General features: G+C 42.7%; 2 pseudogenes; one reads left to right on the forward strand and one right to left on the reverse strand.

Annotated features, from left to right (window-relative positions):
- Window positions 1-31,992: 31,992 nt before the first annotated feature.
- Window positions 31,993-68,187, forward strand: LOC147457242 (uncharacterized; annotated as a pseudogene).
- A 12,398-nt stretch (window positions 68,188-80,585) lies between these two features.
- On the reverse strand, window positions 80,586-81,010 carry LOC147457243 (small ribosomal subunit protein uS9-like; annotated as a pseudogene).
- Window positions 81,011-144,179: the final 63,169 nt, after the last annotated feature.

Genomic DNA, 144,179 nt, shown 5'->3' on the forward strand with positions numbered 1-144,179 from the left:
TGCCACCCTAGTACTATCCTAAGAAGAAAACCATGCTCTGCAAATCATAATGATGTGTAAATTTTCTTTGATTTTAAAGAACCATATATAATCAAAGTGTTAGCTCAAAATTTTGAAACGTTTATTTTAATTCTCACTATAAAGTTTGTTACTTCACTGTGAAATAAGGCCAAAAAGGATTATTTTTCAATTGCTCCTTACATTCCATCTTATAAAAGAGCTCATTCTCCATTAAAAACTTTTTTTTCAAAGTGAGTTAATGCAGTTTTTGAAGTAAAAATCTTCCTTAGACTAACAGGATAATAATCTTTCAAATTTTAGGCATTTTGTATTTTACCATCAAACAATTATCCTTAAGATGTCAATCGGGTCAGAACCGGTGATGTCCGATAATAGGCCTAAAATAGCAGAACTGCACAAAAGGCGGGTCAAATCTACCCAACATGGATGGATACAAGTTCACTCCCCTCTCTAATTCACGCTGAATACCGTATCTAAGTACCAAATGTATCACCCCTCTCACGTGAGGCAACAACAAATAATGTTAGTTGCCGATATCTGAACAACAACAATAAAGCCTTATTCAACATAGCATAGTTCCCAATATCACACCACCCAATACCCATGCTGAAGGGCAACCACTATCAGGTCAGTAATCGGTATTTACTAACTGGAACACATTTTTGTCAGTCACCAAAGAGCAGCCGGTATACTTACTTTTAAAGTTCCGAGAAGGCTAGTATAAAAAGAGCTTAGGTGAGAGTTTTCACCATCACCAGTCAATACTTTCAACAGTAGGTCAAGCCCTAACCGAAACCTCAAAAAGAGCACCAGTAAAAGAGATCAATGCCAATAATCAAAACACAAGTTGTAATATACAGCTCTAGCTGTCATATTATATCCATAGACATCCATTTCCTAGTCAACCTGTTTTACCAATAGTAACTATAGCTTGTGAGCCAGCTCACATTACCTCTAAATAGCACCAGAGACGAAAAACGCCACACTAATTAGTAGCCAATTAGATGTAAATACATACAGGCAATAGATATTTACGAAAAGTGACCGAACCAAACCATATATATCTAGTAAAAAATCAGTTGTATCATCAACAGTAAAGGGAATATCTCCTAGATAAGAAATAAAAGAGATTCACTTCGATCTGAGTTGTGAGTAAGTTATCCAACCGACCTGCAAACCAATACATATGAGTAATCCTTCCCTGGTATTCCAAACCAGGTGAACCAACAGAGAGTAGTTCATTAACACAAGTTTCAAATTACACACTAGATTGATTATGAGCCCATATAGCCCATAACCAGGAGATGTAAATACATATAGGTGGTAGATATTTGCAAAAAGTGACCCAATCTAACCATATACATCCAGTAAACAATCACTACCAGCTGTAGCATCAACAACAAAGTATTTAAGTTGCTTATATACCAAGCAGGAGGTATAACAAACCCCAACCCAATTATTTTACCATATTTATCATATAAAGGAGTGTAGAACCGGTACACCCAAGCACCTGTAAGCCAAAAGTAGGAGCAGAATGCATAATGGGCGGGTCAAATCTACCCAACATGGCTGGATACAAGGTTAATCCCCTCTCAGATTCCGGCCGAATATTGTATCTAAGTACCTAATGTATCATCCTTCTCAAGTGAGGCAACAACAAATGATGCTAGTTCCCAGTCCCTTAACAGCAACAATAAAGCCCTATCCAATATATCATAGTTCCCAATACTACTCCACCCAATACCCATATTCAAAGGCCACCAATATAAGGTCAGTAATGGGTATTACCAACTGGAACACATTTTTGTCAGCCACCAAAGAACAGCCAGTATACTTACCTCCAGAATTCCGAGAAGGCTAGTATAAAAAGAGCATAGGTGAGATATTTAACCGACATCAGTCACTGCTTTGAACAGTAGGTCAAGCCCTAACCGAAACCTCAAAAATAGCACCAGCAAAAGAGATCAATGCCAATAACCAAACATAATTTGTTATACACAACTCCAACTGCCATATTATAACCATATCCATCCATTCCTAGCCGACATGTTTTATCAATAGTAACTATAGCATGTGAGCCAGCTCGCATTATCTCTAAGAGGCACCAGAGACGAAAAAAGCCCAACAAATTAGTAACCAGTTAGATATTCCCAAGTTAATTGGCAATAGATCGGTTGGCAAGACAACCCCAACTCAACCCCTCCATGCAACTTATCACTCATTTCCTAAATCTATTTTCTTAATTCCATTCATCCTAATGCTACCGGCTCTTGTTGTAGCCATAAAACAGTGGTACCATCATTACCATGATACGGTAAAACAGTGTGGAATCATCAAGATATCAAACGTAAAGTGAGAACTAGCTGCCAGCAAAGAACACCAGTCACCTTCAACCGGCCGAAAATAATCAGAACCAAAGTAACATTAGTAAGAGATCTGAGCCAGCTTTTGTCTAAGGACCAATCGGCCAGTACGATTTTAACAAAAACCATTACTGTAACACCTTCTTCTTTCCAAACCAAAACCTCAAAAAGAGCAGCAGTGACAGAGTTTCTTTCTTTACTACAACAGTATGGTTTAAACATCCAGAAACAACAAGACCATCATAAGTCCTATAGAAATTTCCAAGAGGCAATTGATAATGACAAATTTGAAAAAACCAGTAACCGAGTATAATGCTACCTTAGATGATTCAGCAGTGGCTTTTTTGTTGGGAGCCATAAAGCTTGAGTGCACTTGATAGGGGCAGGGAGCCGAAACAGATCAACAGATACTACCAAGGAGAAAACAAAGAAAAAATGTTGAATGAAAACTAAGTGAGCAAGTGCTCACCTTATGTATAGATTGCAGAAGATTCCATTCATCCTAGAGCCACCCCCAGTTGGCCGCGGAGCCCACCATGAAAGCAGCTAACCAAGAAAGAGGATTCACCGCAGTAGAGCCTTCATCACAAACTCCACCAAACCCCCATGAATCCGGGCGGTGATACAGCTTAGAGAATGCCCAAAAGTAGCGCGCGTCAGATTTTAGAAGAACCCCTCATTCTCATTCATAATGGCATTCAAGACTACCCGTCACTCTTGGCCAATTTAAATGATGTAAAATTATAATGAAAAAAGGAATTTACAAGGAAACTACAGCCAAGTGGCTTTTCCCACCTAAAACCACCAGTTGCCATGGTTGGATGGTATATTGAGAGCAGGATCACAAGCAGGTGAATCAATCTCTCAGTCAATGATTCCTAAAGGTGAAAGCAAACCATCGGATAAACCTATGGATGTAGAGTCTTATATTTTCTAGAAGCATAAAGAGAGAGAGAGAGAGAGAGAGAGAGAGAGAGAGAGATAACTTGCATTAATTTTGGATAGCTATCATTAGATCGGGTGAACGCCGACACGGTGAGTAGGATGACAAGCGCGTAAGTGTTGTGGCTGCTGGTGCATGGAGGCAAGTTGAGGCATCCAAGGTGGTCACAAAGGACAAGATGGTTGTCGATTGAGGTAGCTGATGTTTGTAGGTGCATGCAATCGCATAGGGAGAGGATTGCTTGGCATTGAATTGGGGCAGTTGTAGCGTATTCAAGATAGGGGCAGGGTTTAATTGGCTGAGACTGAGGGTCTGAGATAAGTATTGGACTTGCCGAGAGTCCTATGATGAGGAAGATTTTACCCCCCACCCCCCCCATTATGATTGCAATTGCTCGACTAGCAAAAGTTTAATTTTTAAGTGTGGTTGAGCAACCACAATCGTCTAGCCTACACACAACCCTTCGAAACCCATAGTTGCTTCAACTTTCTTACGCAACCGTTCAAAACCCATGATTGTTGAGTTCAACTTTAGAGAGATGTTCCGTTCAACTTCTTGGAATTGATCAATCTCCGCATGTGATTAAGCATTTGTTTGAATAGAGATTTCTTTGGTTATGCACGGGAATCAATTACATGCTATCGGCTTAGGTGGTCTTTTATAGTTCGATACTTAATCTTGATCAGCAATCAGTGGAGCATGGACAAGGGGTTCACAAGATCCTCTCTCCTTTGTGCTCTATCCCTTTGCAACAATGGTGTTATGGGAGAACATTGAATTTTGAACACCTTGTTGGGAATAGGATCGTGCTAGCTATGGTGGATGAAAGAGAAACATAGTGTCAATGTGGAGTGTGTGTGTAACCAAGGTTATCACCCAAGTGAAGTAGGTTCCAAGATAGAATTAGCTTGGACTCATAAACAAAATCTTGAGTATTGAATTAGCTGAGCACAAGCTCACCATAGACAAGCATGTAGTGCAAAATAGATTTGTGTTTATTCATTCATGAAATGAGCTTTAAGTAGCTCTACAACCTTGCTCTCCAGCATGTGGGATAATTCCACTCTTCTCTCCTTGACTCACACTTTAGGACAAAGCTCACACTTTACAATCCTCCTCTTGAGTTTGGACTATGACAAAATATTGAAGATGCATGATCCACATAGGATGATAAGCTGGTATCCAGACATGATGGTAAAAAATCCACACAGGTTGACAAAATCCACACATGATGATAATATCAACACAAGAAAATAAAAGTCCTTACCTACAAGTAAAGAGGCTGCATCTTCAAAAGTACGTCTTCATAAAAGACAAGGTTGATCTCTCCTTTGTCTTCTTTGTCTTCTACTATGTGAGCTGATCCTCTGGTAGGTTTCTTGTCTTCATAGCTTCTGCTGTTGCTTCTGCTACTATTGCTTTCTCCACTGCTACTGCCTCCATTTGAGTAGCATCGAGAAGGTGGGTGTCTCTTCTTACCACATTTTTTGCAAGGATTGTTTGTGTAGCAGTCTCTCGCTACTTGTCCCATTCTTCCACATTCATAACACTTTCTTTTGGTTGATGATGTTGATGGTGAATGCCTTCCCCTTGAGGATGTTGTGACAAAGGCCCCTCCTGATGGAGTTAATGAACCTCTTTGCTTTCTTTCTTCTGCTTGGACTGAGTTGATGACATCTTGAAAAGGTGGAGCTAGTTATTTTTCTTCAAGATTTGTGACTAAGTGGTCATAAGAAGATGGAAGTGCACTTAATAGTATGGCCACTTTGTCATCTTCTGGTACTTCAACCTGGATGTAAATGAGCTGCGTGACAATGATCTTAAGCCTATTTACTAGGCTAGCAATATCCTCCCCTTCAATCATGGTGATCTTGTAAAGTTGTCTTTTGAGACTAACTTTACTTCTTTTGGCCCTGGCTCCAAAATTGCTTTCTAAAACATGCCAGACATCATGTGCATGCGTACATTTGTCTATGAAATGCACATAATTGTCATGCAAGGAGGTGATAATGATTCTTAACGCTTCTTCGTCTTTGGCCAAATTCTGTGCACTTGTTATGAGTGTAGATGCCCTAGTGTGCACTCCATCGGGTTCGGCTTGTTGCTCTAAGGCAGTGCTGATGACATACCATAAACATTTTTTCATAAGGTAACCTCTTAATTTTGTTTGCCAGGTGTGAAACCCTTCCCCGTTGAATTTTTCTATTCCCTTGTCCCCTATTTGTGCTAATAGAAGGGTCTTAGCTTAGGAGACTCTCCTAGCCAGTGTCTACCTCTTTACACGAGCACAAATGTCCCTTAAAAATTAATTATTTGAAGTTCATTGTGCTTGGATGTTTTCATTTCATTGCAAGTTGAGAGAGAGAGAGAGAGAGAGAGAAAGAATTATTTTGAATATTCCTTTGTGAAGTACCTCTTCACCTTTTGGGTGAAGTCACCCTTCACAACCTTGAGTTCTTCTTTGATGACTGGAATGAGCCTTTGAAGTTGACTTTGGATACCCTTGGAGCTCCTTTTTTTAAATGCTTGAAGATGCTTTGTTGCAGCTTGGTGGGAGCAAGCCTTGCTTGTGGAGTGTTCACTTGGTATTGTCCGTGAGAAGAAACTCAAAGCTAGAGGCCTTAAGGAAGTTTGAAAGAACTCCTTGGATGCTTTGTTTTGTATGCTTGAAAGAAGTCGTTGATGAAGGTCTTCTACCTTTCTCTTTAGTGCTTGAGGCCGCCTTTGAATGTCAAAGAGAATGGTTTCCTTTGTGGGGGCACCAATTAATCCGAGTCTTGGGAAAGGTGGCCAAGGAGTGGCATTCTTCGTACGCGGGAACGGGCCCTCTACAGGGATGTTAAGGGTTTGAAGCCAACACGCGGGAAGAGCCTCTTTTGTGGGTTGGGCAAATCAAACAGCCGGGCAGGACAACGGGCAGGCGGGGCAGATTGGGCGGCGGCAGCACTCGCGGGCAAGCGCGGGTAGACATGGGGCATCGGGCACCTTTTTCGGGCAGGCGTAGGCAAGACCGGACGCCTGGAGGCTTCCTTGCTTTGGTGCAGCTGGCCGGGATCCGTTCGGACCCGAAACTTCTTTTCAATTCGGCCTAAGACGGCATGTAAGGTCGACCGACAGAGTCCCTTTGAGTGTGGGGCCTTGAGCTCCTACTTGGGGAAGGGTACCCACCAAATTAGGACTACCCATTGTCTTTTATCATTGACTTTGAGATGTTTTGACACATGGCATTGACTACCATTAGGCATACACACATAAAATTTTGAACTGGTGCAGGGATTAGAGAGACTGAGAATGCACTTTGAGTGAAAATTTGATTAAATGATTTAAGTGCTCTAACGGAGCTTGATTTAAGCAAGGAGATAGTTGGTAGAGAGCTCTTGAGACAGGGTATGCACACACATCAGCTGTAAGTGCTAATTTTTCTAGAATAGGAAGCAACTATTGAATGCAAAATGCAAGTTTCTAATGGCAAATTAATGAAATCTTATGCTAATTAATCTTCCAATTAGCTAGTGAGTAATGGCCCAAGAGTCTTTAGCTCAAGAACATGCTCATGCTAGCCAATGGAACACTAATCAGGCATGCGGTATGCAAATGCTAATTGTACTAACACACAAATGCATAACAACAATCCTAGCTAGCATACCATAGCTCTGATACCAATTGTTGAGAATGGGATCGCGCTAGCTATGGTGGATGAAAGAGAAACATAGCGTCAATGTGTGAGTGTGTGTGTAAGCAAGGTTATCACTCAAGTGAATTAGGTTCCAAGATAGAATTAGCTTGGACTCATAAACACAATCTTGAGTATTGACTTAGCTTAGCACAAGCTCACCATAGACAAGCATGTAGTGCAAAATAGAGTTGTGTTTATTCATTCATGAAATGAGCTTTAAGTAGCTCTATAGGCTTGCTCCACAGCATGTGGGATAATTCCACTCTTCTCTCCTTGACTCACACTTTAGGACAAAGCTCACACTTTACATACCCAAGGGTGTTCCAACACCAGAGTACCACTCTCCATTACTTGCTAAGAAGCAGAAAAGTTCCCTTCAGTCCACATACATATAGGTTGTGCATAGTAGTATTACTATTAATAGCCATTTTTCATATATTCGAAATTGTCATAGTGAGTTACCTCACCCTATCAAATCACTAAAACACTGTGTGAGTTAGGGGACTTTCCCCATGTCTCCTTAAAAACCCTCAAGTAGCTAGTCACTGGGCTAGTTGAGCCCAAATATATATATATATATATATATATATATTATAGCCTTTTTTGTGTGTAAATATTTCATTGTATATATGGCTTAAATAAGGGATTTTTAGAATTATTTTGATATTTTATTTAAATATATATACTTAGGTGTGTGTTTTATTAAACCTATGTTCGCCTTCTTTTATCCTCTTGCACCATAAGTATATTTTTCGTCAATGTGTACATACTCTAACCTCATATTTTTCTTTTATACAAATCACCTCCACATTTTTACCCTCACCCTTGGGAAAACAAAAAATTGATTTCTACTTTCTTAGTCAGGCTTATTATATTATTTTCATTTACTTGCATACTTTTTTCTCTTTCACCTAAATAATACAAAAGAGAGACCGTATCATATAATTTCAATATCTTTTTTTATATCCATAATTCTTACATTTTTTTTTAAATTATATACTCATAATTCTAACACCATGTGCTCATTGAGCTAAAATCCATGAATAGTCCATACATTAGTCCCACCATGTATATATTTCTTATTTCATCAATAATCCTCCTCCATGCATGTGTAAAGGTAACTTGGATGCTTTGTATCATGATATGACAAAGGAGGGGCTCACTCTTGGATGCATTGTGCAAATTCAACAAAGAAGGGGACCACTAAAAGACTTTTGAAAGGTTTTTTGGTGAGATTTTTGGTGTCTATTTTTGCTCGAAATTTGAAGATATGGTCAATAAAAAACATGTAGCCCATAAGCTGAATAATCACCTCAAATTTTTTCATGATTTTTGGAGCTACCACTCATGAGATAGGATTTTTTGAGTGGGCCCCATTCTGTCCACTTTTCTCACAACGTAACCCATAGTCTTCTCTCACCTCCTTTCCCACTTCCACACACATACACACACACACACACACTCATTACTCTCAATCCCTCACTCGAACCTACACCTTCCATGGTTTCTCTCACTTTCTTCACCATTAACCTCCCCTCTTACTTCCATAGCTCTCATATGAGCTCTACATGTATATACACCATCTCTATGTCTCTCTCTATTACTTCAAAGTACAATTCCATCTTACCCCTCTCTATATACATAAAATTCAGCATGTAAACCATGCTTAATCTCTGTAAATTGAGAGATTTCACTCAACCGAATTTCCATTTTCATCGCGATAATCAACCTTGACGACGGTGGCATAAAGAAGAGAAGAAGACGAAAAGGATCGATAGTCATTTTGAGAACCTACACAAGTAAGTCCTTCTTCAAGTTTCATCATCACAAGCATTTCCTCACTTCATTCAACCATCTTACTTCAACCATCCACCTCATTCTACCCATTGTAAATATAACATTAACTTTCTAGTGATTACTAACGCTAACTACTAACATACTAACACAAAATAGCTATTGACCTAAGCATAAAAGACACCTCACCTCAAGACATGTGCATAGTAACTCTCTGTCTCTCCTTCCTTAAAACTCTAATTTCACCTTATTTACCATCAATAATGCTCTCTTTTGAGCCCACATCCATGACTCAAGCAGACAAAGAAGGCCCACAATGTTTTGATATGCAAAAAAATCATAATCCTGATTTGTCATCTTGTAAATTAGGATTTCCAATAATCTTGATGAGGGATCTCCAACCTATAAATAGGCTCCTCTCCTTCTTGTAAAACAACCTCCAATATTCCACATAGCACTCCAACACTTTATGCGTGAGAAGAGACTTAGGTGTAGCAACCACTTTGTGAGCTTCACTCTTGGCGTGAAAGAAGCTTTCAAGCTACATATTGCAAGTGAGAGAGAGTGAGTTCAAAATCTCAAAATCACTATTGTATATGTTCCTCCACCATCAATACATTGAGGTTTGGTGCATCAAAGGCATGATTCGACGTTCAAATCTTCGTCCTTCCACTTGTGCGGTACGGTTTAGTGAATTCAAGGTGACTTGTGTATTTTAAGTTTCTATAGTTTGATCTTGTTTTAGAAAGTTTTTTAGTGTGTTTTTCATTGCCAGTATTGTGTCCATTGTAAGAGGGTATATGGTAAGAGGTCTCCCACACCCTAAGATAGTGTGAGTGTGTTGGCAATGCTTAGCATTCACTAAGCATTGAGTTAGTTTTGTACAAGATCTATGATAGCATCATAACGAACCATCTCCATTGCAAGTCACAAATAAGGTAATACACAAGATCCATTCCTCTCTCTCTTCCCTTTGCTCTAGCTCTCTCTAGTCCATTTTGTGTGTGTCTTGGTGTAAGGTTCTTGTGTGTGTTTTGTCGTGCATCTTCTTGGTTGCGACAAAATCGCTCTTGCGTCCTAGTTCGCATACCATAACTAGGTGGTGCCCCGATCTTGTTTGGGTTTGGCTGTGGGTTTGTTGTTGTGTTATGCTTGTGGTTGCCCCGGCCCCAATTGAGCATCAGGGGAGCCTTTAGGGGTGTTTAGAGGTCGCCTCTCTTGTTGCCCGCCCCGGACCACCTCACTATGTTTCGTTACTATATATTTTTCAATTTGGAACAAATAAATCCTCTTTCCTACTACTCTCTAGTGGACTTATTGTGGTACTTGTGGTGTTTACCCTCTCGAACTAGAGTATGCTATCAAGGCTACAATTCTTTAAAGCATACTAACTTTATATTTTAAAAAAACAATTTTCTAAGAGTAAACTAAAATAGACATTACAAGAACCCCAATGTACTACTAAGAAAAAACTTAGAAAAGTAAAAGGTTTTCAACTGGCATTTGAAATACCACTCAAAATTTTGACATGGGTTATAATTTCCAAGTGATCATGGCATTGCATCTTTACAAGCTTGATGCTTCCTTCAAAAGTGAAACTTTATGCACTAAGAGAATCAACCAATAAGAGAGAGAGAGAGAGAGAGAGAGAGAGAGAGAGAGAGAGAGGATTTTTTTTTCCCAAAAGGTATTGAATACATTGACTCTTGAAAGCCATTATATGTAAAAAAAATTCAAATCTATCATTTGCAAAGGACGATCAAGAATCGCAATACTTGACACTACAGCACTACCAAGGAGCCATACAAAAAACACCACACCATGATTAGAGAGACTTAATTTAGTAGCTAGATTCTCTTATGAGTTGAGGAATCTTGCTCTCAAAAGACCTTGCTCGATGTTTGATAAAACTCTATAGAAGAAGATGCTTTGGTCTAAGAAGGTTAATCCTATGAACATCTTTGAGTTTTTGGCTATGAAGCATTTTGCCATGTTCCTAAGCATATGTGTAGCAAGCTTGATCCTAAGTCAAGGAAATGTATATTCTTAGGTTATAGTGAGTCTTGTTAAATGGGATATCGCCTTTGGGATCCCAAATCCAAAAAGATTGTTCGAAGTAATGGTGTGTACTTCATGTTAGGTTTAATGGCCATGTGACCGACCGCCCGCCCATCACTAACTGCTACTAACCCTAACTGTACATCTATACACTTGTGTGAGCCACTAACACTAAGTACAATGTGTATTGTTCCTTAGTGTAAAATAGAGAAGAAAGAAAGGGGGCATACAATACATATTGGCTCTCCTCCTTCAACCTGTGTGTGTGGATATGGTGGTATGTGTGTAAGTGTGTGCGTGCGTATTCCTCTTCCGCTATGCTCCCAGCTCCTCCCCTTCATCTAGTATCAGAGCGGTTTCATTTCCGAAACCCTTTTTCACGCGCGGGCACTTTTAAGAGTGCAAACAGGTTTCCAATTTCGGCATCGGCAAATTCAGCTTTCTAAGAGCGTTTCAAGCAGGTGTCCAGCCGTTTTAGCCCCCTTTCGGAGCCATTCGAGCCATCAGAAACCCCATTCGAGCTACGGTTCAGGAGCTGAAATTTTTAGTCCTCTTTTGGTAGTTTTTGTTGTAGAGCTTCCATAGCCAGTTACAGGTACCATTGTTTCAATCTCTTCCATCTACGAGATCCCACAGCTCATTCGAGAGTGTGTAGCCTCTTTCGGAGTGGCCTCATACACACACATAGAGTGGGATTTTGACGGCATTGTCTTCTCCGACTACAGGCACAGGTACATAGAGCGGCTTGGTTAGCTTTCTATGTGCTTATCAGCCTCAATCTCCGCTTAGGCTACGGCATTGGCATCAACTCATAGGCTACAGGTTTCTGTGCTAGCGATACTTTGGTTCCGGTGGGAGCAGTTATTTATGCGTACATGCATATGTTGACACTTTTGACAGTGTTTGAGCTCTTTTGAGAGCAGTTTGACTCCCCGCAAGGATGCTTATTTACATGCACATGCTTTTGATGCCTGCTTGAGTGTCGTGATAGACTTATACGTCTTTGTGGATACTGCCATTGTACGCTTTTATGGAGCCATCTTTTGGCTAGTACGACAGTCCTAGCCATTTCTGAGACTTGGTTCGGAAGATAGCCATTTTTTATATTTGGTTATACGTTTTGCTGCATAACCTGTGGATAGCGTGAGGTTTTTATTGAGCTGGGGTATTCTCAAATGTGGAGATACCTTCAGTGTACAGGTAGTTCGAGCATCCCTTACTAGACCTCGCCATAGGACATGTATAGAGTGGTATAGGTGCTTTGGACGCCGAGTTGGCAGTCTATGGTCAGTTTGACAGCTTATGCGCCTCAGTTGGTCTCTATACAATGTGCTTTTGAGAGGCATTGCCCTCTTTTATGCTTTGTGAGTGACATACTTGGTCATTTTGTCTCGTATTTTGGTTGACATAGTCCCAATATAAAGGAGACTCTGTCGAAATTTTTCCAAAATCTTTTCGTAGTTTTGTCACCATGTCTACTAGCAAAGACCGTGACATTTATGACATAAAGAAGTTTGATGGCACTAATTTTCAGCTTTGAAAGAACCAAATGCATGATGTGCTTGTCCAAAAGAAGCAAAAGTTATCTATTACCTATGTGGCTAGAACTAAAGATAAGCACATGACTCAGTTTCAGTGGGAGGAGCTTGTTCAGCTATGCAAGTCTACGATTAGATTGCACCTTGGAGAGTCGGTGTACTTGTCAGTGTTAGAATGTGAGACTGCTCATGCTTTATGGCAGAAATTATGCGACACTTACGAAAAGGATACGGCTAGCAATAAGGTTTTTTTGATGCGAAAACTTTTCAACCTTCGTATGAAAGAGTCAGCTAGCGTTGCCAGCCATATTAATGATTTTGATTCTCTTTTTGCCCAAATTGGTGCATAGCGCATGACCATTGATGATGAGATGAAAGCAATCTTTTTGCTTTGTTCGTTGCCACCCTCTTGGGATGTCTTTTGCACAATTGTTATTAACTCTGCTCCTAATGGTACACTAAAGTACGATAATGTTACTAGTGCACTTTTGCCAGAGGAGATGCGTTGGAAAACCGTGACTAGCTCACATCATGGTGAAGCTCATTATGTGTAAAGTGATGATAAGCAACGTAAGGACCGTTCTTCGCAACATGAGTCCAAGAAAGAGGGCAATAGAGATGCATCAAAGGGTAGATCAAAGTCTCGTGGTTTCATCGCAATGTCCAATGCCATTATTGTGATAAGTTTGGTCATATAAAGAAACATTGTTATGCTTGGAAGCGTGACAAAGAGAAGAGCAAAGGAAGGCAAAGATTATGATGATAAAGAGGAGAAACCAAAGAGTTCGATTAAGATTGAAGAACTGAATATAGTTCAAGATGACAGTGATGTGCAAGACATTAATATGTTGACTGAAAATACTGATATCTTTTATGATGCACAGGAAACTCTATCTTTGTAGAGTTCTATGCCAACTGAACTCCTTGTTAGTGGTGAAGTATCCAATACATGGATTCTTGATTGGGGTGCTTTGTTGCATGTCACATCTCATAGGCATTGGTTTACTACATACGAGAAAACCATTGGCTCTATTACACTTGGTGACATCTACTCTTGTGATATTATTGGCGGAGGTGATATTGCCATGGTTATAGCAAATGGGGTGAAGTTTATCATCCATATGTACGTCATGTTCCAGCCTTGAGATGCAATTTGATTTTAGATGGATGTCTTGATGACTTGGGTTACAAATTCACTCTTCATCAGCAGTCTTGGCGTGTTGCGAAGGGTCATGTTATTATAGCCCATGGTTCTAAAGCTGGTTCACTTTATCCTCTTTATGTATCTGATAAAAACATTGTTCTTTCTGTAACCGAGCTGCCAACCGTTGCTTTGTGGCATATCCGGTTAGGACATATGTCAAGGAAGGGAATGGAGACACTCTCGTTTGGGCAACTTACCGTCTGTGTCATTTTTTTATTTTCCCTTTTGTGAGCATTGTCAATATGGAAAGCACATACGGACACATCGTACACATTCTTTTGACAAAGAAAGAAAACTCTTAGAGCTTGTGCACAATGATTTATGTTGGCCTATGCCTTCTAAATTCCATGGTGGTGTGTCCTACTATGTTACATTCATTGATGATGCAACACGACATGTTTGGGTCTATGCCATGAAGTTTAAAGATAAGACCTTTTCTTGCTTCAAGAAGTTCTTATCTAGTGTTGAAACTTAGTCTGAACATAAGTTGAAAGATTTGCGTTCAAACAATGGTGGAGAATATGTCTCCAAAGAGTTTACAGACTTCTGTTCAAGTAGGGGAATTAAGCGTGAGTTCACAGCTCCTTATACCCCTACACAAAATGGTGTTGCAGAACGAATAAATAGGACCATCCAAGAGTGGATTATGTCTATGCTATCACATACTAATTTACCGCAAGCGTTTTGGGCTGAAGCATTATACACAGTCGTGTACTTGATCAATAGATCACCACATGCTTCATTACAGTTTCATGTACCTTTGGAGTTATGGTCAAGACATAAATTTTCTTATGAAAAACTCCGCACATTTGGCTGTGAAGCTTATGCACATGTATCCAAGGAGTTGCATGCTAAGCTAGATCCTAAGTCCAAAAAATGCATCTTCATTGACTATGGTGTAGATGGTCAATTTTGCTATCATTTATGGGATCCGAAAAGTCGATCAGTGATCCGTAGCAGTGATGTTGTCTTTAATGTAACTAAGATGCATAGACAGCCAGTGAAAGAGGTTGAATTATGAAAAGTGACATTTTTCGATGTATCACCTCCTATCCAAACAACTCTCGAGCCAATTACTACACAGGCTAGTACGAGTTCTGATCAGCTGCGGAGATCTCAAAGAGTCTCACATCCGCCATAACATTTTGTTCCGAGTGTGGATTTTGTTTTGCTGAGATAATGGTACCTTCTTGTTACAAAGATAGTGGTGAGCCAATGATAAGGTTCAGTGGGAACATGCTATGAAGAGGGAGATGTCCAGTATTGCAAAGAACAAAACATGGAAACTTGTTCCATTGTCAAAAGGTAGGAAAGCATTGCCTTGTAAATGGGTCTACAAGAAGAAGATTGACAATTACACAGCTCCTTTAGTGGCCAAAGGTTTCAAGCAAAAATATGGTGTCAATTTCTAGGAAATATTTTCTCTAGTGGTCAAGATGACCACACTGAGAATGTTGCTTGCTTTGGTTGTCATTGAAGATATATGGAGCTTGATCAAATGGATGTCATTACAAATTTTTTACATGGTGATCTCGAGGAAGAGATCTATATGCAGCAACTTGAAGGGTTTGTGCTAAAGGGCAATGAACATTTGGTCTGTAAGCTTCTGAAAAGTCTCTATGGCTTGAAGCAATTATCCAGACAATGGTATCAAAAGTTTGATGCATTTATGTATTCCCTAAGCTATAAGCGCAGTAATGGAGATTCATGTCTTTACGTGAAAAGACAACCAAATGGACAGCTTATTATGCTTATCCTTTATATAGATGACATGCTTATTGCTGGTCATTCCAAGAAAGACATTGCTGACTTGAAAACCAAGCTGAAAAGTCAATTTGACATGAAAGATTTGAGTGAAGCCAATCACATTTTGCGTATGCGCATTACTCGTGACCGTAAGAAAAGGTTATTGTACCTTTCTCAAAAAGAGTATGTGCACAAGGTTCTTGATCGTTTCAACATGCAGAAGGGAAAGGCCTTGAGTACTCCATTGCTTGCATATTTGAAACTTAGCAAGAACGATTGTCCCAAATCTACTGAGAAAAAAACTGCAATGGCTAAGGTTCCTTATGCTTCAACTTGTGGTAGTCTCATGTATGCCATGGTGGCTACAAGACCTGACATTGCACATGTAGTGGGAGTTGGCAGCAGATTTATGTTTAACCTTGCATTGGGATGATGTCAAGTCGATTCTCAGATATTTGAGTGGCACTATAGATAGACAATTATTCTATGGTCATAGAGAGTCATCCATTCAGGGATTTGTAGACAATGATTATGCAGGTTGTGTTGACGGTCGTAAATCAACAACAAGTTGGATTTTACACATTTTTTGGTTCTGCTATTACTTGGAGATCCGTTCTTCAAGACTGTACATCCATTTCTACAACAGAGGCGAGTATGTTGCATTGAGTGAGGCATGCAAAGAAGCTATTTGGATTGCTCGCCTACTGAAAGACCTTGGATAGGAGCAGTGTACACCACTTCTTCATTGTGATAGTCAGATTGCTATTGCCTTGGCTAACCATCCAGTGTTTCATTCCAGAATGAAACACATTGATGTGCGTTATCACTCTAGTCGTGATTGCCTAGCAAACAAGAGTCTTGTTTTTAGTGAAGATTTCTATGTTAGAGAACACAGCGGATGCACTCACTAAGAGTCTCTCCAGCCATCAGTTTCAGCATTGTCGTGAGTTGATGGGCATTGGGTGAAGAGTGGTTCTCTTCCATTCTTATAGTCTCCCACATTAGTCATCAAGTGGGAGAATGTTAGGTTTAATGGCCATGTGGCCGACCGCCCATCACTAACTGCTACTAACCTTAAGTGTATAGCTATACACTTGTGTGAGCCACTAACACGTGTATTGTGCCTTAGTGCATAAGATAGAGAAGAAGAAAGGGGACATACAGTACGTGTTGCCTCTCCCCCTTCAACCTTTGTGTGTGGCTATGGTGGTGTGTGTGTGAGTGTGTGCGTATGTATTCCTCTTCCGTTGTGCTCCCACCTCCTCCCCTTTACTTCAATGAGCAGAAGATGCATAAGAAACCTATACCTACTATTGAAGTTCGACGTGTGGTGATTCAAGAGGATGGGATAGTGCATAACAGAGTACGTAATGTACCTGCACAACAACCACCACAAGTGGAAAACCCTCGTATTAGAAGAGAGAGTGGAACAACCTAATGTGCTTTAGTTAAGGAGATCTACTCGGGTTTCTCGTCCTATTGAACGTTTTGTTCCATCTCTTGACTATGTGATGTTAACAGATTGTGGTGAGCCTTCATGCTATGATGAAGCTATGTCTGCTAATGATAAGTTTAAGTGGCAATTGGCTATGCAATGTGAGATGAATTCTTTGAAGAAGAATGAAACTTGGGACTTGGTACGTTTGAAAGAGAGCATGAACATTCTTCCTTGCAAGTGGGTCTACAAAATGAAGATTGCTTCCATTGATGATCAACCAAAGTACAAGGCTAGATTGGTTGCCAAGGGTTTTAATAAACAAAAGGGTGTTGATTTTGATGAAATATTTTCACCAATTGTGAAGATGACTACTCTCCACTTAGTGCTTGTATTGATAGCCATTGAAGATATGGAACTTTTTCAAATGGATGTCAAAACGACATTCTTACATGGGGATCTTTATGAAGATGTTTATATACAACAACCACAAGGGTTTGTTATTGGAGGCAAGGAGAAGATGGTTTACAAACTTAAAAAGGATCTCTATGGGACAAAACAAGGATCCTGTCAATGGTACAATAAGTTTGATCGTCTATGCGGTCTCAAGGTTTCAGAGGGAGTGACGAAGATCATTGCCTCTACACTAAAAAGGCTATTGATGGTAGTATTTTGATATTGATCTTGTATGTAGACGACATGCTTATCATCGACAAAAATACCAGCGAGATAGATACATTGAAATCAAAGTTGCATAAGAACTTTGATATGAAAGATTTAGGAGAAGCAAATCACTTTCTTGGTATGTGGATTGTCAGAGATAGGAGCAAGAAAGTCCTTTACTTATCTCAAACTGAGTACATTTCCAAGGTACTTTAACGTTTTAATATGGAGATGGGGAAGTATCCAATAGCCCATTACTTCCATATGTAAAACTTAGCCAAATTGATTGTCCTAAATCAGAGGAGGAAAAGGCTGAAATGGCCAAAGTTCCTTATGCATTTGCTATTGGTATCTTGATGTACACCATGATTGCTACACGTCTAGACATTGCATTCAAAGTGGGAGTAGTTAGTAGATACATGTCTAATCCTGGTAAGAAGCATTGGGAGGTAGTGAAAGGAGTGATGAGATATTTGAGCGGTACAAAGGACAAATGCTTGTGCTTTGGGAGCAAGGAGGTGTTACCATATACATGTGGTAGTGACGTGTGTGAACACACTAGCACCGCCGGGGCATTTTTTTCCTCTTCAGGAGGTTTTTTCCCCCGAGAATTGTATATACGCCCATCACTCTAGGGCTATCTATCTTTCCATTGCACACTAAGTAACACACTCTCTATTGTGTGCCTTGATCTTCCTTCGTCTTCTCCAAGCTGTGTGCGTTTCTTTGCAACCCTAATTCCAACAATTGGTATCAAAGCAGGTTACATCCTCCCGGGCTTAGTCGCCAGCTGCTCCAGCACAGTCCTGCTCACTCTCTCCGATTACAGTGAGGTTTGGCGAGCGTTCGCAGGTCAACATATATTTTGGATGAGCTCATAGAGCTCAATCTGCTTAGATTTTTGATTCGGGCTCATTTCGGCCTCCGTGTCCACTACAGAGAGTACTGCACAGGCTATTTTGTCATTTTGTGCAGAATTTTTGTCAGTGCCATTTTTTGCATAACAGGTGCCTTACAGTCTTCTACGGTTTGCACTATATAGGACGTGTTGATCTCGCTCCATTTCTCCTATTTTCGGGTAGTTTTCACATCAGGTGCAACATTTACCATGGCTGACAACAACACAGATGTCTTCAAGATGTTTGCTGTTGAGGATAGGTTGGATGGGGACAATTACCCTATGTGGGCTTATATGATGCAACACGTTCTTGTGTCAAAGGGCGTCTAGAATATTGTGCAGGGCATTGATGTACGTCCTGGTTCTGAGGATGCATGCGATGTTGAGGATATTACAGGTCTTGCTGCAAGGATTGCTGCTATTAGAGTTGTTTTGCCTACGGCAAAACAATCTCATTGGGATGTAAAGGATGCGCAAGCTCATGCATTGATTGCGTTGTCTGTAAAGTGCACCATTGTTCCTCACATTCATTCAGCAAAATCTGCAAAACAGCTTGGGATATATTGGCTGGTCTTTATGGAAGCCACAATGAGGCTAAAATTGCTTTGCTGCGTAAAAAGCTGGAGTCGAAGATTATGCATGAGGAAGATGATATGGACACTTTTCTTGCTGGTGTTAAGGATGTCAATGAGAAACTTATTTCTCCAGGTGAAGTCATTTCAGACAGTTCCCTTGTGCAGACTGTTCTTGATGTCTTACCAGATTCCTACCAGACTTTTGCTAGTAGTAGGAGACTGATGACCCAAATAAATCCTGAAGTTGACAAGTTTGATGAATTATGCACATTGTTGTTGCAAGAGTCACTTTTCAAAAAAAACAGGAGTAGGTAGTGTGCGGTTGAACATGCTTTTATTGCTTCTCAAAGAAATCGTGGTAATAGCAATGCATCCACTTCTTATGGTTCTGCTGCGAATGGAAAAACTTCTGTTCCTAATGCTTCTGTTGGCAGCAATTTGTCTAGAAATTCTGGTGATAAGGGCAAAAAGAAGATGCGTTGCCATTATTGTAAAGCTAATGATCACTTGATCAGGTCGTGTCCTAAGTTGAAGGCCAAAGAGGCTAAGAAGAAAGCGGGTGGTTCCAATGCAAATGCTGGTTCCACTACAAATACAGCCATTGTTGAGTCTTCTGTGAAAGAAGACTGTGATGCTGATGTTGATGTAGAATGGGATTTTAGCGCAGAGTGCACTTACAATCCTGTTGTCCATGATGCATGATTGTTAATTGCTGTAGATTCACATGTGTGGTATTTTGATAGTGGTGCTACAAAGCACATTACCTCACATCGTGAATTGTTCACCTCTCTCGAGTCTGTCCCTCATGGGAATTCAGTCACTTGTGCCAACAATGCCTCTTATCCGGTTCAGGAAGTTGGAAAGATTGTGCTTACTGCTGCAAATGGCAGTTCCTTCACACTTGCTGATGCACTTTATGTACGTGGGATCAAGAAGAATCTCTTGTCTATATCTGCACTTGCTAGACTTCGACTTGTAGTCAAATTTGTGGATGACAGATGTACAGTTCATGATCTCAGTTTTGTTGATGAAATTGTTGCATCTGGCCTTTTGTGCCGTGGGCTGTATAATCTCACTTTGTATGACAAGTGCGGACAAAATTTTGCAAATGCTGTTGCAGATTCAAGGGCTATTTCAGATGAAAAACTTTGGCATGCATGTTTTGGTCATCTAAATTTTGCCAGTTTGCTGTGTTTGCAGAAATCTGATATGGTTGCTTCTTTGCCGCCTCTTGAAGCACCTGTCAAACATGTTTGTGAAGGATGTATTTTGGGTAAGATGCAACGTTCTAAGTTTCCAAAGGATGGTTCAGTTCGGACCACATGCAGGTTGCAGGTTGTGCATAGTGATGTTTGTGGACCCATGCAAATGCCGTCCTTGGGCAATTACCTTTACTTTGGGACTTTCATTGATGATTACTCGAGGCATGCATGGGTATTTCTGCTTAAAGCGAAGTCCAAAGTTTTTATGTGCTTCAAACAATTTTTGGCTATGGCTGAAAATGTCTCGAAATGACTATAGGCACCCTTCGCTCCGATCGAGGGGGGAGTATATATCTCATGAATTCAATGCATTTCTGGCTAGTCGTGGGATAAAACACCAATATACAATGCCTTATACACCTCAGCAAAGGTGTTGCTGAGATGAAAAACAGGTCACTTACAGAAATGGCACGATGTATGGTCAAAAGTCAAGCTTTTCTGCATTCTTTTTGGCTTGAGGCCATCATGTGTGCCACTTATGTATTAAACAGGTGTCCTACAAAAGCTTTGTAGTCTATTACTCCATATGAAGCATGGCATGATAGAAAGCCTTCTATTGAGCACATGCGTGTTTTTGTCTGTTTAGCATATGCTTTAGTGCCACAAACACAGCGCAGAAAATTGGATGATAAGTCTGTCAAATGTATTTTTGTTGGATATAGTGCTGAAAGCAAAGGTTATAGGTTGTATCATCCAACAAAAAAAATTCTGGTTTCACGGGATGTAGTGTTTATGGAAGATTCTGTTCAGCCCTTGCTGTCATGTACTAGAGACAGTAATGTAAGCTCACAGGACATTTATGACACTTTGTTGCCCCTTTTCAGTGGTGAAAATACGAATGTAAGTTCCGATGAGGCAAATGTACAGCCTATGGGGGTTTCTGAAAATGTTACGGATCAGCCTATTACTGATGCAGATGTACATGATCTACTTGATGAGGAAAGGGCTAAAAATGAGCAGGCTTGAGGTATGCCAAAATGGCTGGTGCACACTTTGTGTGACAGTAAATTGGATGCACCTTTATCTAGTCGAACTCGTTCAGGCTCTCACCATGCATCTTATGCATCAGATTGTTATGCTTTGGCTGTGTCTAGCTTACATGATGTTGAGGAGCCTCTGTCTTTTGATGAAGCACAGAATTCAAAAAATTGGATGGCTGCCATGCAATCATAATATGATGCACTTATAGAAAATGACACATGGACTTTATGTGATTTTCCTCCTGGCAAAAAGGCCATTGGTACAAAGTGGGTTTACAAGTTGAAACGCAAGCCGGATGGTGAGATCGATCGCCATAAGGCTCGACTTGTTGCAAAGGGTCATGCACAACAAAAAGGCATAGATTATGAAGAGACTTTTGCTCCCACTTGTCGTATGACTACTGTGCGTTTTCTATGTGCATTGGCAGCTCATTTTGGTTGGGATGTACATCAATCAGACATTGTTACTGCTTTCTTGAATGGTGACATATTTGAGGAAGTAGGGCATGGCACTTCCCTTTACTCATGTGCTAGCTCTTGTTCACCGCATCACTCCAGGGGGGATTTGTTACCATATACATGTGGTAGTGACGTGTGTGAACACACTAGGACCGTCGGGGCATTTTTTCCCTCTTTAGGATGTTTTCCCCCCCGAGCATTCTATATACGCCCATCACTCTAGGGCTATCTATCTTTCCATTTCACACTAAGTAACAGACTCTCTATTGTGTGCCTTGAGCTTCCTTCGTCTTCTCCAAGGTGTGTGCGTTTCTCTACAACCCTAATTCCAATAGGAGGCATGTGTAAAAGGACACACGAATGTCGATTATGCAGGAAATGTGGACAATAGAAGGTCCACTAGTGGCTATGTTTTCACATTTTCTAGGGGTGAAATATCATGGAGATTGTGTTTGCAAGATTGCATTGCTCAAGCAACCATTGAGGAAGAATATGTGGCCGTCACTGAAGCTTGCAAAGAAGCTATTTGGCTTGCTTGTCTAGTGGGAGATTTGGGCGTTAATGCTGAGATTCCAATGTTGCATTGTGACAATCAAAAATATATTCAACTAGCATGAAATCCTGTGTTTCATGCGAAGACAAAGCCGATTGAGATCAAGTATCATTTCATTCGAGAGATGCTTGAGGACAAGTGCATCGAGCTTGTCAAGCTACACACACATGACAACCCTCTTGACCTTCTCAAGAAGGGTTTACCTCCTGAGCATTTTTCATATTGCCGTGGCTTGATGGTAATGGGTATAGCCATCATACTCTACTTACCCCTTTCTCCGCTTATTGGCACATTGGCCTTTAAGTGGGAGTTTTTTGGGGATAAAGGCCATTACGCTAATACCATCACAGGCTAACCGCTCCACTAACCCTAATGTCATTCTTTCTTATTGATAATATAGAACAATAAGGAGCTCACACTTAGTGTGAGAAGAAGATCCACCAAAAGTCTCTCTTTCTCTCTCTCTCTCTCACACACACACACACAACCCTAATCTCTCGAACCCTTGCATCCCTTCCATGTTGCACACTCATCAACACATAGGGTAAACCAAGCCAATACTGGCGCCTCTCGCAATGACAAGCAAACCGCAATGCATCTAAAAATACCACTCTCTAAGTAGTACCTGCATCCACTCTCTCTCAATTGTCTCATTGAGATCAAACCCTGTGCAATATCAGGAGCATAGCGCACATGTCATAGCATATAAGATGCACCTAGGTAATGACAAGCATACATCTCATGTACCCTCTATGTCATATCCTAATCCATCATCTAGATGCACATGACCAAGGCTCCCACTAGAAAAAGTGTTAAACCACTCATGATATGATGTGATGTAGAATGCTGCATACTTAGCAGTTGTCAAGAGCAAGTGGCATCTCTATCAGACATAAAAGCAAGAGGAACTCTAGAGGTAATCGTGACATCATCGTTAGTAGCATACAAAGCCACCTCTGTAGTCTGTGTCAAAACCGTATGTGCACCACGCATACATTTGCATATTTTCCTCATGCATCAAAAGCAACGACGTTTAATGTGCCCTAGGTGACCACAAATCTCAAGTGTCAACACAAACAAGACCAATGTTTTACATGAGTCATCGTCGTAGACTCAAAATTGTCACACATATCAACTGCCATAAGTAAAGCTAAGGCTCTACAGAATGTACAAGGACAATGTGCATAAACCAATGACAAAGAGAAGTGCACCAAACCTAGAATTAAAGGAACTCTGTACAATGAGAAAACGCTCTCAAAAGAGCTCACTAGCACTCGTAGAGCTCAAGTGCATCAATGCATAAAATCTCCCGTAGTAGTGTAACCACATTGTGCTTTGCAATTGTCACATTGATGCAAGTCTTAAATACCAAAAGTACATGGAACCTATAACTAATGACTACCTGTTAATTGTATGCAGTAGACTCACGATTGAAATATTCGTCGATTGGAAATAGTGCATACTATAAGTCTACATGTAGCCACTACGAGCATACATAAATCTCACTCTTGTGAGAGTGAATACAAGAACAAAAATCCGTGTCCAAAAACAACCATGTGCTTGTTTATATGGGAGTAAAGTTGACCACAATAAGAGGGAATCATTGTCTCAATCCAATGACTTCAAATGCATCAAAAGAGCGTATAGCAATCAATCCAGAACTTTGGTGAGAAATCTAGGGAAAACCGGACAAAGTCTCCCCTAAAAAATAGCTAAAATCTCAATGCAAACTCTCAATCCATAAGCCATATCCAAGATGCCAAAGTGGGAGATGACCTTGACCACTATAAACTGACCAACATCTATCAACAAAAGATATGAAAAGTGGGAGAAAACCTCAAGCACTATAGTTCCGAAAGAGGACTTAAAACCATAACACTACTCAATGCCAATGAGTAGAAACACCAAAGTGGCTCCACAATGTTACATACAATGGAAATCCGCAATCAACGTACATCCACAGATTGACCGCGCAACAAATTTCCGTACCCAGAGTTTGATAAATAAGTAAAATAAATACCTAAAGCAAAAATAAATATTGGGATCACATTGGGCAGTTCACTTGAGATGCCAAATTTTAACACCCTCTCTACAGCTCATAGTGGACATAAATAGTGAGACCAAGTCGATGAAGAAGATACCATGGACACCCTAGTGGTGGTACCTTCCACCTTGGTTATGCTACCCTCAACTTTTTACATTACAATAATGACACCTTCAGTACCACTTGCCTTGTAGAGAATTGAACTAAAGACCACACTACGTCCAAGAATCCCCATTTGTGAACTATGAACACATCACATCCAAACTTTTTCAGATAATGAACTTTGAAACACATCTTGTTCATAATCCAACCAACAACAATGAATTGGCATGGACATCCATAGTGTTTTAGATACGTCTGTTTGGTTTCCTGCCAGATGCATGTGCATTGAACTCCGACCCACAGATTCAAACACCAAGGAATTGAACTCTAACGCATAGGTCCAAATCAATTATATAGAGCATTGCCTACCCCTCTTTGTGACTCACAAGCCTCTTTCTGGCTGAAGCTAGTGTCAACAACAATCATTTGACTAGAAATCTCATGTTGTGGCCTCCGTGGCCATTGCTACTTTTGCCATGACGATCTCCTCTTTCAATTATTTATCACCGTGGTCTTTGTCTTGCTTGCATTTTCCCTTGTCTTCTTGTGAGTTCTTGATTTTGTCTTTGGCTTCAAACTAGTGAGCCAAACAAAGCGTCGTGTCACATTTTTGACAATGGTTCTCGGACCTCGTGGGTACCAAAGCAGCTAATTTAACAATGGTATTGTCGTCCCTGTTAAGCTTGCCTTTGCCTCTGTCCTCTAGCGAACTCGTCCATTTCCATTTGGCCTTGAAATCCCAAGCCAAATAGATCCATGGCTTCCTTGAGAACTTCATCCGTGTATAGGCTGTGAACTGGGTACTAGAACTATTGACCTCATCAAGCTTGCGTTTGTCTCTATCCTCTAGCAACCTCGTGTATTCGATTTTGGCTTCATAATCTAGAGCCAAAAAGTCCACGAACTTCCTTGAGAAACTGTGTCGAGCATAGACTGCTAACCATACACCAGTTGATCCTCTTTCCATAGCCGATGGTTGATGTTGGTCATTACTATCACTGGTGCTCGAGCAAGGGGAGATCATCTTGTAAGGACGAGAGGTGGAGATAAGGTTATCTACTTTCTCACACTCCAAAAAGGGTCCAAAGATTCCCCAAGCCGCTCCAGAAGTGCTCCAAAGAACTCCTATTTTGCCTTTGCAAGCCGCGTTCCCAGTTTTGAGTTTCAAAACTCATCCCCAAGCCGCTTTTGCACCTCTAAAACCAACAAAAATTATCCTTCTTTAGTGCCCCTCTCTCAAAGCGAAGGGGGTGGGGGAAAGGCAAGCTGTCAGCAACAAAGGGTTGTAGCATTTTAAAACGCTCGCTGCAAAAAGGGGAAGGGGGGGGGGGGGGGGGGGGGGGGGGGGGTTTGTCACCGGAAAAAAAGGGCCGTTACGCGTCTCAAAATGCAAGCAAAAGGGGGACGAAGGATATTGGTCAGAGACGTCGCCCAAGTGAAATTTCCGGTAGCACTTCAACACACCATGTCAGGTGGCGTCTGCCAAAGATTGCTCTTGTTGCTAGTGTTTTAAGACGCTAGCAGTGGTCTCAAGGCAACAACGACGGCAACAGGAGGAGGGATGTTGACTACAGTGGCTCCTTCAAGTTGCGTTTAAAACCCAGGGAACTAAAGAGAAAAAATGCCAACGAGCTTCATCTTTTCTTCAAAGCGTGCTTGTTCTACAGAGTAGGGAGAGAGAGAGGAGGAGAACTAACCCTCTCAAGGGCCTCCCACATTGTTGCCGATGTGGTATTTGCTTTTGATTGTGTAAATGGAATGTACACAACAATGCAAAGACTCAATGAAACTCTACCAAATCAAATGGGAACTTTCACCACGGTAACTCTTCCCAATGAAGCACCTCCGGGCTGATTTGATGCACCTTTGAATCCTCTCGATGTGAGCTTGCCGATGGCCAATAATGGGTTGAAATGCGCACGCGATGTGACAGGAATGAAGGGCTTCAATAGTCTCTTGTTCATCTGCCAATATGCAACAATTCAGGTACCATTTCCAGTGCATGCGTTGGAGTTGTCTTTGACAGGCAGAGGGGGATACTTCTATCTCGAGAACCACTTCTTGTTTGATCATTTGAGGAGGTTTTGTTGGAGTGTGGACTACTCCTATCTCCATGTTCTCTCTTCACCAATGGTAATGTGGCCCTAAAAATTTGGTCATTCTTTTTTGCCCTTTTGTGAGCTTGCCAGTACCATTTGTGGGACAAGTTTGCAATTCTTTTGGGCGGCAGTCTTGATGTTCACGAACAACAGATTTGTTGAGATCCTTTGGATGACAGGTTTGCACGTAGTTTTTTCAGTTGGTGGGGACATCTAGTTCCTACTCCTACAGTTCGTAGCATTTGGATGCTTCTCCGGTACTTCCCTTTGGAGCACTCCAACCTTGGGGGGCATCCTCTTCGACAGGTGCAGATATGGCACGATTGGCAGGTATAGGAGGGTCTTTCCCTTGCAATTTTGGCCCAACTTTTTGGCATGTTACACATCAGCCCCAACATTCTTCAAGCCCATGTTGGAGTTGTTAGGAAATAAGACGTAGCTAAATAGATAATTGAGTAGATTACTTAATGGAGAGAGACAGATTTATATACACGAGATTATAGAGTAGAGAGAGAGAGAGAGAGAGTACACACAATATACGTGGTTCACCCAATGTGGGCTACGTCCACGGGAAAGCAGCCACTCAATGGCTTTAGTACTTCAAAACAAGAAGTAGTTTACAAAGGGATTATACCCTTAATGGAGCTCCCGCATTGCTTCACTCTCACCACCTCACACTCACCTTGTTGCATCAACTTCACACACTATGAAATGTGTGTAGAAATAGTCTCCTTTTATAGGCCAAAAGGGATGCCCTCTCTTATGAGAGACAGCCATGTGTAGCCGCCCTTGTGTGAATAAGTCCAAATCAGACCCTCCAATCCGCCCATGTGTGGCCGCCCTTGAGAAGACAAGTCCGCTTTTGAATTCGGCCACCGGCCACCGGCTATTGACTTTCGACCACCGGCCATCGGCCATTGACTACCGGCCACCGGCCAACCGACCGGTTGTTTTCCGACCACTTTCCGACCGCCGTCCGGCCATAATATTCCGGCGAAAAAGAATATTTCGACGAAAAAAAAGTCTCAGAGAATATTCCTTTAAAGTTGCCCTTGATTCTTGTCCGTGAAAATTTTGGTTTCCGGTGAGTGATTTACCTTCACGCACAATGGCTTCTCCTCATAATGGGGGCCTTACAAATGTGCGCTTTTACCACAGAAAATTACAAGGGTAAATCAGGCTCCATACTTAACAGCAGTTGACTGTGGTGACTGTGGCCTTACAAGGAATCAACATGTAAAACTTGCTGAAACAATCAACAATTGTCAAACATTGAGTGTTCCTTGAATGCAAACTAGGTGGAAGGTTAGTCACAAAATCCATATAAATATCATGAAAAGGTCCATCGAGAATAGGCAATGGAAACAAGAGGCCTTGCTGCTTACCTCGAGGAGCTTTTACCTTTTGACAAATTGTGCATTGTGTGACATAACGAAATACATCCTTTTGCATTTGGGACCAATAAAAGAATCTTTCTATTTTTTCTAGAGTGGTGTTCATTCCCTTGTGCCTACCTGTGAGAGAGAGTCATGAGCATCGTGCAATATGGTTGTCCTGAGAGAGGGCAACACACATAGACAGTGACAAAAATACAACAAACCTTCACAAATGAGATAATTGTCAGGCCCTTGGGAAGCAAGAGCCTGTAACCATTGCTTACCAAACTCGGAATCTGCATATTGGTTCTTCATGTTGTCGAAAGACACACCCTAAAGAGAAAGTGTGGATCTTGACTCAGGAGCCAGGATCTGTCCTTTGCGACTTAACGCGTCTGCAACAGGGTTAGCTTTACTAGGCACATACTCAATCAAACCTCCAAGTTGCTCAAAAAATTATGACCACCGTGCTTGGCGATCACTCCAATGTGCACTAGGCATAGACTGGAGCCACTTGAAGTCTTGGTGATCTATACGAACTATGAACTCTCTATCATACAGAAAATGCTCCTAATGCTTGAGAGAGTGAATGACAAACAAAAGTTCTTTGTCATAAACTGAATAGTTCTTTTCTGCACTATTTAATTTCAAATTAAGGAATGCAACTAGACGGCCATGCTGCTGAAGCACAACACCTATGGCAACATTGCTCACATCCATCCATCCATACATCAAAGGGGTCATCCTAAGAGGCAAGGATAAGACACGTCGCTTTTGTCACCGCAACCTTGAGAGATACGAAAGCCTCAATGGCTGCTTCAGGTAAATCCACACGTTGTCGGTGAGTCTTTACCCCTTTCAAAACATCTATCATGGGTGTGGTAATGCGTGCAAGATTCTCTATGTACGAACTATATGCTTGACATAAACCAAGAAAAGAACGCACATCATATGCAGTTTTGGGAAAATCCCAATTACGTATATGTTACACCTTCGTGGGATCGAGCTTGATGCCTTCTGCAGAAATGATATAACCTAGATAAGTAACTTCAGTGAGAAAAAACTCATATTTCTTAGCTACAATGTACAGCTGACACTCATCCAAATGGGTTAAAACCCTTTCTACATCCTTTTTATGTTGTTTCCACGATGTAGAAAAAATGAGAATGCCATCAAGAAAGATAAAAACACACACACCAACCATATCACCAAAACGGTCTACCATGAGACGGTTAAATGTACGCATGGCACCTCTCAATCCAAAAGGCATGACCACATACTCCCATTGCCCTCGCTCTCTGCAAAAAGCGGTCTTGTAGATGTCGCCATTGAATACCCTTACATGATGGTATCCACTTTTGAGATCGACCTTACTAAAAACCTTTGCCCCATTGAGCCTATCGAGGATATACTCATTACGAGGCATCGAAAACTTGTTCTTGATGGTCATCTTATTCAATGCCCTGTAATCAACACACAAACGAAACGAACCATCCTTCTTGCGGACAAATAAGATAGGAGTAGCAAAAGGACGAAGTATGAATCCTCTGGCCACCGTAAGTTGCCGCTCTAACTCTTTTTCTTGAGTCTTGTTTAAACGGTAGGGAGCCTTACTGACTGGCTGTGCCTCCTTCTTGAGTTCGATGCGATGGTCCTCCGGTTGCTCGGGAGGGAGACGAGGTGGAAGTTCATCCTGCCAAAAGAGGTGCTCATACTTGGTAAAGAAAGTTGAATACCTGTCTGGATGCTATGGGTAATTGGAGAGGCATAGATGAATTCCACTTGTGCTCCTTTTTGTAATTCACGCTTCGCCTGCACATGTGAAATGAGAGGTAAAGAATGTAGCCCCTCCTTACCACAAATGATAATAGGAGAGTCGCTTTTGGCATTTAGAGTGAGAGTATTGCCTAGCCAATCAATGAGAGGATTATTCTTATGAAACCATCTAATGCCAAAATCATATCACATCCTGAGAGAGGAGATATGACAAATTTTCTATCGAAGGCAGATGTGTGTGTCAAGGCTAGGGACTTGCTACGCGCCGTGTGCGAGCCATAAAGGCTCCTAGCACATAGTCATACAACAGACAAGCTCACAAGGAAGAACGGTGTGTCACTCACCTTCCTGCGTAGTTGCGAATGAAGGATTCCCGCGCCGCGAAGAAGAGGGAGACGCCGCTACTCCGCGCTCAACCGCCTCGCCGCCGTCGTGCCGCCGCAACGCTCGATCGCACACACACTCTCACACTCTCTCTCTCACACACACGCACACACACAAGGAGATGGTGAAGGAGAAGGTGGAGATGGAGCAAGAGCAGCTTCTATTGCACAATGAGAGAATGACTCAATTTTAGGTTTAATTGGCTTTTATGTGAGCTCACCCCATTCACACTTGGGCACCCATGCTTAGCCAACTAACCCTAGCATGTTCGTGTTAGAGTGCGCCTCTCATCGGCGATCACTCTACCTTTCCCTATTGGACCGACAAGCCCGGTGTCTGACTCTACTTAAAAAAATAATACGGTTACGGTGTCTGTCGTAGGCGATAGGGTGTCCGTGAGCCACGAGGGTTAACATTGCCCCCCTTCCTGATGTAGATTCCGTCCTCGGAAGCTATTGAGTTGAAGCTTGGTATGTCCATGTTGTAGAGCATCTAGATTTGAATCTGCAAGGCAAAGTCACTGTTTTAGCAAGCGGAATTATATTGCCATAAATCATGAGGGGAATGTAAAGTCCATGTGGAGATGAGTAAATGCAAGATTTATGAAATGTTAGACTGCCATTAAGGACAAATAAATTGCACTTTGAGTAAATTAATTAATCAAGAGTTTTGAGCTTATGGGTGAGTCTATCAATTAGTTAGCTATGACTAAGGTTAAAACAACTACTCTAGTACTAGCTAAGCTAAGAAGATTATCTAAATGCAAGATTCCCTAATTATGCTTTTCAGCTTTGATTAGCCAACTCGCTCTCACAACTGCAAACAAAAGCTTGAAATGTTAACTGTAAGCTCAATGGAAGTCTTTTAATTTTTATTTTTTTTTCTTTTTTTTTAATACTTTTTTACTTTGGGTCACAATCATGTGACGTGTGTGCTTATTTTGTATGTCCGGGGTTTTTTGCTTCTCAAGGAAAAGCGCCCACACTGGGAACCTCTAGGGCTCTAGTACCATAGACAATACATGTGAGTGAAGTACCAATTCAAGCCAGGATTTCTCTTCCAGCGTAAGATTTTTCATTTGTGGCACTTATGTTTTTTTTTTTTTTTTTTGCTTCCATTTCCTTGGTATTCGCACTAGTGTTTTTTGTTGTTTAAGTGAGCAAGCTTTCTCTGCCTAAAACATTCCTAAGGTCTCAAATACTCGGATAATTTTATTAGCTAGGCCTAGTGGTCAAGTAAATGAGTTAACCTAAAGTCACGGTCTCCTAATCTCCAGGCTCATCCATAAGATTAAACTGGAGTTCAATCAACTTAAGCAAAGACAAATTTATACATCTATAATGGCAGATAACAATCATAACTATTGCACTCAAATAAAGCATGAAAAATCATTATTAGCAATTACACATATCCACCAACATGAATCATGGAAAGTAGTACACCTGGAGCCACCTGAGCTTCAACAGCTGGCCGCATCACCTGCGCCACATCCCACATGCATGATCGAGATCCCTCCTCACGATACTCAGCCCCCGTCGCTGTCGGCCCACCTCCGTCGTCCTGCTGAAAATGATTGCCATCATTACCCGGCTCTACCTTCCTGCACAGCTTGGGAGGCCATGCAGTTTTAGCATCTAGCCTTGTTAGCCGAAACCTCACGCGCACTTCTGTGTCCCCAACCTGCCACCTCAACAGCTGGCGTTGCAGGATGCAGCATCTTTATCAAAGACCAACTATTGAAGCCACTTTAGCTTCGTAACTCTTTCGGGTCGGGCTTTAACGGCTGGTTAGTTTAGGCTGTTAACACCTAACCTAACCTGAAACTGCTCTATAACCTTTTAAGTGTCTCCTCCCTCACAATCTTCTCTATAGCACCTCCAGCAAGTTAAGCTCTAAAGTCATGCTTGATTTTTTGATGGTTAATTGGGTTAATCGGGTTGTAGTGCTGAATTGTTTCCAAGGCAACACTAAGTGTTATTTGTAGGCAACACACTCCACACTTTTGCACGAAGGGGAGTTTGGACTCAAACTCAAACCCTTGCCATGGATAACCATGGGGCCCAAAAAATAACTCCTACAACCCTTGCTTTGGATACGACTCCAACGGTCTTGGCGGCACCACCTCTCCCCGGCTTCGTCTCGGCCACCACCGTCCTCTTGGCAGAATCCTCTTCAACTCTTGTGCCACCAACGCACTCTCCCACAACTAACATGGCCTCGCTACCCGGAAACCTGCATGCTTTGGATCACTACGAACACATCACGGAGGAGTTGGAAAAGCTCCCCGAGGATTCCTTCGACTTCTCTTCAGTCCTGGCCAAAAATAGCTTGGTCCACAACCATGTGAATGCGACTTTGTCCCCCACCTTAGCCTTACCCCGGATTGTCAAAAAACCTTTGGATAACCGCAAGAAGGTTGCTACTTCATCCTACCTCCCCACCATTTCGGCAACACCACCACAACTCAAGAAGCCTGTTGATTTCGAGGTAATTCTCTCCAATTCCATCTTAGAATTCAAGAAACTACATGGCAAGCTAGGAAGAGCTAAAGGTTTCCTTGCACAACTCAACGAGTTAATCCGTAACCAAAAAGCTCCCAAAAGCCTTTGTATCAAACCTCCAAAGCTTACCATTGACGATTCCCAAGCCCAAGCTCTTCTCAATGCCAAACTCGCTTCACTCACCATACAATTTCAACTTAATTCCACGCAAGCTCTTATCCAAGCACAAACTATACTCATAAATAACCTCCAATCTTATTTGGATGGGTACCACTCTCTTGTTGAAGAGCGCTTCAATGATCTCAACAATAGGTTGCTCTTAATTTCCATCCCCCTATTGTCAAAAGAAGATTGAAGTCTCAAGCTTACAGAATGGAAAACCCACTCTCTCAACCTCTTCCTCTTCGAAATCCAAACTTACATTTTGAATGCCCATCTGAATGCTACCAAGGAAGAAGATGCCATACATGCACGCAAAAGATCCATCAATTCCTTGGAAGAAGAAGTCCTTTCTCTCCCTCAAGAGCAAACTATTAAAGAGCTTGTGGAGCAAGTGGTAACGGAGCACTTAAGTTCAAATCACACTAAACCTCGCTTTCCCTCCCCCCCTTTACCAAACAAGCCCTATCCCCCTCCCAAAAAAGCTTTCTTATCTCCACATAGAACCTTCTACCCCCCTTCCAAAAAACCCTTCCTATCCCCTAGACCCTTTATTCACCCCACCCCCTTCCCATCAAAACATCAATCCTTAGCTTCTAAACCATCTCAAGCCTTAACCTATAAATGACCTTTAGAATCTCCCCATAAAGACTCTTCTCCTTGCAAGAAAAAACCCAACTTCGTCCACAAACTCAACACACCTATCAATCCGGCCTACCCTCTTAAACCTCGTAGCCCCCAACACCCCACCACTTTCCACCCCGCTCTACCGCCGGTTTCCTCCTCCTCCCTCAAGAAAGCCTCATCTCAACATCGCACCTCCCACTACAACTCAAAGCACTCGGGAAAAGTGAAAGGGAGGAGGGACTAGGGCTACAACACCCCACCACATGGGTTCATATTTTCTTCTCCAAGCCCCCCCTCCTCCCTAACCTTTGGATCTCCAACACCGCCTCTACAATACCTTTTGACAAAGAATACCTTGAGCCCCCAACCTCCAAAGGGCGAGTGAGAAGAAAGTTTTGGCTACCCCTCACAAACCCTCATGGCTACAAGCTTCTCCTTTTTGGTAATCTTAAAGCCTTTTCATTTGATAATGGGGTTTCTAATTTTAAAGTACACAACCTTACGCCTAAGGTACTCTCTCTCCCGGAAAAGCGGTGCCTAGCTTTAGGATTAAAGTACATCCCCCCCCCCTCCTAATCCTTCCCCCTCTTCACTTCTTAAGGCACATGGCGTCATGGCAAGAATTCTCAACCTAAAACTTTTTTTCAAGGATCATCCAACCCCTCTACCTTCCCCTTTTAAGATACCTAATCCTTTTTGGAAACCCCCTTTTGAAAACCCCGCTCTCAATCTAATCTTACACAATAACTTTCTTAACCTTAGCCGCCTTCTCTACTCTAATTTCTTCCCACCTTCAAAGCCTCCCCGATTTGTTGCACAAGCCTTATGTAGCCTCAAATTGGACCCTTCAATTGTAATAAAACCTGCGGACAAGAACTTGGGCTTGGCCATCTTACCCTTGGATTGGTATGAAAGTAATGCCCTCACCCACCTCAATGATACCTCCACTTATGAGCCTTGCGCTACCATCCCCTTTCCCTTTATTGCCTCCCTCCTCTCCTCCCTTTCCATCCAATTTTCGGCATTACCGGCATTAGAACGTAACTTCATCCTCTCACCCCTTAACAAGCAGCTTAAACCATGCCCCATCTACTTCATCCCAAAGCTCCACAAACCCTCCCTTGTCACACGGCCTATTTGCTCCTACAAAGGCTATATTTTTGAAAAAGCCTCCATATGGCTTCACTTTGTACTTTTCCCTATCCTCCTCACGTATAAGCAAAACCTTAAAAACTCTCTCACCCTCATCCAAGACCTTAACAATCTCCCCCTCCCACCCAATACCCTCCTTTTCACTTTTGATGTTGAGGCTCTATATCCCAGTATCCCTATCAACCAAGGACTCTTAGCCCTCAAAGCCTCCATAGCTACCCATTTCGACCCCCCTAAAACTCGCTTTATCCTCTCTCTGGCGGCTCTCATCTTATCGCACCACTACATTACCTTCAAAGGAAAGTTTTGGAAGCAAGTTAAGGGCACGGCTATGGGTTTCAATTTTGCCGTAGTGTATGCATGCCTTTTTCTTTGCCATTTAGAAGCCTCTTCCTCTCTTTTGCACAATCCCAACCTTCTTTACTTCAAACGATATGTAGACGATGCCTTTGGTTTATGGGTTGGCTCTTTGACTTCCCTCACCTCTCTTTTGAAAGATTATGGGAAACCACTTCAAGAACACATTAAAATATCAAGCCACATTTCTCCCTACCACGCCACTATCCTCGACATAGAATTTTATAAAGGTACCAATTTTGCCTCCTCATGCCTGTTGGACTCCCATTGCCACCAAAAACCCCTAAACGCCTATAACTACATCCCTTGGATCTCTTGGCACCCTACGCATCAAAAAGTGTCCTTCATCATCAATGAACTCAAAAGATATATCATTAGGAAAAGCTCCTTGGATGGCTACCTCATTATCCGCAGTCTCTTCTACAAACGCCTTAGGACAAAAGGCTACCCACAAGGGTTTTTGCATAATGTGTTCAACAAAGTCACCTATCAGATCCGTACTTCCCTCTTGGAACCATCACTCCGACTTAAGAAAACACCTCCCATGACCTTCAAGCTACCTTTCACGCCTTCCACAAGAAGGCTATTACCCTCTCACTGTATCAGTAACCCCATTGCTCGGGCCTGCCAGTGCAACCCCACACTCTCACACCTACCTAGACCCACCATTTGTTGGACTTCGGGGCCCAGCATCCATAAACTCCTTGTACATGCCTTGCACCACCCCGATGAACACCCTAACCCTTGATGTAGCAGCCCTCTATGATGGTCTTACTCATAGTGGGAAGTAGTGGTGGGTACCTACCTTCCACGCTATCACTTAACTTCTTCCCTCCTATTTTTTCCTTTCTCCATCAAATCCTCACAAATTGCTTTCCCCACCCTAATATAGCTCTCTATACTCCCCACATTTTTGGCATACCCTCTTTAACTCATATCCAATGATCCCCTGTCTTCCTCTCGTTTTTGCAAAGCCTCGCTGACCAAATGCATCGTTTTCTTGCTCGCTTAAATTCTCCCCCCTACATTGGTTGGCATCAAATCATACCCCCACACCCCCCTCCCCCCCCCCTCTTTAATTTTTGGCATCTAATCACACCCTCACCATTCTCTGCAAGAAATTAAAGTCTTTGGGTACAACTTGTCTACCTCTTACCATTAAAGCAAGTACCACCCCTTCTACCTTACTCATTCCCTATGTACTTGAGTACATTGCCATTAACTTCCCTTTTTTTCCCCCCCAAAAAGACATCCCACCTCAAATTGCCCCTCTATAAATCCTTGCTCACCCCCTCCATATGTATCTAAACCCACACCACTGATGAGCTCATTATGAGCGAAACGCATTTGGTGTCCCACCCCCTTGTTCCCTAATCACCCCTTAATGCCCTCGTTAACCATTCTACTTTATGGTACTTCAACGTCTCATCGTTTTTTATCCTTTTATATTTGGATTCGTCTCGCACGCTTGCTTACCGTTTTTTGATCGCAAGATTTTTCATTTGTGGCACTTATGTTTTTTTTTTTTTTTTGCTTCCATTTCCTTGGTATTCGCACTAGTGTTTTTTGTTGTTTAAGTGAGCAAGCTTTCTCTGCCTAAAACATTCCTAAGGTCTCAAATACTCGGATAATTTTATTAGCTAGGCCTAGTGGTCAAGTAAATGAGTTAACCTAAAGTCACGGTCTCCTAATCTCCAGGCTCATCCATAAGATTAAACTGGAGTTCAATCAACTTAAGCAAAGACAAATTTATACATCTATAATGGCAGATAACAATCATAACTATTGCACTCAAACAAAGCATGAAAAATCATTATTAGCAATTACACATATCCACCAACATGAATCATGAAAAGTAGTACACCTAGAGGTATGGAGTGGCTCATTTCGTTGAAGCAGATGTCCTCAGCCATGTGGATGGAGATCCATATAAGTCCTACCTAACACATCCAAAAACAGGCACTATACCTCTAGGAGGCATGTCAGTGTGAAAAATTAAAACTCCTAAAAAACAAACTCAAAACACAATCTAGACCCCTAACCTACCTATCTGTCACCCCTTTTAGAATCAAGGAAAGAGGATATTATATAAACCGGGTGGCCACCCTAAGGCTAGGCCTCTATCCTCATCATCTAGATAAATAAAATCGTTGTCTGTGAGGCCATAGTCTTCCTCGGTCTCTATTAGTTCCTCTTCATCATCCTCTTGTGCAAGCATGCTAATCAAGAACCTCGCGATGCGTGGATACTCATCTTGTGCAAAAGAATAAGCATGTGCCACTGGAGAAACATTCGCTACTGGGTAGGGATCACTAGTTAGCCATAGACGTATCAGCCATTCTAACTCCTCAAAATTTCTCTCACATGCAAGGCTCTCTATCAAATCCCATTCGCAAGAAAGTATAGGGTAGCATAGGTAGAACACTTGAGGAAAAGACAAAGGGTACCTTTCATCAAAAATAGAAGTGCATGCCTCTGGTGAAGTAGCCATTTCTGACAATACAGATAGATTTGGTTAGGCCTTTAAAACATAAGAGTTGTTTTTGTGTGTTGCTTGAATTGACACGGTGAATTTGGACTTATATGTAAGATCTGATAGGGTGCTCTCTCATTGCTAGTCGCTCTTGATCTTTACTATTTTTATTTTTTGTGAGTATAAGGATATATATATATACATTCCCTAAGATTGGAATTGAGAGGTCAGGGAGGAAGGTTGAGAGGGGAGCGAGTGAATGATTGATGTTAGCAAACACTCCCCCCTTCCTTGGGTAGATCATACCTTTTGGAATGAGGTCGTCACCTTTTGAAACCAATTGTTCCAAGTTGTTATGGGTGAAGGCTTTAACCAATAGTTTTCGACCGCCCTATGAGTTTCATCTAGTTGCAAGGGTGGTAAGGTACTCTCCCATGATTTTATTTGCAACATTGTTGTAGGTGGTGAACTTACCCCGGGAGGTGCAAACTCTTTCGTGCTTGTATGGATATGTACAGTGGTAGGTGGAGGTTGTGTCGAAGCTTCTATTTGCGTATATGAACTACATGAAGAGCAAGAAGCTTCATTTGATTTCCCTGTTCCTGAGCTAGGTGGAACAAATCGTTCTTTCTTTGGTACCCAAACTAGCTCTAGAGCGGGTGTGTAACATTCCATGATTTTTTCCTTTCCGCGATTTTCAATTTGTTTTGGAGCCACAGGATTGGGTTTACATGGGCCAGGTGACAGGTAAGAGTACACTTTACGTTTGGGCACCCAGATTTGATCATTTCCTTCATAGTATCCTTGGGATTCCAATAGTCGTTTAGGAATCCAACGCAACGTTTCTTTACATTTCTTGGAGTGAGTGGGACGGTTCTTACGAGGTTTCCGTTTTTTTGCATCAACCATGCTCACTACAGAAGCTTTAGGGACCCACTTGTATGTTTTCTCTGTTATATTAGGATGGTTCTTGTGTGTCTCAAGCTTTCTTTCAACTATATCAGTTGAAGCTCTAGAGAGTTGGGCTATGGGGACGTATGGTTCAACCTCCTGGACATGCAATGTCTTGGGTTTTATTTCCTTAGGCAATATCTCAGGGACTATGGATTGAGTGGTAGGGCTAAGAGTTGGTTTTTGCGTTGTAACACCCCCAGTCCCCCAATCAATAGTGCATTTGGTGGCTATCATCCACGTGCGGCCTAGGTTTATATTACCCTCCATAGTTCCAGTAGGCATGACCAAAAAGTCTTGAGCTACAATTCCATTGTCATAACTGACAGAAGTGTGCCAGATTCCAAAAACCGTAGTTTTTTTCTTGTTGACACCCTTGACTTGGATAATACTCTCAGATAGAGGTGGCTTCCCTAACTGACACCACACCCCATAGGATAGCAGATTATATTTAGCACCCGTGTCCAATAAGGCGTTATATAGCACTTTTCCATAGGCACTATTTAACTCAATAGGGTATCGTAGAGGTGTGTCAGAGTCCAACCCATCCTCTTCGATTTCCACGTGGAATGCATTTGTGACTCCAAGGTTAGCCTCTCGTTTTTGTCTTATACGTTGTTGTCGCTCCTTAGCCTCAGCTTGAGCTTGTATCTTGTTTAACTCGGTTTGTGCTTTGGTGGCCTTCTTTTGATGAATGGCCCGTAGTTCTTCTTGGCTTAAAGGATCATAATATCTTTTGAATTTACTCCCTTTGAGGAATCCAATGGTTTCAACTCCATCAAGAGTTTCCACACGAAGGGTACCTTGTGGGGTAATTTCACATACTCTATATGGTCCTTTACCAGCATATTTCAACTTTTTCTTCTCTTTACGTACTCCATACATAAGGACTTTATCACCAACTTTGATGTCCTTATCCTTCACATGGCGATCAAACCACTTCTTTCTCCTATCCTTTTCCACAAGAGCATTTTGCACAGCCAACTGTTTCTCTTCGTCTAGTTTTTCTAAGATATACAAACGCTCGGTTAAGGGGTTACCATTCCATCCTTCTTGCGAAGCTACCCTAAGACTAGGAATGACAAACTCCCAAGGCATAACCGCTTCTTGGTCGTATACCATTTTGAATGGCGTACAATTAATAGCCACTTTATAAGCAGTACGATAAGCCCATAGAGCAGATGTCAACTTCAAATCCCAATCAGTGCGATGAGCTTCTACCGTCTTGGTTAAAATAGAGATTAGAGTCTTGTTGGTGCTCTCGGCTTGTCCATTAGCTTGCGGGTAATAAGGCGTAGACTTATGGTGGGATATCATAAAGGTCGTGGTAAGCTCTCTTATTACCTCATTTATAAAATGGGTACCATTATCACTAACAATTTCAAAAGGGCAACCAAATCTTGTGATAATGTTCTCAAAAAGAAACTTAGCTGTTGTCCTCGCGTCAGCTTTTTGTGAAGCCTTAGCTTCAGCCCACTTTGTTACATAGTCCGTAGCAACTAGAATATATCGAGATTGAGTGTTGCGAGCTGCGGGACTAATTGGACCTACAAAGTCTAAGCCCCATTTTTCAAATGGTTGGGTTACTTTAATAGGATGTAAGGGCATTCTGTCTTTGCGCTGTGTGGTGCATCCTTAAAAAGTGATGCATCCTTAAATAAAGTTGGCCACCAATAGCCTGATTGCAGCACCTTTCTAGCAGTTAGGTCTCCTGAAAAATGCCCTCCTGCTATACCCATATGTGCTTCTTGCAAGATATACAAATATTCATCCTCGCGGGCACAACGCCTAAGAATATCGTCCTTGTCTAGTCTATACAGAGTTTCGGCAATCAAACAATAGGGTTCACATTCTTTTACTAGCCTTCGAGCGATATCCTTACGAAGTTCCTTGGGTGGAAAACCATTAACTAAAAAGTTAACAATGTTCTCACTCCATTCAGGCATAGTCTCAACTATGAATAGGGAAGTATCGGGTAATTCATCATCAACTCCTGTAGGGGCTTCACCATTGGGTATGCGAGACAAATGATCAGCCATGACGTGCCTTTTACCGGGTCTCACTACAATCGTGAAATCAAACTCCAGAAGAATTAACAACCATCGTGTGATTCTTCCTGTGGAGCATGGCTTGTTTACCAGATAAAGCAACGCTTGATGATCCACATAAAATACAAACTTGTTTGCCAGAAGGTAGTAGCGAAATTTCTTTACTGCATAAACCATTGCCAAACCTTCTCGCTCTGTAGTGGTGTAGTTCCTTTCAGCATCGTTCAATTGACGGCTTGCAAAGCTAATGGGATAGTCCAATTTATGTTCTCCTGGTTGAGTGAGAACACACCCAATAGCAAAGTTTGATGCATCAATATGCACATGGAAAATGACATCCCAGTTAGGTGTCCTTAAAATCGGAGCACTTGCTAGTGTTTTCTTCAATTGTTCATAGGCTTGGTCACACTCTTCAGTCCATTTAAATTCAATGAGAAGCTTGTACAAAGGACGTGCTATCTCAGCGAAAAATAAAATAAACCGTCGATAATAACCCATGTGTCCCATGAACCTTTGAACTCCCTTGTAATTGGTTGGTGGTGGTAACTCTAGAATCACTTTAATTTTGCTCTCATCGGTTGAGATACCATTCTTAGATACTATATGCCCTAAAATAACTCCATGCTTGACCCAAAATTGGCATTTGAACGGGTTCAATGAGATACGATATAACCTACACTTTTCAAACACCTTCCGCAAACATGATAGATGTTCTTTCCAAGAAGAGTAAACACAAAGGTCGTGATGAAGTGCAAACCATCACACGAAATGCAAACACGCCAAATTCCGTGATGAAGGCAGTTTTAGCTTGGTCCTCTAGCGCTATCGTGATTTGATTGTAGCCTGAGTACCCATCTAGAAAGCTATAAGCTTCCTTGCCTGCAACTCTTTCGAGTACATGTTCGGAATATGGTAGGGGGTAATGGTCTCTTCTAGTAGCTGCATTAACTTTTTTGAGGTCCACGCACACCCTGAGTTTCCCATTCTTTTTTGGCACGATAACTATTGGAGACACCCATTCAGAGTGTTCAATAGGATATATGAACCCACATTTGATAAGCTTTTCTAGTTCTTCTTGAATGATCTTTGCGTACTTAGGATTCATCGGGTAGGGTCTTTGTTGTACGGGCTTCGCAGTGCTAATCATAGGGATTGTATGTTGGACCACAGAAGGTGGAACACCTTTCATATCATGGTATGTCCAAGCGAATATGTCCTTGAATTCCTTGAGAAGCTCTTTGAGGACCGCCTCTTCAACTTCTGTGAGGTCTTGGGCAATAAAAACAGGTTTTGATTCTTCACCGGGGTCGGCTAATTCTATTTCTTTAACTATTGCCGGACCATCATAGATTCCATTATTCCCATCGATAGGTATTCTTTGGGCTTTTGTGTACACAACCTTTGCTTCCCCTGTGGTGTAAGATTTGAAATTTTCTGGTGCAGGATGCAAGTCTGTGGATTCTGGTTGTGCTTTGGTCTGTGCTTCTATTTTTGCTTTCTTGTGTTGTCGAGCTAACTCTTGGTTTTGACGCCTCCTTGCAGTGCGGCTCAACTTTGGCTTGTCTATGATCTCTAATTGGGCTATGTCATGGGGTCGTGGTCTACACCACATAACATTTTGGAGATATTCACCCCAATCGTCTACCAATTTTCAATGAGTATCACATGCTCCTATATAACTGAGCCATTCTGCTGAGGATCTCTTCTTTTTTATCCTAGCACGTACATTGGCTCGATATCGACGCCTCTTAAAGTTTTTCTTTTTCTTATTTGAGACCTGCTTTTGATTTGCATTTAGATCTGGCTCACTAAAGGAGTCCTCGTTGGTGTCCTCTTCACTCTTGGAGGAGCTATCATGGGTTGATGTGCTCGGTCCTTCCGAATGTTTTGACTCTGAACTTGCTCCACTCTTTAATTCATGAGATTCAAAATCCGTTTCACTCTGGAAGTCAGTGTCTGAGTTGTGTTGGTTAAAGTCTTCTATTGAGATATCGGTGTCACTGTCAGATTGGTCCACAATTGCCTTGCCCTTAGAAGATGCATGTATGGCACTTATCATGTTCAGAGGTGCAATTTGTGGTACCTCTTCCCCCTCTGGTGTGACCCAAGTGGTTCCTCTATTTCCCCAGGTATCTATGGTTGCAGCTAGGTGTACCCAGTCTACGTTGTCTGATTTCGTCATACCCGGTAACACATCCATGTAAGGAGAATCTTGGCCAATGTCTGTATCCTTCTTACAAGTGTAACAATATTGTAGTGGGGCCGAGTGAATTGTGGTGTCAGAGCCATGATCAATAATGGTTTTACTCCCTAAGGGGTGTACCTTACCAGTCACCAAATCCACTCTAAGGACAGAGTCTTGGAATTGCAAATAGACATGATTTTTACACCAATCATCAACAATTTGTGCTTCCCTCATGAATGGTCATCCTAAAATCATTTCATATGACATAAGGTGTTTAGAGAAATCCATTACAATGAACGTATGTCGTACTTTGTGTCCTAGAACTTTGATCTTAAGATCCTTGAGCATCCCCATAGGTTTGGCTATGGTACCATTTGCCATCCTTACCACAATGTTAGTAATACTGAGGCGAGGTTTTCCCATGGATTCCCAACAATCTTTTGTAACGATGCTAACTCCCGCACCACCATCAAGAATTCCCTTTATAGTTAATCCCTTGGTAGTGATGTGTAGGGTCGCATTAGACTCGTCGCCTTCAAAATACTTCCCTAATTCGTTAATGGGTACCTCGATCACAGACTCGTGTCCATCTAAGTCAAGTGATTGCACATGATTTTCCTCATCAATCATAATCGAGTCAGGCCTATTTGGTTGCGCAAACTGCGATAATCCCGTTCATAGCTCTCCATTAAGGAATGCTCGAAGTGCAAGGAATAACTCAGGATCTCCATACAGCTTTGCTATGATCGTGGTTCGGACCTCAGAAGACATGAAGTCCTCTAGTTTGGCAACATTCATTGGCACTTTGCAGGGTGTAGGTCCTTGACTAGGAACTGGTGAGGATGGAATCTCATATTCCTCAATGGGATCAGGTATTCCTTCGTTAAACATCCTTTCCAACAAGAAGGGTGTATGCTCACTTTCTGATGTCCCGTCCTCACTCCCTTCTTGGATGATACTAGATATGGCTAACGGTCTATGGTTCATGTGGGGTGGATGAACTTGCGTGGGAAACACTGTGTCATGAATTTTGACATGCATGGGTTCTGGTTCTAGTTTCCTTTGAGTCTCCTCCACTAAACCTCTTATATGTTTCACCTGCTCAATCTCGTCTACTGGGTTTGGGTACGTCCCAATCTTCTTGTTACGATTCTTCCCTTTTTGCCCCTGCGGTTTATCTTGGGGGTCTTGGATTGGATTTGGAAACACTTGTGGTGTTTTCAGAGGCTCTTTATGGTTTTCTCTTATTCGGTTTTCATTTGGTTCCATGTTACGGTTTTCTTTGTCGGTCTTTCCCTTTGTGGTATTGGTTCTAGTCTCCATTGTCTCGATTGAATCTGAATCATCCTCGAGGTCATTCATATACATGGGGTCATCTCCTGTTCGTATGTTTGTTTTGGAACTTGGCTTTGAATTTCCCGTATTCTGCGACCTCTTCCTTCGTGTCTTATTTTTCTTTGCTTGGATAACTGACGCGGTATCTCTCTCTTCGAGGATATGGCCTGGCCCTTGAAGCATGGACCGTGTAATCGCATAAGCGGGTGCGACGGGTGGTATTGGCGATGTCACACTAGCAATTTCGACCAAATTTAGGGGTGTGATTTTAGGCGCATTTGGGTTATAGGGGCATTGGGCAATCAAGTGATCTATGCCACAACGATTACATGTGAGTATTGGCATTGCAGACGTGCTCCCTTGATTCATTTGCATCTGTGCAGCATTCTTTTGCAGCCTAATAGGGCACTTCGCTGTTCGATGTGGTCCACCACACTCGTAGCATTGAAGAGGTGGCCTCCTAGCCTGGGTGTTGATATTTTGACCTCTGGATGCGAGAGCAGCAGCTTGATAAACCGGCTTGACTTGCCCCCAACAATCTTCCATGTAGTATATAGGACACTCTTCCAATGTATCAAGTCCGTAGGCAATACTAGTGTCTATTTCCTCCTCACAGCCATCTGCATAAGCATTAGATGGCTCGCAACCCACTTGGTTCATAGGGGCGACTCTTGGATGCGGGGGCTGTGGTCCTAGCACTGGAGGTGGTAGCGGTGTAGCTTGTACAACATTTTGAGATCTAGGGACCATGTGTTGCGGTAGTTGCTCAATAGGTGGAGCAGGCATCAATACAGGAGCTCGAGGCGCATCCGTCCAGGCTACAGGTGGTCTATTTGCCATCATACGTTTGATCATTAAACAATTCTTAGCTTGGTGACCATACCTACCACATGCGTTGTAAGTTCCATTAAATTTTACTCTAAATGTAGGGCACTCACTAGTGCTATGTGGACCCAAGCAAATGGAACACCATTGTTGCTCCCTTCTTGGATACATGTGACTATTTTGAGGGGGTCGATTATCCTTAAGAGACTCTTGGGTTGCCTTGGTGAGGTCTGTCAAGAATGTCTCAAATACCTTTGGCTCATTGGAAATGGGCTTTGCAGTCATGGGTTCATACTCAATGGCTTGTGAGCTAGTGGATCTCGTGTCAGTAGACACCCTCATGCCTGCTATCATCAAGTTGTCCTCTAATTGGATTGCATTGGCAGTGACATCTTCCCAGGTTGTGATACCTCTAATCACTAGTCCATTATACATTCCTTCATTCCTCAACCCTCGAATGAATCGATCAAGCAGTTGGTTATTGTTGAAGCGCTCATTTACAGGGCAGCGAGAGTTTAAGTGCTTTAGACGACTAATGAAGTCCCTTACTAACTCTCCTTCCTTACGTTCGGCCTTCTGTAGCTGAGATGCTACAACCCAAAGCACACCTTCTCGTATGTACTCCTTTAGAAACAACCTTCGAAGGGTAGGGTAGATTGTTTTCTCGTCCACCCTTAGGGTTCTATACCAATCTCCAGCCTTCCCACTTAATGTCAAGCTTAAGGCATTGCACTTATGTAGTTCGTTGCGTTCCCCTAAGGAATCACATACTTGTTCCAACACTTCAATGTGTTTTCTAGCATCTTCGTCCCCATTGAATTTTTGCGTGAGTTTGGCAATTTGTACTGCCTTACTTCTAGGCTCTCTATCAGATGCATGACGCATATTTTCCGCGATAGATCGACCTATGGTTTGAGCAAACGCTGCCAAGTCACCTATGTGAGGAGGCAGGGCCGGTGGAGGTACTCTTGGAATCATATGTGGGAGAGGGACGGGTACCGGTCTTGGCATATGTGTGGATGATGCAGGATATGGAATATAACTGGGCATAGGTCCACTCGGATAAGGGCTAGGAAGCGGCACTCGAGGAGCATAAACAAGTGGTACAATTGGAGGTGTGGGGGCCATGTGTGCATAAGGGGCTAGAGGCACATACGATCGAGGCCCCATATTAGGTACTACGACACTAGGTAGTGGCACTGCGCTAACCGTAGATGTCATCGGCACATTCTCTGTCAGGCTTATCCCTGGAGTGAGCACTGTGTTTTCCTTAATAGAGGGTTGAGCCAAGTTAGGGAAGCTAAAGTTGTCGCTCGGAGGCTCAGATTGCATAGAGACCCCAGGTGAAATGACGTAAGATGGGTCCATGGGACTCATTAGAGGAGTCTCCATTTGTGATAGAGTAGGCTGTTGAGCCTTGCTCGTATCCAGAAATCTCATGGGGCCAGTTGAGAGTATATTTACTCCTCGGTTTTGCCTTTCCGATTGAATAATGCCATGGATAACATTACAGATCATTTTCTGTTGATCTTCGATGCTCGTGGCACTAGAGGTGGATTGTACAATCTCTATCCATCCTACATGGTAGGCGTGGCCAGAGTGTAGATCCGTCAACACGTCAGTGTGGAGGTCGTATGTCCAATGATCATTAATGAACAATCCTTCTAGAGTCGACGTGTTAACGGTTTTACTTGTCACCAACGGTACTCTAGAGGGAACTTCTGAAGGAGGCACCTCAACAGGGCCTTCTTGGTAAGAAGTTGGCAGGATATCCACGTGGACACTCTTTGGGGGTGTGGGGTCCACGTGTGATGTGAAAGGAGAGTCCACTTCCCCACCCCCTTCGTGTGCTTCATTTGCATCAGGTTCCGAGCGAGTAGCTCTACCTAATGTTTCCATGAAACGGCTAAACATACTAGTACTAGGCTGTGGAGCTTCGGGAGGTGCATGGCCTTCTCTCTCAATGTTTTGGGTAGGGTATGCTTCCATGATTTCTGAGTCGGAGGAGGAATCACTAGCGGCTATTTTAGGGTCTTGGATGGTGCTACCTTGTGTCCCCGTTGAGGGTCTAGAGCCTATCGTGGATGGGTAATGGGTGTTCGTATGAACAGAGGCACCCTCAATATGCTCATGTTCTAGCACCCGCACAGAGCGTAAGTGCATGTGCTTTTGATAACCTAAGGTGTCAAAAAACTGCTCTAGGAGGCCTCGTGACTAGTTTTTTGCGTGTTTTTTGTTTGTTTTTTTGCTAGATTTTTTAGAGCGTGTCGTGGAATGGGCCGTGTGATAGCTCGAAACGAGCGTATCGCTAGGAGGGACGCGCTATTCTTTACAGCCCACCGTTTGGTTCTATTTTGCTCCAGAAAAGCCCGAAACAGTCTTTTCCTAGCTGGGGAACTAGGCTCCAAATAGCAAGTCTAAGGGTGCAAGTGGGAAGAGAAGGGAGGAGAGTGGAGGACTTGTTCCACATGCTCTCATTCCCTCTTGAGGAGGTAGGGTATATATATAAGAGTGAGTCTAGTATATATCACAAGACTGAGGACTGAGGCCTGGGCCTGGGCTTGGGCTTGGGCAGATGATCCCGATCCCGATCTAACTTTTATACAAACCAACCCGTCCGTTTTTATAACTCACATTTTTTATTTTTGAAAATCTAATCTCCCCCTCACTCACGTTTTTATTTTTTGATTTTTTTTTCAAAAAAGATTTTTTTAAATTTTATATAACCCAAATTTTTTTTGGGATATTATTTGGTACGCGTTTTGGTGCGCGTTGACCTCACCTAACTATTGACTGTCCCACCTACCTACTTACCTGCTAATCCGTGGCTCACCTAATTACTAACCTGCTTAATTAACTAACTGTGCACAAACCAGAAAACACAGAAAATGCAAAAAATTGAAACTTGACAGAACTGTGCTGTGCAAACCAGAAAATACAAAAAACGCAGAAACGCAAGAAATGCTAACTGTGTAAGCTGAAATCGGAGCTTAATAGAACTAACAAAACAGAGCTTAACAGAACACAGAAAACTTGAATGCAGTCAACAACATTGTGTCTTTCTCTACTGTTTTTGCATAACAACAATGATCAAACTTAAGCCGCGCCTTTCCTACATAAAAAATAGCTTCAATACAATTTACAGGTCGCCATTGGAGCTTCACGCGCAGCAGCTTCCCGGCAGCGGCGCCAAAAATGTCAAGGCTAGGGACTTGCTACGTGCCGTGTGCGAGCCACAAAGGCTCCTAGCACACAGTCATACAACAGACAAGCTCACAAGGAAGAACGGTGTGTCACTCACCTTCCTGCGTAGTTGCGAATGAAGGATTCCCGCGCCGCGAAGAAGAGGGAGACGCCGCTACGCTGCACTCAACCGCCTCGCCGCCGTCGTGCCGCCGCAACGCTCGATCGCACACACACTCTCACACTCTCTCTCTCTCACACACGCACACACACAAGGAGATGGTGAAGGAGAAGGTGGAGATGGAGCAAGAGCAACTTCTATTGCACAATGAGAGAATGACTCAATTTTAGGTTTAATTGGCTTTTATGTGAACTCACCCCATTCACACTTGGGCGCCCATGCTTAGCCAACTAACCCTAGCATGTTCGTGTTAGAGTGCGCCTCTCATCGGCGATCACTCTACCTTTCCCTATTGGACCGACAAGCCTGGTGCCTGTCATCGGCGATCACTCTACTTAAATAAATAATACGGTTAGGGTGTCCGTCATAGGCGATAGGGTGTCCGTGAGCCACGAGGGTTAACAGTGTGTGTTAGAAACATGTGGAGACTCAGATTGGTTCATTAAAGTGCTTGTGGTAGTTGTCGATGCTTTGGATTCTTTAGATGGTACTGTCTTAGGACAAGCCTTCTTAATGTGACCCTTGATGTGACATTGATAACATCGACCTTCCTTAGCATAAATGACTTGTTCTTCTACCGTTATGTATCCTCCTTTAATTCCTTGTGCGGATTTTTCATCCGAGGCTAGCTTAGGTTTAGCACGTATTTTAGCTTTACCCTTAAATTCATTTTGAGAGTTCTTTTCCGAAGAATTAGAGAAAGATTAGCTAGAAGAGTTACCGTTCTTACCATTCTTACCGTTCTATGGGTTCTGAGGAGTCTGAGAGGTACTGTGAGAAGACTTGTTCTCCTTAAGCTTTCCTTTATTGTGCTTCATCTCTTGGGAGAGAGCAATTGCTACCACCTTGTTGAGATCCACGGGGTCAAATAATTCTACATCAAACTTGATATACTCGCCCAACCCAAAAAGGAATGCCTCTTTGTGCTCATCAATTGATTTGTGTAATTGGGTGCCAAGCTGCAAAACATGGTTAGAGAAAGACATGATTGGCATACCATTTGCTTGAGATTGCGCCAATCTTCTTTCAACCGTCCTGAGTACTCAGGTGGCATAAACCGTGCCTTGAGCTTGTCTTGAAAGTCGGTCCAATTGAAGGAGAGGGGCACACCTTCTTCGGCTTCCTCTAGGTGTGCGGTCAGTTGTGCCTCTTGCCATGTGTGATACCAATTAATGGCATCGCCCACAAGATACATGGATGCCGTCAAACCTGAAGCTAGAGGGTGAAAAACACCAAAATAGCTCCGAATTGCCTTGTCGACGTAAAAAAAACACAAGCGCACAGGTCCGGGAGTTGAGAAAGATGTACGTCTCCTCAGATAATCACTCATTGATTGGCATGGTAGAGGAGATGAGCATGCATTGAAGCTTGGCTCTTGGTTGTATTTGCATCACAAAGCCATGAATTGTTGGTGTAGGCCTCCCTTCTCACAAGCTTGGAGTAGGTGATAAACTTTCTATTAAAGCTTGAGAGAGAGAGAGAGAGAGAGAGAGAGAGGAGAGAGAGTCTTTCTTACTCTACACATGAGCTTGTGTGCGTGTGTGTGGATAATTGCCTTTAAAACATCAACCCCCCCTCTCTCTTGGTCGACCCCTCTTGCTATTTTGTCTTGCTAGCACCTCATTGAACCTCTCCCAGCTTAGCCAAGGAAATTAAGTAGCGTAAGTGATAGTCTTCTGACATGTGTCCCCCTTTTCCCTTTTGTGAGAGCTTTAGGTAATCAATTAATTCAACTAAACTCTCATTGGACCCCTTTGCCTGCTGGCCAATAGGAATCAGGCAAGCCATTGGGCTGCTGAATGCTCATTGGACCCCTTGGGAGATTGTCTAATAGTCTTCTAGAGAGCTTAATTCCTATTGGTTCTTTTATTGTGTTTTAGAATCAATTCAAGTAGATTTACTCTAGCCTAATTCTCATTAGTCCACCTCCATCCAATAGGATTTGAGTACACCTTGTGAGCATCTGGCCTAAGGAGCTGACATGTGTCTCTCATTCCCTTTGTGTAAAGGGAGCTTGTGTGTGTGTGTGTGTGTGTGAGTTTTGTAAAGAATGAGGATGCAAGAGAGCTACACAAGACAAGCACAAAGCACAAGAGATGGAAAGCTTTTTCTTCTTCTTCACAGAAAAGAGAGTACAAAATGACTAAGTACTAAAGCTGAAAAGTAGCACATATGTACATGCGGTCACTAAGTGTAAACTCGCTAGAAGCGTACTAGGTTGGCACTATAAGTGTAGTCCAGCTGCAGAATCACTGGCAGAGATCCTCCGTGTCGGTCACCTAACGCGCCAGTGAGTAAATGCCGTAAGCGGCCAAGACCCGTAGTGGATGCCAGCTCAAGGTGTAGAGCTCGACATCTCAACACTCCCCCTCGAGCTCTGCATGTCGCAAAGTCCAAGCATAGTCCGAAAACGTCGAAGCTTCTCAGCTTCGAGGGCCTTGGTAAAGATATCCGCTATCTGCTCCTCTGTGCTGACGTAGACCAAGTCGATGTCGCCCGCCAACACTCGCTCTCGAACGTAGTGGTAATGGACCTCTATGTGTTTGGTCCTGGCATGGAACACTGGGTTCCTAGCCAACTGCATGCTGCTGAGGTTGTCACAATGGATGAAAATCTGTTGGTCCACCTGCACTCCCAAGTCCTCAAGTAATGTGCGTAGCCAAGCTACCTCGCACGCCGCAACTGCTGCACCTCTGTACTCGGCCTCTGTGCTCGATAAAGCAACCGTAGGCTACTTTTTGCTGCTCCAAGTAACAGCACCACTCCCAAAAGAGAACATGAAGCCACTCGTAGATCTCCTATCAACAATGCTACCTGCCCAATTTGCATCTGTATACCCATACAATGCTAATGGTGCATCTGCTGCATAGAACAATGCGTAGTCAAGAGTCCCTTGCACATACCTAAGTGTGCGTCGTACTCCATCCAAATGTGGCTTCCTCGGAAGCTGCATGAACTGACTCTCCAAGCCTACTGTGTAGCTCAAGTCTGGCCTCGTGATAGTTAAGTAGATTAGACTACCCACAATCTTCCTGTACATGTTGACATCCTCAACAACATCACCCTTCTCTGCACTCAGCTTTGCATTCACATCCAAGGGAATAGAAATTGGCTTACAATCAGCCATACCATACTTTGACAACATGTCCAAAGCATGCTGTCTCTGTGATAGCCATACACCCTCTGGAGTCCTGATCACCTCAATGCCAAGAAAGTAGCGTAGCTCGCCTAAATCTTTCATTTCAAACTCCTGTTTGAGAAGACCCTTCACATGGTCAATCTCCATAGCATTGTCACCAACAATAATAAGGTCATCTACATATATGGTAATGACCACAATCCCCACATCACTCTCACGTACATAGAGTGAATGATCAGCATGAGCTCTCCTAAAACCAATACTGACAAGATACTTGGCAATCCTGTCATACCATGCTCTAGAGCCCTGCTTCAAACCATACAAAGCTTTGAGAAGTCTGCATACATAATCTGGGTAACCTGGATCGACATAACCAGGTGGCTGATCCATATACACTTCCTCTTGCAACTCACCATTCAAGAAGGCATTCTTTACATCCATTTGATGCATAATCCATCCTCTAGATGCAGCCACTGCTATGACAGCTCTCACAGTCGTCATCTTTGCCACTGGAGCAAAGGTCTCCTCATAGTCTATGCCATACGTCTGTGCATAACCCTTTGCGACCAGCCTTGCCTTGTGACGCTCAATGTTACCATCAGCCTTATGCTTGGTTTTATACACCCATTTACAGCCAATAGCTTTCTTGCCACTTGGCAATGGCACCAACTCCCATGTGTCATTTGCTTCCAATGCAGCCATCTCTTCATTCATTGCATCATCCCAATGCACATTTCCAACTGCATCCTCAAAACATGTGGGCTCCACATCCTGTATCACCTTAGCCATGTAGGCTTGGTGATGCGCTAGATACCCATCATAAGTCAATTTCTGAACTGGATTTTTGACTCTATTAGATCTGCGCGGTCCTGGGTCACTCCTTTGCCCTCTAGCATCTTCTTGTACTTTCCTTACACCAGATGTCCTGACAGCCGGAATTCCAAATTCCTCATCAAGACTTTGTTCAGAACCATCTGAATCCATGTCTACATGTGAAAAACCTGATGATGCATCAACCATAAAGGGAGGTTCATCAACCTTTTCCTTTCCTTTTCGTGATACATCCCCTGTACCTGTTGGTGGAGTAACCTGCGTACGTAGTCTACCATTCCATGGTTTCTCAACAGAGCCACGAGAAGAGGACTCTTGTGGTCCACTCAAAACCTGTGACTGTGGCCTCACATTTTGTACAACCACATCATCTTTTACATCAGCCCCAATAGTGCCATGTGCATTACTGTACCAGCTGCTCATCTCATCAAAGACTACATCTCTGCTCCCTCGTAATTCTCGTGTAGTAGGATTGTAGCACCTGTACCCCTTCTGTTCAAGGGAATATCCCACAAGAATACATTTCTCTGCTTTAGGATCCAATTTCCTACGCAACTCATCTGGTACATGCACGTAAGCTATGCAGCCAAACACTTTCAAGTGTGCCAAATCAGGCTTTGTACCTGTAAACTTTTCCTCAGGTGTTACATCATGCACCGCAGCTGTAGGTGTCCTGTTCATAATGTACACAGCTGTATTTACAGCTTCAGCCCAGAAATGATGAGGCATGTTCTTCTCATTCATCAATGCACGTGCAACCTCTGCAATGTGCCTGTTTTTCCTTTCTGCGACCCCATTCTGCTGTGGAGTATATCTGCATGTAGACTGCCTGTGTATACCATGCATTCGCAGAAAATCTGAAAAATCATTGGAGAAGGACTCTCCCCCTCCATCTGACCTCAATGTCTTGATTTGCATATCTGTCTCCTTCTCAATCATGGCTTTGAAGTCTTGAAAGTGACCAAACACTTCACTTTTGTTACGCATGAAGTAGACCCATACTTTCCTTGTATGGTCATCAATGAAAGAGACATAATACCTGCAACCATGTATACTTGCAGTATCGGTTGGACCCCAAACATCTGTGTGCACCACCTCAAGTGGCTTTTTACATACATTGCGCTCATGTGGAAATGAGCCCTTTGACTGTTTTCCAAACTGGCATGCTGCACACACTTTATGCATACCATCCACCTTGAATTTGGGCAAACCTTTTACGATCTGTTTTGATTGCATGCTGCGCAATCTCTGCTCATTGACATGGCCAATGCGTTTGTGCCAAATGTCAACATCAGCCACAACACCTGTGTCCTGTGCAAATAATGCAGCTTTTACCTCAGGCATGTCTACATTCAGCGTAAACATTCTGCCCACACATTTGCCCTCTGTGATCAGCTTACAGCCATTCTGGAAATCTTCTACATAATAGCCATTTGGATTGAAGCGAACCTGCAAACCCTGCTCAACCATTTGTCCAACAGAAACAAGATTCTTTGTAATGTTTGGGACATGAAGTACATCTGCTAAGTACTTTGATTTCCCACTCTTCGTATTTAGAGGTATGTCCCCTACATGAGCAATGGGGTGAGCTGTGTCATCTCCTGTCTGCACATAGCCTGACACATCTGGTTTGCGCATATCTCTAAACCACTCTCCACGAGACGTCATGTGATTAGAGGCACCTGAATACACATACCAAACATCATCTTGGGTGGAATTCTCTGCAGTCATTGTATTCATTACATGTTGCATAACAAACATGCGCTCGTTTTTGCTGTCATCTGCATCTCTGCTAGTAGATGCATAGTTGCCCTGTTCTCTCTTTCTACTTGCTTTTCCCTTTGGACAGTCACGTGACATGTGACCTCTTTCACCTCAAGTCCAACATTCTCTACTATCTGGAGTATGTTGCTGCCTGCTTGATCCTGCACCACGACCTCTTTGACTCCCCCTGCCTTGAGACTGGTTTCCCCTGCCACCTGTATTGTTTTGATTTGATTGACCTTCCAGAAATTGGCCCCTGCAACCCCTTGGGCCTCGACCACGACCTCTACCTCTACCTCTGTTGGAGTTAGAATAGAAGGCCTGTTCAGAATTATTTCTGCCATGAGAAGAAGATGTGTCAAGGTTCTTCTCCTCAAGAATAAGCATAGAAATCAAATCTTGGAACACGGGGATGTCGTCTCTTGTATTCATGGAAGACCTAAAATGTACATACTCATCTCCTAGACCATCCAAGCATGCACGGACAATGTCATCGTCTTCCACTGAGACTTTAATAGATCCAAGAGCCTCAATGATACTCTTGATCTTCAAAGCATAATCATTGATGGAGAGGTTGTTCCTCTTAACCTGATTTAGCTCCGACTTTAGTTGAAGCTTCCTGGCCTTGGTGTTCACCTCGAACACTCTGCCTAAGTTTTTCCATGCAATGGCGGGGGTTTCAGCATCCTGTAGATAGCCCATCATGCCATCTGTGATGCTCATAGAAAGCCAATACATCACTTTGCTCTGGCCTTGTTGCCAGTCCCTCAAAGCTTTCCTTTGTTCTGCTATAGCATTTTCCTCGGGAATCTCTGGTTCCTTTTCATTGTCTCCTTCTACATAGTCCCAATAACCTTTTCCTTTTAGGAAATTTGTTATTCTGAACTTCCATGCAGGGTAGTTATTTTTCTCAAGCTTCTCAGTAACAATCTGACTGAAACCGTCAGACATCTTGAAGCACTAAGACAAAATAGCTGCAATCTGCAAAAACCTGCAAATCTGCTGAACTTGCTATCGTGGTTCCTGTAACGCTTTCTACACTCAACGAGTGTCCACAATCAAGCGTACATACAACCACTGTACTTGTACAGTAAATCTCTGTATATCTGGTCGTGGATTGCGAACGAAGGGATTGTGATGCTCTTGCTCTCTTAGCCTCTCTTGCCTGCACCAGGCTCTGATACCATGTAAAGAATGAGGATGCAAGAGAGCTACACAAGACAAGCACAAAGCACAAGAGATGGAAAGCTTCTTCTTCTTCTTCACAGAAAAGAGAGTACAAAATGACTAAGTGCTAAAGCTGAAAAGTAGCACATATGTACATGCGGTCACTAAGTGTGAACTCGCTAGAAGCGTACTAGGCTGGCACTATAAGTGTAGTCCAGCTATAGAATCACTGGCAGAGATCCTCCGTGTCGGTCACCTAACGCGCCAGTGAGTAAATGCCGTAAGCGGCCAAGACCCGTAGTGGATGCCAGCTCAAGGTGTAGAGCTCGACATCTCAACAAGTTTATCTCCCATCCCCTACTTCTTGGGCTTGTCCCCTCCTTTGTAGGACTTGGGAAGACTTTTTGGGACACACACAAAGCATCCAATTTCCTAAACTTTTGATCATTGGACACAACCTTTGAATTTTGGAACCTCGGCATTTTGGAAGTCTTAATGGGTTGAACCCTAAGGTGTTTGGAGCCCATTGGGGTGTACATAGCTCTTTTGCAGATGGACCCCCCTTTGGATCCCTATTTTCCCTCCTTTGGATCCCTACCATGGCAAGTCTACCAGCTTAACCAATATTCTAGCTTTTTCTCCCTTGGCACTTCCCCATATTAAATGATCAGTTTAACATGAGTGTACATAGCTCTTTTGCAGATGGACCCCCCTTTGGATCCCTATTTTCCCTCCTTTGGATCCCTACCATGGCTAGTCTGCCAGCTTAACCAATATTCTAGCTTTTTCTCCCTTGGCACTTCCCCATATTAAATGATCATTTTAACATGAGAAAATTATTTAGGAGAATTAGATATTAATTATTATGACATTACCTCTCTCTTCAAATCATCGTCGTCCTCGACTATGGGATAGAGAAGATAAAGCATATTCATTAGTCCTTTTCCTAGCGGATAGAGGATCCCTATGTTACCCTACGACATCGTTCCAGAATGGATGACTAGTCCATTTGGCACTTGAGTGCCTAAGCTGCCGCAAGCATGTCTGCACATTAGTCCTATCAATCTTCCATAGTAGAGTGAGAAGCTCTACTTGGTGTTCGGGAGACGTCATCTCCGCAAACTTGATCTAAGCATGCATACTACTTCATTTTTGTGCACAATAAAGAAAAAGAGAGTCTTATAAGACAAAAAATTTGTTTATTTTTAACATTTGTACATTTGCTTACTCTTGGGAAGGTTTAGGTTATCCTTTAATTGTATGCCTTGCATCCATCTAGCATCTTCAAAAGGATAATTCTTAAACTTAATAAGATATCATCGGATAGTCTTACCACCTCTTAGTACCTTGTCTTCATGTCGGAGGATAGACTTGGGCTGCAACACCTCTTCTTGGTCCTCAATCTCCGGTGGGTCTTCAATAGTAGATTCTTGAGGTGGCTTTCCTTTGTAAGGCTTTAATAGGCTCACATAAAAAGCATTGTGTATGAGCCAATGGTTGGGAAACTTGAGTTGATAGGCCATCTCATTGATTGGCTTAAGAATCTAGAAGGGACCCCCGAGGGACTCACTATTAGTAATGGGGGATGTCACCTGCGTGCATCAAAATTAGAGAAACCCCCCTATGTACGGTATCTTACATGCTAACCTACCCCCCTAAATACGGACAAGAAACGGATGTTCCCGCAATGAGTCATCCACCCTCATACGGATTTTGTAAGGAATGTAATGACCCACTATTTTATGTATACTAGTAAAGTAACAATTTTAGAAGCACATGCTTTTGCAAAAATACATGTTGAACTGCAAATAAACAAAAGTCTACATTGTAGTGTGTTTTCATTTGTAATAGATCTTAAGAGAACAAACCATGAAAAACAAAAAATATAATGAATACTAAATTAAAATAAACCCATCGCTTCAACGTAATTTGTCAAAAAACGAATAGCATTTGCCTTGTAAACTGATATATCTAGATATGTTTATTCTATTTCAAACTATCATATTAAAGCTCCTGCATTAAACTTATGTGGTATACCATATTTCACTTTGAAAGCTAGAAGAACTGAAGGTGAAAATCAATAGCTCAAGATAACACACCCGGTCAAGCCATATGACCATGTGACAAATTGAGACTATATTTGTAATTATATACAAAATAAAGACATTGTGTATGTGTGACACATAGACCCAAGGTATGTTGGATGTGTCTTGGCAAGAAACTATAGCTCAAGATAACACACCCAATCAAGCTATATGACCATGTGGGAAATTGAAACTATAGAATTTGTAACTACATGGAAAAAAAACTAACAGTCTTAAAAACTTTAACGCTTTTTATTGTAAAAAGAGACACAATTACACATTTGGTAAGAATGGATAGCTCAAGAGACCCGGTCAAATCATATGGATAGCTAGAAGAGCTGAAGGTAAAAATCGATTGCTCAAGGCACACCCGGTCAAGTGTAACAGACTTGGACACTCCAAGTCAAGAATCAATCACAACAACACCAAATAACCACTTCAAAATAGTTCATAGTTCACAATAGATTTGCGGTGGTTCGGCAGAGTTCCGTGCCTAGAGATGTTGGCCCCAAAGACTAGCGCCCCTTTTGGTATTTCTTTATGTATTAATCAGTTCAAAGTACAAGAGAGTGGTTAGGGTTTCACTCTCAGACTCTACGTCTAGATGCTTTGCAGAGTGTGAGCCCTCACCACTTATTTATTGTTTACAAGGGTTGCCAAAAGCAGAGCCCCAAAAGCTTCGAATCAAAAACCTAAATAAAAGCAAGCTCTTTTTCTCACAAGCTCTGTTGAGCTACAGAAAATAAAGCAAAAAGCTTTCTCTCTCTCTCTCTGACTGCCCTATGTAGAAAAAATAAAGCAACTTTTCACGCTGGATTTTCCCCAAAATTGTTGGAATTAGGGTTGCAGAGAAACTCACACAGCTTGGAGAAGATGAAGGAAGGTCAAGGCACACAGTAGAGAGTGTGTTAGTGTGCAATGGAAAGATGGATAGCCCTAGAGTGATGGGCGTATATACAATGCTCGGGGGAAAAAACCTCCTAAAGAGGGAAAAAATGCTCCGGTGTTCCTAGTGTGTTCACACACATCACTACCACATGTATATGGTAACAAATCCCCCCTGGAGTGATGCGGTGAACGAGAGCTGGTACATGAGTAAAGGGAAGTGCCATGCCCTGAGGACATGATCAGTCCACAAAGGGGATTAAGCCCAAAGCTTTGTGGAAAGCTTCAAGCTTCTCATGAGGCAATGCCTTTGTGAACAGATCTGCAAGGTTGTCCTGTGTTGACACATAAGCCAAGTTGATCTCTCCTGCTAAGAGCCTCTCCCTGACATAGTGGTAATGCACCTCAATGTGCTTTGTGCGAGCATTAAAAACTGGGTTCCTTGCAACTACCAATGCGCTCTAACTGTCAGTGTAGATAGTGTTGGCAATGTCTTGTCCAACACCCAAATCAGCCATAAGGCATCTGAGCCATACACACTCAACCATAGCTGTGAAGACTGCCCTGTACTCAGCCTCACAACTCGAAGCGGCCACAGTAGGTTGCTTCTTGCTCAACCATGATATACATGAACTGCCAAGCATGAAACAAAAACCACTTGTGGACACTCACGGGTCAAAACAACCAGCCCAATCAGAGTGGCTACACTAGGTTGCTTCTGCTCAACCATGATATACATGAACTGCCAAGGATGAAACAAAAACCACTTGCGGACACTCGCGTGTCAAAACAACCAGCCCAGTCTGAGTCCAAAAAGGCATGTAAGTCTGGCAGCAACGATCCCCCCTTGGGATAAAACAAGCCAAGATGTAAATACTCAGCCTCACAACTCGAAGTGGCCACAGTAGGTTGCTTCTTGCTCAACCATGATATACATGAACTGCCAAGCATGAAACAAAAACTACTTGTGGACACTCGCATGTCAAAACAACCAGCCCAATCTGAGTCCAAAAAAGCATGTAAGTCTGGCGACAATGATCCCCCCTTGGGATAGAACAAGCCAAGATGTAAAGTGCCACTAAGGTAGCGGAAAATCCTCTTGACATCTTGCCAATGCTTAGACCCTGGGCTATGCATAAATCTGCTGACCTGTGAGACTGCAAACTGAATATTTGGCCTCGTGTTGCATACATAAATGAGGCAGCCAATAGCAGTTTGGTAAAGAGTGACATCAACAGGATCGCCAGCATCATGTAGACTCAACTTCAAACCTGTTTCCATGGGAGTGGCAATAGGTTTGCAATCCTCAAGTCCAAACTTACATAGCAATGTTTCTATGTAACTTTTCTGACCATCACACTGCTTAAACTGTATACCCAAGTAATGATGCAATAGTCCCAAATCTTTCATCTTGAAAGTAGCATTCAAATCAGCTTTAAATTCAGCAATATGTCTCTCATTTGGTCCAGTGATCAACAAATCATCGACATAAAGAACCACAATGAGAAGTACATCAACCTCACGCTTTACATACAATGTGCTTTCTGTTGGACTGTTACGAAAGCCTCGTTTCACCAAATGAGTGTCAGCTTTCTCATACCAAGCACGAGGAGATTGCTTCAACCCATACAAAGCCTTCTTACATCTGCACACTTTGTCCTCTTGTCCTTTTATGACAAAACCGCAAGGTTGCGTTACATAAACTTCCTCAAATATGTCACCATTCAAGAAAGCAGTAACAATGTTTGATTGATGTACATCCCAACCAAAATGAGCTACCAATGCACATAGAAAATGCACAGTAGTCATACGACAAGTGGGAGCAAAAGTCTCTTCATAATCAATGCCATTTTGCTGTGCATAACCCTTTGCAACAAGTCAAGCCTTATGGCGATCGATTCACTATCCGGCTTGCGGTTTAACTTGTAAACCCACTTCATACCAATGGCCTTTTTTCCAGGAGGCAAATCACATAAAGTACATGTGTCATTTTGTATAAGTGCATCATATTCTGATTGCGTGGCAACCATCCAATTTTTTGAATTCTATGCTTCATCAAAAGGCAGAGGCTCCTCAACATCATGTAAGCTAGACACAACCAAAGCATAACAATCTGATGCATAAGATGCATGGCGAGAGCCTGAACGAGTACGGCTAGACAAAGGTACATCCAATTTACTATCACGCAAAGTGTGCACCATCCATTTTGGCATACCTCTAGCCTGCTCATTTTCAGCCCTTTCCTCATTAAGTACATCATGTACATCTGCATCAGTAATAGGCTGATCTAAAACATTTTTAGAAACCCCCATAGGCTGTACATTTCCCTCATTGGAACTTACATTCATATTTCCACCACTGAAAAGAGGCAAAAAAGTGTCATAAATGTCCTATGAGCTTACATTACTGTCTCTAGTACATGACAACAAGGGTTGAACAGAATCTTCCACAAACACTACATCCCGCGAAACCAGAATACGTTCTGTTTGCGGATGATACAACCTGTAACCTTTGCTTTCAGCACTATACCCAACAAAAATACATTTGACAGCCTTATCATCCAATTTTCTGTGTTGCACTTGTGGCACCAAAGCATATGCTAAACAGCCAAAAACACGCATGTGCTCAATCGAAGGCTTTCAATCATGCCATGCTTCATATGGAGTAATAGGATGCAAAGCTTTCGTAGGACACCTGTTAAGTACATAAGTGGCACACATGATGGCCTCAAGCCAAAAAGAATGCGGCAAAGCTTGACTTTTGACCATACATCGTGCCATTTCCGTCAGTGACCTGTTTTTCCTCTCAGCAACACCATTTTGCTGAGGTGTATAAGGCACTGTACATTGGTGTTTTATCCCACGACTAGCCAGAAATGCATTAAATTCATGAGACATATACTCCCCCCCTCGATCGGAACGGAGGGTGCCCATAGTACATTTCGAGACATTTTCGACCATAGCCAGAAATTGTTTGAAGCACATAAAAACTTCGGACTTCGCTTTAAGCCGAAATACCCAAGCATGCCTGGAGTAATCATCAATGAAAGTCACGAAGTACAGGTAATTGCCCAAGGACGGAGTTTGCATGGGCCCACAAACATCACTATGCACAAGCTGCAACCTGCATGTGGCCCGAACTGAACCATCCTTTGGAAACTTAGAACGCTGCATCTTACCCAAAATACAGCCTTCACAAACATGTTTGACAGGTGCTTCAAGAGGTGGCAAAGAAGCAACCATATCAGATTTCTGCAAACGCAGCAAACTGGCATAATTCAAATGACCAAAATGTGCATGCCAAAGTTTTGTATCTGAAATAGCCCTTGAATCTGCAACAGCATTTGCAAAATTTTTTCCACACTTGTCATACAAAGTGAGCTTATACAACCCACGACACAAGAGGCCAGATGCAACAATTTCATCACCAAAATTGAGATCATGAACTGTACATCTGTCATCCACAAATTTGACTACAAGTCCAAGTCTAGCAAGTGCGGATACAAACAAGAGATTCTTCTTGATCCCAGGTACATAAAGTGCATCAACAAGTGTGAAAGAACTGTCATTTGCAGCAGTAAGCACAATCTTTCCAACTCCTTAAACTGGATAAGAGGCATTGTTGACACAAGTAACAGAATTCCCATGAGGGACAGGCTCGAGAGAGGTGAACAATTCACGATGTGAGGTAATGTGCTTTGTAGCACCACTGTCAAAATCCCACACATGTAAATCTGCAGCAACTGACAAGCATGCATCATGGACAACAGGATTGTAAGTGCACTCTGCGCTAAAAGCCCATTCTGCATCAACATCAGCATCACAGTCTCCTTTCCACATAAGACTCAACAATGGCTGCATTTGTAGTGGAACTTGCATTTGCAGTGGAACCTCCCTCTTTCTTCTTAGCCTCTTTGGCCTTCAACTTAGGACATGACTTAATCAAGTAATCATTAGCTTTACAATAATGGCAATGCATCTTCTTTTTGCCCTTATCACCAGAATTGCCAGACGAAGTGCTGCCAGCAGAAGCATTGGGAACAAAAGTTTTGCCACTCACAGTAGAACCATAAGAAGTGGCTACATTGCTGTTACCACCCTTTCTTTGAGAAGCAATAAAAGCCCGTTCAACTGCACGTTGTCTAGTCATGTTTTTTCTGGAAAGTGACTCTTGCAACAACAATAAGCATAATTCATCAAACTTGACAACTTTTGGATTTCCTTGGGTCATAAGTCTCCAAGTACTAGCAAAAGTCTAATAAGAATCTGATAAGGCATCAAGAACAGTCTGCACAAGGGAACTGTCTAAAATAACTTCACTTGCAAAAATAAGTTGCTCATTGATATCCTTAACACTAGCAAGGAAAGTGTCCATATCATCTTCCTCATGCATAATCTTTGACTCCAACTCTTTATGCAGCAAAGCAATTTTAGCCTCATTGCGGCTTGCATAAAGACCTGCTAGAATATCCCAAGCCTGTTTTGCAGATTTTGCTGAACGGATGTGAGGAACAATGGTACGCTTCACAGACAACACAATCAATGCATGAGCCTGCGCATCCTTAACATCCCAACGAGCTTGTTCTGCCATAGGCAAAACAACTCTAACAACTGCAATCCTTGCAGCAAGACATGCAACATCCTCAACATTGCCTACATCCTCAGAACTAGGACGTACATCAATGCCCTGTACAATATTCCAGACGCCCTTTGACACAAGAACGTGTTGCATCATATAAGCCCACATAGGGTAATTGTCTCCATCCAGCCTGTCCGCAGCAACAAACATCTTGAACACATCTGTGTTGTTGTTGTCAGCCATGGTAATATTGCACCTGATGTGAAAACTGCTCGAAAATAGGAGAAACGGAGCGGGAACAACACGTGCTATATAGCACAAACCGTGGAAGACTATAAGGCATCTGTTATGCAGAAAATGGCACTGACAGAATTTCTGCACAAAATGACAAAATTGCCTATGCAGACCTGTCTGTAGTGGAAACGGAGGCCGAAATGAGCCCGAATCACAAATTTGAGCAAACTGAGCTCTACGAGGCTGCCCAAAATATTTGTCGACCTGCGAATGCTCGCCAAAGCTCATTGAAATCGGAGAAAGTGAGCAGCCGTGTACTGGAGCAGCTGGCGACTAAGCTCGGGAGGACTGCCACATCACCAACTGCCTTGGGTTAGGGTTAGGGTTAGGGTTAGATTAGGCAAAATTAGGGTTTGGAAAAAATTTAGGGTTACGGTTTTCTGGTAGCATTTAAGGTTTTCGGCCATTAGGGTTAAGGTTTCAAGTACCCACGTCATCACTTTGTGACATACACCCCTCTTGAAAGCATTGTAATCGCCCTCGATTACGCCTGCAAAACAGACAGAGGCCATAAACCATCTTAGCAAACACTAACTGTTAGTACCTACGTACTAGGAACACACATCTAGCACATGTATCAATTGACAGTCACATCACATGACATGACATGACATCACTAGACATCACAGGATATCACATGACATTCAACATTCATTCGGATCTTAGACCATGATTTATCGGCAATGTAGCTAGCAATCGCATCGATTCAATCGGGACCTCATCGATGTCCGATTGACTAACCCCTATTGCAACCATATCTATTCGAGATCAATCATACCAAAATGCTACAGTCATTTCGTCTATCAGTTCCTGCACTAAAAAAGAAGTCAAGAACAAATCAGTATCATAATCAGGAATTCCATTTGATAAAGTCATCCAGTAGAATACTGTCAGCTCTCAGTATCCCTGAAGCTCAAAGAGACATCAGTGACTTTTTTTTTCCCCCGAGAAAAAGATCCTTCTATTAGTTAATGAAAACTGCCCATAGGGCTACATCCACCTCTGCAGGAGAGGGCTACAACAAGCATGATGGAGAGACTCTCCCAATGACAAAACAGCATATATACAATGAGGCTAAATCAAGAGATGGGAGGAGGGAAGAGCCACACAGGTGGACAGTAGTGCCATCTGGGCATCCCCTGGACAATGGTGTAGAAAGGCCGAGGGCACCAGAGTTGAAGGAAAGCCTCGCGGCGCTCCCGCATGCGGTCGGAGCTACCCTGTAGTCCCTCAAGCTGTCCTCTGAGAGTATGGATCAACTCTAGCCAAAAGTCACGAACAGTCTCTGCTGGTGGCACAGGGCGAGCCTCAAAGATGCGGAAACAGCGGGCCCGCCAGATGAACCAGAGAGCTAAGCCGTTGATGAGCTCCCAACACTCCTCTCTCTCACTGCACCACTCATGTGGAGTAAGATCTGTAGCAGGCTGGAGAATAGGTCGCCCCCCCTGCATCACTATCATCCTGCTGGTGGAAGATAGCTCAAACTAAAGTGCCGGGCCCGTGAGGGTGGACCAAGCCGCTGCCCCCCCAAGTGTACTGTCGAGCTGTGGAGAGGGCAGGCATCAACCAAAGAACTCGTAGCCACACCTGCTGGGCCGAGGGACAGTCCCAAAGACAATGACGCTGACTCTCCACCAATTGGTCACAGGCTGCACATGCGGCCGAGAGACCACTATGCACAAGCCAACTCCCTACTGCTGTGGCTCTATGTGCAACCAGCCATTGGAACAAAGTGACGCGCCTCGGCTGTCTGGAGTCCCACAGCCGCTGCCAAAAAGCTGCCAAGAACTCGACTGTGAGTCCCTCCTCCTGCCAATGACGTGCTACAGCGGGGCGAGCCAAGAGACATCGGTGACTTTAGTATCAAAATCGAGGCATTTGTTGACAAAAGAGCGGAATGACTCCCCTCTTGTGCATCCCACTGCACCAGATCTCCGGCCAAGATCTCCGGCCAAGCTGAATTCTGGGTTCCATTTGGAGTAGACTATGCTAAACCAAAAGCATTGAGGTAAAGTTTCACAATCTCAAGAGTATCTGCTAGGTCCTCCTCCTCCATCCACTCCACATCCAATGCATGATAGTTCTTGAACTTAACCAAGAACCACCTTCGGACTTTACCTTTATTCTTCGTATCCTTATGTGCCAAAATCTGTTCACAAATAAGGATCTCCTCGTTTTCTTTCACTTCGGGTTGCTCATCAGGCTCCCCATCATCAGGCACATCACCTTTAAAAGGTTTCAAGAGACTCACATGAAATGCATTGTGAAACCTCCAAGTATCAGGCAGTTTCAGTAGGAAGGAGACATCATTTATCTTTTCAGTGATCTAGAAAGCTCCATAGTATCGCATACTAAGCTTTGGGAAAAGCCTCTCCTTTCCCTTTTCCTTTCTCAGGCGTGCCTTCTCAAAACGTAAAAGCACCCAATCATCCTCCTTCAATTTCAAGTCGCGACGATGCCGATCCGCTACCTTTTGTTGTCGTAGTCTCGTGAACCTTGCCAAAAGCCATATCTAAGTCTCGCATATATTCATCCGCTTCAAAAATCTTATCTTTCGTGCTTAAGAAGGGTGGAACCTTTGCAGCACCTTCAAGAATCTCAAATGGCACCTTCCCCGTCGAAGAGTGTATCGTGTTATTGTAGGAAAATTCCACCAAAGGTAGGTACTTTTCCCATTGAGTCTTCTGATCCGAGGTATAAGACTTAGAACCACTAAATTGGAAATCTCAGATTGCCCGTCAGCCTGCGGATGGAACGATGACGAGAACTGCAACCGCGTGCCAATGTTCTCCCAAATTGCCTTCCAAAACAAACTCGTAAATCTGGGGTCTCTGTCGGAGACAATCGTCTCAGGCATGCCATGTAATCTGAAGATCTGGGCCACATACAATCTTGCTAAGTGATCCGGCTTGACTGTTTTCTTCACTAGAATGAAGTGAGCCTGTTTGTTAAAACTGTTAATAACAGTCCAGATACCATCGTGACCACTATGTGTTCTCGAGAGATCAAAAATGAAATCCATTGCAATACTTTCCCAGGGGCGTGTGGGTATGGGTAAAGTGTCACGATTGTGACTATGTTAACAGTGTTACATCTACTCCTAGTTGCGAATACGCAAAGTGCCATGCCAAGGAGGACCCCTACACTTGCATGGTCACGACCCTTTGCTCAAGAGACGTGCCTCTTTGCCAAAAGCCACACTCCTTCGACGATTGCTCACACCCCTTCGCTCTACGGGTGCGACTCTTTGCCCAATGGTTGCAGCTCTTCGTCGAAAGGATGTGTCTTTACGTATAAAGTCATGTCTCTTCACCAGGAGACATGTCTTTTCATTTGTGTCTCTTCGTCTCCTATGTAAGGAGCAACTCTTCGCCGAAAGGATGTGTCTTTACTATAAAGTCATGTCTCTTCACCAGGGGACGTGTCTTTTCATTTGTGTCTCTTCGTCTCCTATTTAAGGAGCCTATTGTACTCAGTTTCAAACAATCATTCGATCAATCAAACACAGAGTCTTCGGAGTCTTTCTTTGAGTTCACGTCAGTTTCTTAAGTTTTAATCATGAGTTTAAGTACTTCATAAAGGATTAGTACCTAGAATCCTTACAATGGTATCAAAGCAAAAATTTTCCGGGACCGTAAGGTTGTGAGCCTCTCATCCTCGCCGCTACACTCTACCCACTTCCCGGAGTTGTATGGAAGCAAAGGAAAGATGGCATACTAGCTACCAGCTTAATGTGAGGTATTCCTAAACTCTACCAATTACATCCTTAATACAGATATATGTACGGAGGGATGGCATACTAGCTACCAGCTTAATGTGAGGTATTCCTAAACTCTACCAATTACATCCTTAATACAGATATATGTACGGAGGGATGGCATACCCGATGTGCGTGCAAAAATTTCTTGATGGAAGCCTCACGATGCACCTCTTCATCGGCACCCTTTCATCGGGCTCTGCCTCTTGGTAGCCGTCTGTGCCTCCTCGAGGTGCCTCTTCGCTGATTGCCTCATGCGGTGCCTCTCTTGCCGTATCCCTTCACCAGATATTGATGCACCCTTTCACAAGGGGCATGTCCCTTCACGCCATTTGTTGGGCTGAATCGCGTGGCTACCGCCCCCTTTCCCAAGCGTCACCCCCCTTCACCAAGTGTTGAATTTCTGAAACGCTGGGCTGAAAATTCCCAAGCATCACATGTTCCAAAACGGCATCCATTTCCAATCCTTTGTTGGCGCTGGTTCGTAATACCTTTTTGCTAGTTTTTTTTAACGTAAAACAACAGTAGCACCACATACGTAATAATCCAGCTAGCGTAATACTTTAAAAAAACTCAGCCCAAAGGTTTTCCTTTAAATTGGCCAGCCAGCCCCAAACGTAGTAATCCAGCTAGCGTAATACTTTAAAAACACTCAGCCCAAAGGTTTTCCTTTAAATTGGCCAGCCAACCCCAAAAATTTTTAAGCCCTCATGTGAACAACCAGCAAGCAGCATTACAAATGGGTGCATGTTATTCTGCAAATTTCTCTCACCAACGCTGACTCCCTGCTTGTCCTTTGGATGCCATTGGAATCACACCCATCGTAGACGATGCATTCGGGGTGCCCATCCCTTATCTTTCATACATAGACGAGATTCCCGACATTATTCTCTTGGACAATCCTCCTACACCTTAAGTAATAATTATTCCGGAGCCAGATTCAATCCCAGAGCCAGCACCCCTTCCCGCTACGGTATGTATACCTTTCCAGCCTCGCCACGATATTCCCTCTGAGCAGTCAGCATGACCAGATCACAAGATGGCAGCGACCATAATATACCGGAGGACCCGATAGCAGTTCTTAAAGCGTAGATGGCAGCACTTTCAATAAGCCTCGCATCGATTCATACTCGCTTGGATCAGATGCAGACGCAAACCTCTTCTTGGAGTTACATGCATCTTCTTCCGACGCTTCAATGGTCGACCAGAAAGAATCACTCAAACAAAAGCCTTCAGAACTCAAATTTTCTCACCCAAAGCATGGTTTCTCAGAGACAACCAGACAAAAAGCATCTTCATGCGAGTAGAAAAAGTCTCAGCATGAATATTCTTGGAAAAGTTACAATTCTAAGCAGCAAACTTCTTAATGCAATCATCAGCAGCAGAAGCAGCACATGAAGCTTCCAAAGGATCTCATCTTAAAAAGAAATCAGCCATATCAAGATGGACGCACTTAGTGGCATATATATCCGACCCTAGTCAAGTACTCGATCGTAAACGCCGCGACGCTGGATAAGTTCCCCCTCGCGAGCCATGCCCTACATTTAAGTCTTTCTTGTCTGATGGTGATAAAGTTGAATATTTATTGATCCTTTCCTTGTGAAAAAGGATTCTGCAGAGGTCTAAGAGAAAACAGCTCCCTCAACCTCCCCCTTCTCAACTAGATACCTTAATACCCGCTGAAATAGCTGAAGATTCAGAAGATTCAGGTTATTGCAGGACAACCAACAAGCACAAAACCCCTTCTTTGGCCGTGTTCTAGGCAAAAAAAAGTAGCCTCGTCACCGCCCTTGCAGAACCAAGTCTTTGTCTGTGAACACATACCAGATGCCGTGGTGAATAAAGATTCTTCTTCAAACTTGAAGACTTCAATCCTTACGTAAAAAAGTGCAGAGGATGACTTAATTACAGGCTCTTGCAACACGTCTTCAATCGCTACAATTGAATTGTTGGACACAATTTGTTCCACAAATAAACCTTTACAGATGGAAATACCTCCAAACACTACTCTGTCTCAGTCTACGACACCCCTTCAGGAGGATTTTAGTGTTTGAGACAAACCAATGGAATACTTTACAGATTTCCAACCATTGGTCATCACTCAACAAAAAACTCAAGTCAGTTTACCAATAATTTCACTCGAAGCAGATAAAGATTCAATCTTTTCTTGGACAAAGCTCGAAGTTACAAAAGACTTTGATAAAAGCACTTATCAAGTTGCAGATATGATCAGTTTTCAGTTTGGCAAAATAGTCATGGTCAATAACAGTGCCATGACATGGGACTTAATGGAAAGAGCTTTGGATACAGAAGCACTACAAAAATACATTTCCTTCTCCCGGAGTCTCTACAACTACCCTGGGTTTTATTTAAAGAGGGAGGGAATGTCACGATTGTGACTATGTTAACAGTGTTACATCTACTCCTAGTTGCGAATACGCAAAGTGCCATGCCAAGGAGGACCCCTATGCTTGGATGGTCATGAACCTTCGCTCAAGAGATGTGCCTCCTTGCCAAAAGCCACACTCCTTCCAAGACTGGTCACACCCCTTTGCTCTACGGGTGCGACTCTTTGCCCAATGGTTGCAACTCTTCGCCGAAAGGACGTGTCTTTACATATAAAGTCATGTCTCTTCACCAGGAGACATGTCTTTTCATTTGTGTCTCTTCGTGTCCTATATAAGGAGCAATTCTTCGCCGAAAGGATGTGTCTTTACTATAAAGTCCTGTCTCTTCACCAAGAGACATGTCTTTTCATTTGTGTCTCTTCGTCTCCTATATAAGGAGCCTATTGTACTCAGTTTCAAACAATCATTCGATCAATCAAACACAGAGTCTTCTGAGTCTTTCTTTGAGTTCAATTCAGTTTCTTAAGTCTTAATCATGAGTTTAAGTAATTCATAAAGGATTAGTACCTAGAATCCTTACATAAAGGCTATAACAATCCCTGTGCTTTATTCATGTCAAACTTGACCTTCAAGCATACCAAGCAACTGCGCACAAACTCTTCCACATCCTTCTTGAGTCTCTGCCAAAAGAAGTATCTATCTACCTCTTTCATGGTGATAGCAATGCCGCGGTGACTCGTAAAAGGTGGACAGTGGAATTCAGTCATAACCTTTTCCCTCAACGGCTGTGTAACGCACAACATGGTTTTTCTCATCAAGTAGCCATCCCGAATGGAATATCCCGCTACTATCTCCCCATCCCGTATCCGTGTGAAAACGTCTGCAAAATCTATATCTGTGGCATACTGGTTGACCATATCCTCAAAGCTCCTATGATGTATCGTGGAAATAGACAGAATCAACGGCTTCCGAGACAAAGCATCTGCCACCACATTCTTCTGTCCCTGAACATGGACAATTTGGAAGTGAAACTGTGACAAGATGTTCGCCACCGCATCTGCTTTTTCGAAAGTTGCTTCTGTGACAAGAAGTAGCGCAAACTCTGATGGTCTGGAAAGACAGTAAAATCCGCTCCGAGTAGGTAATGCCGCCACTGAGTAAGAGCATAGATAACCGCCAAAAGCTCTTTCTCATAATTCTGTGATGTCATCTTCGGCCTTGAGAACAATTGGCTCTCATAAGCAATGACATGGCCTTCTTGCATTAAGACCGCACCCAGAATACGACCACAAGCATCACAATATACTTCAAATGACTTCTGCAAGTCCGGCAAAGTCAAAACTAGTCCCGTAGTCAATTTCTCTTTCAATGTCTGAAAGGCAGTCACCTCTGTGGGTCCCCATGAGAAAGGGACTCCTTTCTGTGTCAAGATATGCAAAGGGGAAGCAACCTCTGCAAACTTTTGAATGAACCGCTTGTAGTACGAACACAGTCCCAATAAGCTTCTAACTTCATGGACATTCTTCAAATCGAGCCAATCACGTATTGTCTCTATCTTGGCCGGATCCATTTGCACTCCTGCTCTGCTGAGACAATGTGTCCCAAAAAGTGTATCTCTGGTAGGAAAAATTCACTTTTCTTTGCATTAATCACTACTTGTGATCTCGTAATTCTTGAAAGAGCTAAAGCAGATGATCTCTATGTTCTGCCTCATTCTTGGAGAAAACAATGATATCATCAAAGAAAGTGGCAACAAATAGCCTGTACAAAAAATCATGTCCATCATCCAGTGAAATGTCGTAGGAGCATTGGTTAAGCCAAAAGGCATCACCAAAAACTCAAATAACTCAAAAGTCATCCGAAAAGCTTTCTTGTAGATGTCTCCGAGTGTGATTCTGATTTGATGATATCCACTCTTCAGATCAATCCTGCTAAAGCACGAGGATCCTTGTAATCTATCGAGTATATCATCGATCCTAGGAATCAGAAATCTGTTCTTGATGGTGATTTTGTTGAGAGCTCTACAATCAATGCACATTCTCCAAGATCTGTCTTTCTTCAAAACCAACAACACTAGAGAGCAATACGGTGAAGTACTAGGCTAGACAAGATCCTTTTCCAAGAGGTCTTTCACTTGGTTCATAATCTCTTCATTCTGTGCTCGGCTCACACGATAAGGTGGCCAGTTTGGTGGTGTGATTCCATGTATCAGATCAATGGTATGATCTTCAGGCCCTCTAAAAGCAATCGGCATGAATGTGGAGAAATATCTTGGCGTTCTTCTGTTCAGGTTAAAACATATTCAACCTTTATCCATCGTTTAGTTCTCTCCCAAAAGAATGAGTAAAGAAACTGAAGTTCATCAGGTACAATCTCTGAGCCCTTCATTTGTCAAAGTCGCTTTCTCGGCTCGGTAGTCAACCACGGCGTAGTTCTTGTGGAACCAAGGGATTTCGAGTAGAACGTCACTTGTGTGCCCTGAACACCCTTGTCATTGCGAACGAAGTTTGCCAATGCTCGGTGTAATGGCAACATCTCGTCTGGGTGCCACTCGAACTACCTCTGCCTGTGGTCTCAGCTTGTCAAGCGTAGTTCCAAATCAAGCCGCCAATTCCAAGTGAAAAGAGGTTCGCCTTGGCTCCTTCGAAAGAGCTTCTTGATCCTTCACTTTGCCCCAAAAGCGGCAAAGTTTGTACTTTCATTCATTTGATTTGGTTTAGGTCCCACGCCATGTGGTACCAGTTCTGCTTTTTATCTGTCTTTTCTTCCACGTCTCTTAGCTGCTTTAGAACTTTCTGGCCTTTCTCATCTTGTTCATACGGTGCTTTGTTAGGGCACTTTGCGGAGATATGTCCATGTTCCCCGCATCCAAATCACTTTCCCTCCCTGATGAAGCGAGCTCTCTCCTCAGGAGTAAGCTTGGGTCGTGCATCCTTCTTTTCTGGGTCGCTCTTTCTCTTTCTACTTTCATTCATTGAAGTTTTCTCGGCTCGTTGCGTCATGACCTCATTGGTGAGGTAGTTAGACTGCCAGAGTGAATGGCAAATCCCCATTTCCCATGACTCATCAACTCCTGAATAGAAGCTGACTTTTGTTCCAAGCAGTGATCTTGGATCTCTGTAGGTAGACCCAAGGTAAACTGCTCAATTTGTTCTCTGAACGAGATCTTCTTGAATGAAGAGGCGGGTAGAAAAGAGCTCCAAAATCTCTCACAGTAAGCATCCACTGTATCTCTCTTGGTCATCCGAAGATGGTTCCACGCAGCTCCTATATCACATTCATACTCTTGCGTCAGCCAAGAAGAAATAAAAAGCTTCTCAAATTTCAGCCATTTAACTGGCGTAGTCCTGTTTAAAAGGAGTGTGGACTACCAAGTTCGAGAATTCCCCTTAAAATAAAAGGCAGCTCTCCAAATCTTGGAGTGCTATGAGTAGCGTCCTTCTGCGAAAGCAATGTCAAACTGCTGTATAAAAGACAAAGCCTTCGAAGCATCTTTGTATCTTGAAAAAATGTCAAATTTGATCGACTGTCCACCATCCTTAAACTCTCGAACTTTCTTGCTTTTATCTTCCAGAAAGTCATACTGGTTGGCTTTATAAAAATTCTTCTTGTTCGCATAAAATTTTCCGTCATCGGAGTCTGAAATGTCTATAGATGAGTCCTCTGTAGAACTATCACTCACTGGGCGAGATTTAGACTTCTTTGCCTTTTTCTTGTCCTTTCCAAAGCATTGTTTCTTGCTTTGCTTTTTGCCTTTTCTATCTTCTTCGCTTAAATCTGATACCAGTGTAACAGACTTGGACACTCCAAGTCAAGGATCAATCACAATAGCACCAAATAACCACTTCAAAACAGTTCACAGTTTACAATAGATTTGCACTCGCCCCACGGAGTTCCGTGCCTAGAGATGTTGGCCCCAAAGACTAGCGCCCCTTTTGGTATTTCTTTATGTATTAATCAGTTCAAAGTACAAGAGAGTGGTTAGGGTTTCACTCTCAGACTCTGCGTCCAGATGCTCTGCAGAGTGTGAACCCTCACCACGTATTTATTGTTTACAAGGGTTGCCAAAAGCAAAGCCACAAAAGCTTCAAATCAAAACCTAAATAAAAGCAAAAGCTCTTTTTCTCACAAGCTCTGTTGAGCTATAGAAAACAAAGAGAAAAGCTTTCTCTCTCTCTGCTGCCTTGCGTAGAAAAAATAAAGCAACTTTCCATGTTGGATTTTTCCCAAAATCTGCGCCGCAATTTACGAAATTGTACGGCCTGCCACGTGTCATCATATCCGCCAACCATGGGGCTGTTCACATCGGCATTTCTTGCACCCGCCACGGAATATCCATGCCACATCACCAGTTGCCTTTAGGGTTAGGGTTAGGTTAGGGTAAAACTAGGGTTTAGCATAAATTTAGGGTTAGGGTTTTTTTGGCAACATTTAGGTTTTTGGCCATTAGGGTTAGGGTTTCAAGTATCACTTTGTGACATCAAGCCATATGACCATGTGACAAATTGAGACTATATTTATAATTATATACAAAATAAGGACATTGTGTATGTGTGACACATAGACCCAAAGTATACTAGACATATCTTGGCAAGAAACTATAGCTCAAGATAACACACCCAATCAAGCCATATGACCATGTGGAAAATTGAAACTATAGAATTTGTAACTACATGGAAAAAAAACTAACAGTCTTAAAAACTTTAACGCTTTTTATCGTAAAAAGAGGCACAACTACAGATTTGGTAAGAATGAATAGCTCAAGAGACCCGGTCAAGCCATATGACCATGTGACAAATTGAGACTATATTTGTAATTATATACAAAAATAAAGACATTGTGTATGTGTGACACATAGACCCAAGGTATACTAGACGTGTCTTGGCAAGAAACTATAGCTCAAGATAACACACCCAATCAAGCCATGTTACCATGTGGGAAATTGAGACTATAGAATTTACAACTACATCTTTAACGCTTTTTATCGTAAAAAGAGGCACAACTACACATTTGGTAAGAATGGAAGCTCAAGAGACCCGGTCAAGCCATATGGATAGCTAGAAGAACTAAAGGTAAAAATCCATAGCTCAAAATGACACACCCAGTCAAGCCATATGACCATGTGACAAATTGAGACTATATTTGTAATTATATACAAAATAAAGACAAACCTTTGCTACACTCTCTTGGTTCCATGTCAAAGAAGGCATCAAGTAGTATGGCCAATCCATCACGGATATCAGTATATAGCATGAAGTTCTCCCTTCACGCCTTAAAGTTGACTCACTCCCCTAGATTTTGACTAAATATACACGACTCTTAATTTACATTTTTTGAGCTTCAAATGACTCTCAGCGTGTAGAAGTTGAGCGTGGATGGTGTGAGGCCCTCTATGGTCGTGGATGCTTAGATTTTCCTAGATCAATTACTTGATCAATCAACGTACCTCTAGTGTGGGTGAGATCTGAAATTTGTTGTTTCAACTGCTCCTCTGACCGTAAAGAAATTTGTGATCTTTAAGGTCATCTCTCTCTCATCAGCTAGATCTTTAAGGTCTCTTGGGATATGAATATGAAATCCTTGGCCATTACAAATTACGAAATTCCGTACAACTGCCACATCATCAGCCAGTCAACGCAATTTTTGGACAGTCTGTATAGTCTGCCATATCATCAGCCCGTCGTACAATCTACCACGTCATCTGTTGTTGCTGTGTGTGTTCGGGAAGTACTGCCACGTCATCAATTTGTGACACATAGAGCAAACTTGAAAAGGTGCATAACACATTGTTGCTCTTCTGATCACCGTTCAAGGGTACCATGGCAAGGAAGACTTTTGCATCATAAAGTTAGGGCATTGCGACACTCTTTTGGACATACCTTGGCATGACAACTATCTCATTCATCGATATGTCAAGCGCGCTTTTTTTTGTCAAACCAGGAGCATTCATTTGCCCAACATTGTACAAAGTCTAGGCAATTAGGACATTTCATGTATGAACGTTCGACATTAGGTAAGATAGATAAATCACAATGTAAGTGAAGGTTTAGCAAGACTGGTCACTTGTTCCAAAATCATGTATAAGGCCATATAAATCTGACCTTACAAACTGTAGAGGGGCTAAACCACCGACACAAACAAGGATCGCGAAGCAAGAGTAGTTACATATTTATTTAATATGTTGAAAATTTTACAAACTACTTAAACGGTGTAGACAAAGAGATGAACAAATTACCTGACTACGCAAAGTCAAGTTTGAAGTCACAAAGGATAAGGCAGTACAAGACTTGATTCAAGAACCTCAAACTTATATAGCAACATGGACAAAAGATAAAAGAAAAAATGTTAATTCCAAAAAGAGATTCTACAACATACATTCCTGGAATGAAAAGATCATGTGTGGAGCAAGGGGGAAGACTTGTGGAAGATGGAGCTCTACAACACTGTGCAAATTTGCGACTCCAAATAGGGAGGCAATCTCAAGAAGCCACCCATCAATTATGATGCAGTGTAATGACTTGCCCTTCAATGCAATCATATGCAGTTTGCACGGCCACACAACGATCATGGTCATGATCCTCCCCCTGGCTTGTCTCCTTGCGAGATGCATAGAGTAGTCTCATTGAGAGAGTTAGGTCAGACACTACCACGAAAACCTCTCTTTTGCTGGCAATAGGCACAATCAAAACATTTTGAAACATATTATGGGACCAATGCAGAAAATGCAGGTCCTCTTTGAGATTGGGTTGGAAGCTACCAAGAAAATTCTCCACAAGCTTGGAAACAACCTACTTCTTCGATTGGGCATCCTCATGGCAAGCTAGGAACACATTTTGGAAGTACTTGGGTGGGCTAACATCCACACATGAGAGGAGAGTGTCCCTCTTTTATCACTATTATCTAAACCAAAAGAGATAAGAATGATAGCACTTCACTGAGGCCTAGCGACACATTCTACTATAGACAGAAGAACGTCTCCATTCTGGCTCTAGATAATTTTCCTAAATCCTCTCAAAGAATTTGTGTGGTTATTGGAGTTTTGCGCATTTTTGAGAAATCATAATAGTCTTTGTCTAAAGAAACAAGAAACCTAGCAGAAGCCTAGCAGACAATATGCATTTTGGGGATTGTGGGGACTAGCCAATAGACACAACCACGGATTGACAATATCCAACATAAACTGATAGAGCTCAATGTCACTTTCAAGACTACATGAACACTTTCCGATCTAGCACAAGATTCAGTAAGATGTTTTTACACATGCCTCTAGTAAGGTTAACCTGACTTGGTTTGGCACTGGAGATGTTGCTCTCCTTCACTTTGACATGTACAACAACACCTCAGACCTGTTGAAAGGTAGCTCCCAGTTTGAATCTTCTTTCATCAATGATATCTGGATGAGACATCAAACAAGTGAGCACATCAACACTAAGCCATAAACTTTACACAAAGACGCAAAAGGAAAAGAGGTAAGCATACCTTCATTTGTGACGGAGAAGCAATTTGCCACTAGCCAAAGCAATCCTTACAGCTTCCCACATATAGTAGAGTACTGTTTTATTTCTACTGAATGTTTATACCCGTGATAACCAACACATCGTTGATTCATCAAAAGCTACTAGTATTCTTGAATATTTTCTCTTGTAATGGTAGACCTGGAATGCTTTCCGCCACCTTTGAATGCTTTTGGCAATTCTACTCTTCACCTGTGAAATCCTTGAATCTCTTCAAGGGCATCCCAATTTGAGTTAGTTCTGTTAGTACCACCAGTCAGTAGGTGAGTGAGTGCTTCACAAGTAATAAATAATCCCATCACTGGCCATATTTACACTTAAGAGTCTTACTCACAACCTTGCATAGCCTAATTATTTTGCATCCTCTGTATTTGGTAAGAAGATTGCCAAGAAGGTCAACCCCACCATGGAGGGAGTCAAATTTCAAAAGCAACAACTGTCTCTGTCATTACTGAAATCGTAGATATGGGCCACAAAAAATCCCAGATCACCAGTATTAGTAGGGCTTTGATGTCCTTGTTTAGCTTTTGTTGGTCGTAGAAGATCTCCAGGAAATAATGCTTCTCCTCCACCACTGCCTCCAAGTTCTAAAATAATGCTCCATTAAGCATAAAGGGTATCCTTTATCACATTAACAGGAACGTGGCAAACATCAAACTGATGACCTGGAAAGCAACTGATGCAGCAACAAGGCCCTATTCTCTCCTCATCAAGATGCCCTATATTACACACCTGGGAAGTATCATGGTAGCCTTATGCAATACCTTCAACAAGCTTTTCCTCTTACACTAATAGGCAAACTATTTGCTGATTCTTCTCTGCCATGCTTCTTCATGTCCTACCCTCATTAATTCAATACCTTCTACCTCCTTTTTCATTCCAGCAGTTGCATAAATATGAGCCATCGAAACATAACATTTGAGCATCTTTTACTAAACCTAAGCGGCTACAAGTGCTGAGAATGCAAGAAAATGTGGCTGCATTTGGAGAAAGACCCTCACGCTGCATTTTTAAAAAAGTTCAGTGCTTGTTCAGAATTACCTTTTTGAATGGTCCCTACAACTAATGCATTCCAAGTTATAACACTCCGCATAGGTAGCTGCTCAAGCACATGTTTCGCCTTCACGAGAGAGCACCACGCTGGGCATACATATCGACCAGGGCAGTGCCAAGAATGATATCACTTCCTAGAAACCCCTGTCTAGCAATCTCGTCATGAACTTCTTCCCCATTATCAATTGCTCCTACGGTGCTACATGCCGTCAAAATGCATGTGAAGGTTACTGCATTTGGAGAGAGACCGTCACCTTCATTCGATGCAGACAGTTCATTGCTTGCTCAAGTTCACCTTCTTGAACATATCTTGTAATTAATGCATTCCAAGTGCGCAGAGGCAAGGTCACTGTGCTCTGAAAGTTTCCATCCGAGCAAAAGGAGGACATGCTGAGCACGAGCGGCATAGTTCTCAGCATTGGGTAGCATAGTTTCCATCCCTCTCTCTCTCTCTCTCTCTCTCTCTCTCGTGTTTTGTGTTGCATACACCAGGCAGTAGGGATATGCTGATGGAGGTTCTTGCAGTGTTGTTCAATCGTGCCATGTGTGAGGGATTACCTGAGACTTGGAGGTTGTCTACTATTGTGCCTATATTCAAGGCAGGTGATCCTACAGAGCCTGGAAATTACCGCACTATTATGGTTGGACACACACTGGCACGATTGTATGCATCCATTATTGAGCAGCAGTTGAGTAACTGGGCAGAGGGTGAGGGTGTACGGGCAAAGGGACAGGCAGGTTTCAGGAGGGGTTTCTCCACTCTTGACCATATTCTGACACTCAGAGCTATCATTGAGGAGGGCAGGTCACATGGGAGACGGATTTATTGTAGCTTTGTGGATTTCCGCAAAGCATTTGACATGGTACCGAGAGCTCGACTGATGCGTAGACTGCAGGAGATGGGGGTGCCCACAGTGTTGATTTGGGGGATTATGGCTTTATACAGATCAGTGATGGGACATGTACGCACCCCAGAGGGGATATCTGACTTAGTTCACTCCACTATCGGGGTGAAACAGGGTTGCCCATTGTCTCCTACTCTATTTGGTATGTATGTTGATGAGGTGTCTGATTACATTGACAGAGAGGGTGATAGAGGTGCCCAGCTGGCAGGGACGTGGATCCCATTGTTGTTATATGCTGATGATATTGTCTTGATCTCTGACTCACCAGAGGGTATGCAGTGACAGTTGGATGCATTACACAGTTTTGCAGAGGATAGTGGATTGTCTGTAAACCTTGGTAAAACCAAGGTCATGGTGTTTAACACCACACCGCAGTGGATCAGGAGATCGGCGCCGACCTTCACGTATGGTCAAGAGATTGTGGAGTATACAGATGCATACACTTGCCTTGGGATAGTCTTCACTGGGCCGAGGTTTTCTTTGGGGAGAGCAGCAGAGACTAGACTGACCAGAGCTTATGCGGCCTTGGGAGGCTTGGAGAGGATGTGTTCGCAGGTTCAGTTCCAGGAACCTCGGACAAAGTTATGGCTCTTTGATACTTTAGTAGCCTCAGCTATGATGTATGGGGTACAGGTATGGGGACCTTCTGTAGGCCAGGATGGTTGGAGACGTATGGAGAGGCCCTTGGTATCTATGATCTCCCGATTGATTAGAGCCAAGGCCTCCGTACCTCACGCGATCGTTCGAGCAGAGCTAGCTGCCCCCCCCATGGAGATTGAGACGCTTACCAGATCAATGTCCTTTGTGCACAGCCTATGGGATACTACTAGAGACAGATATGCTAGACTGGCCCTTGAGTCTTCCAGACAGTTAGCTCTACAGGGGGACACTTCATGCTGGTATGCACAGATGACTTCATGGTTTCAGACGCATGGCTTCACCATGGACAGGTTGCCCCCTTTCCAGTATTCTCTTCAGGCACCCTCGCTGTCTCTTACACGGGTGGAGATCACTAGACTCATTCGTCAGGACCTGATCCAGCTCGACACCAGGAGGACATGGATAGAGCCGCCTCAAGAGTTGAGCACGAAGATGGCTTTCTATAGAGAGCATCTTCTCCACCTCACAGGAGATGGGTTTGTGATTCGACCCAGCTACATGGACACACATATGTCTCATGGTTTGCGTTGTGCCATTGGTCAGATACGCACATCCTCACATCAGCTCGAGATTGAGACTGGTAGATTCAGAGGGATACCAGCAGACAGCAGGATATGCCGATTATGCCAGAGAGAGCCAGAGACAGAGTTGCACTACATATGTCATTGCACAGTGTTCTATGAGATACGGGGACGTTTCCACTGCTTATTCAGAGAGGGTTTTGGTCCTCTATCTAGGGTCATGAGTTATGAGGATCAGAGATGTCTTGGACTATATCTACTTGAGTTACACAGGTATAGAGACACTTTACTGGGGAGAGCTAGAGAGAGGCAGTCCCAGAGACACATTACATATTTCTTTTCACTAGATATGGGACAGCCAGAGGAGCAGCCACCACTGCAGAGCTCGTCCCACACTCATTCGACCACTACTGGCACTCTCATCGACCGAGCATTGGAGCTACAGAGATACAGACGACCGCGACTGAGGAGAGGAGCTACACAACATCGACGGAGACTACAACAGAAGATTCGAGCCATACTCTCTCGACATCCAGAGTGCAGATGAGGATGGATCCTCACCATTTCTTCCATCTTTGTTTCACACACTGTTGCATCCAGTTTACCGGGTACCTATTGTATCAGCTGCTACACCCACGTAGTTTTAGATTGTAGTAGTAGTAGTAGTATTTTGTTCCACTTCTAGTTCTTTTCTAGTTCTTTTGTACCCAGACATGGTATTAGATTCACTATTTTGTAACTGATTGGTCTCATAGGTCTTTTTGGCCTTTTGAAGACGTTAATATAACATTTCATTTCATCTCTCTCTCTCTCTCTCTCTCTCTCTCTCTCTCTCTCTCTCTCTATCTATCTATCTATCTATTAAATCAACAAGCTCATCTTTATTTAATAGGCACACAGAGATATTGCGCAACAACTAGGTCTTACAATACTCCATGAAATAAAAACAAAGAAGGAATTTAAAAGAAACTGTTGAATTTTTCTCTATCAAAAACCTCATATTTAAAAAAGCCAGTTTATCAATCATATCATGATGCAAAATAAGCCTGCTACAGCAATATGTTCTTGAAGAACAGAGTTGCTCTACATTCTACAAAAAACTTCTCCTGTCCTGCTCATTTTATCAAGAAGAAGCAGGAAGAAGAAAACTACAGAAAAATTAACGGTATGACTTTTGGAAGCGATCTCGGGCACCTCTACCATCAAACTCCTTGGGATCACAAGGGCAACGAGAAGGGTACGATCATATCTGATGAGAATGTCTCTAATCTCCTTCTTGGAATGCTCGTCAATAAATTTCTGGTAGAATGCAACAAGAGCTTTGGCGATGGCCTGACGAATTGCGTAAATTTGTGAAGTGTGACCTCCCCCATGTACCCGAATGTGCATATCAATGCCAACAAAGCGATTCCGACCTAATAGCAGCACCGGCTCGAAGGCCTTGTAACAAAGGATCTCAAGCTCCACGAGCTCGATCGGGCAGCCATTGATCTTGATCAAGCCCCTCCTCCGTTTGCAATGGCACACAACCACCACTGTCTTCTTTTGTCCAAAGCACCGCACTGACTCTACTGCCGCGGCCATTGCTCTGCACTCCCCCCCCCCCTTCTCTCTCTCTCTCTCTCTCTCTCTCTCTCTGAAAGATGATGGACTTCAGAATCTGGATGGAGTTGGATAGGAAGAAGAGGAGGGAGTCAGGACTCGGGAGGTTCGAGTGATGCGACTCTCGACACATATTGCATGCAAAATTATGAGCGCCCTTTAATGATCCTATATTGCTTGGAATTATAGGAGGGGTATATTAGTTTGCTTGCAATTATATTGCTTGGAATCTTCACAGATTCCTCATGTGCCTCATTCTCTTGTAGGTTGGAGTAAAAGTCCAATCGTATGCAGGAATCTAGCACGTGACGTGAAGGGTATTTTGGGAATTTTGACAAATTAGAGGGATTTGAGATTGGCTTTAAGAAAACGAGGATATTTACATAAGTTTTAGTGTAATTACCGACAAAAGCTTCTAATTTTGACTCAAAAAACGAGAGAATTTCAAGTTTTCCTTTACTTTCACCATGCCATGAAAGTATTCATCAATGCGCGCGCACGCACATACACACACACAGAGGGAGAGAGATTTACTAATGTATTTAAGGTGGCTCAGGTAGTTGAATGTAGCCCCAATGTAACCCCCCTCCCTTATGTGTACAATATGAGTATGAAATAATGAGGGGCTATCCCTATTGTATACGCTTATGTACAAAATCCAAAAACCCCCCTATTGTACACTCACGTGGTACCGTATGGAAAAATACAGTGAATCCCCCGGGAAGGGACCATAGTACCTTTTTTCTAACTTAGCATAGTACTTTTGGTGCCCCATAGGATTCTTGCCCATCGTGTGCCTTAATCGAACCTTGGTAAATTTAAGTAAGACCCAATCATTTTCTTTAAAGGCTTGGGCTCTTCTGTGCTTGTCAGTAGCAGCCTTTTGCCTTTGCTGTGAGATAGAGATAGCATCCTTAATCTTTTGGAAATATTCTTGTAGGTCTCGGCTATACTCATCTGCAGCGAAGATCTTCCCGTGTACCTTAAGTAGCAGGGGACTTTTTGAGTCTTCCCTCAATTAACTCAAAAGGTGCTTTTCCCGTGCAAGTATGTATAGTGTTATTGTAGGCATACTCCACTAAGGGTGAGTATTTCTCCCATTGGGATCTTTGATCTACTTCCATTACATAGGCTTTTAGTAGATCAAGAATTGTTAGGTTAGCTATTTCACTTTGGCCATCCGTTTGCGGGTGATAGGCCGAAGAGAAGTTTAGCCTTGTTCTTAAATTCTCAAAGAGACCCTTCCAGAAATTATTGGTCATTCTAAGATCTATATCCGACACTATGGACATTGGCAAGCCATGGTACTAGAAGATTTGTGAAATGAAGAGGGTTGATATTTGATGGGCTTTGATAGTATTTTTGACAGGTATAAAAAGATAAACCTGTTTACTATCGTCCATATTCCCGTATTCCCATGGATCGACTTAGGCAATCCAAAGATAAAATCCATGGATACGCTCTCCCATGGTGAATTAGGGATGGGCAAAGGTTGAAGCAATCCAGGTTGCTTCTTGTTGAAAGCATGGGTTGGTGGTGCAAAAAATAGTGTCCTTGAAACCTCCTATGAGGCACTCTTGGATGGTGTTTTGTTGGCAGTTTTCAAAAGCCAAAAGATAAACATTTAATAATTCTAAAGGCGTTGTGTCAACAACTTTAACGGTTCTTGATTTAGTCGAATGCAAGACTCTCTACCTACCCCTTCAGCAGTCTACGAGCTCCCTCTGTGTGTGTGTGTGTCTACAGTCTACGTGCTCTCTCTCTCTCTCTCTCTCTCTCTCTCTCTCTCTCTCTCTCTCTCTCTCTCTCTCTCTCTCTCTCTCTCTCTCTCTCTCTCGTCAGAAGAAGAAAAATTGCAGCAGGAACTTGTAGAGGGACCATGTGGAGAATTTTCATAAGGTGTGGAGACTAAAGGTCCAGGAGATCGGGATGGAGATGTTGCAGCAGGAGATTGGCCAACAGGTTGTGTCCGAGTAGCAGCCTCCACTCGATTGTCACCTTTTGTGGAATGTCAATTTCAGCAGTTTGGGAGAGCACGTTCCGCACCAGCAACCTCCACACAATTGCCATGTTGGATGGCCGGCCATTGCTTGTGGTGTCGGATGTTTTGAAGAGAGGATTGTGCATGATGAGCCACCTCCAAGTACACTGTAGGGCTCTGAGTACTTGCAACAGCATGCGCAATACAATCCACTTCATGATGACATGACTCACAATTACCACAGGAATGACTCAGTCACAATTCGCCATGAAGCTAGGTACTTTGGAGGTAGAAAAAGTTCATAGAGTTCCTTTCAAAGGTAGTCATGGAAGTACCGTGACAGTAAAGAGGCTCTTTAGGTACTCTGGATCTCTGAAGGAGTATAGAATACCTCACAACGGTAGTCTTGAAAGTACCATAGAGCTCATTTCAAAGGTAGTCATGGAAGTACCATAACAGTAAAGAGGTGCTCTATGTACTTTGGAGGTAGGAAAAATCATTGAATACCTCACAGAGCTTTTACTTTGATGGGTTTTACTTTGAAAAATGTCTAAGCCTCTGATGGGTTTTATTTTTTCTTGCACAGGGTGAGCTTTACAGGAGGTTCCAAATGCAATATCCACACATCAAGATCTCACTCAGATGTTTTGAGGGATTGAAACCTTGGTTTGTTCGTAAGTTGAAGGACCGTTACACGTGCTGCTGTATTGCTCATATTCAGATGATATATCTGAAGGAAGCATTCAACCACATGAGACACAATAAGACAAATGTGCACGGCGATGGGTGTGGCTGCATGTGTGCTATATGCTTGCCAAAAGAGGCTCCAAGTAAGTGTGAAGTTGCCATGTACACATACGCTAGTGTAAGCACATTGACTGAAAGTGTGTTATGTGAAAAACCAACGGACTCTGCATTTCATAAGTTGCCTTGCTTGAAGGGAGAATGTCCTCAATGTGGGTTGAAGAGAGTAATGCTTTGTCCAAACAAAACACTTGAAAGTGCAGCCCAAATTTCTGTTAAGGTGTTTGAAGACGTTGCCTCAACCCATTCTCAAGGTAAGAAGCGCAAGGATCTTCTGGTGAAGGAAATGGGATGCAAGGATTTCACAACTTTTTCTCAAAATCATCTGACCACTTACATCTGACACAATTTTATTGCTCGGTGGCAATCTCAACAGTTCAAAGATTGAATTCATAGGTTTCCTAGAGATGTAGTGGTCTCTGTTATTTACTTTGTGGAAAATTACTCATTTAAGGAGCAAAATGAAATCAAGTCAATGCATTGATACTCTTCACAAGTCACCATCTTGGTGCACATTACATACATTCAAGACGAGAAAGACCAGGTTTAAAATATACACATTTTTACATTTCTGATGACAAAGATCATGACACGCTCTTTGTGCAAAATTGCTTGCAACTGCATAGTGTTTGGCTTCAAAATCAGGGATTCAACTTCTTGAAGTGGCACTGGGTGGGGTCAGATGGATGTGCTGCTCAATTCAAGTCATCTAGACCGTTCTTCTTCATGTCAAGGTACGCCAGGTTTTATTCCACCTCTAATGAAAAGTTTCCAGAAATTTGTTTCTGCCCAGCATTGAAGGTGGGCCATTATTTTAGGTACTATGGTTTGACTAGCATTGAAATGCTGTGGAGTTCTTTGCCTCGCGCCACAGAAAAGGGGAGCATGATGGGGCAGGGGCAGTTGTTAAGAGGGATTTAACACATGAGCAGTTAAAGCCTAATGCATGGCACATGGAGTGTGCCAAGGATGTTGTTGGCTTCTTGAAGCATAAATTTAATGATGAAAGTGGTCACACAGGGGTGAATTTGATTTTTTGGGAGGTCCAAGCAACTGAGGTGCCAAGGGAGAAGAAGTGGAATTGCAAGCGAGTCAAAGGCTCACGATCAATACACTGTGTCAATGGATACTCCAAGAGTGACAAGTGTGCACTCCGTTGCAGACTTCTCTCTTGTTTTTGTGAATTTTGTATGTCCCAGTGTTGGAGGTGATGCTTGAACAACACACATGTTGAGAACTGGAAGTATCTAACCCTTGAGGCATTGGATGGTGACAATACAAAAAGTGAATTTTAGCGACAACGAAGGATCAGATATGTCGATGTATGGTGGGAACCATGACGCAATTAGTGATGCTCTATGCATCGGTGATGCCTTTGCCACCAATGCCAATGAAGATGGAGCTGACTTCTACCTTCTGAGGTGCTCACAGGATAAATACAAAACAACAAGAGCCTTGAGTGATTCTTGGGGAAACATACTTTCTGTAGGGAGCTATTTGGTTGAGGGGTACTATTACGAGCTAGTGGAAGGTACCGAGCATATCTATTACATGCCTGCTAGTCAACCAAAAGTGCTTCTTGCACCACACTTAGTTATATCGATTAAGATACCCTTGGAACCCTTAGAAGGAGAGCCACATAAGTTTAAACTCGCTGCAAAAGTATACGAAAATGTGTACAATAGTATGCCAATAGTGATATAGGTTTCTGCCCAAGTAACTTGTTGAAGTACCAGTAATTAGCTTCAAAGTACCATGCAGCTATTCCACAGGTGGTTTTTGTAGGAGCCTATCATAGGTTTCAAAACCTCTTACAGGCAAGTCCAAACAAGCACTTGTAAACGATTTTGTCTACTTGAGTAACAAAAATAGCATTTCAATTCTGGAACACAAAGTACCTGTCTATCAGCCTAAAGTACCTTACAGGTAGTTCACAAGCACTTCTGTTAAAATATGTAAAAAACAAGCACTTCTAAAAGTTTATCTACCGGCCAAAAGTACCTTTAAGGTAGTCCTCAAGTGGTTTCTGTATGTTAAGATATGTAAGTAACAAGCACTTGTAAAACCTTTTGTATGCCATCCCAAAGTAACTTATAGGTTCTTTACAAGTCTGACAACCAAAGGACCTTACAGGTAGTTCACAGGTGGAAACTATATTAAACTATGTAGGAAACAAGGACTTGTAAAAGTTGTTGTATGCCAGCTCAAAGTACCTTATAGGTTCTTTACAGGTCTGACAACCAAAAGTACCTTACAGGTAGTTCACAAGTGGAAACTATCTTAAACTATGTAGGAAACAAGGACTTGTAAAAGTTGTTGTATGCCATCCCAAAGTACCTTATAGGTTCTTTACAGGTCTGACAACCAAAAGTACCTTCAGGTAGTTCACAAGTGGAAACTGTATTAAACTATGTAGGAAACAAGGACTTGTAAAAGTTGTTGTATGCCAGCCCAAAGTACCTTATAGGTAGTCCCTGGGTGGTTTTTGTACATAACAATCTGTTAAGTTTTGGTATGCCAACCCAAAGTACATTACATTGTAATTATCTTAAACTGGGAAACAATAACAGAATCAGAAAAATAACACTTCAATGCTTGGACACTTAAACAATCTTAAACTACTTGAATAAAAAAAATAACACTTCAATGCTGGGACACAAAGACAATGCATCCAACCAGTTGGAATATATTACATCTTCAACAATTTGACATCAAGTCATTACATGACTTATAATGGCAATCAAAATGAAGCCAAAAAATTGGTTTCCACATGGAAAGTAGCATATAGATATACAAGGTTCTGGCACAGGTTTAGTTTAGTTACAAAAGGTACATAAAGGATCTATCATCCTGAAAAAATCAAGGGACGTCATCGTCGCTTGCACTCTATGGGCATGAGCTGTGGCCCACATAAGTACGCATCATAAGATGTCTTTCAAACCCTTTTTCAATTGTTGTGAATACATACTTGTCGTCATCAATAGGTTAAGGTTTGCTGAATGTGTCCGCCAAGACACGACGATCTGTAGCATGCAACCACCCTTCTAGCTAGGCCTTTAGATCTTTTGACAAGTATTGGCTCGAGCGGTGCTGAATACCAGGCACTATGATGTAAGTACCACAGGGATTATAATGACATTTATAGGAACTGTTGTCAATTAAAAGGACATTGCTGGTATCATACCGCTGCAACTTCGCCAAAAAATTCTACAATACCTTGAAAAATGATGGTCTTTCACCACCAAAACAATAATTGCCCACATCACATAACTACTGTCCAGCCCATCCACTAATATAATTGTGAACATGGGGAAAACATCATTGAATTCTTGAGCCCACTCTGCTGAGCATTGCACTGCTCCATATGTAGACATTTGCCCATGTCACAGCCCATGCAATAAAATCCTATGCATCTTTCGGAACAAACAGGTACCTACCATCCGCCTCCTCATGCTTGACAAATGATGTAGCTTCAATATCGGGGACAAACGAAGGGTCATACTTATTAGGTGTACATGTAAGACAAAGTACACCATTAAGATCTAATATGAGGGCTGATCGGGTTGGATCATCATATGGCAAGGAGGAGATAGCTGGGGGAATGTACTTTGGGGGATCTCTGATGATGATGATTTCCTCTACGGGAAGCTTGAGGGTCCCCTTTTCCTTTGGACACTCTGTAAAAGACAGCATTCAACATTGAAAAATAAACACGAGGCAATATTTGACATAAAAGCGACAAAAACATAGAGGCCGACAAAAACATAGACATTGTGCTTATGAAACATAAAAGCGACAAAAACATAGAGTTCGATAAAAAAGTTTCTTTTGCATTCAAAATCAAGAATCACAGATTCTTGTATTACAATTGAAGAGTCACAATTTCTTGCAAACTCGAGGCTTGGGGGGGTGGGAAACAATAGAAGGATTGCAAAGGGGAGTACTCTTTCTGGGAGTCTTCTTCATGGCAAGAGGTGATCTGGGTGCTTCCCTCTCTCCCATATCTCCATCTGCATGATGAGCATGCTGCTTTGAACGTGTGGACTCTGAAGGTCTATTCTTTTTGGAAGATCCACCTATGTCATAAAAACAACACATCAGCCCCATGTAGACATTGCATAGAAGTTGACAAGTCCAATACCATTACCACTTACCATCACCATTTTTCTTGCGCTTCTTTGACACCTTTACCATGTCACTCAGATGGATGGGAGAATCTAGATTCTCATCAAAAGCTACCATACACTGCACTGCATCCACTCCCTCTTGCGCTATTGACTCCGCATTGTCAACCGTTGCATGCATCTTCCTTTGGACTGCGTTTGCTTGGTTGTGGCTCAACTGCTGCTGTGCTTGCAGGGGGTCTACCTTCACAGCTGAAGTGCCCTCACTAGAGTACACACTATGGGATTCAGGAGTAGCTTGTAGCACAACCTTTGGCACATCATCCTGTATCGGTGCCACACAAGGAATGTGGCTAGAACCTGCAAGCACATCAGTGAAGTTCAGGCTTGTGCAATCAGCAGATACTTGAAGGCCACCTGAACTGTTCTTGGATTTATATGAGATTGGGAGCAACAACAACCAACCTATATGCAGGAGCATTGATTTAAGTGAATCTGGAATACTACTCTTGCAAGAGGCGTCCGCACATACCATCTCTGATCCAAGCCAGGTAGCAAAACAGAGAGCATGGTATGCTCTAGTTCTATCATTGAAGTAATCCATCACACCATGGCTGCTTCATGCATCAACTTCCATCAAGGGGCTAGACGAAATGTCAAGCCCATGGAAAACAAAGACAAAGATGATGCAAAGGGAAAAACCAATACTCAAAATTGTTCCCAAGGCATTTCCAATGACAACAACAACAATCGGTCCAAGGAGAAGGGAGTTTACAAAGGCAAAAACAAACTCTCTCTTGAAGAGCTTGAAGCATTTGGCAAGGACCATAAGTGTTTCAAGTGTGGGGAGCAAGGACATGACTATCATTCTTGCCCGACGAAGAATGCTTGCAATGAGACTCCTAGGGCTTCCACCATCGAAGCTCCAAAAGAGGATGTTTATTGCAAGGGATCATCAAATTTCCTATTCTTGGATAATGGTAAGAGAGTATGATGCCTTCATCTTGTTTGACTCTAGCTCTACTCACAACTTCATATTAATGGAGTTGGACACCAAGCTAGACATTCAAGCTTTCAAGATGGGAGATGTTGTAACGGTCGACACAACTTTCAAGGGACAGCAAGCCTCCGTTAGTTGAGGCTTCATGTCCAAAGCTATGTCAACAAAGAAGACATCTCTCCTCTCCAACATGAGGATGCTATCCCAGGGGCGCCATGGTTTGATTCATGGCTGTCAATATGAAGTTCCCTGAAAGGAGAATCTACTTCACCTATAGGGAAAATAATATGTATAAAAATGCTAGTGAGCATGGTCCCACTATTCCACTTGTAAATCCACCTGCTTTTGATAAATCAATGAAGAGCTCAAATTTTGAGTACATAATGTTTGTCAAAGAGTCTCGAAAAGATCCTAATGTTTTATCAAATGTAAATGGTAGGAATCAAGAAAAGTTAGATTTGTCTAATTTTCTAAAAGGATTCCAAGATGTGTTCATCGATGATATCCCTATGGACATACCTCAGAAACGAGGGGATGATGATCATCGCATTGAGCTTCTTCTAGGAAGCTCACCGCCTAACAAGACTCCTTATTGAGTCTCTCAAGCTCAACAAGAGGAGATCATGAGGCAAGTACAAGAATTGGTAGAAAAGGGATGGTGAGGCTTAGTTCCTCTCCCTTTTGTTCTCCAATCCTTTTAGTGAACAAGAAAGGTCGTACATACCGTATCTGTCTGCACTATTGAGAAGTCAACCATATCACTATCAGAAACAAATTTCTTGTCTCTCGGCAGGTAGAAGATCTGTTTAATAAGCTACAAGGCTCTAACTACTTCAGTAGGATTGACCTTAAAAGTGGCTATCATCATCAAATAAGGATAGTGGATGCAAATAGTTTAAAGACCGTGTTTTGCACAACGTTTGGTCTTTAAGAAGAGAGGTCCTTAAGTAGCCTATAAATGGTTGATTTTGTTAATTATAATAGGGTATGTGAAACTGGGATCTATTATTGATTTTGTTGAGCCCTCTATGTGGAATATGGTGCACACCTCTGGAGCTCTGAACTTAATAATGGATTCTTTTTAGACTTGCCTACGGCTTTACCATTATTGAGCCATAAGAAGTCCGAAAGGAGCTACCACTTGCAACTCTGCTATGTTAGACCTACTTCACTTTCTATAATGAATCACTTTGAGCCGTGGGTGTAGATACTTAAAAGCCAATTTTCAAAGACTACTAGGAGTGGCAACTAAGGTTTTAAATTTCCAAAGCATACACTAAGTACATACACAAATTTTCTTAACATGGCTGACAATAACCAAGAGACTAGAATGAACATTGATAACATTGAATTTGCACATGAAGGTGGTAATGATGATGCTCCATTGTTTGGAAATTATCTTGTTACTACGTTGCAGCAAGCTATGGGCAACCCTGCTTTGCAAGCCAAAGTTACACAACAACTCCGAGCTTCTGAGATTTCCCTTCCTCTCCGAGAGAGAGAGAGAGAGAGAGAGAGAGAGAGAGAGAGAGAGAGAGAGAGAGAGAGAGCTTAGGAGGCGTCTTGAAGAGACCCCCAAAAGAAGACTCTCTCCCATACAAGAGGAGGAATCCAAAGAGCAAGAAAGCAATGAAGCTGTAAGTTGCTCTGAAGATGTGGCTCCACGAAGGTGGCGGTCTAGATGATTGCCAACTCCTCCCAAGAGAAAAAGAGGAAACAAAGAAAGAAAATGGCTAGAAAGAGGTCACCCTCTTCTCCTTCTTCTTCACCTTCCTCCTCTTTCGACGAAAGCTATCGCTATTCTGCTAGAGAATACAAGAGGGGAGGACATCGTAAATCTACCCTACATGGCAAAGGTCACAAAGGCTAAAGAAGTTCAAGGAGGGAGGAAAGAGTATCTCATTTCTCACCTATGATGTCACCTCTTGTGCTACCGATAAAGTGTTGGCCTACATCCAACAATTTGATGCAGCCTTTGGAGGAATGAGGGCTTCACGGAGTCCTCCAAGCTATGCCATGTAGCTATGCACTTCCAAAAATCAAGTTGTCAATGGTGGGTGTTAGAAGCTGGACACACCCCACGGCATCTAACTACTCGGCGGACTAGTATTTTTGTAATTATTCATTCATTAAGGAAAACCCGATTTTTCACCTTGTAAATATTGGGACTTACAGAAGTTTCCAGATTGTATCCCAGTTTTGATAGTTAGATTGAGTAGATGGTTGATTTTGGAACTTTAGGGTTTGAGAAGTTGTAAGGTATATATACTACTTTTTGACCTTAATGAAAGACCTTTTGTCATTTTAAACAAGTTTTTAGTCTGTGAGTGAGCGTATTGTGTACGTGAGAGAGAGTGTGAGCTTCATCTTGACGCTACGTGTGCTACGGTGGTCAGAATCGAGTGTGGAGAAGTGCGGCGTGTTGCCCCCGACTAGAGCTACGAGCCGATACCCACATTGCGCGCGTACGGTCCGGCTTTGGGAGCTCCTTCTACGAGCTTCATCGGTTGTTTGGGTGAGCATACGTTATCTGATTTTGCATTGCAGCATATCCACGCGGTCACATTGAGTAGAGCTACACATTAGGCACTTCAGATTTCGGAAACAAAGACCTTCAGATTTCGGCCAGACATCCTACGTGTTTCTCCACCGGGTGTTGTGGGTCGTGATTTTGGTTCATAGACCTTAGGGAGAGCGGCCTATAGGTATTAGTAGGGTCTCCTTCAAGTTCTATGGTGTTTCGAAAGTGTTTGATGGGTGTTCGACTCTATCAAGCGTTGTAGGAAGTATCCTCTTTTGCACTCTTGAAGACTGTGACTTAGACAATTGGTAGGGACCTCTGTAGGAATTAGTTAGGAGTCGATCGAGTGTAGGTTGACACCTTATGCTTGCTTCCACGCGGCTGCGGGTCGAGCTTCGTCCTTAGCTGACATTAATTATTAGGTGAGTTCTTGCTGTGCTGATGTCCGTCGTGGCGTACCCGTCCAACATTGGCGCCGCTGCCGAGGACGAAAACCTTAGGTAGGTGACCGAGACTATTCCTTGAGGATTGGGATTTTTGGCTTACCAAGAGTCTCGCCTTACATTTAGATAGGATCAGAGGGTGGAGGACTCTCTAGGTCTTAGAGGGAGTCTAGGAAGCGTGTGTCTGGCCTAGATCCTTCGACTTAGGTAGAGGAGGTAGACTTAGGTAGTTTTAGGTAGTAGTCGAGTTCAAGAGTAGGAGTTGGGTGGTAGAAGCGGTGAGTGGAGAGCTTGAGAGTCCGGAGAGGCCAAAAAGCAACCAAAAACACCATTATCACCATTTCTTCAAGATAGGTAGGAGTAGAGTAAGTAGGACATCATGATTCAGATCTAGAGCAATTCATGCATGTACACTTGCTTGGTAGAATCATTACAAGTTTATAAAAGACGCAAAAGTGTGGTTGAAAGCCTAATTGAAGTCCAAAAGTTACTGTGAGTGTTTCTGATAGGTCTACAAAGCATCAGGGGCATTCCTGTCAGAAAAAAACTTTAATTTTAAGCCAGGAGACATTCTACGCGTAGGATGTCTACAAGCCAATCTGGGAGGAATTTTGGGCTTTTGAGTTGACCAGTGTGTTCAGAAGGTAGGGTTTACCCTAATTTCAACTGGAAAGTGAAAATTTGGCTATCTCTTGACAGGATAAGGCCAGATAGACTGAAATTACTAGACATCCTACCCAAATAGTGCCAAAACATTAACTTGAGACCAAAACCATAAGATGGCTGCATGAGTGTGTCTTGCATGATATATTGAGTGACTGAAAGGGGTTTCACCTCATTTGGGTAAGAAAATTCGGTTCAAAGTGGACTTTAGCACTTTTAAATCAAAAAGAAAAAACAGCTAAAGTTTGGGACTTTTGACATCCAAATCAAAATCTAAGCATACCACAGGGATACTGACATCAAGGGGAAGCTGTGGAACAAATCTATGGGTCAAACAGGTCAAAAAGACATCCTACGCGTAGGATGTCTTCTGAGTGATTTGGGACTCCAAACTGAAATCCGAGTATACCAAGGTGATCAGCAACTCAAGGGGAGCTTGAGCCTTTAGTTTGAAGCCATTCTGAAGAAAAAGACATCCTACGCGTAGGATGTCTAATGCAAGAAAAAAAAGCCAGAATTTGACTTTGAGCATTATAAGGTGTTATATAGCCTCAGGCAAGCCTGCTAGTCAATTTTGGTCCAATTTGGAGTTGATTAGACTAATCAATACCATCAACAGGCCGTCGGAACAGATTTCTGACTCATTGACCAGCTTATAGAAGTCCAAATCAAAAAGTAAAAACAGTTGTAAGCTCAGCACAACAAGGGGAAACAACAATGCAAAAAATCCAAGTAAAATACAGCAAGAGACATCCTACGCGTAGGATGTCTATTGGGGCATACTGTAGAGATAATTTGACCTAGCCTAGACAGTGAGGTTCCATTTGGCTTAAGAGTTCCAGAACTTCTTTCAGAAGTGAATTTGGACCTTGGTTGCCCATTTGACAAAGCAAAGACTGAATTCAGACTTTTTCACGTAAATTGGCCAACATCAGAAGGAAGTACTGTTTCAGATTAGCAACCTAATCCAGAACATCAGCAGTGTATAAAATACAGTAGTGGTTGAGATTAACTTTTCAATTATACCAATCATTACTAAGATAACCTCTAGCAGATAAATGCTTTGATTCAATTGCCAAAATTAAAACTCTTGTGTACAGGTATATTCAGCAACAAAGCAAGAAGTTGTGCAGAAACTGATCCGTTGCGAGGTGAGTGGTTGAATTTGTGATAAGTTGCATTGATAAGTTTGATGAATTTAAGATCAAGAAGATACATTGTTAAAGACCAGAAGGTGGCAGGTGACCAAGGTAGCTTAGTGTCCACCGAAGAGAGTGTAACTCAGGCAAGGCTAGATCCACTAGCACCGATTATTGAGGAAGGTAGTGATACTGACACTTCGTCAGACAAATCTTTCTTCATGATGGGTAGTCAACAGCCAGGAGGTTTCACCTATGATGGACCTATGCGAGAAGGAAGCACCTCCCAAAATCCTTTGAATGATTCCAGGCTTACGATGATCTTCCTAGAGGGAACGAACTCAAGAGGAGCCCTAGTCTATTCTGACTATTGAGGCCGCAAGTGCATTTGTATCGAAGAGAGGCCAGCACAAAGATTGGAGATAATCCGCGTGTATGATGATGGAGATAGATTCCGAGACGAAAAGGGGAGCCACTATTTAATAGTTAGCAACCCTGAAGATTACAACAGATATGGAGATAACGTTGCTAAAGGGAAAATGGTTTCAAAAACTCAAGAGCCGCCACCAAACATTGATCGTCCCGGAGCTATTTTTATGTATGATAAGAAAACAATTAGGATTCCAACTTATAACGAGAATGTGGGAATCTACAAACACGAGAGCGAGGGTATTGTCTCTTACTTTCGCAGCAAAGAACCATATGTAAACGAACTAAGCAAAGACAAAGTTCTTTACTTATTCTCTTATGAAACTGCTACGGGGAAGGGCATAGTTTTTGTTGATAGATATGGGTGAGAATACCAGCGTATTCTCCTAGAGGAAGTAGAAAGAGCAACAGGACCAGGAGCATCAGCATATGCCCCTGAGGAAATGCCGAGAGCCGCCCACACACCAAGCAAGTCAACGAATCCATTTTCGGATAAGTATGACACTACCTCACATTCCACCTGACCGCAAGCATTCAACAACCAAGAGCAACCAGCAAACCAGCCATCATTGCAGGCATGGCTTCGACAAAGTGCAACAATGGAACTAGACCAAAACCGAGATGGTTATCAAGCCGCACGAGGGCTCAGGGATTTGCAAGAACCACCACACTATTCAAGGTATCAAGCAGAGAGTAAGCCAAAAACACAAGGGTCGACCGAGCCTGGAGGACCACCCATGAAACGAGTTCGAAGACAAGAACCACCTCCAGCGAGAACCGTTAGAAATTATGGCTTAGGAGCACCGTTGGGAGAGGAACCAACCTATTACAAAAGGCCTGAGGAGGTGTATCGACTTGGACGGGGTGATCCAATGATGAGATTTGTAGACCATCACAGAATTAGACCTTCTCAAGTTCAAAAATGGGTAAACAAGAAATACACAGGAAACAGAGACCCAAGAGATCATGTAGCAGCCTTTGTGCGTGTAATTAGAGGCGAAGAGGTGTTAGATTTTCCTACCCAATTTGCAGGGTTTGGACTAACCCTAGAGGATGATGCTGCAACTTGGTTCGACTCTATGGAGCGTAGAGACTTTGAGTCGATGGAGGAAGTGTTTGACGAGTTTATTGAGCAATTCTCTCAAAGGGGAATAGCTCATAATACTGTCTCACAAATCCATAAATTCAAACAAAAAGATGGAGAATCTGTACGGAAGGTAGCCCTAAGACTAAAAAGATATGCTAAGTTCTGTCCTGTTGAAGAATTGCCAACTCAGTCCAGACTTATGCTGATATTCATCCAAGGACTAAGGAATGAAGATCTCTAGAAAGACTTACATATGAAGAGGAGCACGACGTTGAATGAGTTGACCAAGGAGGCTCTGTACCTTGTGGACAATTGTGCGGTCTACAAAGAAGGGGAGTTCAAGGACCTTGATGACGATTCATCTTCACAGCAAAGTTGGAGCAAGTCTTCAAAGACAGCACTGAAAGGAGAAATAGCGGTAAACCAGGAGAAACTCGTAGATGAAGTGCTAAAAAAGATAAACTTGTACGCCAAACCCTAGGCTAAACAGCCCAAGTGGTGTGCTATTGAACAAAAATGGACAAACCATGGGACCTAGGAATGTTATTATAACAAGGGATATGTGAGGGACAGACGTTACGCTCCCCAAGCCCTTGTAGCTTCCCCTCAAGTTCCACCGATGCCTAGATATCAAGCAGGAAACTTACCAGGACCTGTAGGTGTAGAAGGACCACAACCGGTGTTGGGGCAACAACCACCCCTACCAGGTTTACGACCAATGGGTATAAGATACACACCAACGGTAACTGAATCAGAAGAAAAGGCTTTGGTGCCTATGCATGCATATTATGAAGATCCCAATGGATATGCGGCAAACCCTGTCTATTATCCACCGGAAGAACCCTCGACACCAGAACCATGGAGCATGATAGGGAATCAAGGACCTCCAACTGCTGCACAGGCCGCAGGTGAAGGACGATATAGCTTAGATGAACGAACATTGTTGTTCATAGCCAATGGAGGCATGGGAGTACAGAGATAGGCTTACCAGTAAATAGGGGCTCAAGGAGCACCTCAACAACCCAAGGTCCCCTGTTACAAGTGTGGCGGAGACCATTGGCTGAGAGATTATCCTCATGATGAAATCATTAGAGTCAATGCGTATTGCCCAGAATGTGGAATTACTCATTTGATTCCCGATTGCCCTAAAAACCCGAGCAAAGGAGCAAAAACCACCTTGAACCTGTTGGAAACAGTACCTTCCAGTGGAGGATCGGAAAATGAAACAATCATACCTATTCAGGCGGTAACACGAGCACAAGCCCAAAGAAGGACGAATGAACCCATAATAGAAGAACCAAAAACAGATGCCCAAAGTTCAAAAACGAAAAATCAGAGAAGCACTTGGAAAGCGAGAAAGACGCGTAGGAAAGCCAGGAAAGAACGAGAGCAAACAGCCCTATCCGATGAGTTGAAACATACAAAGAACAGATTGGAGTGGTTAGAAGATCTAGCTAGCCTAAGCACACACACCACAACAACCATAGAACCCAAGGAAATAGCAGAGCCCAAAAGTGCAGGATCGGGAAGATGTGTACTGGCAAACAAGGTAAACGAGCAGCTGGATGCGCTTCTAAAAGCTTATGAAGCTTGGCTTAAAAAGAACCAAACCCAGGAGCAAAGGTGGATGACTTATCCATATGCAGAAATAGAAAAACAAAGGTTGGATATGTGTAAAAAGATGATCGAGACGGCTCAATCATTGATGGAAGACCCGTTGGGTAAACCGGCAAATTGTCATGATGCACCAGCTCCAACCCCTATCCAGCCAACATTATGTAAACATGAAGAAATAAAGAAAAGACTCACTAATGATTATGAGTCCAGAGGAGAGCCTATCATAGTGCCAAATACCACCGATGAAGCAAGTGACGAGGTCCATCCTAAAATATTGGTAGAAATGGGAAAGGACGATAACGGTCTAGATGATCTGTGGAAGCAAATCAGGGAGGCCAACGAGGCTAATAGGATGAGTCACCACATGAATAGCACGAGAAAAGAAAAGAACGTGATCTTACCTCCTATTGAAGAATTTGAGGCAAGATCACAAATGAACTTTGAGATACATTCACAAGGGGGAGACCAAGGATCTATTAGTTCGGGGCACAGCCAACGAGACTCTTTGAAAACTTTACCCTCTTACCCGGGAGAATATGAAGCTAAGTCGGAAGTGAGAGCACTCCCATCCCAAAGACTTTCTTCTAACAAGGTGATGGATTCACAAGGATTGATTGAGCTGTTATCCACCCCGGTGGCATGCACAATCACGTTAGCAAAACTCCTAAGGTTAAGGCCAAACACGTGGACCACAGTAGGAAAATGCCTAGAAAAATTTGGAGTGAAAGACCCCACCTTGAAGCTACAAGAAGGAATCAGGGAGTTGGACAGGCCTAACCTAAACACTAGGCCGGTACCATTGAATAAGGTTGGAGAATATTGCGAGGGAGAAGACGGAAACACCACGCTACCGGTAGAATTCCAAGGAGTAGTTTCCAAGGCTATTCTTGACAGTGGAGCGGGAGTTGCTATCGCCACCAAGGAAATCTGGAAAAAATGGGGAAAACCAGCTTTGAGGGTTACCATAATGAAGCTGCAGTTGGCAGATGGGTTCATGGAGAAGCTTCTAGGACTCTTAGAAAAAGTAATTGTCACTTCGTGTGGAATCGAGTACGAGCATACATTTGCAATAGTTGATTTTGACAAAAAGAACAATTATGAGATAATCTTGGGACGACCATTCATGCGACAACTGAAGATGGTCCAAGATTGGGGTTATGACCACATATACCTCCGACATGGCAAGACGACAACTAAAATACACCTGAAAGACCATAGTTACAAAGATGTAAACCAAACACCAGTGGAAGAGTTTGATTCGGCTACAATAGCAGGATCGGAACTACCATCATGGTTACGGAAACCAAAAGAGCTATGGATGTGCAGAGCTTCACATTGTGGAAGCTTAAGAAAAGAGGAATGCATCTTAGAAAGATCAATTGAGGACAAGGAGTATATTCCGGAACCTTTCCCTGAAGATGCCTTGGAACCTCTAGAATGGGAACACATACTGGCAACATTAGATGTCTGTACCATTACCAACAATCCAACAAAAAATTTTTGCGATAAGGATGGCTACGATGTTCTACCCTATTACATGGTAAGCGTTGTACCAGAGAAAGAGACAGTAGAACCCCCAGAACAAGAAGAGTTTTACAACTCCTCTGAACAATTGAAAGTAAATGATGAGGCAGATAATGAGTGTTCAGACACCTCAAGTGAGCGTGGAAATGAAGCCGAGAATATCAAGTTTTATGATTTTGCTAATCAACACCCTAGACGCCAAGAACGCTATAGGAGGAAAAGAGCAGGAAGGAAAGCGAGAGAGAACCTGATGCCCAGGATAAAAGGTAAAACTCACTATTTGATGCTTGTAAAAGCAGAGGATTGTGTAAAAGATCAAATATCATGAAAATTCTCAGAAAATTGAAAAGAACGAACGCGAGAAGAAATAAAACAGGTAAGAAAAGCTGAACCAAAACAAAATCACAAAAATTTAAAAAATAAAAAAAAGAACCAACAAAAAAACCAAGAGTGGACCAAACTGGAGCGTAAACATAAATACCAAGAATTGAAACGGTCTTTGAGAGAGATATAGACTACTGAAGAAGATAGTGATGGTAAAGGGGAGTCAGAAAAGGGCAACATGAACGTACCAGCACACTATCGAAAATTACTATTCAAGATAGAAAAATCATCATGACACCACCGATCAGGGAGAGAACCAACCAAGAATCTTACGATGGGCCTGAAAATGCAAAAAGAATAGACCTCGCAGAACCAGGTGAAAAGCCTCAGCCGGTCTATATAGCTAACGATTTAGAGCCTGAGGAGGAAGCACAGCTAACACAACTTCTCACGAAGTATAAAGATGTGTTTGCTTGGTCCTATAAAGACCTCAAAGGAGTTGATCCATTGATATGCCAACATACAATTCCTTTGAAATCGGATGCAAAACCTAGCAAACAACATCCTTATACATATAATGACACATTTGTCAAACGAATGAAAGAAGAGATTGATAAACTGATGGAAGCAGAGTTCATCTATGAGATTGAACATACAGATTGGGTGTCACCCATTGTGGTAGTTCCCAAGAAGAATGGAAAACTGCGGGTGTGTGTAAACCTCAAAAAGGTGAATGCAGCAACCATAAGGGATAATTATCCCTTGCCAATTATAGAACATGTCCTTGAGTGAGTGGCCGGGAAACAGGATTATTCCTTTCTAGATGGGTTTTCAGGATACAACCAATTGGCAATAGCAAGGGAGGATCAACACAAAACATCGTTTTCCACAGAATGGGGGATTTATGCATATCGAGTTATGCCATTTGGCTTAACAAATGCACCAGCCACTTTCCAGAGGTTAACGACTCATGCTTTCAAGGAATACCTAAGAATATTCTTAGAAATTTACATGGATGACCTGTGTGTACACTCTCTTCTGCGAGAGGAACATATTGACCATTTGCAAAAGGTCTTTGAAAAGTGCATAACATATCAAATCTGTCTGAACCCCGAAAAGTGTGTATTTATGGTTAAGCAAGGACGAATCTTAGGACACATTGTCTCAAGAAATGGCATAACCACAGACCTAGACAAAGTCAAAGTCATTGTAGACCTGCCCAGGCCTACTAATGCGAAACAAGTGCAATCCTTCATAGGGCACTGCAGATATTATCGAAGATTCATATACATGTATGCGGTTATCGCACAACCTCTGTATCATTTGCTAGTCAATTTTGAATGGACCAAGGAGTGTGAAACCTCATTTCAAAGGTTGAAGGAAAACCTTATATCAGCACATGTACTAAAGGCACCAGATTGGGAAAAGATATTCCATGTGCACATTGATGCTTCAGCATATGCCATTGGAAGTATTCTAGCTCAACCTGGAGACGGAACAATGGATTTTCCGGTTTGCTATGCGAGTCGACAGTTAAACAGTGCAGAAAAGAACTACACAACCATCAAGAGGGAAGGGTTAGGAATGATTTATGCTGTAAAGAAATTTCGGCATTATTTGCTTGCAAACAAATTTGTGTTCTTCACGGATCATCAAGCTCTTTTATACCTAGTAAATAAACCTTACAATACAGGGAGAATAGTACGCTGGTTTATTATATTGCTAGAATTTGACTTCACAGTGGTGGTCAAAAAGGGTAAAACCCATCTGCGAGCTAATCATCTTTCAAGAATACACAACAGGGAAGCTCCTCAAGGGGTAGATGATGACATACCAGATGCTTATCTTTTCAACATTGAAATGGTACCCAAATGGTCTCAGGAAATAGTTAGCATTCTCTCCTTCGGAAGTGAGTTTGATAATACAAGATGTAGATCCAAACAGAAAACAATTTGACAAACAAAAAACTTCCAGTTGATAGCAGGACGGCTGTATCATCTTGAATCTGACCTAATCCTACGATTATGTATAAATCCGGAAGAATTCGAGTGCTACCTTGAAGAGGCACATGTCCAGGGTTTTGAATTTTATTGTTCGACAGTGAAAACACACCAGAGATTGAAACAGTTAGGGGTTTATTGGCCAACTATGTATGCGGATACACATTCTTATGTTACCAATTGTACAGTATGTAGTGCCAAACGACCAGTGGATCACGCAACTTTGTTTCGGGTGAACATAGCACCTGCATGGAGCCAATATATTATTGACTTCCTAACCACTAGAACGTTCCTTGAGAACATTACAAGAGCACGGGAAAAAGCTATAGAGCTGGAAGCTCGTGACTTTTAGTTAATTGGAAATCAACTCTATAAGCGGGGAAAGGACAATCAACTTAGAATCTGTGCAAGTGAAAGTGAATACCTGCTGATTCTAGAACATGCACATAGAGGAGTAAGTGGAGGCCATTTTTCGGGCGATAAAACGGCAAAAAAAGTCTTAACCGCAGGAATTTGATGGCCTACATTGCACATGGATGCCGATGAGTTTGTAAAGCGTTGTGATGCGTGTCAACGCACCAAGATACCAATAAAAAGAGATGAGATGCCATTAAGGCCAATGTGGGGGCAAGGGCATTTGCAAAATGGGGCATTGATTTTGTAGGACCTATATCACCTCCTGCATATCGCACCCATACCCAATATATCATTGTGGCTACGGACTATCTCACAAAATGGGTCGAAGCCAAAGCAACACAAAAAGCTGATGCACGCACCATGGCTCAATTTTTGTATGAGAATGTTTTTGTACGTTACGGGTTACCAATAGAAATTGTCAGTGACCATGGAACACACTTCCTCAATGAAGTCATTGAATATCTACTAGAGGAATTCATGGTCATACATAGGAAATCATCACCATACCATCCACAGGCCAATGGCCAAGCTGAGGCCACAAATAAAACACTATGCACAGTTCTCACTAAAATAGTGTCAGAATCAAGAACCGATTGGGATCAACAGCTACACTCAACACTATGGGCATATAGGGTAGATTACAAAACATCAATAGGAACAACACCATACAACATGGTGTTTGGGCTAAATGCTATACTACCCATAGAGTTTTTAATACCAACTCTACGAGTAGCAACAAGCTTGGAATGGACAGGTCATGAACTCTCTTCAAGAATTAATGATCTTGAGAAGCTAAATGAACTCCGCTTACGAGCTGTCGCTTCGATCTATGCTAAAAAGAGAAGACAAAAGGAATTTTTTGACAAACATGTGCGTACCAAAGAGTTCAAAACAGGTGATTACATACTTGTTTATACCTTGAAGCAACATGCCAAGAAACTTAAAAAGCGAGGGATGGGACCATTTGTGATTCATGATCTATCACAAAGTGGAGCTGTCAAGCTTGCTACATTAGCAGGTGAAGAAATGCCAAACTGGATTAGTGGGTGTCGACTGAGGAGATACCTTCTACCCCTCACACAGGAGATGCTCCAACAAATTCATCAAGGAAAGCAAAGAATGAAGGAAAAAGAGAGAGTACGGGACGAATCTCAAGCCGAAGTACAAGAACGCATTGCAAAAAGACGGCTTCTACGACAACAACAACAGAGTAAACCACCATTGAGAATCAATGCCATTCGACTGATGAACTTGGAGGAGGAAATAGTAGAGCCAATAATTACAGTCAAAGTGGGCAACAATCAAGTTGAATCAACAGCCTTGCTTGATTCGGGTGCTCAAGAAAATTTGATCTCTTACGGATTATACCAACAGCTCAAAGTCATAGATCAACTTCATCCTACCCCCCAAGTGTTGTAAAGTAGCACATCACACCCATTGAAAACATTAGGATGGATTATATTGCATGTACAGCTACATCAATATATTTACCCACACAAATTCTATGTGGTGACAGATGAAAGCACACAACACCCAATGATGCTAGGGCAACCTTGGCAAAAAGCATACAATGTCCAGATAGATTGGCAAGCAGAGGCGGTCAAAATTCAACACGAACATGAACAACAGGTGATAGATTTTGCTCAGAAATACCATTATGATCAACTGCAAGCCATGCAATCACTGGCAACAAAGACAAAAGAACAAATATCATCAAAGACAACCATGCAACCTGAGACCAACAACCAGGTAAAAGCCAACCATGCTAATCACAGACAACTGAAGTCACTGGCCTTGGCAGAAAAACTTCAAAAATACAAAAAGAAGGTAAAAAACAGTCGTAATGAAAAACAAAAAATATGGGGATGACCAGTGACTAAAGAACAACCTATGGTACAGTGGGAGTGCAATGATGAGACTGGAGCGGAACGCGTGTTTTGGCCAGGTTTTGACCGAAATGACAAATTGCTGGTAAACAGAGCAAATGGAGTCCAAATCAAGAAATTTTTGAGCCTAAACCGCATCTCGCAAGAAGATAGGAGCACATGTCAAATTTCATGAAAAGTGGTTCGGGGACCTCCATTATAAGAAATTTTCACCCCATTTTTAGCTCATTCTCACTATTGACTTTGTGGAGAGAGCTTATGCAACCTAGAGCGGATCGACCTTCCAGCAGCTTGTACGACGCGCACTTCTACCCGACCAGCTCTAGACATGAGAGGTAGGCTCACCACCTTGAGCTTTTCGCGCATGATTGTCATTATGTCGCGAAAACTAGCGTAGAGGTCACACACAAAGCGAGCGGTAGAGACCTACAAGTAGAGACAGCGGCCTAACGGCTAACCCGAAAGCAACAAGACTTCATCGGCAGCTTACCCTAGTCTAGGAGACCAGTCTTGGATAGCCAAAGGCAGTGGGAAACCATCGGGAAAAACCCTAATTCCCAGAAACCCGCAAGAGGCCACCAAATGGGAAATCGGCGAAACGGCGACCAAATGCTACCAAAATTTATGGGTAAGAGCATCTCGACATGCTCGACAAGTCCATATGACCTGCATGACCAAAAAGTGACCCGAAGCGGCACTAAACCTCAGAAACGGCATCAGACACATAAAGCATCAAAATGCACTTGCAGCCAAACCGCAAGTCCGTTTGCCACCAAACTTCACGAGCGGCTTTCCTAGACCATCAACAACCAAGTCCTATGGTGGTAGACCACGACAAATCATCAAAGGTATGTAAATGCAACCACGGGTGCTTCTAGAGCGACAAATTGCCAAATGGAGCTCCGGTGAAGCCAAAGTCGACAAAAACCATACGGCAAGGATCCCCAAGGGATTGGGAAGCTATGGAGACCAACATAGAGAAATTTCATCGCCAAAAAGCACTCCAAAAGTCAGAAAACGGCTCGGAGGCTCTGAAGTCCACCACAGGGAGTTATACTCTATCCATTTGACTTTTTTGTTGAAATTAGGCTCAAAAGGGACTTAGGGGGGCAAAGAGCAAGCATTGGGAGCACTAACACTGAAAAAATCATTAGGAGACATCCTACGCGTAGGATGTCTCAAAGGCACTTTTTGGCACAAAACCCAACAATTTTTGTCATGCACATGTTCTGAATGACATTTACAAGCCCTACACCAAGTTTCATTACATTTGGACTAGATTTGACCTCATATGCATGGAAAAACGCAAAGTTAGGGCATAGAGGCAATAATGGGCCATTGACCTACCAAATCTTGTCCAAATCTCATGAAACTTGCACAACACATTCACATACACATCAGCAAACCATCTGTGTGGTCAGGGAGTAAAAATGATGAATTAGATATCCTACACGTAGGATGTCTAATGGACCTTTTTGGCATGGAAGGGAAGTTTTGGCATTCTAGATTTAATTACCTCATCAGCAAGAGCCCATATGTCAAGTTTGAAGCCATTCTAATCACTTTTGACCCCCAACACCTTCAAGATACACTTTTTGAGCCCAAAAACACCTCACAGAGCCCTACAGGCATCAAATCTTATCCAAATTCAGATCCAAGAACATGGCCATGTTCCATAGGCCAAGGACAACCCACAGAACAAGTTTCATGCAATTCTGATGAAAAAGAAATCCTACGTGTAGAATGTCTTCAGCATAAATTTATCCTTCTGTGCAAGAAATGACATCATAGGAGCCAATACCATGATGCAATAGGTCCATATATCCATTTTCAACCCATTTAGACATCAATTGCTACCCATGATGGACAATCTACCCAAATTGTGACCTAAAACCTAAATCAGCCCAAAAATCCACTTTTTGTCATCAAAATTCAAATCCAAGCTTATAACCATGTTCCATGAGCCTTACACTACCTGCATGTCAAGTATGAACCAATTATGAAGAAAAAGACATCCTACGCGTAGGATGTCTAGATGGAATTTTTGGCCAGATTTGCACTGTGAGCACATGAACAACTTCACAAGTTCCTTTTAAGCTATAATTTCAATTTTCAAGTCATTTGGATAAGTAAAACTCAGTTTAACAGCTGATATGGAAAAAACGCTAACTTTGGATTGCTGAGTGCAACAGGATCTATGGCAACCTCGAAGTCACCAGCAAAGAAGAAGAGAATGACAATCAAAGATTATCTGGATGAGGTGGAACCTTTGGTCATTCCTGAGGGAACACTAAAGCCCACCATCACCTGGATGCAGGAAGATCTGTTAGAGTCAAATGACCTAAAGATCTACCAAGGGGTGTTCAAAGACAATGAAGGCAATGTAATAGAGCTGCCAATGCTGCCAAGAGAGCTCAATGAATTTGTCCGAAGAAAAATGGCCGGCTACTTGGAGAAAATTGACCTCCATAACTATTTCGAAGCAATACCAGCAGGGGTGGACGTCAAAAGAGTATGGGAGTTTGTAACAAGCATCAAAGAGGATGGAGTGGCCAAGGTGACAGATTTGCACGGCAGACCCGATACAGAGATCATTATCACGGAGCAGGTTGTAGCCCATGCACTAGATCTCTCCAATCAGGGAGACAGTGTGACAAAAAGAAGGGATGAAGTCAAGGTGTACAAAGAGAAAAAGGCCAATTACACCTTTGAAGACATCGCCAACCCAAAGGTGGCGATCATGAGCCAATTGTACAACTAGTACTTCCACATGTGCACGAAGAGGCCACAGAAGTACAGGATGACGCCAAGTGCAATTGCCACAACGTTTACTTGCGCAATGACAAAAGGCACCCCAAAGATAATCAACTATGCGGCATACATACATGACATCTTGGTAAAAATGGGCAACAAAAATCCAACCTACATAGTGCCAGGAGAAATGATAACCAAGGTAATTTATGTAGCACTACACGCCAAGGGAAGGTGGCCTGACCCCCCATCTCAGAATGATTGGCTAAGGGTAAAGGAAGACAAAGAAGACGAGCCACAACGAGCACCAAGGGTGGCTACAAGGTTGAAGAGACGGCTAGAGCCAGTTGCAGAGCAGCAACCTGAGTAGAAGAAAGGAAAAAAGGAATCTGCTCAAGTGCCGGCCAAAGAGACAAGATCACAAAAAGCGGCTAGACTCGAAAGGTTGATGGAGAGTTTCCGAGCAGAAAGAGCCCTCAAGGGTGATTTAAACGAACTATGGAAGCCATCTCTCGAGTCTATGTCCGGATCATCCAGAAGAGTACAGAGGGACCACTTTGAAGACTATATCAAGAATTTCGAGATTCTTGATGCTGCAGCGGAAAACATTCCCCATGTCCCTTTCATCGAGGAAGAAGTGGAGCAAATAAGGCAGACATTGCTAGATGAACAAGAAAGCCAAGAAAGGGAAAGAAAAACGAAAGAACACAAAGACTTTAAGGGAAAACCTGTAGCTTTACCAGATAGCCCTAAACCCAGCCCACAGCCATCACCGCCACCATCATCACCTCCTAGCAGCCCTCCACCAGAAGATAAGGAGGCTGAGGACAATCAAGAAGAACACTAGGCTGAGGAGCAGGCTGAGGAGCAAGAGCAAAGGCAAGAACCTGAGCCCAAAGAAGAGGCCAAGCCTCCGTCTGAGAAAAAAGAACTAGATGAGGCATATTATGCATTTCTGGACTTGCTATCTGCAGGCTATACAAGGGAAGAAGCCATCACAGTCGCATTCGACTTGGCGAGGACAGGGCATAAAGAACAGATTCCAGGCATCTGGCTAGTTGAGCTGAAGGAAATTGCTATCGATATGGTAGACCTGCACCCGCCCTCTAATGATTGGGACGTGGTGATGACAATGCTAGCGGGAATAAGAGCACAATCTATGGCATCAGACGAAGAATTAAGAACTCTAAAGGCCAACGAAGAAAAGACTAAGATGGAAAGGGATACTCTACAGGCACAAAGCCAAGGACAAAAAGAGAGAGAAGCTGAGACCTCCAGGCCAGCTTGGCAACGGCTCTACAAAACTGTCAAGCAAAGGAAGAAGCAAATGAGGCAGCAGCAAAAAGATTACAAGCAGCTGAAGAAGAGTGTCTGCAACTCAGCAAGTCATTGCGAGATGCTGAAAAAGAACGAGATAATCTGACACTCTAGCTAGCAGAAGAAACTAAAGAAGTGAAAGCCATGAGGAATGCCAAGGAAAAGGCGGAGATAGAACAAGAAGCAAGCCTGGATGAAGTCCTTGAGCTCAAGGACCAGTTAAAAGTCAAAGATCAAACCATCCAGAGGCTGCGAGCATCACCTGCTAGAGTTAGAGCTACGAGCTCGACTCAAATCATTTCTGAGAGTCAAATATATAAGGAGCAGATGCAAGAACTCCAGAAGGAGCTGACTCTCAAGAAGAAGCAGAGATTGATGATGGCTGAAGGTTGTATCGCAATGCAAACCATAATGAAGGACAGCCAAAAAGTCCTACAAGAAGAATTGGAGAGCATAAAGATAAAGCTCGAGGAGGCTGAAAAAGTAAACGCTGAACTCAATGACCTCCTCGTGACTATGGGAGGAGAAGCCGAAGCGGAAAAGCAGACAATCCTCAAGCAAATTGAAGAGTTGAAAGGCCGGCAACAAGCAGAAGCAGAAAGCTCAGGGCCAGCTGCCAATGAGGGCATCGACCTCGACAATGTGGTAGATCCTGTGGACACACCCATGCCAGAGGAAAGCACAGCAGGATCCTCTCAAGAGCCACAGGATCTAACACAAGAAGAGGAGGAAAAATTGCGTAAGGCAATAGAGGCAGAGCTCAGAGAAAGCACAAAGGAAGCCTTGGAATGGGAACAAAGGGTTTTCAAATCTATGACAATTCAAAAAATCGACGCCAGCAATCTCAGGCGTGAATGGCTTCAACCCTCTCTCCCATATCCATTGCTGAAATATGAAGCGGCAACAATAAACAGGCGAATCAGAGAAGAGCCAACGGTCCCTCTCTACAACGCAGACACCTCGAGGCCAGAAGGAGTAAAGCTCATTGTGGATTCTTAGCCAAAGTGGAGGAAAGCATGGCTTACCAAGTACCCACAATACCTAATCCACTTAGTAGAGGCACCTAAACACATCAGAGACAACCTCAGCTTCTGTCCTCTACCAAGGGTTAGGACGTGGAAAGCACAAGAAATCTTACAAAGAAGCCAACCCACTTGGCTGAACTACCCAAAGCTGCCGGGCGTGAAGGCAGGTGAGAGAATAAGTGTACAATACATGGTGAAAACCCTAACGGGCGCCATAAATTTGTTCACTGGCTCACCTGACCTTACATGCATTATGATGAGAAAGATCGCAGAACCATCCTAGCAGTGTTCGAGACCTTCAAGCCAGGCCAGGTGACTGACAGCATATTCTTCTTCCAGGATACATACAGATGTGCTTATGATATGTCAGGTCAGCCTTCCAAGGAGGTGATACATGCGTTGTATCAAAGAATTATGTTTCTACCATCCTATCACCTCCAGGCTTTTGAAGAATCATTCTACACGGGGTTCTTCACCATGCATACATATATCTTTGGCCCAACAATGCTAAATCTACATGCATGGTACGAATCACTGCTAAAGATGCGGGAGACCATAAGATGAAGCAAAGGATCAAGGCCATGTCGGGGACGACATGAACAAGGAGGGGGGGGATGTTAGAAGCTGGACACACCCCAGGGCATCTAACTACTCGGCGGACTATTATTTTTGTAATTATTCATTCATTAAGGAAAACCCGATTTTTCACCTTGTAAATATTGGGACTTACATAATTTTCCAGATTGTATCCCAGTTTTGATAGTTAGATTGAGTAGATGGTTGATTTTGGAACTTTAGGGTTTGAGAAGTTGTAAGGTATATATACCACTTTTTGACCTTAATGAAAGACCTTTTATCATTTTAAACAAGTTTTTAGTCTGTGAGTGAGCGTACTGTGTACGTGAGAGAGAGTGTGAGCTTCGTCTTGACGCTACGTGTGCTACAGTGGTCGGAATCGAGTGCGGAGAAGTGCAGCGTGTTGCCCCCGACTAGAGCTACTAGCCGATACCCACATTGCGTGCGTACGGTCCGGCTTTGGGAGCTCCTTCTACGAGCTTCATCGGTTGTTTGGGTGAGCATACGTTATCTGATTTTGCATTGCAGCATATCCACGCGTTCACATTGAGTAGAGATACACATTAGGCACTTCAGATTTTGGAAACAAAGACCTGCAGATTTCTGCCAGACATCCTACGTGTTATTGCACCGGGTGTTGTGGGTCGTGATTTTGGTTCATAGACCTTACGGAGAGTGGCCTATAGGTATTAGTAGGGTCTTCTTCAAGTTCTATGGTGTTTTGAAAGTGTTTGATGGGTGTTCGGCTCTAGCAAGCGTTGTAGGAAGTATCCTCTTTTGCACTCTTGAAGACTGTGACTTAGACAATTCGTAGGGACCTCTGTAGGAATTAGTTAGGAGTCGGTCGAGTGTAGGTTGACACCTTATGCTTGCTTCCACGTGCCTGCGGGTCGAGCTTCGTCCTTAGCTGACATTACTTGTTAGGTGAGTTCTCGCTGTGCTGACCTCCGTCGCGGCGTACCCGTCCAACAGTGGGATAGCCTTTGTGTGGCAACGACAAAGCCCCAAAGACATGGAAAATTCTATAAGTTTCCATCATGAAGAAATTCTTGCAAGCGATACAAAGGACAAAGTGCTTACCGAATGGTTTAGCTTGAAGCTTCTCTCTGATGAGTCTATCCACAAGTATGTAGACACGTTTTGGGATTTTCATTGCAAGGCTACTGTCTTTCAAAAAATTGACTTTGCTAACCAAACACAACAATTATGTGTGAGATAACCTGAATAGATGGTTGAATACATCAACTCTCAACGGCCTGGTTCTATCACTGAAGTAATCCATCACACCATGGTTGCTTCATGCATCAATTTCCATCAAGGGGCTAGACGAAATGTCAAGCCCATGGAAAACAAAGACAAAAATGATACAAAAGGAAAAACCGATACTCAAAACTTTTCCCAAGGCACTTCCAACAATGACAACAACAATTGGACCAAGGAGAAGGGAGTTTACAAAGGCAAAAACAAACTCTCTCCTGAAGAGCTTAAAGCATTTCGCAAGGACCATAAGTGTTCCAAGTGTGGGGAGCAAGGACATGACTATCATTCTTGCCCGAAGAAGAATACTTGCAATGAGACTCCTAGGGATTCCAACATCAAAGCTCCAAAAGAGGATGTTCATTGCAAGGGATCATCACTTCCCTATGCTTGGAGAAAGGTAAGAGAGCATGATGCCTTCATCTTGTTTGACCTTGTCTCTACTCACGACTTCATATCAACGGAGTTGGCCACCAAGTTGGGCATTCAAGCTTTCGAGATGGGAGCCGTTGTAATGGTTGACACAGGTTTCAAGGGATAGCAAGCCTCCATTACTCCCTTGATTGAGACGTTGAGGCTTCATTCCAAAGCTATGTCAACAAGAATATATCTCTCCTCCCCAACATGAGGATGCTATCCTAGGGGCGCCATGGTTTGATTGCATGGCTACCAATATGAAGTTCCCTGAAAGTAGAATCTACTTCACCTATAGGGCAAAGAACATGTATATAGATGCTAGTGAGTGTGTTCTCACTATTCCACTTGTAAATCTCCCTGCTTTTGATAAATCAATGAAGAGCTCAATTTTTGCGTACATAATTTTTGTCAAAGAGTCTCTAAAATATCATAATGTTTTATCAAATGTAAATGGTAGCAATCAAGAAGAGTTAGAATTGTCTAATTTTCTAAAAGGATTCCAAGATGTGTTCATCGATGATATCCGTATGGATTTACCTCCAAAACGAGGGGATGATGACCATCGCATTGAGCTCCTTCCAAGAAGCTCACTGCCTAACAAGACTACTTATTGAGTCTCTCAAGCTCAACAAGAGGAGATTATGAGGCAAGTACAGGAATTGGTAGACAAAGGGATGGTGAGGCCTAGTTCCTCTTCCTTTTGTTCTCCACTCCTTTTAGTGAAAAAGAAAGATGGTACATACCGTATGTGTGTGCACTATCGAGCACTAAACCATATCACTATCAAAAACAGATTTCTTGTGCCTCGATGGGTAGAAGATCTGTTTCATAAGCTACAAGGCTCAACCTACTTCAGTAGGATTGACCTTAAAAGTGGCTATCATCATCAAATAAGGATAGTGGATGAAGATATCCTAAAGACCGTGTTTTGCACAACATTTGTTCTTTAAGAAGAGAGGTCCTTAGGTAGCCTATAAATGGTTGATTTTGTTAATTATATTAAGGTATGTGAAACTGGGATCTATTATCGGTTTTGTTGAGCCCACTATGTGGAATATGGTGCACACCTCGGGAGCTTTGGTCTTAATAATGGAGTCTTTTTAGACTTGCCTACGGCTTTATCATTATCAAGCCATAAGAAGTCCAAAAGGAGCTACCGCTTGGAAACTCTGCTATGTTAGACCTACTTCACTACTTTCTATAATGAACCACATCGAGCCGTGGGTGTAGATACTTAAGAGCCAATTTCCAAAGATTGAAAGGAGTGGCAACTAAGGTTTTGAATTGCCAAAGCATACACTAAGTACATACACAAATTTTGTTAACATGGATGACAATAACCAAGAGAGTAGAATGAACCTTGATAACTTTGATTTTGCACATGAAGGTGGTAATGATGATGCCCCCATGTTTGTCAATTATCTCGTTACTAGGTTGCAGCAAGCTATGGGCAAACCTGCTTTGCAAGCCAAAGTTACACAACAACTTCGTGCTTATGGGATTTCCCTTCCTCTCTAAGAGGAGAGAGAGAGAGAGAGAGAGAGAGAGAGAGAGAGAGAGAGAGAGAGAGAGAGAGAGCTTAGGAGGCCTCTTGAAGAGCCCCCCAAAAGAAGACTCTCTCCTATACGAGAGGAGGAATCCAAAATGCAAGAAAGCAATGAAACTTTAAGCTCCTCTAAAGATGTGGCTCCACGAAGGTGGCGGTATAGATGATCAACAACTCCTCCCAAGAGGAAAAGATCAACATATAGTCCTTCTCCTTGTCATTCTGAAGGGAGGAGAGGAAACAAAGAAAGAAAAGGCTTAGAAAGAGGTCACCCTCTTCTCCTTATTCTTCACCTTCCTCCTCTTTCGAAAAAAGCTATGGCTATTCTGCTAGAAGATACAAGAGGGGAGGACATCATAAATCATACCCTGCATCGCAAAGGTCACAAAAGCTAAAGAAGTTCAAGGAGGGAGGAAAGAGTATCTCATTTCTCACCTATGATGGCACCTCTCGTGCTACCCGGGAAAGTGTTGCCTACATCCAGCAATTTGATGTGGCCTTTGGAGGAGGGCTCCACGGAGTCCTCCAAGCTACGGTATGTAGCTATGCACTTCCAAAAATCAGGTTGTCAATGGTGGGCTAGCCTTTGGCTGGCAACGACAAAGCCCCAAAGACATGGAAAAATCTATGAGTTTCCATCATGAAGAAATTCTTGCAAGCGATGCAAAGGACAAAGTGCTTACCGAATGGTTCAGTTTGAAGCTTCTCTCTCATGAGTCTATCCACAAGTATGTAGACAAGTTTTGGGATTTTCATATCAAGGCTACTATCTTTCAAAAGATAGACTATGCCAAGCAAATGGAATAATTCAATGCGGGATTACCTGAATTGATGGTTGAATACATCAACTCTTGACGGCCTAGTTCTATCACCAAAGTAATCCATCACACCATGGTTCCTTCATGCATAAATTTCCATCAAGTGGCTAGACGAAATGTCAAGCCCATGGAAAAAAAAGACAAAAATGATGCAAAGGGAAAAGTCAATACGCAAAATTGTTCCCAAGGAACTTCCAACAACAACAACAACAGTCGGACCAAGGCAAAAACAAACTCTCTCCTGAAGAGGTTGAAGCATTTTGCAAGGATCGAAGTGTTTCAAGTGTGGGGAGCAAGGACATGACTATCGTTCTTGCCTGAAGAAGAATGCTTGCAATGAGACTCCTAGGGCCTCCAACATCGAAGCTCCAAAAGAGGATCTTCATTGCAAGGCATCATCACGTTTCTATGCTTGGAGAAAGGTAAGAGACCATGATGCCTTCCTCTTGTTTGACCCTGGCTCTACTCACAACTTCATATCAATGGAGTTGGCCACCAAGTTGGGCATTCAAGCTTTCAAGATGGGAGATGTTGTAATGGTCGACACAGCTTTCAAGGGACAACAATCCTCCGTTAGTTGAGGCTTCATGTCCAAAGCTATGTCAACAAAGAAGACATCTCTCCTCTCCAACATGATGATGCTATCCTAGGGGCGCCATGGTTTGATTCATGGCTGTCAATATGAAGTTCCCTAAAAGGAGAATCTACTTCACCTATAGGGAAAATAATATGTATATAGATGCTAGTGAGCGTGGTCCCACTTTTCCACTTGTAAATCCCCCTGCTTTTGATAAATCAATGAAGAGATCAGTTTTTGCCTACATAATTTTTGTCAAAGAGTCTCTAAAAGATCCTAATGTTTTATCAAATGTAAATGGTAGGAGTCAAGAAGAGTTAGAATTGTCTAATTTTCTAAAAGGATTCGAAGATGTGTTCATCGATGATATCCCTATGGACATACCTGCAAAACAAGGGGATGATGACCATCGCATTGAGCTCCTTCTAGGAAGCTCACTCCCTAACAAGACTCCTTATCGAGTCTCTCAAGCTCAACAAGAGGAGATCATGAGGCAAGTACAAGAATTGGTAGACAAAGGGATGGTGAGGCTTAGTTCCTCTCGGTGGCCGAATTCAAAAGCGGACTTGTCTTCTCAAGGGCGGCCACACATGGGCGGATTGGAGGGTCCGATTTGGACTTATTCGCACAAGGGCGGCTACACATGGCTGTCTCTCATAAGAGAGGGCAGCCCTTTTGGCCTATAAAAGGAGGCCATTTCTACACACATTTCACAGTGTGAAGTTGATGCAACAAGGTGAGTGTGAGGTGGTGAGAGTGAAGCAAGGCGGAAGCTCCATTAAGGGTATAATCCCTTTGTAAACTACTTTTTGTTTTGAAGTACTAAAGCCATTGAGTGGCTGCTTTCCCATGGATGTAGCCCACATTGGGTGAACCACGTATATCGTGTGTACTCTCTCTCTCTCTCTCTACTCTATAATCTCGTGTATATAAATCTGTCTCTCTCCATTAAGTAATCTACTCAATTATCTATTTAGCTACGTCTTATTTCCTAACAACTGGTATCAGAGCAAGGTTTGCTCGTAGCTAAATTATCTCAAGGAAAGGATTCCTTGAATTGAGTGGGAGTTATGGCGGAGGAAGGGAAGCTCAAGATTGAGAAGTTTAACGGCAAAAACTACCAACATTGGAAGATGTAGATTGAAGACTATCTCTACCAGAAAGACCTCTATTTGCCACTAGGCGGTCTTGCGAAGAAGCCCACAACAATGGCAGATGAAGCATGGATTGTCCTTGATCGAAAGGCACTGGGAACCATCCGGTTAAGCTTGGTGTCAACGGTGGCCTTCAATGTTTCGGAGATGAAGACCACGGAGGACTTGATGAAGTCACTTGACGAATTCTATGAGAAACCATCGGCATCCAATAAGGTATTTCTTATGAAGCGCTTGTTCAATCTAAAGATGGCAGAGAATGGTTCAGTTGCAGAACACCTAAATGACTTTAACACAAACATAAGTCAACTTCGATCAGTGAAAATCAATTTCGATGACGAAGTGCGAGCTCTCCTTATACTATCATCTCTACCGGATAGTTGGGACAGCCTTGTGATGGCTGTAAGTAATTCTATCTCTGGCACAAATACTCTTAAGTTTGATGATGTTGTGGGTGTTCTCCTAAGCGAGGAAATGCGAAGAAGAAGCACAGGAGAATCATCAAGTGCTGCACTATCAGTGGAAACAAGAGGAAGGCTTAAGGAGAGGTTCAAAAACCAAAAGAGTCGTGATCGCTCAAGGCGGAGCAAGTCACGCACAAAGTCAGTTCTTGAATGTTGGAACTGCGGCAAGAAGGGCCACGTCAAGAAGGATTGCTGGTCCAAGAAGAAGAAGGAGACAGAGTCTCAAGCCAACAAGCCAACATCGGAGGCCAATGTGGTAGGTAAAGTAGAGCAAGATGCTCTAATTCTCTCATTAGACAATGTGTCTAATTCCTGGATAGTAGATTCCGGGGCTTCATTCCATGCGACACCACACACGCAACATTTCCAAGACTACACCAAAGGTAATTTTGGGTATGTATACTTGGGAGATGATGAAGCTTGTGAGATTGTCGGAAAAGGTACAGTTTCTGTCAAAACTGCTAACGAAAATGAATGGAAGCTTAAAGATGTTAGGCATGTTCCTTCTCTTCGCAAAAATTTGATCTCTACAGGACAATTGGACGATGAAGGTCACAACATTGCATTCGGAAACAAACGGTGGAACATCTCAAAGGGATCTTTGGTGGTTGCCAACGGTGAAAAAGTCGGTACACTTTACTTGTGTACTGTTAGCACGAAACCTTCAGCTTGTGCAACAACTACAGAAGTTGACAGTGCGGTGTGGCACTACCGACTTGGGCATATGAGTGCCAAAGGAATGCAAATCCTTCAAACAAAGAAGCTTCTACCAGGTTTGAAAGAAGTGGACTTAGAGTTCTATGAAGATTGTGTTTATGGTAAACAAAAGAGGGTAAAATTTCAAAAATCAGGAAATGAAAGAAAAAATAAAAAACTTGAGTTGGTTCATTCTGATGTTTGGGTTCCTGCAAGTACACCATCACTTGGTGGCTCATTGTACTATGTAACATTCATAGACGATGCGACTAGAAAAACATGGGTTTATGTCATGAAGAATAAATCCGATGTATTTTCCATATTTCAAAGGTGGAAAGCCTTTGTGGAGAATGAAACAGGTACCAAGGTTAAATGCCTCAGATCCGACAATGGAGGCGAATATTGCAGCCAAGCTTTTGAAAGCTTTTGTGCTAGTAATGGCATTCGGAGGCAAAGGACAACCCCAAGGACACCTCAACAAAATGGGATTTTGGAAAGGATGAACAGGACAATCATGGAACGAGCACGAAGCATGCGGCTACATGCAGGCCTACCGCTTGAGCTTTGGGCGGAAGCTGTAAGTACGTCTGTGTACTTAATCAATCGGTCACCCTCAACGGCATTGGATGGGGGAGTTCCAGAAGAGGCATGGACAAGTAAACTGGTGAATTATGCATTTCTCAAAGTGTTTGGGTGTGAGGCTTTCATGCACATAGATAGAAGCCTAAGATCAAAGTTAGATGCAAAGTCCAAAAAGTGTTTCTTCATTGGCTATGGAGAAGGAGACTTTGGGTATCGCCTATGGAATCCTGAAGATGGTAAAATCTTAAGGAGTAGGGATGTAATTTTTAACGAACAAAATATGTACAAAGATTACTTGGAAAGAAAACAAACAAAAGAAACAGGTGATGAGTGCATGGAGCTTGAGGACGGTGAAGACTCAAGGACTGCAAACGGTGACAATGTGCAACAACGTCAACCAAATGAGGAGCCTCAACCTATTCCCCGAAGATCTACAAGAGCAAGTAGACCTCCAGAAAGGTTTGTTCCTTCCTTAAACCATCTCTTGATCTCAGATTCTGGAGAGCCGGAATCATATGAAGAAGATATGCAACATGAATCCAAAGAAGAATGGACGAATAGCATGCAAGTGGAGATGGACTCACTACATCGCAACCAGACATGGGAGTTGGTTGATTTGCCTAAAGGTAAGCGGGCACTTCAAAACAAATGGGTGTACAAGCTAAAGGAAGAAGAAGGTGGGAAGAAAAGGTACAAGTCTAGGCTTGTGGTAAAAGGTTTTTCTCAAAAGAAAGGTATTGACTTCAATGAAATATTTTCTCCTGTTGTAAAAATGAACTCAATTAGGCTTGTCTTAAGCCTTGTGGCTGCTCATGATCTAAATCTCGAGCAAATGGATGTAAATACAGCACTCCCTCACGGTGACTTAGAGGAGGAAATCTACATGCTTCAACCAAAGGGGTATGAAGTAAAAGGTAAGGAGAAAATGGTTTGCAGATTAAAGAAGAGCTTGTATGGTTTAAAGCAAGCATAAAGACAATGGTACTTGAAGTTTGATCGATGGATGTTGGATCATGGATTCACAAGATGCAACTCGGATCACTGCGTCTACACAGAGAATTTGGGAGATGGGAAATTCATCATCCTAATGTTGTATGTTGATGACATGTTGATTGCAAGTGCTAACATGCAGGACATCAAAGACCTAAAAGAGGAGCTATCCAAATCTTTTTCAATGAAATATTTAGGTGCTGCAAAGAGGATACTTGGTATGAAAATATCAAGGGACAGGACGAAGAAGACAATAAAGCTATCTCAAGAAGATTACATCAAGAAGGTACTAAAAAGGTTTGCAATGCAAAATGCAAAACCAGTTTCTACACCTTTGGCTGGTCATTTTAAACTAACGAAGGATATGTGTCCAAAGACACAAGAGGAGATAGCCTATATGTCTAAAGTTCCATATGCTGCAGCGATAGGTTCTCTAATGTATGCTATGGTCTGGACAAGGCCAGACATTGCACATGCAGTGGGAGTTGTGAGTAGGTTCATGGACAACCCAGGTAAAGAGCATTGGCAAGCTGTGAAGTGGATACTTAGGTATCTAAAAGGGACAACAACAAATGCTTTGTATTTTGGAGGAACTGATATTTTTCTAGAAGGGTATGTTGATGCAGATACGGCAGGTGACAAAGATACTCGAAGGAGCACTACTGGCTATGTGTTCACGGTTGGAGGCATAGCAGTAAGCTGGGCTTCAAAGCTGCAGAAAGTGGTTTCACTTTCTACCACGGAAGCAGAGTATGTAGCAATGACGGAGGCAAGCAAAGAAATTCTGTGGCTTCACAGATTCTTAGAAGAGCTTGGATTCAAACAAGACAATTGTGTCTTGTACAGTGATAGCCAAAGCGCTATCCATCTTGTGAAGAACTCAGCCTTTCATTCAAGGACAAAGCACATTGAGGTGAGATATCACTTCATACGCACTCTTTTGGAAGAGGGACAGCTAAAGCTAGGAAAGGTGCATACAAGTGAAAATCCTGGAGACATGTTTACAAAGGTGGTCAACAAGGAGAAGTTGAGCTTTTGCTCATCTTCAATCGGCATTCAAGGATAAGAAGCCAGAATGGAAAGCAGTCACAGGTTTGGTTTGGAGATCAGTCTCCAAGTGGGAGATTGTTAAGTATGGAGCCTGATTTACCCTTGTAATTTTCTGTGGTAAAAGCGCACATTTGTAAGGCCCCCATTATGAGGAGAAGCCATCGTGCGTGAAGGAAAATCACTCACCGGAAACCAAAATTTTCACGGACAAGAATCACGGGCAACTTTAAAGGCCTCGGGGGCGGAGGCCCCCGAGACTTTTTTTTCGCTGGAATATTATGGCCGGATGGCGGCCGGAAAGTGGTCGGAAAACAACCGGTCGGTTGGCCGTTGGCCGGTAGTCAATGGCCGATGGCCGATGGTTGGAAGTCAATGGCCGGTGGCCGGTGGTTGGAATTCAATGGCCGGTGGCTGGTGGCCGAATTCAATGGCCGGTGGCCGAATTCAAAAGCGGACTTGTCTTCTCAAGGACGGCCACACATGGGCGGATTGGAGGGTCCGATTTGGACTTATTCGCACAAGGGCGGCTACACATGGCTGTCTCTCATAAGAGAGGGCAGTCCTTTTGGCCTATAAAAGGAGGCCATTTCTACACACATTTCACAGTGTGAAGTTGATGCAACAAGGTGAGTGTGAGGTGGTGAGAGTGAAGCAAGGCGGGAGCTCCACTAAGGGTGTAATCCCTTTGTAAACTACTTTTTGTTTTGAAGTACTAAAGCCATTGTGTGGCTGCTTTCCCGTGGACGTAGCCCACATTGGGTGAACCACGTATATCGTGTGTACTCTCTCTCTCTCTCTCTACTCTATAATCTCGTGTATATAAATCTGTCTCTCTCCATTAAGTAATCTACTCAATTATCTATTTAGCTACGTCTTATTTCCTAACAGAGAGGTCCTTAAGTAGCCTATAAATGGTTGGTTTTGTTAATTATAATAAGGTATGTGAAACTGGGATCTATTATAGATTTTTTTGAGCCCACTATGTGGAATATGGTGCACACCTTGGGAGCTTTGGTCTTAATAATGGAGTCTTTTTAGACTTGCCTACGGCTTTACCATTATTGAGCCAGAAGAAGTCCAAAAGGAGCTACGGCTCGCAGCTCTTCTGTGTTACATCTACTTCACTTTCTATAATGAATCACTTCGAGCCGTGGGTGTAGATACTTAAGAGCCAATTTTCAAAGACTGCTAGGAGTGGCAAGTAAGGTTTTAAATTGCCAAAGCATACACTAAGTACATAGACAAATTTTGTTAACATGGTTGACATTTGCACATGAAGGTGGTAATGATGATGCTCCATTGTTTGGCAATTATCTCATTACTACGTTGCAGCAAGCTATGGGCAACCCTACTTTGCAAGCCAAAGTTACACAACAACTCCACGCTTATGGGATTTCCCTTCCTCTCCTCTCCGAGAGAGAGAGAGAGAGAGAGAGAGAGAGAGAGAGAGAGAGAGAGAGAGAGAGAGAGAGAGAGAGAGAGAGAGAGAGAGAGAGAGAGAGAGCTTAGGAGGCCTCTTGAAGAGACCCCCAAAGGAAAACTCTTTTCCATACGAGAGGAGGAATCCAAAGAGCAAGAAAGCAATGAAGTTTTAAGTTCCTCTGAAGATGTGGCTCCATGAAGGTGGCAGTCTAGATGATCGCCAACTCCTCCCAAGAGGAAAAGATCAACACACAGTCCTTCTCCTTGTCATCCTCAAAGGGAGGACAGGAAACAAAGAAAGAAAATTGCTAGAAAGAGGTCACCATATTCTCGTTCTTCTTCACCTTCCTCCTCTTCCGACGAAAGCTATGGCTATTCTGCTAGAGAATACAAGAGGGGAGGACATCATAAATCATACCATGCATGGAAAAGGTCACAAAGGCTAAAGAAGTTTAAGGAGGGAGGAAATAGTATCTCATTTCTCACCTATGATGGCACCTCTTGTGCTACCGACAAAGTGTTGGCCTACATCCAACAATTTAATGCGGTCTTTGGAGGAACGAGGGCTTCACGGAGTCCTCCAAGCTACGCCATGTAGCTATGCACTTTGCAAAATCAGGTTGTCAATGGTGGGCTACCCTTCGGCTTGCAACAACAAAGCCCCAAAGACAAGGAAAACTCTATGAGTTTCCATGATGAAGCAATTCTTGCAAGCGATGCTAAGGAGAAAGTGCTTACCGAATGGTTCAACTTGAAGCTCCTCTCTCATGATTCTATCCACAAGTATGTATACAAGTTTTGGGATTTTCATCTCAAGGCTACTGTCTTTCAAAAGATAGACTATGCCAAGCAAATGCAACAATTTTGTGCGGGATTACTTGAATAGATGGTTGAATACATCAACTCTCAACGGCCTAGTTCTATCACCGAATTAATCCATCACAGCGTGGTTGCTTCACGCATCAATTTCCATCAAGGGTAGACGAAATGTCAAGCCCATGGAAAACAAAGACAAAAATGATACAAAGGGAAAAACCAATACTCAAAATTGTTCACAAGGCACTTCCAACAACAATCGGTCCAAGGAGAAGGGAGTTTACAAAGGCAAAAACACACTCTCTCCTGAAGATCTTGAAGCATTTTGCAGGACCATAAGTGTTTCAAGTGTGGGGAGCAAGGACATGAGTATCGTCCTTGCCCAAAGAAGAATGCTTGCAATGAGACTCTTAGGGATTCTACCAGCGAAGCTCCAAAAGAGGATGTTCATTGCAAGGGATCATCACTTTCCTATGTTTGCAGAAAGGTAAGAGAGCATGATGCCTTCATCTTGTTTGACCTTGGCTCTTCTCACAACTTGATATCAATGGAGTTAGCCACCAAGTTGGACATTCAAGCTTTGGAGATGGGAGATGTTGTAACAGTCAACACAACTTTCAAGGGACAGCAAGCCTCCGTTACTCCCTTGATTGGGAAATAGAGGCTTCTTGTCCAAAGCTATCTCAACAAAGAAGACATCTCTCCTCTCCAACATGAGGATGCTATCCTAGGGACGCCATGGTTTGATTGGATGGCTGCCAATATGAAGTTCCCTGAAAGTACTTCACCTATAGGGGAAAGAACATGTATATAGATGCTTGTGAGCATGGTCACACTATTCCACTTGTAAATCCCCCTGCTTTTGATAAATCAATGAAGAGCTCAATTTTTGCATACATAATTTTTGTCAAAGAGTCTGTAAAAGATCCTAATGTTTTATCAAATGTAAATGGTAGGAATCAAGAAGAGTTAGACTTGTCTAATTTTCTAAAAGGATTCCAAGATGTGTTCATTAATGATATTCCTATGGACTTACCTCCAAAACGAGGGGTTGATGACCATCGCATTGAGCTCCTTCCCGGAAGCTCACCCCCTAACAAGAATCCTTATCGAGTCTCTCAAGCTCAACAAGAGGAGATCATGAGGCAAGTACAGGAATTGGTAGACAAAGGGATGGTCAGGCTTAGTTCCTCTTTCTTTTGTTCTCCAGTGTTTTTAGTGTAAAAGAAAGATGGTACATATCGTATGTGTGTGGATTATTGAGCACTAAACCATATCACTATCAAAAATAGATTTCTTGTGCCTCAGCGGGTAGAGGATCTGTTTGATAAGATACAAGGCTCTACCTACTTCAGTAGGATTGACCTTAAAAGTTGCTATCATCATCAAATAAGGGTAGTTGATGAAGATATCATAAAGACAGTGTTTCGAACAATGTTTGGTCTTTATGAATGGCCTTTGTCTTGACTAATGCGTCAGCTATGTTCAATCGTCTAATGGAGAAATTTTTTAGACCTCATGGAAAATTCAATGGAGTGTTCTTTGATGATATCATCATCTCCTCAACATCTTTGAAGGAACATAAGCAACATCTCCAAGTGATTTTTCAAGCAATGAGAAAGAACAAGCTTTTTCTCAACCGAAAAGAAAAGAGAATTTTTCCTTCAAGAGATTCACTACCTAGGTCATATTATCTCTCAAGATGATATCCGTATGGATCCATCAAAGTTAGACATGGCCTAATCCAAGGAATCTACATGAGCTAAGAAGCTTTATCGGTATGTGCACATACTATAGACGCTTCATAGCAAAATTCTCTCAAATAGCAGGACCACTACATGACTTAATCAAGAAGAACGTTAAGTATGTATGGACTACTAAGGACAAACAAAGATCCCAATGTGGAGGTTGCTAACCAACGCAAGATAGTATGGTCATCCTTTCAAAAGGTTGTGCAATTGATGAATCTTTCAAGCACCACCATTGAGCAGCGAGAGGAGTTCAAGAAGGTGCTTTATGAGTTCACAAAGGACACTAAGGACGGATGGTCTGAAAGAAAGATTACACACTACATGGATTGTTTTAACAGACTTAATAGATATGCAATGTTTGAAAATGCAACTTTTCTATTGGCTTATCTCCTTTTTAGTTGTTTTAGCACATTCTCTATGCACATGGTGCATACTACATGGACCGCTATGGTTCGCTTGATATATGAATTACACAAGGCATGGATAAGTCCCACTATCAAGAAAAAGGAGTTTACTTCAAGAATACTCGGCATGGTGGTGGTGGTTCACACTCCAACTACCTCCAAGAGATGTTTAACTGATTTTTTAGGCACACATTTGGGAGAACTTGCACTATTGAGAAGGCAAGAGAGTCGACGTTAGCAAAGCAGTTACGCAAGGCCTCTTATACTGCAGCATCCAAGAAGTGGAAATGCTCGCGAGCGGCCCAGGACCATGAGGCTTGGTGTGCAACTAAGTATCAAAATGGCAGCGTTTGGGTGTCGCGTCAGCCGTCCGCGTGATCTAGGTTTACTTGTTAAATTAAATTGGTTTATTTGATTTTTTCACTTAATTGGCCGCATAGTGTGAAAGGGCCTAAATCCCAAAAACCCCTATTTAAAGGTTGAAGGCGCTCATTTTGTCATTTTCCATACTAGGTGCTACCATGGCAAGAACAAAACAAATGGCAAGGATTGCATATCCAGAGGGCCCGGATGGCCAACGAATCCTAGCTGGAACTTCACAAGTTCAAGGTGAGCTCCACACAGAAGAATCTGGAGCTTCAAATCAACATGGTCAGTCCTCTACAGTAGGAAAAGAGAGAAGGAAGCATCACCTTGTTTTCTATTCATCGGACTCCAACGATTCTGAGGGCAACACGGCGGATGAGAGCAACCAAAAACAACGGTCAGAAGGCTCCGAAGAGACGCAAACGGATGATGATCCCCCATGGGTTGGCGTCAAAATACAAACTTATGCTGCTCACATGTCTACTGGGGTAAGACACTCCCTAAAGGGAGTGAACCCACACCATCACATCCGCTCAATAGTGAAGAGCACAAATTAGATGAAGAGTGGGTGGAATTGGAATATGAGGTGTTGGAGGTTCCTGTGTGGTTGAAAAAGAGAAAGAGCATTGTCTACAAGAAGAGGAAGCAAACTGCCCCAACTTGTGCAACAAATGCACCTCCCTGTCGACCTCAGAAGGTGCAAAAGTGCAGCCGTGCATTTGCGGAGATTCGCCACTATCAGAAGAGCACCGAGATCTTGATTTGGAGGGCCCCTTTTGCAAGGCTTTGCAGGGAGGTTTATCAAATGTACAGCACTGAGTTTCGGATGGGCGTTGTGGCCATAGAGGTAGTCCAAGAGGCAGCAGAGCAATATCTAACTAGCATATTTGAGGATGCGAACCTATGTGCCATCCATGGAAAGCGTGTAACAATTATGCCCAAGGATATGCAGCTTGATCATTGTTTGCGCCATGAGCATTAGCTTGTAATTAGTCATCAAACCTTTTTTGTATTTACGAAACTTCCAAGATTGGAAAGAATTTGAATATAAGCGCTTTTTGATTGTATACTCCACTCTTTGTGCATTGTGTTGCTTTAATTGTGTACCATGCGATGTAGCAGTGGTCCATGTTTTGTCTACCTTCTTTTATATGTATGTAACTTAAAGCTTGGCATTGGGAAAACTTGCCTACGTTAAGCACCTTGGCTAAGTCAAGCATGCAATTCCTGATACATCCAAGCTATGTGAAGCACTGATGCAACCCAAATATCTTGAATGCATGGTAAAAGTTTCTGGAAAGCCTTGGAAAGGGCTTGGAATGCCCTCAAAATGGCTGCCACAAGGGCGTGCATTTGGTGCTTCCACAGGCAGATGAAGGGACTAAATGTGCGCCCTTGTGGCAGCCATTCTTAGGGCTTTCCAAGACCTTTCCAAAGCTTTTCCAGGATGTTTTGCCCTACATTCAGGATATTTCCCTTGCTTCAATGCTTCAAATAGCCTGGATGCATCAAGAAGTGCATGCCCCACTAAGTCACTGTAGCATAGATTTTTTGAAGCATACATGTAATTAGTTTTGGTTTTGCAACTGAAATTTATATGGGCTTGTACAGCAGCTTGGTTATGAAAGGATCTATGGTTGTAGTGAATGTTGGTTAGCCATTTTGTCTTGATTCATGGGGAAAGGTATTGATAAGCCTTTATAAGGGCTTGAGATGCTCCAAAATGGGCTGCCACAAGGGCAAGCATTTGCCCCTTCCATATGCTTATGGAAGACCCAAATGCGCACCCTTGTGGCAGCCCATTTTGGGGCCTCCCAAGCCCTTTTGTAGGCATATCAATAACTTTCCCCATGATTTAATGCAAGTTGGCTGGCCAACATGCTTTCCAACCCAGCATGCATCAAAAATTGCATGATTCACTAAGCACGGGTGCTTCTCATAAACACATTGGAAGCCAAACATATAACAAATTCAAAAGCTTGCAAGTAAGAGAGAGTCATAGACACCAAAAAGTAGATTCATTAAGGAAATTAACGCTTTACATGATATCCGGCTTTTGCTTTAGGATCTTTTGAATTACAATTTTCTGGCGCTTGGCCTTTTGGGATGGCTCCTTGTTAAGCAAAGTGGTTGATTTCTTGGGTGTCATTAAGCCCTACAGCTTGGTTCATGCCAACATGGGCGATGAGGCGCCCGTGAAAGTTGACGCCGAAAGTGGATATTGCAAAATCTTTCTTTACAAGCACTACAAGGTTGGCCGATTGGGCAAGGGTTGTTAAGCACAAGGCCTTGGAGAGTGAACGGAGCTAAAAAATGTTGTAGCGTCCATTGGGGGAGTAGTCGGCATGCACAAACACCACATTACCAGTCGGAAGTGTGCCGAGGTAGTGAGCAAGTGCCGCTTGAGGTCCGAACGGCGTCCTCCTCCCCCCTGACCGTTGCGCCAAGGCGTCAACCTCCAAAACATCCTGCAAAACATAGGATTTGTGAGAAATATGGCAAAAAATTAGTTATAACATTAACAAAATCAATTGTAACAATCAAATTTAAGTGCGCATCTATACATCTTGTCTACTATCCTCCTCATCAGCTGTTGACCGTTGGGTCAACAACACAACATAACTCAAGTTTCGTACCAAAGTCTTATCTTTTGCGAGTTATGAAATGCTACAGATTATGGCTATAAACGTCATTTGTTATAATGAGTAGATATTCTAGTTTCAGAAGCTGGGGTGCAATGGCACTTCCAGATTGTAAATACAAAGCCATTTGACCCTTTCAACCCCATTTTTGGTTAAACCTAAGGTAGCCTTAGTATATAAGGTACCTAGGTCATTTTGTAAAAAGACTTTAATCATAATCAAATTTTAGCGCTACCGTCTACTGTGTGTGAGAGAGAAAGAGAGTGAGTGTGAGCTTCATCCTCTTGCTACGCCCTGCTCGCTCAACACATTGGAGATCCGACTGCACCATTGTTGTAGGCTCAAGGAGAGCTACGCGACAACGCCAAGCATTCCACGCGAGACGAAGCGCACACGCCGATGCATCTACGAGCTATTTGTGGCCATAAGTGTATCAAACGATGTCTGTTTTCTGCGTGCTAGTAGTCTATAGAATCGTGGCGACATAAGCTACGTATAGGTACTCATAAATTTCAATTTCGGGCACTTTCAAAATTCTGCTCTATCATCCTACGCGTTTTCCGCAGATGGATTTAGAGTGAGGGTTTTGAGTGTAGAAGCTTAGGGATAGGTGTATCCTAGTTAGGGGATGGTGTTCCTTAAGTTTCGTATGAATCTGGCATTATTAGGTGAGTTACCTTCCGTATGTGTGTATGTGGCTAGGTGGTGTAGTTGAGAGCAGTGAGGTTCTTGATTGTGGTTTAGTTGGCCTTCCAGAGTGTTGTATGTGTAGGATGGTCTCAGCCTGACAAGCTAGAGAGATTTCCTCCGTGTGCCTATCGTGTCATCTGTGTCCTCGATTGACATTATGTTGATCTAGGTAGTGTTTGCATGCACTTCATGGGTGCGTGAGTCGCTCCTGTCCAACATCAGCGCCGTTGCCAGGGACACAAGGACCCAAGTAGGTTTTCTACTAACACTCGAGTGATGGTTGCTTGATTTAGTTTCGGCTAAAGAAAGCGTTTTTCTTAAGTGGGTCCGGAAGAGGATATTCCGCGATCAAGTGGATAGCCAGGAAGCGTGTGTCTTGCCGAGGGTCTGCGACTAGATAGGTTTAGTTAGGATCTGTGGATTTGAGTAGTTGTTGGTGGTCGAGTGATTTGTGAGGTGATAAAAGCGGTTACTAGTCCGTGTGTGGCAGTGAAGCGTTTTTCTACTCATAGATGCAAAACCCCATATGATTTGTAGGAGTAGCTTTAGGTAAGTGATCCGATTCTGATCTAGAGCTATTCAGCACTGAATTATTTGCTAAAGTGCTTGATTGCATTTGAAATCATGGAAAAGTGTGCTTTTGAGGGTAAAAATGCATTAAACAAGCTTTTGTGGATATTTTTGTATGACTGACTGATGCTGTGCATATAAAAGAGCATTTGCAAGGGTTCTGTGAAGAAAACCTGCAATTCTGTAAACATAGACATCCTACGCATAGGATGCCTCAAGGGGGTTTTGGAGACCAAATTTGGAAATTCTGAGTTAACCAGTGGGTTCAGAGGGTAGGTTTTACCCCAGTAACGTATTGACTTGAGTGTTTTTCCCTATTTTTGTTGACCAAAAGCCAAAAGGCGGAGTCAGAAAACGTAAAATTTCAGAAAAGGCTTAAATTGAGTGGTTTTTGCATGTTTTTGCAATTGTGAAGTATACTTGCACTTGCTGAGAGCATAAGGAAGCATAAGGGACACTTCAGTCTCAAAAAATCAGTAGTAGACATCCTACGCGTAGGATGTCTACAGGGTGATCTAGTGGAAATTTTGAAATTTTGAGTTGACCAGTGTGTTCAGAAGGTAGGTTTTACCCTATTTTAACTTGGAAAGTGGAAATTTGACCAAATTTTGACAGATCAAAGCCAAAAGACGAGAACTGCCAGACATCCTACCGCAAATTGTGTCCAAGGCCTAATTTTGAGACCAAACCATAGGATGACTCCATAGGCATATTCTAAATGTTGTATTGAGTGCATGTGATAAATTTCAGCTCATTTGGGTGAGAAAATTGGGTTCAAAGCGGACTTTAGCATTTTTGACTGAAAAAGGCAAGAACAACTAAAAATTGGGACTTTTGAAATCCAAACCAAAATCTAAGCATACCACTGAGTTTAGCACATCAAGGGGAAGTTGTGGGACAAGTCTGGGGTCAAACAGGCCAAAAAGACATCCTACGCGTAGGATGTCTTCTGTGTGATTTTGGACTCTAAATAAAATTCTGAGCATACCACGGTGATCAGCACCTTAAGGAGAGTCTGTGGTTCAAATTTGGGGCAATTCTAAGCAGTTAGACATACTACGCGTAGGATGTCTAAGACATGATTTAGAGGCCAAATTCAAACTGTGGACATACCATGCTGTCATATAGCCTTATATAAGCCTCCTAGTCAAATTTGGTCCAATTTGGAGTTGATTTGACTTGGGAATTCATTAGAACAGACATTAGGCTTTTGAAACAGATTCTTGATCATTTGACCAACCTATAGGTGTCAGAATCAAAAAGTAAAAATAGATGTGAGTTTAGCACATCAAGGGGAAGCTAAAGTGCAAGTTTGAGCTGAAACAGAGCAAAAAGACATCCTACGCGTAGGATGTCTCCAGCTTGATTTAGGACTCCACACAAAATTCTGAGCATACCACTGTGATCATCACATCAAGGAGAAGCTGGGGTGAAAATTTCAAGTCATTCTGAGCAAAAAGACATCCTATGGGTAGGATGTCTCAAGGCCATTTTTAGGTCCAAATGAAAATCTGAGCATACCATTGTGTTGCTAGACTTAAGGGGAGTCTCTGGATCAAATTTTGTTAAATTCTGAGCATATAGACATCCTACGCGTAGTATGTCTCTAGGCCAGTTTTAGGGTCCAACTGTACTTTTGACCATACAGGAGTGTTCACAGTGTCACAGAGATCCCAAATCTTCTTTTAAAATTGAATTTGGACTCATTTTGACTAGTCTAAACTGCATTTCACTGTTTTGGCCATAACTTTTACAAACGGTATCGAATCGGAAAAGTTTTTATATCAAAACGTAGCCTGAGAGTGGCTCTACAGATCTTACAGCAAAACCTAAACTAAATGCATGCCAACGGCAACCATTTAGTTCAACTTTGAAAAAAAACATCGTTTGAGGCCTCAAATTTCATCCGCAAGTTAGGGGTGTCTAAAAGAGACAATTTGCGAGAATTGTGACGAAATGGTTGCGGTTTTGGACATAGTTTCGACTTTTCCCTAACCAAAGCACTTGAACACAGTGGACTAAGTCTACTTGAACCAAACAAAAGCTCTTAAGCCCAGAAATCATGTCTACCCTAGATTCAAACGCATCTTACACTAGCTTGGAGATCCCGACTATAGAGGAATATCCTCCCACAATGGATCTTCCAAACTTGCAATTGATGAAGATCCATCTTGTTGAGAGAGTTTGGATGATTGGTCATGAGAGTGAAGGACTATATAGATACATTGACGATAATGAGATCAATCTTTATAGGTGCTCAGATCCATACCTAGAAGAGATAACGGATTACAAGCTCTTATATGTCTACACATACGGAGTCGACTGTCAATGGAGATCTATAGTTGTCGACAAGTATGGACAAGAATACAGAGTTGTAGAAAGCACAAATCCACAGACTGTACTAGAAAGAGGTGGATATTTGGTCAATGAAGGACCACAAATGCCTCCACCAAACACAAGAATTCCTATAGGAATTCCAAGAAGAGAGCCACTAGGATTCCCTTCAAGAGCGATAACGAAAGAAGGATTGGGAGAGTCTCTGGTTAGACTTGTAGACAATCGACGAGTTATACCATCCCAAGTCCAGAAATGGGTAAACAGAAAATACTCCGGAGATAAAGATTTGAGAGATCACGTAACGGCTTTTAGAAGAGTGATTAGAGCAGAGGAAGTTTCAGATTTTGCGACACAGTTTGCGGGATTTGGATTGACTCTAGAAGATGATGCAGCTACATGGTTCCGACTCGGTGGAAAAATGGGATTTTGAGACCCTAGATGAGCTGTTTGAGGAGTTTATTGAAGAATTCTCGCCAAAAGGCATTGCTCACAACACGGTCTCGCAAATCCATAGATTCAAACAGAAAGAGGATGAATCAGTACGCAAAGCATCATTACGGCTCAAGAGATATGTTAAGCTCTGTCCGAGAGCGGAATTACCAATGCAAGCACGATTGATGCTGATCTTTATCCAGGGAATGAGACTTGCGGGCCTTCAGAAGGATCTGCATATGATAAGGAGGATGACGCTAAACGAGTTGATCAAAGAAGCTCTTTATCTAGTGGATAACTGTGAGGCATACAAAGAAAAGGACTTAAAGAGTCAAGGAGATGACACATCCTCTCAGCACAGTGTTTCACAGATAAGTGATTCCATTGCCAAGCCAACGGCACCTATTGATCAAGAAAAGCTTATCAACGACTTGGTCAAGAGGTTGATTCCTCTTGTAAGGTCTGATTCGGGAGAGCTGAAGTGGTGCGAAATTGAGAGAAAATGGACGAACCATATAGGGAAAGAGTGCTATTATAGCATGGAAAATGCTGGGGAGAGGTATGTACAACCTGTTCCAGAAGCACCTACTCCACCTAGATACATTACGGGGAATGCACCAGGACCAGTAGGAGTTTTAAGGCCACAGCTTGTCTCAGGACAACAACCTCCGCTACCAGGTGCTAGAATGTCGGTAGACATGAGATACATACCAATGATAGAAGCATCAAATAAACCAACGCCAGTACCAGCTACAATGTGGTATAGCAACCAAAGTGAGTACTACCCTTCGGAGCAACAAAATGTGAGAGAAACACATGGAGTGGTGAGGCCGGTACAACCTCCACCTCCTGGGTTTCAGTCGAAAGAAAGAAGGTATGAAATGGACGAAAGGACATTGCGATTCATTGCAAATAGCGGCTTATCTAGGTCAAAGCTTGCTTATAGCCAAGAGGAAATGCTAAAAGAATCTCCTCAACCAGAGACAGATTGTCACAAAAGTCGTGACAACCACTTGGTCAAACAATGTCCTCATACGGAGATCACTGAAGTAAATGCCTATTGTCTTGAGTGTGGCATCACTCACTTGATCCCCGATTGCCCGAAAAACCCAAACCAAATCAGGAAAATCACGACAAATGTATCAAGGATTGTTCAGCTACCTAGTAGCTCAGAAAATGAAAATGTCGTACCAATTCAAGTGATTACGAGAGCACAAGCTCAAAAGAAATCTGATGAGAATCTAGAGACAAAGAACACGAAAAGTGACACGAGTCCAAAAACAGATGATGGACCACAGATGATGGATCAAAGACAGACGCACCTAGTCAGAAAACCAAGAGCAAACAAAATAGTTGGAAAGATAGAAAGACTAGGATGAAAGCACACTGTGAACGAGAGCAAAAATCCCTAGCTAAGAAGCTTACCGAAGCTGAGGAGAAGATAAAACAACATGAGGAAAAGGAGGCACCTTCTCTTACACAGATGGTTAAACCTTTAGAAGAACCATCCACGGATGAGAAACCGAGAAGTGCTAGTTCAGGAGGATCTGTGTTGGTAGAGAAGGTTAATGAGACATTAGATGCCCTCTTGAAAGCCTATGATGTGAGGCTAAAAAACAACCAAACCCAAGAACACAGGTGGATGACATATCCCTATGTGGAACTAGAAAAGCAAAGGTTTGAAATGTGTCGGAAAATGATTCAAACAGCCCAAGGTTTACTAGAACCACCAGTTGCAAAACCTGAGGATGTGATTCGTGTCATGCCTACACAAGTAACCCCACCAAACCAGGAACTAAAAGAGCCGGATTCTAGTCATGAGCATAGAACAAACCTCAAAGACCCAGCCTTAGAACCAAGGATAGTACTAAATACCATGGATAACTCTGCCGAGGGATTTCACCAAGCTGTACCTGAGGATTGTAAAGAGATAGATGGTATTGACGAATTGTGGAAACAAGTCAGAGAGGCCAATGAAGCCGATGACCTAAGAAGACGAGTAGACAAGACTGGTGATGAACGAGGAGTGTTTCTACCACCAATAGAGGAATTTGAGACTGGATCTCAAATGAATCTAGAAGTGCAATCGTATTGGGGCGAGAAAGGATCTGTACAATCTATGGATAGTCAACCCCATTCGCTAAGAACACTACCGTCCTACATGGGAGAGTACGAGACCAAGTCAGATGTGGTTGCAGTCCCATCACAGAGACTGTCTCCCAACAAGGCCATCGATTCAAAGGGGCTAGTAGAAATTCTATCTACCCCAGTCACATGTACAATAATGTTAGCCGAGTTGCTCAGAATAAGACCAAACATGTGGACTAATGTGGGTAAATGTCTAGAGAAATTTGGTGTAAAAACTGCAATGACTCAAATCAAGGAAGGCATCAAAGAGCTTGAAAAGCCTCAACTAAATACTAGGCCAGTACCATTAAACAAGGTAGGCGAGTATTACGAGGGAGAAGATGGAAACACCACCCTTCCTACGAAATTCAATGGTGTAAAAACCATGGCAATCCTTGACAGTGGAGCTGGTGTGGCCATTGCAACCAAAGAGGTTTGGAAAAAATGGGGAAAACCTGCCTTGATATCCACACGAATGACCCTGCAGCTTGTAGACGGACACAAGGAAAAGCCCCTAGGACTCCTAGAAAAAGTACTTGTTACTTCTTGTGGCATTGAATACGAACACACTTTTGATGTTGTTGACTTTGGCAAGAAGAACAACTATGACATCATTCTGGGAAGACCATTCATGCGACAATTGAAAATGGTCCAAGATTGGGGTTATGACCATATATACCTGAGACATATGGAAACCATAACAAAGATGAACTTGAGGGACCATAGCTATAGGGATGTGACGAGAACACCGGTTGAGGAGTTTGATTCCGCCACAGTTGCAGGATCAGAACTTCCAGCTTGGTTAGGTAAGCCTAAAGAACTGTGGATGTGTGGAGCTTCACAATGTGGTAGCTTGAAACGTAAGGAATGTATCCTAGAGCGAGTTATAGAGGATAGGGACTATATCCCAGAACCATTTCCTGAAGAAGAGTTAGAGCCTTTTGGATGGGAACACATCTTGGCTACTCTGGACGTGTGCGCCGTGGAGGATGCTCCCACAACAAAGTTTTGTGATGAAAATGGCTATGATGTCGTTCCTTATTTTGCAGTGAGTGTAATCCAGGAAAACGAAGAGAACCAGACATCAACAAGCTCTCAAAATAAGAAGCAAACAAAGAAATGTGGAGAATGAAAAGATGAAGAAGACGACGAGTTCTATGACTCTGTAGAACACTTCGAGCTTCAAGAAGATAAACGACCCGGGAATCAATGTCATCGCCACACGAATAAAGTGCATCAAAAGTGGATTCCAAAGTCCTCGGTGAAGATACAGCCACCACAAGCATCCTCATACATGGTTCCTAATAAGGATGCAAAGACTCAGCTAGAAGGAATACGACCAGAGCAACGAGATAACAATGCTCTAATCAATGGGCTAGAAAAGTCCTCCAAGAAACTACCACCCACGAGCAAATAGACGGTAACTTTTCACTACCAGCCAAAAAAGCAAGGGAAAGTACAAGAAGTCAACCTTGCCGAGGATAGTAGCGATAGTGATGAATCTTACGACATCCCCTATCATCAACTCAGGCCATCACTATCACCATCCCCTTCAGCAACAACCATGACAGGTCAAAAGAACAGGACAACAAGTCAAAGCCAAAAAGCTCAATAAATCTGGATACCAAAAAGCCAGATCGGCCAAAAACAGATATGGATCAAGAAGACAAAGATCTCTAATGACAAATCACAAGATCCAACACCAAAACAAAAACAAGGAAAGCATGCACCAACGGGTAAGAATATCACAAAGTTGCAAGATTTCACAACTCAGGTTTGGGCTCCAAAGAAGATGATTCAAGCACAAAAAAGTCAGGAATTCATTTGGATTCCAAAACAACCACAGTATCAACTTTCAAAGCCTAAATCCCGTCCCCAACCAAGTGTACAAGGGTTGAAGCAAAGACCACTGTTGACTCACACAACAAAAAGGTGGATTCCAAAGAAGTCTCTTCAAACACAAACGAAGCACGGGCAAGTATGGGTTCCCAAACGAGCATCAGCAACAAAATAGCCAATGATCACAAAGAAATGGGTCCCAAAGAAGAACAACAAAACTTCTGTCAGTGTATCGCCACTTGAATTCTTACAATTCTTCCTACGATTACAATACAATTATAAGAGAGCAAGTCGCTTCAATCAAGAAACGATACAGGAGCTTCAAAGACCATTACATTGCTTAGAATAGGAAGCCTTGCCAACAAATGCCAATAAGAAAATTGATTATACCCACATCTTGCACAACATAAATCTTTTCCATGCATTGACTGTGTATGCATAATAGGGCTACATTACAAGGCATGCATAGGCACAACTTTTAATTGCCCAAGCACAACACATACCCTTTGCGATACCCTGTCGTAAAGGATGACTCCAAATAGGAAGGGGGGAGGCATTCTGAATGCGGACCTAACATTATGACTATTAGAGGGCAATGTTTTGTGAGATGCATTGAATTTTTGCGTTTTATTGTGATAAGTTTTTGACGAAATTTAGAGTATATGCCCTCATCGTAGTGTTACAGAGGAGTATGGGGACAAAATCCATATATGAGCCCCTAGGAACATGTGTATAGTGTACATAGCAATTAGATTTCTATTTGAATGATTTTTCTTTTGTTGAGTTGTTTTAAGATTTTCTTTGTTTATTATTAAGGGAAAAAAAACCATAATCCACATGAAGAAAAGATTGACGAGAGGCCTGAGCACTACAAAGAGAAGAAGGTACATGGAAACGATGAAACTTCACGAAGTATGTCTCAACAGCCACTACAACAGCCGAAGAACTTGTCACAAAGCAGTGTCAACATGCAACCGACAAGTCATAAAAGTCAGAGTCGAGTAGCTAAGCTATAAAATGAGTGAGGTGTTAGTCCCAAATCTTCAAGTAATATTCTCTGTGGTCTAAGCGTCTTAGCTATTCTAGGTACTGCTCAACTTGGAAGAGTTGAGCATATTTACATTGTGTCGCTCATGCTCGTATAGGTGAGCAAAAGAGTCGAAGTCTAAGTACTTAAGTCTGGTGAAGTGAAGGAGAAGGTCCAAAAGACACTCACATACTGAGCACAGTGAGATAAGAGTGGAGAAACTTCTACATTGAAAACCCTTCTTGGAAAGGTGGAAGCTATTGAGACATCTTTGATGTCACATGTGCTACATTTATTCCTCGAAACACCCATCATCTCGTTCTTTCACATTGCATGCTTTTGTTGACAAATTTCTCATATGCACATAGAGTGTCCCATAATTGGCACTTGCATCAGGCACTCTTTCCGTGTTTCACCCAAGCACTCACATTTCATGAACATGTACTTCACGTTCAACTGCTCAACTCCAATAAGAGCGTATACCAAAGGCATTTTTTCCCACCGGGTTTTTTTCCCTTTGGTCATCTAGGTTTTAGACCCTAATCTAAAGACACCGATCACCATCCTCTTGTAGATATTCCTTCTACATCAACAATAAGGAAATGCTACTCAAATCAATTGACAAATGAATCAGAGCACCAATTTCAGATCATAGTATACTTCTCCTCAATGGCGAGTCGAAGAATGGCCTACAATGGCAAAGCTGCAGACAACACTAACAACATGATTGCACACGAACAAAGAAGTCCCCGATGGAGAAGAGCAGACATAAAAGTAATAAGAGGATCTCACAAGATAAATGGTTATGATGATAGATGTCCGCTCTAATGGATCATAGTTCTTGTTGTGGTTCGACAAAGATACAAGCAGTGCAACAGATGAAGCCAAAACGACAGCAAAGTGTTGACCGCTGGGAGAAGTCCTCAATGACAAAGAGCAGACATAAGGACAGACTTTGCATTGGAGTGCAACTTGGCCTAAAGAAGTTAAGGGTTTAGCCATACAATTTCTACAAAATCCTTACAAAGTTGTCATTGGCTCACAAGATCAGAAAGCCAATTACTCAATTCCACAGATTGTAGAAGTTGTTTTTGAGAATCACAAATACTCTGAATTGACAGATTTGCTGGAGCAAGTGATGGATGGAGCTTTCTCTATCCATGATGATAAGAGTCAAGTTAAACGACATTGGGTTCTTTTTTAATTTAGATCTGGCAATAGACCTATAATGATAGAAACAGATGCTACAGCTCGGAGCGTGGAGGTGATAGACATAAAGTTCGTCATCAATTATGATTTTTCTGAATCATGTGAAGACTATGTACATTGGATTGGACGAACAAGACAAGCTACTGCAAAGGCTATAGTCTATACTTTCTTTCCAACAACAAAACGACAGCAAAGACCACATCGCCATCGACAATCAGGTCATGTCGGGGACGACATGAACGCGGAAGGGGGGAATCTTGACCGCTGGGTCAACAACACAACATAACTCAAGTTTCGTACCAAAGTCTTATCTTTTGCAAGTTATGAAATGCTGCGGATTATGGCTATAAACGTCATTTGTAATGAGTAGATATTCTAGTTTCAGAAGCCGGGGTGCAATGGCACTTCCAGATTGTAAATACAAAGCCATTTGACCCTTTCAACCCCATTTTTGGTTAAACCTAAGGTAGCCTTAGTATATAGCCATTTGACCCTTTCAACCCCATTTTTGGTTAAACCTAAGGTAGCCTTAGTATATAAGGTACCTAGGTCATTTTGTAAAAAGACTTTAATCATAATCAAATTTTAGTGCTTCCGTCTAATGTGTGTGAGAGAGAAAGAGAGTGAGTGTGAGCTTCATCCTCTTGCTACGCCCTACTCGCTCAACACATTGGAGATCCGACTGCACCATTGCTGTAGGCTCGAGGAGAGCTACGCGACAACGCCAAGCATTCCACGCGAGATGACGCGCACACGCCGACGCATCTACGAGCTATTTGTGGCCATAAGTGTATCAAACGATGTCTGTTTTCTGCGTGCTAGTAGTCTATAGAATCGTGGCGACATAAGCTACGCATAGGTACTCATAAATTTCAATTTCGTGCACTTTCAAAATTCTGCTCTGTCATCCTACACGTTTTCCGCAGACGGGTTTAGAGTGTAGAAGCTAAGGGATAGGTGTATCCTAGTTAGGGGATGGTGTTCCTTAAGTTTCGTATGAATCTAGCATTATTAGGTGAGTTACCTTCCGTATGTGTGTATGTGGCTAGGTGGTGTAGTTGAGACCAGTGAGGTTCTTGATTGTGGTTTAGTTGGCCTTCCAGAGTGTTGTATGTGTAGGATGGTCTCAGCCTGACAAGCTAGAGAGATTTCCTCCGTGTGCCTATCGTGTCATCTGTGTCCTCGATTGACATTATGTTGATCTAGGTAGTGTTTGCATGTACTTCATGGGTGTGTGAGTCGCTCCCGTCCAACATCAACATCCGAGTGCAAGTAAAGATCCACACTTGACTTCCCCTTTGGATCAAGCAAAACAGGTGTTGTAGTAGGTGACGGTGAATCCACTCTTGTGCGTTTAGCCAAACACATGGCTTGCACGGCCACAAACTCCTCCTCAGAGACCTTGGATTGCTTGGCTGCTGCCACCTTGGCTTGTGCGATCACCACTGTGTCCACCACAGTATTCCCCATGGGCAGTAGGAGATCATCGTCATGGGAGGTGGTGGTATCAACCTCAAACTTTCCATGGGCATCGAGGATGGCAAAACACTCATCCATGCGAAGCTCAAAGGATTTCTCTAGATCATGTAAAAACACAAACTCCTCCCCACCCACCACAATGGAGGAGAAACGGGTAATCTCTACCTCATGGATGGCATCCCGAGTGCTGGTTCCTTCTGGCGGCCCCGAGGACGAACCGACAGATGGAGAGCCTCCAAGACACCTTGAATCCCTACAAGGTAGGTCAAGGCAAGCATCCTCTCCTTTGCAGATGTGTCAATGGGCGTGGGCTTGGGGTACTTCACATCCGCCAGGACCTCGCTGATCTGCAAGTGTGGTAACACTACGTCCGGGCCTGCTGGGCACTCATGAAGGAGGAAGATCATTATGGCCTGGGCAGAGAGAAATGTGTTTTCGATCTTCCCCTTACGTATTGCTTACACATCATCATCTTCAAGCCGCACGTATTGTCCGATGGGTTGTGCTATGGTGGCAAAGCATGCAAGCCGTTGATGAAATGTCCTGTCCCCTTTGTAGATGTGGTGCAGAAGGCCCTCGGGGACCCATTTCCCTTACCGGTTTGGTAACTCAACAATGAATCTCCCCATGCATGTGGAAATGTATGAAGTGATGTGCTCAAGAGATTGAGAGTGGAGGGTCAAGGTGTTTTCCAAATCGGGTTGGGTTGTGAAAATGCATGAAGCTCAGGGCGATTTGCATGCCGAGCCTCACTAAGGAATGCATCTAAAGCACTAGTTGCATCCATTCTTTCTCTTTGCGTAGCTGGGTATGCTAGGTCTCTCTGCAATGCTGGGATGAAAATGGTAAAATGAGGAGGTGGTCCCCCTTTCATAGACATATTCCATCTCGAAAAAAATAAAAAATATGCGTTTTAAAAATAAAATTACACAACACCTTAAAACTCAAGTACAACACCCTAAAAAAATTCAAAATATTTAATAAAATATCCAATACATAAAAGAGTAAAGTTATAAGCCAATTCACTTAGACAAGATGACTTCGTCTGTAGCCCAATCTTTGTAAACAAGCATAGTGGCCTCCATCCGCCTTCCAATCTACACAACCAAAAATGGGCAATCAAGATACAAATACCCAGAAAAATTAAGAAAAGGTAGCTAATCAAGCACAAAGCAGACCTTGCGTTGTTCCAGTTTGAAACTTGCATTGTCGACATCCTCGAACCCTATTATGACAAAATGTCCCCGACGATTGGCAAGAGTCTAATGCGGGTTCACTGCAACCACTTCCACCTCATTATTGGGCATGTGGACACGAATTTCAAAGGATTGAACCTCTTCGGCCGTCAGATGCAAAGGTATCCATTTGCCACGTTTGTGCATCCACCTTTTGTAGCTAAACCGTGCACATAAGGTGCACCTTGCCTTCAAATATCGAAGGCAAAGCTATGTGGGGGACACATTGCACTTGACTTGTAACGGTCACCATCATGCAAACCGTCAACATAGCCCCAATTGACACCTAGAATGGTGTCCATTGCATCTACGTCAACTTCTTTGCAAACAAACATTGTCGGTGTTTCCTCAATCGACAGAGAGTGGAATGAATGCACAAACAAATGGATGGGACAATGCCAACTGAGACCCACCGGTCTGGTTGCCTTACCAAACTTTAGGGACCCTTGGAAATCTTGCAGCACCTTGTGCTTGAAAGAAAGCAAGGCCCAATGGTTTGGAGTTGGCCATTCTGCACTCTACAATGAGGGTGTCTCCACGGCTTCCAACCTACCATAGCCTTGGCTTGACTTCTGTACCACGTACTTGTGTGAGTACATGAATATTCGTTGCTCGGTAAGTTTTTTCGAGGAGACATTAGGAAACATAATATCCCCAATGTGAGCATGCACAACCATGAGCGTGCCTGAGAGGCACTAAAGCGGCTGCTCCTCAACTAAGTTGGATGAAAAAACATCTTTACAAATGTCCTTAGTCAAACAAAATGATTGCATGCACGTTAAACATGATATATGCATGGGATAGATAAACCATGAGGACTTACAATGAGATGCAAATTGAGTTGAAGCTCTCTGCAGGTGGATCTCATCTGCACTGTACACGTGTTGCACAATGGCCACCATTCCAAAATTGGTTTCTTTGAATGCCAATAGTCTTCCCTTCCAATGGCGTTCCAGTACGCCTCGACATCGTACACGATGAGGTCCAGCACTGGACGATTGCCTGTAGACCCATGAACCCTTCTTGAATACATGTGGGATCCATCCCCCCCTTTGAATTTTTTGTGTTGTGCAACACAATCTCCTGTATCTTTGGTTTGGGCCGTCTATGCGTGTTAGCGGTGGCCATGCTTGGGAAGTTGGGCTTAGGAAGGGATTGGGAATGGGTGGGAGGAAGGTGATGGAGAGAAGTGGGCAAGGCTGTGCGCTATTGTGTGTGGGTACTGTGGAGAGAGAATGAGGAGCTGAGGGGAGAGTGAGGTGAGATGCTTATGGTGGCTATGGTGGCTTTGACAGTAGAGATAGAGAAAGAGGGGAGGAGTGAGAGGTAGAGAGGATAGTGGTGAGCTGTGGGCTATGGGGTGTGGGATTGTAGAGGGTTGATGGAGGTGTGAGAGAAGAGGGAGCTATGGAGAGAGGAAGAGAGTGGTGGAAAGCTTTCGGCTATGGCTGCCTTGACTGTAGAGAGAGAATGGGAGGAGGGAGAGTGTAGGAGAGAAAAGTAGTGATAGAGGGAGAGAAAAGTGGATTTTAGGGGGGGAATTTGACTTTTTGAAGTTAGTATAATGAGTCAATTTTGACACTTAAAAAAAAAATCATTTTTTAGGGTTTTTCAGCATGCACACTTTTTCTTTTGGGGGGGTCCCTCCCTCTTTTATGACACCTCTTTCCCCCTTATACCCCCCCCCCTCTAAGCCTCCCTCCCCCCACTCTCTAAGAACCAAGCATTGAAGAGGGAGACAATTAGGCTGCACCCCTACCATTCCTCCCCCTCTAGGTGATATCCCAAGAGCCCTCTCATTGGTTCTCCCTTAAGCCTTCACTAATCTTACCTCCCAACCAGTCCTCATGCTTCCAGATCTCTCAAAGCCATTTGAGGTCCAATGTGATTCTTGTGGTGACTACCTTGGAGCACTTTTGCTTCAAGAAGGGCATGCCATAGCATATGAGAGTCAAAGGCTCAATTCTGATGGATGAGTCTTGGGCATTTATGACAAAGAGCTTTTAGTTATTCTACATGCCCTAAACACATGGAAGCACTACTTATTGGGACACCATTTATGCTACAAACCGACCACCAAAGTCTCAAGTATTTCATGACGCAAACCAAGCTCCCCGACAAACAAATGAGGTGGACAAATTTTGTTTTGCAATTTAATTTCCATATTGCTCACATTGCTAGTAAGCACGATCAAGTTGCCGATGCACTTTCACGACGACCAAAAGCTAATGTGGTGTCTATAGCTACTCACAATGATCTATATTCTATGATAGATGAGTATGCTACTGACCCTGGCTTTAGAGACATAATTTGCGCCCTTGCTTAGGGGAAGAAAGAGGAACCATTCATTCTAGGTCAGAGTGCACCTCGCTATTGTGGTCCTTACCCTATCCTCAAGAGAATCAATGACCAAGCTCATAGATTGCAACTATCCAACCATATCAAGGTACACAATGTCTTCCATGGAAGCCTTTTAAAGAAATATGTACCTGACCATGTCCACATCCTTGATGATTCCTATCTCTCTAATGTTGAAGATGCTACATTTTAAGTCTTTCTTGAATAGATCCTTAAAACCCGAAGTAGATCTCTTAGAAATCGCACAATTACTGAGCATTTAATCAAGTGGACAACTTACCCAATTGAAGATGCTACTTGGGAACGTGAAGAGGTACTTGTACAAAATTTTCAACAATTTATCTCGAGGTGGTCTTTCTCTCTCTTTTGACCAAGAAAGTAAGCCCAAGGGTTGAATTAGCAATCACATGGTATGCTAAGCCTAGGTGAAAAAAATCAATTGGACCAAGGAAACACTGCATCTAAGTGGTAGGGCTCAAGCTCCTGTGTCTCCTCAAAGACTGGCTGCTTGTGGTGTGAGGGTCTTCATCTATTGTATGGCCACTCTCTCTATGATCATTCCAAGGGATCTTTGTGCTCCTAGGTTGCAGTATAGCTCTCTGCATTCCTCATCATACCACCGATTCTTGTGAGAGTGAACGTGTGCGGAATCGTGAGAGAGGAGAGGGATGAGAGAGAGACAGGAAATGCTCGAGGAAAGAAGGGGAGCGTCAGTCTCTCCGACCACCATGACAATATGTACATACATGTCTCTATGTCTATAATACAAGAATGACCCTAGCAACAAGAGTATAGCCTGACATTATGCTTGCACCGACTAGTATACCCTTACATTATACTTGTTCCTAAAAGAATTTACTTGCACTTATATATGGGTTTTCTAAGACATCGAAAGGTTATTCAGTACATGCCTTGGGTGAGAGCTAACGTAGTTGTTAGCAAATGCAAGGTTATGTCTTGATATATGTAAGGGTATAGATAGCAGTGTAAGAGTTCTTTGAGACCCTTACGTTCCCTTTACAAGCTCAAGCTTCACCCTCAGTATAGACCATGTATGCTTTGAGGAATAGTTCAAAGGGTATTGTCAGGGTGTAATAATTGGTGTAAGGGTATTGTTAGGGTATAATCTTTCTAGTTTAAGGGTAATGTCAAGGTATACTACTTGGTAGCTTGTGTAAGTGAAATGTCAAAGTATACTCTTGCTAGTTGGTAGTTGGTGTAAGTGTATGTTAGGTGTAATATTAGGGTATACGTTTGCTAGTTCAAGGGAAATGTTGTGTTTAGTTTTGATATCTCAAAGGTAATGCCAAGGTATAGTCTTGCTAGTTTAAGGCTAAAGTCAGCGTATATTGTGGCTAGTTGGTGCAAGAGTAATGTCAAGGTATAGCTAGTATACGATGGCATTATCCGTTCCTTTTGGCCCAAGGGTAGTTTCCTCACCCTGTAGACTGTTACACTTTGGTGTGTGTGAAAGCTCATGTAAAGGTGCATGTAAGGATTGATGCTCCATGGTGACTGCTACACTTTGGTGTGTATAAAAACTTATGTAAAGGTACATGTAAGGGTTGACGCTTCATGGTGAAGAGAATCCAAGTTTGTTTGTATTTGATTTGTGAAACTAGAAGCCTCTCTGTACTTGAAGGACCAAAATAAGAGCTACATCAACCTTATATAATCCTTAAAAATATCATAACCCATTTACTATTCTCTTGATAACCCTTGCACCACCTAGTATACCTTGATATTAATCTTGCACCAGCCCCCAACAAGCATAGCAGCTTGACATTACCCTTGCACTCACTAGTATACCTTAACATTACCCTAGCACTAACTACCAGTTAGAACACACTGACATTATTCCTGCACCAACTAGAATACTCTAAAATCACTCTTGCATGAACTACTACACCATGACACTGTATTTGCACCAATTAGTACCCTGACATTACACATGAACCAAGAGTGATATCAAGGAAAAATCTTGCTACTTAGTGCAACGATAATCACAGAGTATACTCTTGCCAATTGGTGCAAGGTTAATGTCAGGGTATATTAGGTGGTGCAAGGGTTATATCAGAGTCTACGAGGTGGTAATCGATGCAAGTGTAATGTCAGGGTATTAATTATACTTGCACTATTAGTCAAACATACACTGATATTACTCCTTGAACTCAAAGCATACATTTCCACTAACAAGAAAGAGTACACCGTGACATTACAAGTGTCCTGAAACATATTGAGTATACCATAATGTTACTCTTGCACCAAATATAAGCAACTAGTATACCTTGACATCACCCTTGCACCAAGTAGCAAGAGTATATTATCCTTGCATCAACTAGCAAGACTATACCTTGGCATTACCTTTGAGATAGCAAGAGTACACGCGACATTTCCCTTGAACTAGCAAAAGTATACCCTAATATTACACCTAACATTACACTTACACCAACTACCAACTAGCAAGAGTATACCTTGGCATTACACTTACACTAGCTACCAAGTAGTATATCCTCACATAGTATACCCTGACATTACCCTTAAACTAGTAAGATTATACCCTAACATCACCCTTACACCAGTTATTATACCTTGACAATACTCTTTGAACTATTCCTCAGAGCATACGTGGTCTATAGAGAGGGTGAAGCTTTAGCTTGTAAAGGGAATGTAAGGGTCTCAAAGAACCCTTACACTACCATCTATATCCTTACATATATTAAGACATAACCTTGTATCTGACAACTACGTAGCTCTCATCCAAGGCATGTACTGAATAACCTTTGTAGGTGGGATTACACTAAACCTAGGTTTTTTTCGAGCATTGATGCACCTTTACACAATCTTTCACACACTATCACTTTTAGAAGCTCTCAAAATATGAAGCCATGAAAAAGGAAAGAGAGAGTGTATAGAAGGAATTGTAAGGGTTTATAAGGATATTTTCTAGGACCTCTACTGGGTCTATCCCACATTCCATTAATTAATTAATCGTAAAGATCCGCTCCGTTAGTCCAATCTCAAAGGGAAAGTCCTTCGTCGGTGTTGTTCCCACGCAGACGGATACGCTCTACCTGTTAGCATCATCCATCGTTATCCCACCCCCAACTCCCTGCGCGCATCATTCATCTGCCAAGCCTGTGCCCCCATCGCCCGTGCCTTGAGATGACTTTGTGCAGGCGCGGCCCATCCTCCACAATTGTTGGCCGTTCGACTCCCCTACCTCTGCAACCCAATCATCTCATCATCCCCACGCACCTCTGTGCAC

This window comes from Adiantum capillus-veneris, chromosome 5, assembly GCF_014529385.1.
Source record: "Adiantum capillus-veneris isolate H3 chromosome 5, ASM1452938v2, whole genome shotgun sequence".
NCBI classification, from domain to species: Eukaryota; Viridiplantae; Streptophyta; class Polypodiopsida; order Polypodiales; family Pteridaceae; genus Adiantum; species Adiantum capillus-veneris.